Below are 110374 nucleotides of genomic sequence, written 5' to 3' on the forward strand. Positions count from 1 at the left end.
GTGAGAGCAGTGTAGGTGTGTGTATGTTTATGGGCAGCTGTGTGTATGGGCAGCTGTGTGTAAAAGCAGTGTGTATGGGCAGCTGTGTGTAAAAGCAGTGTGTATGGGCAGCTGTGTGTAAAAGCAGTGTGTATGGGCAGCTGTGTGTAAAAGCAGTTTGTATGGGCAACTGTGTGTAAGGGCAGCTGTGTGTAAGGGCAGCTGTGTGTTTTATTCATGCATAGAAATGCATGAAACGGATATAAAACGACTTCATTAAATAAGGAAACCACAATACGAGGCCGCAACTTAACTTTGCTTGCGTTTAAGCAACCCTTGGCAAGCAACAACACAGAGGGAGTCTGCCCACAATAGCTATGGCGGGCCTCCTCCAGACTCCGCCTCCTTCCGGCTTGACACTTCCTGTCAGTGAGCGCTTCCTTTAGCTCTCACGCTTTCCGTTCGGAGCTGGGGCCGGGACACCGAGGGCTGCAGCCATGGCGCTTTATAACTTCAAGAAGATTATGATGGTCCCGTCCGCGAAGGTACAGCGGGGCAGAGCGTCTTCCTGCCCCATGTTAGGGTGTTTGTATCTCGCCGGCGGGGGGCAGAACACGGGTTTAAAGTCAGGGCAGAAGGCACACGTGGAAAGGAGTGATCGCAGGCTGAACATGGCTTCCCGGCCCAGCCAGTCCCCTATTACCAGTGAATACAGCCCCGCGCCATACGTGTCAATGCAGAATGTGACTGGTGTTCGATAACTCGCATTATATGTATATATACACACATACATTTATATATATATATATGTGTGTGTGTGTGTGTATATATATATATATATATATATATGTGTGTATATAATATTATAATATACACACGCTACCATTATATAGTCCCTCCTCCCCCAATTATTTTTATTAAAAGTCAAATAATTTTGGGACCTTTAGTACACTTTCTGTTACTCTTTGTCTGGACATTCTTCAAATTTCTAGCTAAGGCCACAGCGCTCTCTGGAACAGAATAAAATAAAATATAAAGTATTTGTTAAATACCATCTTGTAATTTTTCTGCATGTTATTTAGTGATGATCGCTGTTGTATTTTCAACATATTTACTTTTTTGTTGATCATCTCTAGCTAATGCGTAAGGAGCGTTCCCTTTTCTTGCTGTTTTTGAAGCGTAGGGGTTAATAAGTATCCTCATTTAGCGGCTTGTTATGTGATGACACTGTAACCAGCACCAAGGTTCATACAATGTAACTTATGTTTTACCCACAAGACATTTAAACCCTTTCTGTAGCAAATTCTCTATTTCTTTTTAAGCTGGTTTGTTCATTATTATTATTATTATTATTATTATTAGCTTTAAGAAGGGAGCTTATTGGTGACTTATATAGCAGATCAGCCCCTTTCGGCCTGTCTAGTCGCCTGTCGACTGTGACGTTAATCAGTCGTTGGTCTCGTCTTAGATTCAGGATCTATATGCCCGTCCCATGCATGTTTAAATCCCCTCACTGTATTACTCTACCACTTCTTCTGAGAGGCAGCTCCACATACCAACCACCTGCTCAGATTCAGATTTTCCAGCTCCTTTTACTGAGCAATGATCAGTGAGTAGTCTTACCAAAAGCCATGCCTGCCAAGCTGTATAAATCCATTTCATCACGCCATTGATCCTTGATTCCTCTTTATTAGCGCACTTTGCTGCCATTTACTGCTTTCTCAGCGGCTGCATTGAGCCAAAGTATTGTAAATGCCGCTGGTTGGCTGGCAGCTGCTGTCTATTTGCCCGTTTTTCTATACATGCTGCATAATGCGGATTCGTATGGGAGTTTAAAACACTCAGAGTGGAGGGTTCTACGTGCTTCTTTATCTTGTAACCTAATTGTGGCTTTTCTCTATCCGCAGGACTTCATAGATCTAACCCTATCGAAGACCCAGAGAAAGACGCCAACGGTGATCCATAAGCATTACCAGATCCATCGCATTCGGCAGTTTTATATGAGAAAAGTCAAATACACTCAGCAGAATTACCACGACAGGCTGTCTCAGATCCTCACCGATTTCCCCAAACTAGATGTAAGTAACTTGGGCTTCATAACACCTTAAAAGCAGGTATTTAAGGAATTCTTCTTACCGTTTACAAAGGGTTAAAGCCTGCAGTGCATTTAAATAACGTGATGTTTGCTAGAATTGTATATAATATTCTTTAAAATGGAAACTGAGCTAAAAGTTCCGTTATTAGCTGGTTGGGGAATTGATCCGTTGATTATTTATTTGAAATATGTGCTTTTCTGTTTCCAGGATGTGCATCCGTTTTATGCCGATTTAATGAACGTCCTTTACGACAAAGACCATTACAAACTGGCCCTGGGTCAGATCAATATTGCCAAGAACCTCGTGGACAAGTAAGACCCTTCTGTTTTATGGCGCTTTTTTTTTTTTAATATGTCCTGCGACCCCCGGCCGGTTGCTTACGTGCCTTCGCTCTCTTTCAGCGTTGCCAAGGATTACGTGAGGCTCATGAAATACGGCGATTCCTTATACCGCTGCAAACAGCTAAAGAGAGCGGCTCTGGGGCGCATGTGCACCATCATCAAGAGACAGAAGCAGAGTCTGGAGTATCTAGAGCAAGGTATCGCGCAGATCTATATATAATTTACATGGGTTTATTCAGGTTTTGGAAATAAAATGCCTATTTTTTTCCCCCGTTTTGATCTATCTTTTTTTTTCTACAACCAGTACGACAGCATCTGTCTCGTCTGCCCACCATCGATCCAAACACAAGGACTTTGCTTCTCTGCGGTTATCCAAATGTTGGCAAATCCAGCTTCATTAACAAGGTTTGTTCTTATTCTGGTTTGTTTTTTTTTCCCCAGAAAAATCCCAATATTTAAAAAAAGAAAAGCTATAAAATATATTTTTGTGTGTATGGGAAGACCCGCAGAGTGTTGGCAGGGCTCGCTTTCTTCGTGACCGCGCGGAAAGGTTAACAGACTTGTCTCTTCTGTTTGTAGGTGACCAGAGCGGACGTGGAGGTTCAGCCGTACGCTTTTACCACAAAGTCTCTGTTTGTTGGACACATGGATTATAAATATCTGCGCTGGCAGGTTAGTATTCTCTCTTAATGTTGCTCAGCTTTTTTGGGATTCACACTTAAAGCCCCTTTAAGACTAGTAATGTGACTTACATCTGGTGAGTGGCTTATTTATTTACTGGTAATTAAACAAAAGGTAGGGATAAAGTTTGGCTACTTTGTTTGCCGTCTGTTTCCCACCTCCCAAAAATGGCGATTACCAGGGAGCATTATTTTACAGAAACTTTTTTCTGTATAATAGCACGCCATTCCTATCCCAGTACAAGCCTGCTATGCTTGAAATCCGTGAATGTGCACTGGGGATGGCCAGGCATCGTTAATTGACAGAACAACCGAGGGCCAAACACGGCAGCTCTGATTATGTGTTTCATATTGGGTTGGGTTTTTTTGGGATAATCCTTCCTGCCACATGAGACTCATCAAAAACAATAACAGTTTTTAGCTGCGTGATTTAGGGTGCTGAGGCAACTTTTTAATTTTCCAGGTAGTCGACACGCCTGGTATCCTGGACCACCCGCTGGAGGAGCGGAATACCATCGAGATGCAGGCCATCACTGCCCTGGCTCACCTCCGTGCCGCGGTGCTATACGTTATGGACGTCTCTGAGCAGTGTGGGCACTCTCTGGAGGAGCAGCTGGATCTCTTCAACAACATCCGTCCCCTCTTTTCAAACAAAGTAAGCGGTCCCTGGAAAAAAAAAATCATGCTTTCTACGTGTTTAGTACCGAAACAATTGTGATTTATATATTTATTTCTTTTTAGCCGTTAATCGTTGTGGTGAATAAATGTGACGTTAAGAGGCTTTCTGAACTTTCGGAAGAACAGCAGGTAAGAACCCTTCACAGCCTCTTCATTCACCAAGCCTTTTCACTTTTCTGTTCTTAGAACCCCCTTCATACAGGTAACCAATATTTCTTAGGAGTAAAAGGATGGGGGAAAAATAAACTCAGATGTCTTCTACAAGTTAGGTTCCTATAACCAAAGAAAAAATGACATGGCTTTGTGCCTTTTTATTAACTATTTTTTTTTAATTCTCTTCTCAGCAAATCTTCAAAGACCTGGAGAGCGAAGGCTTGCCGGTGATTGAAACCAGCACTCTCACAGAAGAAGGTGTGATCCAAGTTAAAACGGAGGTTTGTTTCATAGCTTCATGCCTTTCCCATGCATGTTTGAATTCTCTCTCGCTGAAGTCGCCTTTGCCTCTTCTGCTGCGAGGCTGCTCCAGTTACCTACCACCCTCTCAGTAAAGTAAAACTTCTTTATATTGCATCTGAGCCTCTGACTTTTTCTGCAAACCATTTTTGTAGCGCTTCTCTGAACCCTTTCCAGAGATCTTATGTGTAATACTTGGAGATCTGGTATATCATTTTTTTGGGGTGTTTCTCCTTTATAGGCCTGCGACAGACTTTTAGCTCATCGCGTTGAAACCAAAATGAAAGGAAACAAGGTGAATGATGTCCTGAACAGGCTGCACCTGGCTGTACCAGCTAAAAGAGATCAAAAGGTGAGATTTTCATCTCAATGATTACAATAGGTTGTTTTTTTTAATGGACTCATCTCCTAAAAATTTTGCTGCTTGGTATCTTGATGTTCTTGGGGGTCTTTTTCAGGAGAGACCGCCTTTCATCCCAGAGGGTGCTTTGACAAGAAAGAAGCGAATGGAAACTGATGCTCCAAAGAAGAAGCTGGTGAGTCACTCGTGGAAACAGTCGCGTGTTTAACTCCTTAATGACAAAGCCCATACATGTACGGGCTCAAAATGCATTGTTTTCAATGGGTTTAGGGACCGCCCATTGTCCTTAAGGAATTAAGGATGATCGCATAGAATAGAGAACGTCTCTGACTCTTCTCTTTCACGGATAATTTATTCCTACGCAGGAAAGGGACCTGGAGGTAGAAATGGGTGACGATTACATCTTGGATCTTCAGAGTAAGTACACCGTTCCAGTTACTGCATTCTTTTTACATCTCCACCTGTCCGTGTTTCATTTATTATATTTGAAATATGTTTAAATATAAGATCGGTGGGATTTGTGATTAAAATGAATCTTTAGCTATACTCCATACCAGACATGTACGATCTCCTGGTGCAGATCCGTCTAATGATCGGCTGACCTGTTTATTTTTAACGGTGATCCTACAAAACCTAGTTATTACTATAGAACCTTAATGCATCTTATTTGTGAATGAACTATCAATGCTGTTCAGTAAGTGATCATGAATGTCTATATTTTTGAAGAATACTGGGATATCATGAACTCAAGTGAAAAATATGACAAGATACCAGAAGTCTGGCAGGGCCACAACATTGCTGATTATATCGATCCCGACATCATGAAAGTAAGTCCGGAAGTTACTTTAGAAAAGTTCTTTATCTGCTTATCCAGCGACTTTATGCTTTTAAATAGCAGGAAATTGCCGTTTCTTAAAATTAAACTCTTTCCCCTTAAGAAACTGGAAGAATTGGAGAAAGAGGAGGAACTGAAGGAAGCCGCTGGTGAATATGATAGCGAAATAGAAAGCGAGGATGAAGAAATGACAGAGATCAGGGAGCTGGCTCAGCAGATCCGAGAGAAGAAAAGACTGAAGGTCCTCGCGTCAAAGGAAAAAGACACGCACAGGCCGCATCTTCCCAGAACAGCGAAAAGGGCAAGTGTTAATGGCAGATATGGGGCGCGGATTTATTACCCGCACGCCACGTGCTGGGAGTTTAGTGGATTTGTTTGGGAGTGTATCGGGAGTAGGTGTCCTGGAGTGAGTGTAGATGGTCAGTGTGTTGGTATAATTCCAATGGTCTTTCCATGTCGTCTCTACAGGTTCAGCGCAAGACATTGGAGAAAGAGATGGGTGAACTTGGGCTCGATATGACTGATAAGGAAGAGGTAAAAACATCTTTCCGTTAATGTTCTTAGCATTGAAAGTTCTTTGCATTAATGAAAATGACCGGTTTACTCTTCCATTGTCAGAGCACCGTTTTCTAATATAATGAAATACAATGTGATGCCGGGTGTGACATGTACATTTTTACGTATATATTACTGATAACGATGTTCTCTTTAGACTCACTATGCAACCCAAGCCAGATCAAGGAGTTTGCAAAGAAAACGCAAGCGTGACGAGTCCGAGCCTCCAACGTCCGTCACTCGCAGCCGCAGCAACTCCAGGACTCCGCGGGACCAGTCTGGAGTCCGTGATGTCAAGGTCTGTGTTCTTTTCTCTATTGTTTGCACACAACAGTTATATTATTAGCTGAACAATGCACGTACCCACCAACCACCAAAAAATGTCAAACTGTATTTCACCTCCGTTGTCCGATTCCCCTTTGGATTTGTAAATCCTCCTTTATCTTTGATCATCGCTGGACCGCATGGTCCACCAAGTGTCAGTCGTGAAGTTTGAATTGCTACAGCAGCTGTTCCTAGTCTGTATGTCTGGGGAGTTATGTGGGTAGCAAGCCTGGATATATTAACTCTTAGAGTTCAACCTGTGAAACATTAAAATTATATATATATATTTTAATGTTTCACAGGTTGAACTCTAAGAGTTAATATATCCAGGCTTGCTGGATATATTAATTGTCTGAGGCCGACAGCGTAATAATGTGAAGTATAAAATTTCACATTTTCCCTTATATTTGACCGTAAACTCTACAGGGCAGGGACTACCATACTTATGACAGCACTTACTGGACTTCCACTCTTATTATACTGCAAACCGTAAAGCGCTAAGTGAACTTGTTAACACTCATTTATCAAAGTATACACGTATATTTGAGTCAGGACAATGAAATTCTGTGATATTTTAGGATGTGGAACCCCCTGTTATCTGTACAATTAGGGTTTACGGCCGAGTGAGCCCAAGCATTGCAGGGTACCGTTAGGATCTCTGCAATCGTTGAGTTCCAATGTTTTTTTGTTTTTGTTTTAAATATTGCTAAAAGCATCGCTTAACTTTATCTCTCCGGTTTAAATAGATGGCTAAGAAAGCCAAGACAATCATGAAAAAGTCCCAGAGGAAAATGAATCGCCTGGGCAAGAAGGGCGAAGCTGACAGACACGTGTTCGATCTGAAACCCAAGCATTTATTTGCTGGCAAAAGGAAATCTGGCAAGACAGACAGAAGATAAAGCTCTCCGTGGAACAAGGAGTCCTCTCGTTCCGCAGCTCCAAAGGACTGGTCTACAGAATCTCTCAAACCAAGGGTTCCAGCTTCTATCTGTCACCTCGCGTCACCCAACCACAAACTCTGTATACGCAGCAGTCATTTCAATACCGGGAGGTTAACGGACTGTTTAATGAAAGATCGGTTGACTGTGATTTGCAGAATTTATAGGTCGGTTCTCGTAGAGCTACGAGCGGCAAAATATTAATTTGAGAACTGATAAAAATCCTTTCTATTTATCTCAGCTATCGAAAGGCAGGCTTTATTTTTACATAGAATCGTGTAACATGCCGGAGTCCACGCAAGGTACATGCCTCTGAAGCGGTCCTTTTAAGAAATAAATATGCAACATCTGTTGGTATTTATTTAATGATCTTGTCTAATTCTTTTCTGATCCCCTCATGGCGCTGCTTTTTGGTAGCATTAATACATGGTTTGTAATACCGAGGGACGGATACAGGGTATGGGTCGCCAACAGCCTACGATGTCTGAAACCAGGTAGAAAACATGGATTAGGTAAACTTTGTTAAATTGGTGACTTGTCATTTTTGACGAACTGTGAGGTCTCACTCCTAAAACAGAATGTCTGCGTTGCAATTTTGTTTCTGCCGTTTCAGACCAAACGTTTGTATGTTTATGTAACAAACCAAACATGCAGCCATATGCACTATATGACCAAAAGTATATAGACACGCGCTCACCATACCTCTATGAGCTTGTGAGACATCCTATTAAAAGCCATGAGCATTAATATTAATATGTAATTGCCCTCTCTCTATCTCTCTCTTGGGGTCTAACAGCCTCCACTCTTTTGGGAAAACATTTGTGAGGTCAGGCGCTGGATGTGGAATCATGACTTCTCATTCCAATTCACCCCAAAGTTGTTCAATAGTTCCTCCACACCAAACTCCTCCAGCCTGGCTCAGTCCACAAAGCACTCGCTACAGCTCCTGATTTGTACGCGAGCCATCATTAGGACAACGGACAGACTGGCCTCATGTTGAGTTTTTGGTTTCTCTACATGTGAGATCACCCGGATCTAATGTTTTGGGGCGTCTGCTGGGGGAGTCCCTGGTGTGGTTCTCTCTTCAAAGTAAGAGATAAGTGCATATCCACCAAATACTGTTTAAAAACACCTGAGATATTGGGGATCCTGTCGCACTATGCGGCTGGATATTGCTTCGCCCGCCGCTACATTAAAGTACCCCACGTTTGGTGAGTTCACATTTTTTCATGGCTATATTTCTTACCAAAGAGCTGAATCAGTGGCACCGCCTGCATTTTAACCCAAAGAGACTCATGGAATTCAAAGCCTTTTCTGGACACCATTCATGAGGTATCAAAGTTGCAGAACCCCCAATTATACACAATAGGAACATCCTAAAAAGCGCAACGATTCACGCTCTAGGGTGCTGCTGAAATGACCAACGTGTACACAAAACAAAGCTGGAGAGTAGAGGGCACCCAGCAAATACTATTTATTTAGCTCTGTACCTTTGAATAGCATTTGCTGGGTGGGAGCTGATCTCTTGCGGTTTTGGTTTGGGATTAGAGGCCATTGTGTATTATACGGTCAGAGCTTTCAATGCAATGTACGAGTATAAAACTCAGAAGGTGAATTCAAAGTGGCATTGGATAATACAGGGAGAGGGGCAAAGTAGGTTTCAAGGTTTAACGATGGGTAGAAGGATGAACCCAACAGCTAATACCTGCTCTGAAACTGTAATCAAATATTTATTTGAAGAGTATTAATGTTTGTGACATTATTATTATACTGCAGCCAATATTTTAAACGACCCCATCTTGTTATTATAATAACCACTTCCTTTCTGGCTTTTAGCGTCTCACTCTTTCCTCCACACACCAGTCCCATCAAACAACCCTAACCTGACCCATAGGCCGATGCCCACCTTTTATACGCATTGTGATGAGATTTTATAGAGATGCAGAGTTTTCCGCCTAAAACATCGGTAATTGAGAAAAAAACAGGGCCAAATTACTTTATTAAAATTAACACATTTATAGAACACACCTTTCAGATCAGATTTCTACAAAAAACAAATAGGAAATTATGAGAATTGCCCTTTACCTCTCACTATCATCCAGAATTCACTATAGGTGGAAATGTGCAGCCCCCACGCTGTATAAAAGGTTTCCTCACAGTTTTTTTTTAAAGTCAAAACACTGTTAGTTTACTAGCAGCTGATCAGAGGACCTTCGCTACGTGTCGGCTGCTTCTGGCCAAGCTCTATGGACTACTTTATAAGAATATTAAGATCCAAGCAACGGTCTTCCCGTAAAACATCATTCTCACATCAAAAGCACCGGCTTCCAAAATGCTGGAGTAATTGATTCTTTTTTTCTCACTAGCAAACACGATTTCAGAAGATACGTTAGCTTCATTAAACTAAAATTAAGTATAGGAACAGGACTGCGGTAAATTAATAACCACAACCCACAAGCGAGTGCCAGCAAAGATATAGGAAGGAAAGTTTTATTGGACGTTGCTGAAGATCTATTATCATGCTGATGTATTAGCTTCATCATAATCACGCTGCCTTCTCGGTGGAAGTGCCACACGAGTCCCACACAAAAATATAAATAAGATTATTATATTCTATTTATCCCATTGATTACACATTTTTTAATGCTCAACATAGAATTCTTTCCTTAAGCAGCAACTATTATGTTAGTTTAAGAATTCACTAACATGACTATGAAGGTTGAATTCATTTCCTAATCCACATTAGAGCATCTCACTGCGCAGGAGGAACGGACAGAGTTTTGCTCTTGTCCGTCTTACATTCTGTGAATCTTGTCGTGACTCTCAAACGGTTTGAGATTGTCGAGATTATCCCACCACTGATAGAGGAAAGTGTCTGCAATGAGCCGGAACCACGGGGTGATCTGAACCTCCCCGCGCGTCCCCCTTTCCAACAAGTTCTTGAGTTCTTCTTTGGACACGTAGCAGTGGCTCTTGATTTCGTTGGGGTCCGGGTTCAACGTTACGTCCTTCTGCACAAACAAGATGTAATCTATTTCATGTTCCCCCCAGATTCCATTCGACTGAGCTTTATAGTGAATTCTGGTTAAATACTTCAGCTCATCTGGTGTTATCTGTAAATAAAAGCACAAAATAAAATATTAAGTCTAATTATACCGAAGTTTTATAACAAACCTCAACTTCCAGAAAATAAACACATTTAATGTGGTCCATTTCTGCACCAACCAATTGTCATAACCACTTCAGATTTTATCCAGGCTATAAATCAGAATTAAATAATAATAAAAAAAAAAAGCTATTAAATGTTTTTATTAAAAGTCAATTATGTGAATTACAACTTAGTTGGAAAAGAGCACTCTATTCTTTGATGGAGATCAGGTAGGCTACAAAAAAAAACAAAATAAAATAACTTTTCTACTGAAGGAAAAAATATCTTCCTATTTTTAAGCACAGGCTTATCCATTAGGAGATGCCAGTGATTATCTGTTCCAGTTAACGTCCAACAGAGCAGCTCAGTTACGTATGGCAGCCTCCCACCGGCCGTGGCAGCTCAGACACCTTCCAGAAAGCCAAAATGAAATTAAAAACGCAGCATAGAACTTATCCAAGAACAGATCAGATGTGGGGCAGAAATCAGTATCCAACAGGATTCCCCTTCCAAGGGGAAAAAAAAGGGAAAATAGTATATACACATCTCTATAAAAAGAACATTTTGTGAATCGTGATGATCACATATGTGCTATTCAGCCGATCCACTGCTTTATACAGACCCCCTGATGCGTGTACGAGCCCCACCTGATCCAGCGGGATCCCCAGCTCCGCTTTCATGCGCCTTTGTGCTGCTCGCCTCACTCCTATGGCGTCCCGCTCCTCTGTTTCATCCGGTGTATTCAGGGGATGGCTGCAGCAGGTGTTTGTAAAACAATCTAAGGACAAGACCAGACAAACGAGACATAAAGGTTAGCAAGTGATCCATGGCTCATACATGCACTTTTTATACTAAAGTGAAAAACCTCTCTTTTCACAACACTTTTTAGTTTAAGACTCTTTCCCAAGATGGACTCCTTACTTATAAGTATATCGGGGTAACTGAAAGGGGCAATTCTCTTCTCAGTGAAATTAGCATCACTGCACAAACACAGCAGATGTGAGTACAAGGAATCAACTTATTAGATCTGTATTCTATTAACAAAATATTTTTACTTCATATATAAAACTGCCTTTGGAACTCTAAACAGAAGAATACACCATCCGTATACACTTTGGTGCATTTTACCCAAACCACGTGACTTGACTGACATTTTGGTGATCCTCATCTCAGTACAGTTACGATGTCACCGCGTGTGCAGAACTGACCTGGAAATGTGATTTTTGCATCTGATCTCTGCTGGAGTAACAGTTTATTTTCACTGTTAAACAAAAAGACGCTGAACGCTCTGTGCAACAAACCTGTAATACAAAGCGACACATGAATCAACTGCAGACGGCAAGGCAACGATACATTTTATTAAATATAGCAAAAAGGCTGCAGCAAGTATTTATACCTTTGTCAATGTTTTCATTCAAGTGGCAGTTTTTCTTGGTGTCCGCGCCAATTTTCTGGTCGTCGTCATTAATAAGGATGCACATCTCCGAGAGCAGCTGCACCTGCTGCGTGTCCAGCGAATCTGTATTTATTTCAGGCATTGTTGCAAGTTTTCTCAAACTAGGAGACAAAAACAAACGCAAGAATAAGCCCACAGCAAATGTACATCTATGTAAAAACATAGAAAAACCTTGTGACCAAAGCCAACAGTGGGAATATAATGGGCATTCCATTATTGTATTCCGAGCGTGCGCAGGGTCTCGATAGACCCATCCACGGAACCCAGTGCAACGCTGGAGCTGACTGGCGGTAGACGTACCATGTGTCCGGAGACGTGTTTGGCCGAAAGAAAATAGTGATGGGGGATTCTGCAGATTCTCATATCCATTTCCTAGAGGGGACATTTGTGTAAATGTATAGAGACCGCTCAGCATGACGGCTGGAGAGTCACTTTAATGTTTTAAGTGGAACAGCACCTTTAATAGGATGTTTCAGGGATTATTATTAGAGTAAATGTTTATTTTAGCGCACAGGATTTATAATTCCCATGTAACCCGCCAGAAACTCCAGTGTCATCTTACATGATGTTTAAAAACTAATCAGCCACCCAATGAGGGGGCACCAATGTTTAACTTAATGTCTAGTCTTGGTGCCAGCCAGGGAACTGACTGCCCCCAATTGGTACCTAACAATGCGCGGCCCAAGAAAAATAAAGTAACCCGTGCAAAGTTTAACGTGAGTTCTTTGTACAACAGATTTTTGAAGTACCTATGGGCTTGAAACAGCCAATCACTGGCGGGTAAACGCTACCAGCGAAACCAATAGGAGCATTTCCCACGCGGTGGTCTGTCACCATGTTTGCCAATCCAGCACCTGATTGGCGGTAAGAGTATCACGGGCCAGGAGGGGCAATTAGCTGGGGGCCGAGGAGGGAGCGTATGGGGTATTTGTGCAGAATACCACCCGTGCGATTCCAAAAGGGACACCTGGGAAACTTGCAGCTACTACAAGCACACTACGGGGGGCGGGGAGATTCATTAGTAAAAGTGACTCAGAAAACCCCAACCGGTTCTTTCCTGTCAGGCAGAGAGAAGACATCTCCATGTATGAGGTTAAAGACCCCGCAGTGGGACTCCTCCATTCCCTCATAGGGTTCCCCATGCAGGCCTCAGGTGTCTGCCCAAGATGGAAAGTAAGTACTGCCCGTCTTATTGCCCCTGTACGCCCCACGTGCACTACCGGTGTCCAGGACCTGGCTGACACCCACATGGTCATCCCTAATAACGGTGTGAGCAGCCCTGCAAACGTTACCAGCCGTACATACCCATCCGGGGGTTCTCACAGCACTGCAAACGGCCTGTCAGCTGCCCCTGCACCCCAGACACTGAATGCAAAATACCCACCCGAGTGCGCACTGCCAGCTTCTCCCCGCCGTCTGACGTATCCCGGTACCGGTACCCGCAGCACATCCAAGTGACCAGAGAGTACCGCCTCCCAACAGCACGCGCAGCATGTCCCAGCCAATCACAGCCCGGCTCCACCCTCTGCCGATCACACCACGCCAGACCACCTCACTCCTTGAGGACAGCCGAGAAAAGCGGGGCTACTGCGGGGTGTCCTAGAGAAGCGCGTAGTAAACAACAATCGGTCACCAGAACACATGGAACCCGTAGAACTTCCTGTCCCGTCGCTCCCCCTCTGTGCCGTGTCACTACGCCCCTATCCCGTGTCACTACGCGCGTTCTTAAAACACGCCCACAATAGTGCGCGTCACCATACCCATCTAATCTTCCCATGCTCTGTAGTGAGTTTCCGCCCCCTGCCGGCTGTCACCTGTCACGTAGAGCTGCACTGTTCAGTTTAAACATGTGTGAGGCTCTGCCTGGTCGCTGTGAGAGCGGGGCAAAAACCCCGACACTCGGGGCAAAACCGGATAATTCCCAGGTGTTTCAACAGCACAATATGGCGCCTGCTGTCTTTCCCTTCTATATTATATAATATTTTTTACACGCTGAACAGACGCCAAACAGTAGTAAATTCCTGTGGGATTTTTTTTTTTAAATCTAAATTAAACTAGCTTTATCAGTTTGTTCTGTGTTGACATTATCCCATTGGCTTGATGAATATATTTACCATTTACCCACTGGTGAAGAAGTACTAAAAGTAATTCAATGCATACATATAGAAAGTATGTCACATAATATAAATAGTCTATAGGCCTATGGAGATATATGGGAGGGATGGATAATGGCATAGGGTGTATAAATAGGTATATGTGGTTGTATTAATGCACCAAGCCTTTTATCTGTGGCTAAACTAATTTATTGGCTCAGCTGGTACATTGCGTACAAGGGTTCTAAATATTTCTAAACCGACATGTAATCTTATAGCGTTTGCACTTATCTTAATCCTCTGTATATCTTTAATTTAAAGTGACATTAAGTATGTATATGTAAATGCAAGAGCTGTAGCTAGATCCTTTTGTGCCCGGGGCAAGAACAGAAAATTGTGCCCCGCCTCACTATATTTTTACAGAAGTTATTTTGGAGAAAGTAGGTAAATAAATAACAAGGACATTAATTATATTAGAACTGTTTATTTCAGTTACATAAAATTCATAGCGATATGTAACTTGGCATGAGTAACTTACATGTGATGAAAATCACAATCATCACAACTTGCATGCAAAATAACCTGGCACTGATGGTGGTACAGCATGACTCCTATTATATAGTGATCCAGTATAACTCCCATCGCTATAAAGCAAGCCAGACAAATACTTGTGCAGCATAGTTTGCAATATATCATTACCCTACCTATGAAGCTCAGCGAGTATCACAAAATACTGGCTGGGCATCATGGGGTCTGTGGTTAACAGGCAAACTACAATTCCCATGAGTCTGTTAGCGTTTAGTTGCTTTTTCACTCTCACAATCACACTCTCACTCCTTATGCTCTCTCACACTGTTACTCACTCTCACCCACTATCTCTCACATTATCATTCTCATGCTCGCTCACATTCTCACTCTCTCATGCTCGCTCACCCTCTCAATGTCTACCTACCTTCTCCGCTGACCACGTCCATGTTCCTTTATCCTTTTTCACCGTGGTCATATATTTTGACCTATTAATGGGTAGTTTACATTTGCCTCCCGCCAGGAAACCCCTCTCCTGAGCCAACAAAGCTAGGCAATGTGGAAGAGGTAGGGTGGTAGTGAGGTGGGAGAGGGGAAAGGTAGGGGAGGATATTTGCTTCCCCTGGAAAAACCCTGTGGACACCCATGTCTGTCTCCTGTATAAATACTGTCCTAAGGCTGTCTTGTACAGCGGGCAATTACCTTCAAGGGATCTGTGTATAAAGTGGATATAGAGGCAAAGGTTATAATTGTTGACCTTATTTGCATGTGCCTACCCAGAATCCCATGTGGTTGCGGCAGCACCATGAGATTTGTGAGGGAACAACAAGCCTTCTGACTTGTCTGGTGTCTGTAGATGAGTGTTTAATAATGCTTATACTACCCCTTAAATTTAAATGGAAGTGTTTACCTTTACCCACCATAACTTATGTAATGGTGTAAATATATATATATATATATATATATATATATTTTTTTTTATGCTGGTTACTCTAATTTTTGATATTATCAGGCGGCTGACAAACACAAGGTTTCTAAAAGTCAATGTGATCCTCTTTATTTCGTCACAAACATCGAAGCGCTGACACATTGATAACCCGAGACCAGGCATCCAAAAGAAAGGAGGGACAAAATATTGCGCTTATGAAACGGATGTTTGACATTTTGAAGCTGCTTGGGAAATTGCGGTTGCCATTTCATGCACACAAAGGACTTTATAATTTAAATAACTGTGAAATGAACCATGGCGACTCTACACAAGATGCGGGAATCATAGACCAAGCTACAATTGTAAAAAAAATGAAGCATTTCCATAGCAGCTCATAGCCGTTCTCCACGTTAAAGATGCTTTAAGGAGGAGATTCCATGAGCTTTTAACCAAAAATGACCAGAGAGTCTTTGATGGTTGCAGCAAATATGAGGAGTTCTTCTGTAGGGCCAGACGCTGTTCCAGTTAACAATTCACACAAACAAATTAATATTTGGAAAGATCAACTTGATGAAAGACATGGACAGGAAACATTTCAAGGCTATAAAAAGTAGCAGAAACGAGGACAGAAGCCACTTCTGAGATCTCGTCTCTTTCTCCCATATTTGCGTACGTTTGATATGTTCTGTCTGACGTCACTTCCGAACCACCGGCCTGAACTTTAACTTCTGGAAATGCAAAAGAACAACAAAAAGAGTTAGTTTGATGTAAAAGAAAAGGCAAAACACTTTGAAACAAATGTAAATAATACATACCGTATTGGCTCGATTATAGGCCGCACCCTAAAAGTTAGGTGCTTTTTGAAGCTAGGTTTCCATTTGGTTTTTTGTGTGCTAAAAACGCCTATAAAAACGCCAATAGCGCCACCTGGCGTTTTTTTGTGTGAAAAACGGCTGCAGCCAGATGTTAGCTGTAATTCAATAGGAAATCGCAAAATGCCATTTCCACTTGGCGTTTTTCTGTTTGGTGTTTTTTCAGTCCTCTTTGGCGTTTTTCTGCTTTTTTGGGCTCTGTGGCAGTTTTTCAAAATTGCAGCATGTTGACACTCTGGCGTTTTTTGCAAGAAATCTTGGCTTTTTTTCTCCAATAGAAGTCTATGGGAGAGAAAAAACGCCATGAAAAAGCCATGTGGGTTTATTGCCTTGGCGTTTTTTATGGCGTTTTTTCCACAGTTACAATGCAGAGGATGGACCCAGTATCTGTGTGTCCTACGAGAAATAGGCTGAAAACAAACAGTTTCACACAAAACAAAGTCCTGGACTGGTTCATATTGAATTTTACACCATTTGGAACAAACATGCCATTACAAACAAACATACGCGACCGGATCCTGCGTGCCAAAAGCAACAGCAAACAATTTGCACCATCATTTGGGGCCAATCTTCCCAGAGGAGCAGACATTCGAAATAAAGCATGCCTTACAAACCACAGAAAAGAGACAAAAGGGTCTACCAAGTAAATGACATCAGGAGAGGGCAGATACTTGCCATTTATCCTAATCCCTTTTAGCTGGGTGAAACTTCTAACTTGTAAAGGCTGGAAAAACTGCCTAAGGTCAAAAAAAGCAATTTCCACAGAAAGGCTAAAACGCCAGAAAAAACTGCAGAAAAAACGCCAAAACGCAGGTAAATGCAGTGGCAGTTTTCTTGGCAGTTTTCCTGGCGTTTTTCATCAAGAAAAAAACGCTGGACAAAAACCCAAGTGGAAACCTAGCCTTAAAGAAAAATTTAGATTTTTAGAAAAAATACATATTATTGGAATAGTAAAACAGCATTCTAACTAACACACTGTATTTTAACATTTTTAGTGTCTATTATGCAGTTAGTCAACATATGTTACATACAAACAGAAAACCAATAGCCCATACTAATAAATATGCCCCTCTGCCCCCAGATATGCCACTCTACTCCAGCAGATATCCTGCCACTCTGCCCCCCCAGATATGCTGCCACTCTGCCCCTCCAGATAAGCTGCCCTCTGCCCCCAAGATATGCTGCCACTCTGCTCCCTAGATATGCCCCCTAGATATAAGCCACCCCCCCACACTTTAAAGACTTAAAGTGTGTGTGGGGGGGTGCGGCCTATTTTCGGGCAAATACGGTATTTAAAAAATATGCAAAAACCTATTCATTTGGGGTATTTCTGTGCAGAGATGCAGGTTGTCTTCTCTCCAAAAATATATACTTTTGTGGGGGTATTTTAAGCTGGTGGGCTGCTAAACAGTCTCAAATTAGGCATAGGCATCTATTATGTGCCCCATAACGTCCAAAAACATAAAAAACCTATTCATGTTAGATTTTTTTCACATTTAAAACACACTAATATCTTGCAAGCTGTCTTTTTTATGTAAATGTGTATTTCTCTGGTATTTTTTTGATATTTATCTAAGTTTATTTTATATACACGTTGTGATGATTGTGATTTTTGTCACATGGTACGTTACATATCGCTATGAATTTTATGTAACTGAAATAAACAGTTCTAATATTAATTTCCTTGTTGTTTATTTATTTTTCTTCAAAATAACCTCTGTAGAAACATACTGGCGAGAGGGCACAATATTCTGTTTTTGCCCCGGGCACAAAATGAGCTAGCTGCAGCTCTGCTGCCACCCATGAAACCCCGTTGACTCTCTTTTCCGCATGCGAGCGAGCATTCACTAAAACTCATCAAAACCCGACTCAGAGCCACAATTAATGGACCGAGGATCGTGTCTGCGGAACGAGCTCTTCTACAACTTGTCCGGTTCCAGGGTGTGAAAGCTGTCCTTTTATGAGGTCTTTGTTAACCATTAGATACAATGTTTAAATACTGTATTTGCCCGAACATAGGCCGCACTTTCCCCCCCACTTTAAGTCTTTAAAGTGGGGGGGCGGCCTATAATCAGGGTTTAGCGCAGGAATGCGCAATTCGTATCGCCCGGGACATGCAGTTCCGGGCGCCGGGCAGGCAGCAGGGTTAGGATCCAGATCCCCCGCAGTGCTCTCCGGCAGCCGGTGTATGCGATACGCATAGACATCGGCTTTCTGTTTGTATGGAATATATGTTGGCTAACTGAATAATAGATACCAAAAATGTTAAAATACAGTGTTTGGTAGAATACTGTTTTACTGTTCCCCTAATGTGTATTTTTTAAAAAAATATACATTTTTCTTTAAAAAAGCACCTAACTTTTAGGGTGGGGCCAGGGCCGGCCCAAGACTTAATGCCGCCTGGGGCTAAGTTTAAAATGCCGCCCCCCCCACCGACGCCGGGGGGGCGGCATTTTAAACTTCGCCGACGCCATTATCTACCCTAACCCCCCGGGGACTTAGCTTTAAACAGTCCTGCGGCGAGTCTCCCTGCTCTGCCACGGTGCCGGCTTGTAATGCTGAGCGCCGTAAATTGACGTCACTTCCGGCGCTCAGCATTACAAGCCGGCCCCGTGGCAGAGCACGGAGACTCGCCGCAGAGGAGAGAAAGAGGGGCGAAAACCACTCGGCGCCCCTCTCTCTCCTCCGCTTAAAAAAAAAAAAGCGCTTGCGGAGGCAAAGTGCCGCCCCTTCAAAAGTGCCGCCTGGGGCAATTGCCCCAGTCGGCTCCATTGTAGGGCCGGCCCTGGGTGGGGCCTATAATCGGGTGCGGCTTATAATCGAGCCAATATGGTAGCCAAGCACTTAATAGTACATCGTATGATTTCCCCACAGGCAGAACGTTTCCCCGCCAGTACAGGGGAGATCAGGGTGGGGGTCTCTTCTATCAGCAAGAGCTAACACTGCTCACCACTGGAAACAATATTGAAAATGAAAAGGTTCCCAGAGGGTCTTCCTCCTGAAACCCTCTGATGATGAGACCTCTGATGCCTCACAGGTAATCGCTCTGTGATCAGCGGCAGTAGGGATCAAAGTGAAAAAATATTAAGTGGTAAAATAATTTAAAAATGTAACAAAATTAAAAAATGTTTTTAAAATAAAAATGGAAAACAATTTAAAAATAGGTGCCCAAACACCTCTAACCCCTCCCACTAGAAATATACATTAAAAATAACCCCTTCTTTGTCCCCAATCCAAACTTTAATTAAAACTATATTGGGAAAACAATTACATTTTTTGTTGTTGCTGTTTTTGGACATATTATTCACACTTAGTGAAGGACTGTTTAAAGAAGCTCTAGCTGTCCTTGAAAAAAATATATATTTACGTGGTACACTAAACATGGAAGGGGTTAAACATCATTAAATTACTATTAATAACTTGCATCATGTCACAGGAGTGATAGTGTAAATGGACCCCTTGGCTGTACGGTGCTCGGCCTTCCCTGTTCCAAAGAGATGATGCTATCCATAAATAATGTACCTGATTTTGGGAAGTCTTTTGATCCCGTGCCTCACGATATGTTAGTACATAAGTTAAAACACCGAGGATTGGGAGAGGGTATCTGTACGCGGATAGAGAATCGGTTGAAAGACAGAATACCGTTATTAGATAACTTTTTTTTGTATTGTTTTTTATGGACAATGTTTTAGGTTTAATTGAAATATAACAAGGGCCCATTCTCTTATTTATTTATCAATGATCCGGAACCGTTCTCTGAAAGAAACATGTAGTTACAAAATTATGGAAATTAAATAAGAAATTGATCTCAATCCCAGCAGAGGGATTATGAGAACGTAGGAGTGTAGACAGTACAATAACAGATGCGTTTCAACGGAGATAAAGTAAAACTATGCAGTTTGGGAGCTAAATATCTCCAAAACAAGTACATTAAATGGAAAACAAAAAGTGTACTACAGAGGTAGTTTTAGTAAACGAATTAAAGCTGTCGGTTCCCCTTTCATTAACAGGACGTTGGACAACTATCTACTTGGCAAGTTATATTTATCATATAAGATTGCTACATTCCCGTCTCTTTTGTTGAAGGGTTGGTTTATCAACTTGGGCAACTGATCTTCACTTCCTGATTGGCCGATCTCAATTTTTTTTTTAAAGAACTGGGACAGAACTCGGGAAATAGGAAAAGGACATTTAACTGGGTTTCACAATAGGTGGGCTGAGATACATTATTGCAATATATGTTAAACTACAGAATAATGTATTGATAGCACACTCCTGATGAAAGAGGTTTGTGCCTGGAGTATGCAGTTCATCAGAAATCCACAAGGGGGAGATAATATCCCAGGCATACTGCATAACACCTGATAATTAACATTCAATTAATGATTAATGTAGTCAATAAATATTTCAGAGTAGTTTGCATTATATATAGACTACCGATCAAAAGAGAGAGACAGAGAGAAAACGGTTATAGATCCAATGGTTATTTATTTTAGATTTTTATCATTGATCATCTCTTCCTATATGCATATAAACAACATGGGTGTTGCAGGAAACTACAATCGTGATTTATTCTTGAGCGCTCAATTATAATTATTATTTTTTTTAATTAATTTTGGGGATAAAATGTAAATCTGCTGCCAGCATTGGATGTAGACCCTCTGATGTTTCTTTATTGCAAAGGGTGGACTAATGAGTCCTGCCTGTCCTGGATTGAGCTGCTCTTGCGTATACCATAAAGTAGCTCTTCGGTTACAGGTAAACACATCAGATACTTAAAATATTTATGATACATCCAGATAACATTAGCAAACATTACACCCAAGTCTTTATTATCACATATATTTATCCAAAATGGGATTTGATTTCATGCTTTCTTATATAACATACAATGGCTTACAAAGCACTTTAACACATTTAGAACATAAGTCTGATCCACGGGAAAGCCATTGTCACTACATTGTTACCACGCTCTGTAGTTAGTTTTCTGTCTGATTTTTTGTTATAGCTGTCATAAAATATTTAAATTAGGCTGAAGTGGTTCTTCCATCTAATTCAATATACAATTGATATTTTGGGCACTTTTACCCTCCCTTCCCTTCTTGATTTATTATATAGCTATATAATTAAAAAAAATATATTGGCAAATAAAAAGAGAAATGAAAGGCCGCATTCACTGCATACTATGGAGCGGTTTGATGAGACCAGGCAGCAGTGTGAATGATGGGTAATTTGGCTCCCTCGTAAGTACGTAGACATAGTTAAAGGGATACTTCAGCCATTATATGCAATTTAATGTATATGATAGCTGCATCAGATTTGAATCATGGCTGGATGCTGCCCTACGCCTGATCCGGGGCAAAACCCCAGGCACCCTCCGACCACTTACCTCCATGGCCGACACATACCGCGTAGAGCACCAAGATATGATGTCATACACTAGCGGACTGCATGTGCGGTGTGGAGCGAGGTCATTATAGAGGTACAGTACACCCTAATGTATATGGGCTGATTACAAGGGAGATCTCTCCAACTGGCCCAAGGAGAAATGATGTTCCTGGGAGCATGATCCCAATAGGGCGATCTGCCATCATATGGATGAACAGGCTGATCAGCGATGTTTCAGGATGGAGCCACTATAAAGGGACCATGCCTTGGTTGAGAATATACCACTGATCAGCATGGTCCCTTTAAATGTTGTGTTGTGTGACCCCCCCCCTGTGCATTTGTTCCTTTCATGCCTTGCACTGAGTGGCAGCTTCGTATGTGTTGTGTGACCGCTTCGTATGTGTCTTTGCAGTCTATATTTTACATGTCTTCATTTCATGGTGGAGATATGATGGGTTGAGGAATTCTCTTTCGTGGTTTCGAATCTGATTGTGAAAAGGAATTATTGTAGCAGCTATTTGGTAGATTGAAATGCTGATACGACAAAGTGACAACCTTGGGTTCATTACCCAAAACACCATTCTTTTCCCCAACTGGGGATTTCCAGCCCAATACAGACTTAAAGTATTTTTACATAAACTATAGAAGTTCTGTATGAACAGCCCATGAAAGAAATGATAGCCCCCGAAATGGGAAAAGGGCAAGCAAAATGTATGAATAGAAATTATAGAAAGAGGAGTAGAAGGCTATGATCCATATGTGACACATCATGTTTTTTATTCTCCACCAACCCCCAGACACTCCTTCCGACTTCATTGTGAAAACATATATTTTATATAAGTACTTCTTTGCATTGCAATCCAGTAGATCTACAGCACAGCCAATCAAAAGGTAGGATATCACAGCCAAAGGAGAACAATTTGTCCCTGTGCATAATTAAACATTTGATAACTTCTACATTGTTTAGTACGGGATACACGAATCTATTACACATTAAATGAAATCATTCCAAGACTTTGCTAATGCATTTTTGTAGGGTAATAAAAGAAAGGTTAATTAACATTGCTGGAAGATGAACTCTTATTTCTACAAACACGCCTCCAGTTTTCACCATTGTTGAAACATTATATTTATTAATTGAAGGTGACCTCTCCTGCCTAATTATCAGTCTAACTGTGTCTTACAAATTACTTAGTTCAGCTATTCTAATTAATATGTCCCAACGGGAACCTGGCTTTTATTTTTTTATTTCTTCACTAAGATCTAATTGCATCTTGTAGAAAAATAAGGAAGCGCCCGGTGTCCTTCAATGCTTTCTCTAGATACAAAACCCAAAGAAGCTTAATTTGTATGAATCGTAAAAGATTCAAAGTATACGGCTGCTGCCAGACAAATTCCCTGGGAAAAGACTAAAACTTACAGTTACAAACATTATATATATATATATATATATATATATATACACACACACACACTACTGTTCAAACATTTGGGGTCACTGAGCTGTTTTCATGGAAAACAAGGAATTTTCTATCTGTAAGATAAGTGCAAAAGTGTTCCTAACAATCAATAAGCCAGAGTGATGGGAGTGAAAAAGGGCCATTGGGACACAGGAGTGATTGAGTGATAAAGGGCCATTGGAACACAGGAGTGATGAGAGTGATAAAGGGTCATTGGAACACAGGAGTGATGGGAGTGATAAAGGGCCATTGCAACACAGGAGTGATGGGAGTGACAAAGGGCCATTGGCACACAGGAGTGATGGGAGTGATAAGGGCCATTGGAACACGGGAGTGATGGGAGTGATAAAGGGTCATTGGAACACAGGAGTGATGGGAGTGATAAAGGGCCATTGGAACACAGGAGTGATGGGAGTGACAAAGGGCCATTGGCACACAGGAGTGATGGGAGTGATAAAGGGCCATTGGAACACAGGAGTGATGGGAGTGATAAAGGGCCACTGGAACGCAGGAGTGATGGGAGTGATAAAGGGTCATTGGAACACAGGAGTGATGGGAGTGATAAAGGGCCATTGGAACACAGGAGTGATGGGAGTGATAAAGGGTCATTGGAACACAGGAGTGATGGGAGTGATAAAGGGCCATTGGAACGCAGGAGTGATGGGATTGATAAAGGGCCATTGGAACACAGGAGTGATGGGATTGATAAAGGGCCATTGGAACACAGGAGTGATGGGAGTGATAAAAGGGCCATTGGAACACAGGAGTGATGGGAGTGACAAAGGGCCATTGGCACACAGGAGTGATGGGAGTGATAAAGGGCCATTAGAACACAGGAGTGATGGGATTGATAAAGGGCCATTGGAACACAGGAGTGATGGGAGTGATAAAGGGTCATTGGAACACAGGAGTGATGGGAGTGACAAAGGGCCATTGGCACACAGGAGTGATGGGAGTGATAAAGGGCCATTGGAACACAGGAGTGATGGGAGTGATAAAGGGTCATTGGAACACAGGAGTGATGGGAGTGATAAAGGGTCATTGGAACACAGGAGTGATGGGAGTGATAAAGGGCCATCAGAACACAGAAGTGATGGGAGTGATAAAGGGCCTCTGTACAGCCATTTCCAGCTACAATGGTCATTTATAACATTAACCCCATCTGCGCTGGATTTCTGATCTATTTCATGTTATTTTAATGGACAAAATGTTATTTTTTTAATTTACCAAACTTTTGAACAGTAGCATATATACACTATATGGACAAAAGTATAGGGACACCTGACCATTACTCCAACAGGGACTTTGATGACATCACATTCTAAATACATAGACATTAATATGAAGTTATTATTATATTCTGTAGTGCAGTTGATAGGAACCAGTTCACTTAAGTGATTTAGGAAATAAAAGACGGGTATGACTATCCCTTTAATTTGTTAGAGCTGAATTGCCAGCCGCAATCACGACATATAGATATACTGTAAGTGACTTACATCCTCTGGAACGTTGTAAACAAATTATCAGCATGAGTCACAGGAAGGCTCGGGATATGAAGAAAAAAATCAGTGCATTTAATGTACAAAATGTTTTCATTTTCTACCCACATATGATTGGTGGTGATTTTAATTCATGCTACTTACTTCACTTAATGCTGCATACTCGCTGTCATCGAGTAATAGCTCCGCTTTTTGCAGGGGAGGGGGAAAAGTGCCGCTACCTATAGCGTTCGTAGTTGGCCGTGAAGGTCCACTTTATCAGCTACATTCAATTAATGTAAATGAATGAGTGAGTGAATGAATGAATGAGAGCTCCTATAATTGAGGGGACCTCTACTGAGATTGTTTAGATTAGGTTTGTGCTTTTTGTATAGCTGTATAGATTTTATTAGCAGGAAGAAAGAAATAAGGAGTTTATGAGAACTGACAGCAGTGGCAGTTAGATAAAAGTTCATCATATTTGTATAAAGGGGTCGGTCACATTTAAATGGGAACTTTCAACAACGCAGGTTCTAAAATCATTACCTTTACTTATAGAAACTACCTGTAGTGTTTTTTTTTTAAATTTACCGACCATAAATTTTTCGGAGATATCTGGTTTAACGTTAATGGTCTGCTGGACCTTATAGAAGCTGATCTCTGAGGCTGATCGTTGCTATGATAATATATCAGTTAGTTTTTCCCCCCGAATTCCCTCTTTTCTCCTCCTCCACCCATACAGATGCTGCCTAAACAAATCAATCTGCCTAACTATAATGGATCAATTATTTCATCTGTAGGAATAATCTTTCATATTCTGCCACAGTAATTAACATGGCTGTTCCGATAGTTTAAACGTTACATGATTCCCATATTTATTTTTAATGTATATTATTATTTCTTTTATCTATACGCGGAATTAATGGGTTTATTCACTGCGCTGTCTGGATCTTTTACCCAGGACACCACTTTACTTTGAATAACCTTGTAAATCCGTGGAGGTAGGTTTTCTATGTATAAGCCTTTTAAACACTTTATATTACTATACAGGGATTAATGTTATAAATATATATTGGTCCTTAAAATATTTCCCATTAGTTTGTATTTTTGTTAGACTCCCCTGGTCTCAATTTTTAATAATACAATAATTGATTTTGTGATATTATTATTGATTGTTTTATATAGCACCATCATATTCCACAGTGCTGTACAATGGCTAAACAAGGATTTGGGGAAAATTACACAAAAGGTAAAAAATCTGTTGATAGGCTTCCCTAAAAAAAAAAGGGGTCTTAAGGGATTTTTTGGGGGGCCGAAGGCACAGGGAGAGTCTGATAGACCAGGGAAGAGCATTCCAGGGTAAGGAGCCCTGGAGAAATCTCGTAAGCATAAATCAGAAGCGGAAATAAAAGTGGAGGAGAGACGGAGATCATTAGATGAGCGGAGAGTTAGGAGGGTATTTAGAGATGAGTGAGGAGATGTAGGGAGGGGAACCGCTGTGAAGGGCTTTGGAAGTAAGAGTCAGGCAGACGGTGAAGAGACTGACGGAGGGGAGAGCTGTTACTAAAGCGATGGGAGAAGAAGATAAGCGTGAAAGCAGCGTTCTTGATGGATTGCAAGGGGGCAAGACGGGTATGAGGCAGATTGGGTTTGAGCGTTTCCACTTAAGAAGCTGTAAAGGGCCGTAGATTTATGGACAACGCAATTCACTGGAAGTAATTGTCTTGTCTTCGTTAATAAATCTTTTCCATCATGATGCGTCATATCCTCTGACTCTGCAGTTTTGAAGGCTGCATAACTCAGTACCTTGGCTGTTAGACAATTACCGGAGCGCCTTGTCGACACCGACGCTGTAAACCTGATTACAACGGGGTTAGTCATAACAACTTCAATGACTGCATCTCAACAGAAAATTCTCAAACTGGATCCGCCACTTTTACGGTCTGAGAAGAATTCTCAACTTTCTGTTGTGGGGATCGGCAAATTGACTCCTCGGGGAGACCATACCAAAACTCAACCCAAGCCATAGCAAAGATGGCTGGGCCTACTGTATATCCATAGTATATATCCATAGTATATCTATAGTATATACAGACCTTTTAGGTTACTGCCGAAAGCATGGGGAATAAGGTTTTTATGGGTTCTAAAAAGGACTTTAATGGCCACACCAGCGTAACAATGTAAAACCATAGAAGTTAATTTGTATCCGTTAAAAAATATTACAAAACTATGTTTTTTATACAAATGAACTTCTTGCGCAGTGACTTATAGCATCTTTGTGTAATGAAGATATTCATTTTCCAGAACGGACTAGACACCAGAAGCTTTATTCCCCCCCAGCATTCGAGGCAGGGCTTATGTATGATGTTGGCTCTGCATGGAAGAAATAGTTGTGAGATGCCTGATAATGGAGAGACCGCAGAACGCGTGACTCAGGTGCGAGCGCGTTTGGACTCGTGTTAATCCACCTCCTTCACCTACTGATCTAGCCCTAGAAGTCCAGGGAACGGAGGCGGCCAAAACCCAAGGTGAGCCCCTGGCTTCATTCACAGGTGAGTCAGACTCCTCAGGGAAGTCCTAGCGAGGGTCCCCACCGATAAACCCAAAACACGAAGAGGAGCCTGAGCTGGCTCATTTTCTTCATTCTTCACACAGGCCGGGTAAAGAAAGGGCAAAAACTGCGGAATGTTTTCAATTCTAGGTTCACTAAGCCTCCTGAGCTCCTGAAAACATCGAGACCAAGGGCAGAAAGTTGATTCTGGATTTTAAAGGCAGCACCCCCACCATATTTTATGACTATTCCAAGATTAAAATACATCTGCAAAAAATATTCTGCTTTTGCATATTAACCATTTGTATGTATTTCAACTCTGTCTAATTTACCAAACACCTTGACTCCTCATCATAATGTCCGCTATAAGCAGTAAACTTTGCTCTTAACTTCTGGCTGGACTGTCTGATAAAAGTCAACCGACTTCATTAGAATTGCCATAAAGCGATGGCCGCCTCCGGCCTGCAGATAAAGGGAGTTTATTGCAATAAAAATGAATTAAAACAAGGTTTTTGTCAACACCGACCAACATTACTGTATACAGCGCTGGGGTTATATTACTGTATACAGTGCTGGGGGTTATATTACTGTATACAGCGCTGGGGTTATATTACTGTATACAGCGCTGGGGGTTATATTACTGTATACAGCGCTGGGGGTTATTATTTAATACAGCGCTGGGGGGTATATTACTGTATACAGCGCTGGGGGTTATTACTGTATACATGGCTGGGGAGTATATTACTGTATACAGCGCTGGGGGGTTATTACTGTATACAGCGCTGAGGGGGTTATTACTGTATACAGCGCTGGGGGTTATATTACTGTATACAGCGCTGGGGGTTATATTACTGTATACCGCGCTGGGGGTTATTACGGTATACAGCGCTGGGGAGTATATTACTGTATACAGCGCTGGGGGTTATATTACGGTATACAGCGCTGGGGGTTATTACGGTATACAGCGCTGGGGAGTATATTACTGTATACAGCGCTGGGGGGGTTATTACTGTATACAGCGCTGGGGTTTATGCTTAAGGAGAAAAATATCCCTTTCCACAGGACTTCTTATTTAAGGTATGGAAGTATTTGGTCGTGTCGGAGACGTGAATGTCGGTTTCCGTACAGATCACATTTCAAACCGAATGATCTTCTTTCTCGTTGTTAATTTCCCATCTGACCGTTATTCGGCTATAAAAACAATAACAGCACAGTCTTTTGGATGTTTTTTGTTAATTATCTATAAAGTTCATCTGACAGCTTGTATTTATTTCTTGTATTTGAATTCCCATTTGTAAATATTCCTCTAAATCTTCCCATTCCATCGAAAAATGAGCTTTGCCAGCATAACCTCCGAGATTTTCCCGGGAGAAGACATGCCGATGGTCCTGAAATGGAACTCTGACTTCATTACTAACGCGCAAACTACTGATAGAATCTTTAATAATGTAAGAACTTAAGGTAGAAAATAGACATGCGAGAAAGAAACACAGCGGGCTATTTAAAAGAACTATTCTTGATGTGATTTTATCTCCATAGCAACAAATTCAGTAGTTCCGCTTGAGTTTAATCACTTAAAGGAATTGTAATTTTTTTTCCACAATTAAGCACCTTTTGAATACTTTAATACACATTCTTTACATTTTTTTTTTTAAAAAGAACTTAACTTTGAAGAACAAAGCTGTAGCTGCCCTCTGTCTGATGACACTCACCACCGATTGGCTGCTCTGCAGCTCTCCTTTTCACATTCAACGGGACCGGAGATCCTCATCGGAATCAATGGGAGAAGCGTTCTTCAGTTGCGTGTCTGCTGGCTGAATGCTGTGCTTGGCTGGAGCGCTACGGAGCATGTGCACGGAGTGCGCACACGGAGCATACTTAAGTATGCTTTCTTCTTTCAGCAGTGACAGCTGGGAGGGGTCGCTCTTTTTGGATGTCTTTTTCCCAGACAAAAATAGGTGTTTTATGGGCTTTTTTTCTCCAGTTCCGTTTGGTGAGGAGCAGGAAAGGCTTCCTCACATCCTGTAAGTGTCCACTCATCTCACCCGTGTGACAGCAGGGAATTCAGTGGATCTCGTCATGCAGGTTAGCAAGTATTGGTGATCTCCTCCGTGGAGTAAAGCAGTCGTTTAAAGAGAATTTCCTTCTGTCCGAGAAAGTGTTACGCTGCGGTATATGTCAGCGCCGTTGTAATTACCGCGGTCACTCGCAAATCCCGACAAAACAAAATGATTTTTATTTTTTAAGTAATTCAATTTAAGTTTATTTTAAAAAAGGAGAAACATTAGAAGATGAGGCCTTAATCAAAGGCTACAGAATCAGAGGCTTAGATGTAATATAAACAGGTTTTACTTTAGGTAGATAAGTGTAACAGGCCCCCAGCAGAAATGGTAAAGGCCAATACAGTGAGGGAAGGTAAACATGCATTGGATAGGCATATGATTCCCGAATCTATTTCCCCGCCGCACTCCTATCGCGCCTCCAAACGGTTAACGCGTTTAAAGCCACTAAACGGTCACCCTCCGCTGAGATATATCCTTCGCCAAATCTCCCACGTGACCGCGGGGTGGGGTTTTGGCTCCAAATATTAATTGATAGACAACAACTTCGACCAATGACAGGCCCCTCGACTTCGGACGCCGTTTGTCCAATCAGCATAGGCTCCGGCAGCTGTCTGTGACAGTCTAGGAAGGGGGCGGGACTTCCGTTGTCAAGGCAAATGTCCGGAGCTGGGGTTTCGTGTGTTGGTGAGTGAAGAGGAGGAGGAGGCTGAAGGCAGCGGCTGCCCGTTCTGTTACACAGGTAAGATGGGAGCGCACTGGCAGCCTGCGTACCCTCCTGTCCTTCGGGCGGGGAACACGGTTGCCGTCCTGTGAGGTCTGCCCGGGGCGGTGATGGAGATAAGCGAGCAGGTAGGGGGAAGGGAGGTGCGGGGTAGACACCGAATCTCTGTAGGGGTGACACAGGATGCTGGGGGTCAGAGCTGGGGGTAGGAGGGCACAATGCCGGGTGCTGTCAGCTCGGGCCTGGGCTGGGAGAACACATCCTGGCAGATGCTCCGGTTTGGGGGAATTTAGGGTGTGCTCACTGGTTCCAGCTGTTGTGGACTACAGCTCCCAGGATGCACAGGCAGCCGCTCTGATGCTCAGCCGTACAAAGCCAATGGCCGGTGGGCTCTGGGAGGGGTAGCCGGCGGCGGCTGCTGGGTGGCCTTTGTGGTTTTCCCCCTGGCTCTGGTTGTGTGCGCTGATGGCATGTTATATCTGGCTGAGCATGATAGAAGTTTTCTCGGCAGCTTCAGGGACATGGCCTGTGGATAACAGGGCAGTAGGTTCCTGCCTGAAGCGGCTGAGCTGAGGGGCTCGCGGGGCTCTGAGAATCCGTGTCCTGGGGATTGATTAAGGTCACTGTAATTGTTTATTTTTTATATATATTTTCTGCCCCCCCCCCTCCTGGCAATTATTTTAATTTCTGCACCCAAAATGTTTCCTAGATACTGTATCGGCTCCCTGATGGGATTGCCTGCTTCTTACAGGACACTCATTTATTTTGGAGTCAGATACGTTTTAATGCCTTTAGTGGCATTTTGGGTGAATTTTTTAATTTTTTTATTTCCATATTCCTGTTTTTTTTGTTTTTTTTAACAAAAAAAGTGATGAGTATAATACATGTGGGGAGAGGATATGATTTTCTAATAATTAAAAAAAAATAAAAAAGCTCAGATCTGTCATAATTTGCACAGCAATACCACTCCCATCACTCAGCCCTGTGTTACCTGGAAGGTGGCATTCGGCCCCTGTGTGTACATGCCGACTGTGCTGGGTTCATGCACCAGTCCTGTACAGTACGAAGTGCGGTTGGGTTTCTGTAACCCGGCATGGCGTTGGCAGACGCTGAATTGTGGGGCACGTTTTGTTTCTTTTTGTCTTATGCTTTACAGTTTATTACTCCAAAGTGTTCAGAGTGATGTCATGCGTTTAAACAATCCGCGAGCCATCAATGTTTTATGTGATAATGAAAACGCTCTTGTGTGATTAATCTGGGTCTGGCGGCCGGCGGGATGATGTTACTGGGGGGATATTGAATTAAGACGGGCGAGTGCTCTGCTGATTGTGGCGACGAGTCCCTTAGGATTTAGTTACCTGAACCGCTTCTTACCGGCGTGTCGTACGTTTTTATTTCGATGACGGCTGTTATCAGCGCCAAGTTCCCAGTTTCATTCTGGTATTTAATTGAGCCGCGCTGGCCGTGTCTGTGTTTCCGGCTATGGCTTTAGTATTTGTTTAGTAATCAGACTGTTAATAGTTTTTTTTTTGTTAATAATGCAGAATTAGAAACTTAATTCCCGGTAATGCTGAATGCCCAAACCTGGGCCGATTCTACCTTGGATCCGGATGAGTGTGATAGGGAGAGAGGGAAAGCCATGGACATCCAGAGAGAGAGGTGGGGAGGAGCGCTGCTGCGGGTGGGGTTTTTTTTTTTTGGAGGGGTGCGCAGAATTTCATTCTTGGTCATCAAGTGACATGAGCCCAGGCGCTGGCGGGCTTAAACATTTGTGTTTTATGCGGTTAAATGGTCATAGGGAATAATAAAAACAACATATCTGCCAAGGGTTATGTGTTTATCTTTCTAAGTGGAACAGCACCTTAAAAAATGCCCAGTAACGTAATACTTCAGCCCAAAATCTCCGACGCCATGAAACAACGTTAATTGTGACATATGGTCCGAAACCGTGTTTGAATAGTAGAGAGGTCAGCATTGTAGATTAAAGACCCTTTTAATGTACCTGGTGGTCCAGCGATCCAAATCGTTACCAAAATCCTTGTTTTTTCTCTAATTATAAAAGGTTCTCCTGGCCGCTCTAAGTGACCCTAAAAGGGCTGTGAGTATACTCCCTGCTTTATCGCATGAAAACACGTTCATTGCTTTCCGTCTATGAGAAGGGGGCCGATGCTGTGCCGGGCCGGAGGGACCCGTCCGTAGTGATGCCGGGAGTCCCGGGCAGTGAAGAACGTGTGCTGGGCTTTAAATCATTACCGTAAGCCGTGTCCGTGGAGGGGCTGAATATTCTGTTCTGAGTTTATATATATTACAGAGGTGGTATATCCGAGCAGCCCTGATATATAGACCCTTTTTTTTTGGTGTATATTTCATCAGTTGGTAAAGCCAAGCTCTGTTCTGTGTTGGTAGGATAGCCGTAAGGCAAGTTCACGGAGTAGCCACAAGGGGGCGAAGTATTATTCCCAAAAGTTGCCCTTTTATGGCAGATAAGATATGTTGGCTCGTGTGATCTCCGCATTCCTTAATAACAGAGCGTCCTTTTCATTCAGTGATTTTATTTCCCGCTCGTACAGCCGGCGTGCGGGGCCGTGAATATGTTCCAGTGATCCGCGTTGGATGCCCTCGCCGCTGCCCCATCGGACCGCGATCTATAGGCTGTTTGAGAAGGATGTACGTTTTGTGGCTGTATACAGCGCTTCTGTTTGAACCTCTCCCACTATCTGTTATTTACATATTATATATATGTGTGTGTGTATATATATGTATATATGCGTGTTTGTAGAGAGGCGGCCGGGTGAAGAGCGCCATGAAGAGCGTCTTTGTAGGGATGTTCAGCTCCCTGATAGTTTATGCCGTCACCGGTGAACTTGTCCTGCTGGAGGGGCTGAGCCAGCCCTTTGCGCTGTATACCTCAATCAGTGAGGAGAAATCATTACCATTAGTTTATGCAGGGCAGCTCAGAGGGGATTGCGTTTTTCATGCACCGCGGTGCGTGGGATATGATGATGGCCGGCGAGGGGACAGCGCTCGTGTTATGGGCAGAAACGCAGAACAGTAACCGTTTTAAAAAATGGTCACTTTCTGGTTAACTAGAGGGGATCCCGATAAAAGGGGAACTTTCTGGTTGTTGGGACTTCACTGGCAAGCTCTAGACTGTCTGCAACTATGTATATAACATTAGTTCTGGCTTATCTTCTGAGTGTAATGTATGGTAACGGAATGTGTCCGGCATGTAATGTTGGGGGTTTATCGCGTGTCGTCCCGGACCCCTGTTTTGTTTACAGGGCTGAAGTGTGCGCGTTATCACGGAAGAGCCCCGTCTCTTTCCACCCCAATCATGGGCGTTCAGGGCAGAAGGCCACAAGTGTCATCTTAGATCTGTGTTATTGTTTGCAACATGCCTGCTGACACAACAGAAAAGTCATTTCAAACATCTAAAGTGTTTGCTTGACTATATATATATATATATACACACTCGCACACATGTTCAAAACGTTGTCCTTTTTGATAGAAAAGCAAACTTTGGGCATTAAAATAACATGAAATTGATGAGAAATACATAGCAGACGGGGTTAATGTTGTAAATTACTATTGTAGCTAGAAACGGCTGATTTTTTAATGGAATCTCTTCATAGGGGTACAGAGGCCCTTTATCACTCCCATCACTCCTGTGTTCCAATGGCCCTTTATCACTCCCATCACTCCTGTGTTCCATTGGCCCTTCATCACTCCCATCACTCCTGTGTTCCAATGGCACGTTGTGTTCGCTGATCCCAGTTTAAGTTTAAAAGGATAATTGATTGTTAGGAAACCCTTTTGTAATTATGTTACAGCCAGAAATTTCCTTGTTTTCCATGAAAACGGCTCAGTGACCCCAAACTTTAGAACGGTAGCGTTGATAGTATGCAGATGATCTTTCTCTTTCTCACATAAAATGTCTTTCTGCCTCTCTCTCTCACTCTCTGCCTCTCTCTCTCACTCTCTGCCTCTCTCTCTCTCTCTCTCTCTCTCTCTCACTTTCTGTCTCTCTCTCTCTCTCTCTCTCTCTCTCTCTCTCACTCTCTGCCTCTCTCTCTCTTTCTGGACGCACACTGAGGGTGGTGTCTGGTAGGATCTATTCCTGTCGTTGCTTGTTGCGGAGTTCCCGTCATGCGCGTGGATGTCTAATCTGTCATTATTTCATTGTCTGCTTTTGAGAATGGCTCAATTGTTTCGTTTTTGTGTGAAAGATGTTCCTAAAACAGACCAGTACTGCGTTTGGGAATGTGACGCTGTCGAAGCCAAGCTTCAATCCATGGGGGGGAATAAGTTCTGTATTTGGTATGTGATGCGTATTAAATCATTGAGATGACTTTCCAAAGAGTCTCAGGGGTTTAATTATCCATCTTGCAGGGCCTTTTGTGCAGCGGAAGCTTACTTGGGGGGATAATGATTCTTAACCGTGAATTCCATGTATCAGCATCATGTAACATTCTCTCCTGCACACACCGGACGTTCTCGGCGCCGTCCGAATGTAATGACATGTAACGCTAATCATAAAATGATCTGGGGGGAAGTTTCACTTTCATTAACTGTTAAAGGGGCAGTCCTTTCATTCAGAGACGTCCGGGGCGATGGCGGCAGCGTCGTCCCCGTCCCTTCCACCTCTGACGTGCTGCAGGGCTTAATGACTCCTCAGTAAAAGTACTTGAAACCAGTGGTTGGTTGGGTATGCACTTTTTGTTTTTATTTCCTGTTATTTGCCATTCTGCCCCCCCCCCAGACTTATCAACGCATCCCCAGATTTGTCCCCCATGCTGCTGACTCCCTGGTGTCTGGTGGGGGCAGCCGGTGGACGTCTGCGCGATGCGTGTGGGCATCCTCCCATGTTACCCAGGACCTCCAGGTAAATACAGTATGTGTAAATGGCGACACAAATGATATACTGAAAGTGCCGCTAAACCCTAAGATCACAAAGCCAAAGTAATTTTTTCAGTGCCCCCCATAATTTTGAGAAGGCAGCTCCCGGCAGCCAGCACTGTTTGTCGACCTACATGCTGACCGCATGCAAGCAGTCACTCACTACTGAGCGAGCGAACGAACGACAAAGATTTTTATCCAGATCTTAACTGCATCCCCTCTGTCTGCGTGATAAACCCCCTGATCGGCAGAAATGGATGCGGAGCTCAGTAAAGACTTTGTTTTGCCAAAATTCCAACTGGAAGCAAAAAAAGAATGTGGCTTCCATCAGAGACGTTAATGTAAAAGCTTTCTGGCTCTTATGTGCAGGGGGGGTGCAGGAGGGCCATGCTCTACTAAACACATTTGTTATAACTCAAGGGTTATTTACGTGCAAAGAATTCGACCGCAGCCAACCCACAAAGCTCTCTGGTCAAGCATGCGTTTCAGACGAAGAATGCGCTCCAAAAATAACGTTCTGTGTCTCTGGGAGCCGCAAGGTCATGCAAGAAGAAGCCGTGTCTGTGAAACGACCCCGTATCTGTCCGTCGCTCTGTCCTGTCCGTCGCTCTGTCCTGTCCGTCACTCTGCTCGACAGTCTGCTCCGGTCATTCATGCCGACCGACCAGGGTCTCCGATGTCTTCTGAAGGAGAGCCAAACCAGACTGAGTCTTCCCTGGCTTTCCCGGGAAATGACTATTAGCGATGCCATCTTTTTAGATTATAAGCTCCTATGAGCAGGGCCTTCCTCGACTGTTAAATTATTGTTATATGGTACTTACGTCCCGTCTGCCCATTGTACAGCGCTACGGAATATGATGGCGCTATATAAAACGTAAATAACTAGCATTTCTAACACGGCTATTTTAACGGAAGGTGTCTCCTGAATAATCGTTACTGAAGTTGGATCAATTGGAAAATGTATTATTATGAAACCTATAAAAATTTTTTTTTTTTTTTTTTACTGAAATTAGTTTTATTCTGTTTTTATTAAGACAACATGAAGCACTTGGAAACCTTAATTGACATAAATTATATTTGTGTATCATGTGCCTGTGGGGTTGCTTGCCAGTATTTTATTGCTTCTTTTATAAAATAATTTAGTGTTTTTTTTTTATTATTTAGCATTTTATATAGCGCCACCATATTCTGTAGTGCTGTACATTTAGTAGGTTTTTTTTATTCTTGTGTTACCAGATATAATTTACTATACATGTTATATAGATATTGGTTGGTTTGGAATAGATATTAAATAGAAAAAGAAATGTGCAGACAGAAGCTGGCTGAGTGTAATGGGAATGGGAGTTCAGCTTGTTGACGGCCCTTTTTTTTTTTAATGGATTAAATTAGGGTGATTCGTCTGACTTTAGGACACAAACTTCTTGGTCACCAAAGAGCCAAAAATATCAAAAAGCTTTGCTAGCCAGCAGAGAAAAGTCCCGAGCCCGACCAGAATTATATAGGAAGAAATCAGTATTTATTTTTAATTGTATGTTACATTTTTGTATCAATCGAACGGACGTGATGAAATGTTACCGGCGACCCATCGTGCTGAACTGTGATGCGGTGGATCGGGTTTGGATCCAATGCTTAACGCTGTAGCACCCAGGTGGTTCTAAAGTGAAATGATCCTTCCGAAGCCGCCATGAATATTTATGGACCTGGCTACGGTTGCCGAGCTGAGCAGCAGAGCGTACGTCTTTATTTACCGCCATCGACGCGTTCTCATTGTCCTCTAAGTCATCTTCTGAGGATGAGATCCTTTGGAATCTGTCGTCAGAACCGGTCCCTTGAGTTCGCCGGGGCTGCCGACGATTACCATGGAAACCATGGAGAGCCAACGGGAATATTTCACGTTCCTTCTTTTCGTGAAGGAATAGAGGTTTAGATGTCTGTCTTTAGGAAAGCGTTGGTATCGCGGGACATAGACGGGAGCGGAACTGGGTGCGACGGGCCTGTCTTTATATATAAAACATTTGGAAAGTGATAACCTTCAATTAGCGTCTCCTCTTCTCTTTGTGCTTCCCGTCGGAGGAATGCCGGGGAGCTTAAACCCGTCGGGCTTTAAACGCGTTAGTGAGAAGATATTGGTTTCAATGAATAAATGGAGAAAGATCTGGCTTTGTTAATATCCGTTTTGGGGGCGTGGCTGTAACTCTTTGCGTTCCGCTTCTTCGATGTAATATTTCAGGGGTTACCTCGCTCGAATCTTGAAATATTCCCAGGTTTTTTTCTTTTTAACTCTTTAAGCGTGGCGATGATCTCACAACAAATATATATATATATATATATATATATATATATATATATATATATATATATATATATATATATATATATATATATATATATATATATATATATATATATATATATAATATATATATTTTTTTTTTTTTTTAGTTCAATCTTTTTTTTGTACCGGGTAATTACTAAAATGTTGTGATCTAGCATTTTATGTGAAAGTATTGTTTGTGGGCATGCGTTTTTTAAATGTTCGCTGTATATAGCAGCAAAACACAATTACTGCAGAAACGTGCAGAAGAAGAACCACTTTGGGTTCATAACGGTAAATAATGAGGGGTTTACTGCTGTTTTTGTGACTCTCCAGCCATCTTTTTATCCACTTTAATGGATATGATAAAGGAGAGGGTCTCTTTACATTTATACGCCATTCCACCTTATGGATTTGCCCCATTACCCTCCACCCTGCTACTTGCTGCGGTGTACTTGCCACCAGCCTGCTCCGGAGGGTCCGACACGGCCCCCTGTATATGTTTCAATAGGAGTTGCCACTGATTCTCTGCATTTAGATGGGCCAATCAAGTGTTTTTCATGGTTAAAGAATGCATTTCGGGGTACAGGGGACACTGGGGTCCCACTTTTAAGTATTTCATAGAAGTCACCCATACTTTTAGACATAGCATTGTTATTAAAGAAAAAAACATATATTTTAGCACATTTTTTATTTGCTCGGCCGAATACCACAGCGTTACATTGTTTTATTATCTGTTTACTGGATTTTGATTTTTTTTATTTATTTTTTTGCATACGATCTTCGGGCGGCTTAACCCAATGAGTCTCCAGGGCTTCTCGTGTGTTCTGCCTGCGATAAAAATCCGTTATGCAGCAAACAGGAAGAGATCTCTTGCGGTTTTTTTTTCTTCCTCCGGAAAGTGCCGGACTTGCTGGTTAGCCGTCTCCGTTTCTGCAGAGATTGCTCAGGAAGCAGCGTCTATAAATCCCATTAATTCCCTGCGAGGGAGAGCGTTCTGCATCTGCCCTTAATGTTCCTCTGCTTCGTTTTCAAATTCTTTATGGCGTTTCGCCATTTTTTTTACTGTTCCCAAACTTGGTGAACGTTCTAAGACTTGATGTTATGGTTGGTATCGCTGGGAAAGCCCCACGTGGTAAAGAGAGCAGAGCGATGTATTGGGGGGGGGATAGACATTCAGAATAAATGCTGAATTGTAAGTTGATTATTTGTTAGAGAGCAGCATTAAAAAAACAAAAACATCATGGCTGCCATCTCTAGGTGAGAGCGAAAGGACGGTCTCACCTGTAGATGAGAGCGAAAGGACGGTCTCGCCTGTAGATGAGAGCGAAAGGACTGTCTCGCCTGTAGATGAGAGCGAAAGGGCGGTCTCGCCTGTAGATGAGAGCGAAAGGACGGTCTCGCCTGTAGATGAGAGCGAAAGGATGGTCTCTACAAACAAGATTTTGGTAACACTTACTGTCCACCTGAGAAAATGAATTATTGTTTATTGTCTGAGAATTTTTAAATATGTTTGAACCGAATGGAAGGAATCTTGGATGTGAAATACTCTGCACCTTTCATCGTAATGGCATGTTTAGCAGACTAGCGTGACCTAATGGATTCGTCTTGGGGACAGGCGGTATGGATTCGTCTTGAAGCCACGCTCTATGGATGAGAGATATTTCCAAGTGTTGGTGAATACATAAGTCATTGAAACGCTCATATCTTTTAGATGACGGTGTTCCAGCCATTATTTGTGTTCATCTGTGATCATGGGTGATTTAGTGGTCTGGAGCTAAAGCACCCCATGGGCTTCAGAACAAACCCGAGTTCATCAAGTCTGTTCATTTTCATTGAGCTGTTTTGATTTTGTGGTGGAATATAGGTGAAGCCCGGCTTCCGTGCAGCTCTGGAGTTAGATGCTGCATCCTCAGCCCCGTCTCTTGACCTGTTATTTGACCTTGAAGGGCAACTGAAGTGCCGTGAGTCACCATCGATGATGTCCACAGTGTGTTCATGGTGGACGTTCACTGCTTCAGTAGGACAATCAAGTGACCTTTTTAAGATTCATTGTTGCTTAGGAATCCATTTCTTACGGCTTCACATGCAAAGAAGTGAAAGTAAAGAGAACATCATGAAAGAACAGAGAATCTCTCTCCTGAGTGCCTGCGCCTCGCGGCTTTCCTTATGATATCGCAGGATATCTCAGCTTATAAATACGGAGGCGTTTCGCACCGATGTGTCCTACTTTTCCAGCTTGGAATCTTTCAGAAACTGACCTTGCGGGCGCCTGGTTTTCGGTTGCATCCTTCTGATGCTTCCAGAGAATAAAAATAGACGTTTTGTTGCCTGGAGGAACAAACAGATGCGTTTGTAAAAATATAACAAAGGTGCTTCTCTATTAAATGACTCACTTTCACACGTGATTTATGGTTGCCTGTAAATTCAAAAATATCTTTAATAAATGCTTTAAAGGGGCTGCTTCTACTGCTCTGCTTTATGTAACACTTTTATAACTTAATATTCTAGAACGCACGTTCCTAGCTGTTTGCCGTGCAGGAGAACTTATCTGCTGCCATATCATGTATGCTATGTGACCAAAAGTATTGGGACATCCCTCGTAATCATCGGGGGTTGTACTGAAGAGCTCATTGACTTTAAACTTGTCACAGTCATAGGATGTTACCGTTGTCAGTACATGAAGTTTCTGCCCTGCTAGATCTGCCCCGGCCCGCTGTGAGTGCCCCTCCAGTGTTCTCTGGATGCCAGGAGAACGCTGCCTACTGGAACGCATAGTGTCTCCTGTAAAGTTTGGTAACGGGGGGCCGTTTCTCACGGTTTGGGTCCCTTGGTTCCAGTGAAGGGTAATGTTAATGCTACAGCTTACTGTTATAGCCACAAATGCCCGTGATTTTGGAGTGGGATGTCCGTAAGCTCATACAGGTGTGATGGTCGGCTGTCCACATACTTTTGGTCATATAGTGTACTCAGCTTCTGCTGTGGCACGGTGAGCGTTCCAACGGGTCTAGTGAGACTCCCTGTTCATAATTGCAGAAATTGCTCCTATTGATTCCATTGCCTGATTGGCTACTTCAGGCATCCAATCAGTGAGTGAAACCGTGGACCGTAGATAAGACATCGTGATGCGGCTTCTCCATAAAGTTATTTATTAAAGATTTTTAAAAAAGCATATTAGAGTATTTGAATACATATTTTTTTTTCATTGGCTCTCTTACACTGGAATGTTATTTTTCTGTGTGTTTGTATTCTGGTAGAGCTTCCCCAAAAGGGAGGGGGCAGTAACTTAAAGGGGAACGCACACATTTTTGGTGTAGTAGTGTGTTGGAAAACTTACCTGAAGTTTTTCACCAATACAAGGCTTCCCGACTTACACAACGAAGCCACATTGCTCTGAACTCCAGCTTCTCGCTCATGCAGGAAGATGCTGGCAAGTACCCGGGGATCACGAGTAGGTGAATATTTGTGGTATTAAAAAGAAAACCAAAATAAACCATTAAGTATGTATTACTTACATAATGCTTTATTACAAAAAAAGTGAACTTTGGCCAGGGTGGTGATGGGGGGTCCCCCTTTTCTCCTTTTTCCCCTTATGCCTGAAAACAATGTAAAGGTTTATTTTTTGCACTAAATAATGCACGGTTTGATAAAGGGACAGATCGTCCTGAAACGCAGCCGTCGGGAAAAGGCTTTCTGCGCGAGATGAGCCGGCACGTGTTAAAATCAAGGACAGGGAAATGTATCCCGTGAAACCCAGAATACACATCCATTTCAAACTGACCACCAAGTTTGCATGCGTTTACATGTGGGGGCTTTAAAATGTTTAAATACCCTTATTTTTACTTTGGTATTTTTATCGCAACACTTTCCACAATTATCTTGGCATTCTGATGACGAACGTATTGCTAATTTATGCTGATGACCCATAAATATACTTTATCCTGCGCTGCTTATATTGAATTCTGTATGCTAACAGAAAATCCCACCCGGGTTTATGAATATGTACTGATTCATCTAAGGGGTTTGACTTTATTATGTAAAAAAGTACTGTACTTGCCCTAAGGAGGAGCTGCAGTGCATGGCCTTCCCCATGGTCTGGCAATTGAAGCAGCCAATCAGTGACAGGCATACACTCCAGTTAAAATCAAGGTGCGTGCTAACCTGTTCATACCGGGGGGGGGGGTGGTGGTGTTAATTTCTTGCATAAAAAATGGGGGTGGGGGGGTTCCATAGAATCCCCCATACTTTTGCAATGGAGACATTGCGTCCAATTTAAAGGGCCCATGCAGCCATCATATGCAGTAATGGCAGTTAGAGAATTCCATTGTACTGGGATACACCTAGCTGGCAACCGTGGCTCCCCGTTTTATAATAATGTTATATTAACCTCCTTTTAATATTTGATTTTTTTTCCACCTTTTTGGTCTTGTCTGTTATTTCTCCCCAACACATGATTTAATGACCTACAGATAACTCCTGATAACGATGATCGGAATCTTTTTACGCCATATCTGCTTTTTCTTCTTTTGGAATTTTTTTTTTGTCCTCTTTCTAGTTCTGCTCAACAAGACTTTACTCAATGGCTGCTACAATGGCATCTATGTAATGGAGTATGAAAGGGTTAATAATCCCCCGCAGTATATGTACGAGCTACGGTTATATGTCCTTGTCCCTGGACCTTCCTGAATCTTGACGGACATTATATGGCCCTGCGCGAAAGCTTTGGCCGGCTTCGTTCCGTGTGATGCTTGCGGACGTTCCGTGAGATTGTTCTAAGAGGCTCACTGAGCTCTCGAAATAGGTCGCTGCCGGCTCACAGGTCATTTTTTTTTTTTTTTTTTTATCCATATACCTCGAGCGGCCTGTCGGAAGACGACCTGTTATTATCTCGCGCTAGATTCCTTTGAAGCGTCGCAGGATGGATAGCTGGGCAACGGCGGCTCTGGAAAGGGTTAAAGGCAGACGCGAGTTGTTCTGGTTTTTGAGCGTGCCGTGAGGTCAGACCCGGGTTGGGTGATCTGGAAAGCCCTGTCACAAGCAATAACAAAAACCCAGCCTGATGCGATTACTGTTTTTTATGCAAGGTTCAGCACGGGCTGCGCTCATACAGGGTACGGAGTACAATGTCGTGTCACGGCATAGCCTCCCTTAGCCCTTTATATAATAGCCTTATGTCCCCCGTATGCTTTTCTTATTCCGTAACATCGCCGTGGCCGTCCGCGCGAACGTGAAATGTCAGCTCATGCTGCTAAAGAGGTAAACTCTCTGAAACCGTTCAGGTCCGGCACAGAAACCGACCTCTTAATAAATACATTCTTTACCGTCCACATTTTACATTTTCTTAAACCGCTTTAATGAATTTATTGCAGATTAGAGTTATGGTTTCAGCCGTTTGCCTGAATGCAGCTTTTGCCGACCCAGGGTGTTCTTTTGTTGCCCGTGTGATGGTTTCGCTCATCATGCCCACCATAGGATAGAATGGTGCAACTTTTATTGGTGTTGGGGAATTCTTTTTAGGGCAAACACAGCTTACTCCATTCACGCAAGTCTACCATTTCATACCGTTTAGTGACGGCGGCTGCTCGCCATTGGGCGCGCGCCAATGAACTTCAGCTGGTACATGAGCAGTGGCCCACGCCACAAAAAGGTGCACCTGAAAATCCAGACATCCAGAGCGGTCTATTCACTAAAGATGCATTCGCAGGAGAGGCTTTTAGTCCCTGAATTCACTATGCATTATGAAGGGCTGATACTAGCGCATCCCCCCCCCCAGTGTGTAGGACTCTGTTAGCCCTGTGTAAGGAGACAGAATCTTACTAATAACCTATACATTATACAGGGGTGGGAAAAAAAAACTCTTCCAGCTGCAGAAGCCTATTGCGGGTGCGCCTTCGTAATAAATATTAACAGCTCTCCTGTCCGTTCTCCCTTTGGGGTTTCTTTGTTAAAGGGAGAGTTTGCAGGCTCCTTGACTTCACTATACGTTACGGAGGGGCCGAGCCCGGAGAACATCTCCTGCTTGAAGTGGTTGGCTGGCCGGGTATAATGCATTGTTTAAATGAGCAAGAGTTCTTCGGTCTTCTTACACATTGAATCGTGCATTATACGGCGCCCTTCTTGCTGGAGAGTGTTGGCCCTTACGGACGGTTAGCAAAGTCCCTGTAAATGTTTATGATGGATTCATCTTCCGCCTGTCCGCTGTGGTCCTGTCTGGCTGCCGTGACCGGTCCGCCCCGGTGAATGATTTAGTGAAGGATTGTTTCTCGAGCGTTCAGCACTTTATGAAACTCGCTTTCCACCTTTTGGGGATTTGGCTTCAGGCGCTTAGTGGAAAAACATGTCCTTTTTTATTAGACGCTGCAATCAAATATCCGAGCGCGCTTTCCTGTACCGAGGAAACGGGAGAATATGCTTCCTTTCTACAGAGTAAACAATCCTCACATATTCCATGGATGTGCGTCGAACCTCTAGGAACGTTTTTTCATCCTTAACATTCTATGAAATCAGTCGTCCTGGTTTAGAAGGACATCTATACACGTCTGAAGACGTTCTTTATTGGTTTAACTCAGGGTTCTACAGGTTGATAAAATGCCATAATAGCCCATTAACGGTGGAGCGAGTTGGTTTGTCTCTACACGCGGCCGGTGTGTGTGTTTGGCAGAGGGTGGTCTGTGTGATTGAGGGGTCAGTGGGACAGTCTCATAAAATATACTCCCTTTTGGGAAAATTCCCCCCATTTGTAAACCCAAAGTGGGGGGTTCTCCCTTGTAAAGGATGGTGATTGTCAGACCTTGTGATTTGGTCGCTTCTGGTGTTCTGTTTATATGGTTGGAGGAGATGGGCGGCAGTAACTTCAGCGTTTGGTTCCATGTGGCATGGTCTGCACACGCTGGTGGCTTCCACAAAAACGGAAAGCGGGAAGCGTACCCTGCAGCTACCACTTAGTAACAGAATGCCCTTACGTTAAATGCAGCGAGAGTTACATTTTAGGTTTAAGCGATCTCTAGCCAAGCGTCCCCCTCAGGACATCCAGGTTCATCCCTTCCAGCAGCCATGAGTTGGCCAAGAGTCTCCCGTAGCTCGGAGTTCCTGAACGCTGAGGACGCGGATGAGGGTTTGACTTTTTTCTCGATGTTAGTTTGAATACCCAGCGAGGTGCGTATCGGGGAGACTCTTCCAATTTACTGTATAAACAGATCCCGGAAGGATATTAATATGCGGAATACGCTCTCATCCCTGCCTCCAAAGCTCAAAATCTGTTGTGATTCACGGGCCCGGGGTTTTCTTCTGTATATATATTGTTCTGCCAAGCACGGTCCTGTGTGTACTCGGCTATGTTTGTTTAAGAATAACAGACAAAAGAATCGATACAATGCACTTGATTACCTTTCCGCGCTGCGAGTTCTGCAGGCGGGTTTTTAAGTGTCTGGTAAATAGAATTGAATTATGACGGTTGCCGGCTTGTTACCGAAGCCTGAGAGCAGCCAACTCCTCGCTCGGCTCTGCTGCCGATCTCAGTCACGTGATAGGCTTCGACGAATGCTTTCTGCTTGCGACCGTATCAGCCTTGTTTACTGCTTTGTACAAAAAAAACTAATTAAAACCTCTACCCTAAATTGCCTTTTATGAGCCCAAATGATATTTACCCGGCAGATTTGGATGGGAAATGGGGTTGGTTTGTATTGGGAATGCATTCAGATCATTGGCACGTAAACAGTTTATTGTGTTCCAAACTGCATGCTGGCATCTGAGATGTTTCTGAACATATATTTATATAAATAATAATAAAAAAGTTCTAATAAAGTGCACAGCAAAAAAGATTAGCCATAAAATCGAGGCCTTTCTTTCTCGCTTTTTGTAACTTGGTGCTGTTACAATTACAGAGTATCATCTCCTGCGAACCGTTTTGCTGTCACTTATAAATGAAATAAGTATGTTTCTGATATCTGCCTATCATTTTAAAACAGAAATGCTTGAGAAGCTCTCCTTCTGCGGGAATAGATAAATGGTGGCCGCAGAGGTTACCCGATAGGCTTCCCGATAGCAGCCGGGGGTTATTGCCTCAGGTTTTGGAACGTACGATCAGCACCGGAGTCTGAATATTGTACGCTTGCCAAGCTTCGTCGCCGTTCCAGAACCTGCCTTTACAGAAAAGCTGTTATCGATGACCGAGCAGGGGAGGTGTGTGGCACGCTGCCACCGACATGCGCGTGCCACGGAGACTCATGCCACCAGTCCCGAGTCGCTCCAGCTCGGACGATGGTGGATTCTCCAGGTGCTCGCAGGTTAATATACCGTTATTTGATGAATGTGCGTTTGAGAGATTTTAGATTTTGATTTGGGGACAGAGGTCCAACCAGGAGTCTTTGTTATGTTTGATAGAACCAAGACTTGATTCGGACCGTTATTCAGAGTAGTTATCGCCACGCAAGCACCATTAGTGTCTACTTTTTGTGCCCTTATCGTTCCCTAACCATGTTTCCTCACCTCAAGCACGATTACACTTGCAACGTAAAAGTGTTGGAAATACGCAGTAAGTATCGTAGCTTCTGCTGATAATTTGGCGGTGGAACCCGTTCTCTTCTCCCTGCGTAAATGAAATTAGACAGAAAACGTGCCTGGAGGTTCTGAATTCATTTTGCAAAGTACAGCAATACTACGTAATTGGGTGGCTTTTGTCAAAAATGTAAACATCTTAGCAGAAAATATTTGTGGTATTGAAAAAGTATGGAGTTAATGCAAACGCTACACAAGGTCCAAATGTATGATGATTGAGCCAACAGAAGCTGAAGGACGTTCTTCTGGGCGCGGAGCAGATCCTATGGGGACTGTCCTAGTTGCAGGCGAATGTCGCGTCCTCGGCCACAGAAGTCTAGTTTTTGGGGGGTAGCTGCGTCTATCTGTTTGGGTTGCAGATCTTGATGCTTCGTTGTTAAGGTCCCAGGGACCCCTGGTAATCGGTGGGCCGCAGGTTAAGGATCGTTGCTGCTTTACGGCGTGCTTATACCTTTAACTGAATCTATATTTCATTTCCCGACATGCTGATGAGCAAACTAATGCTGTAAAGCCCCTGTCCTCAGGATCGCTGGCCGTACTGATTTTTTGCTCTTGTTTATGACTATTGATGACCTAATTCCAACAATACAGCAACAATAGACTTTTTGTTAGTATTTATGGATATTGTGCTAAAACATGAAAACAAATATATAAAACAGCTGTGGTTGAACTACAATTCCCATAACCCTCCACCAGCTAAAGGCTTGGATCATACGCATGCTAGTGCATCTGGTGCCGGCGTTACCTGCTGCCTTAGTGTATAGTCTTCTTTACAGTGTTACATAGGTTCTAAAAGTCCACCGTCCCTTTCAACATAACTTTTTGTTTGTTGAACTACAAGAAAACAAAAATAAATAAAATTCATGTTATTTTAATTTGTCTCAAAGGTGTGTAAAAAAAAAATAAAAAAAAATAATAATAAATAAAAAAATAAAAAAATAATAATAATAATAAATTGGGATTGTCGTTGAATTGAGTTAATTCCATAATTCGACCATCATTAGTGCTTTATCTAAAAATATATCCAAGGTTTTTTTTAAGTGTTAAATGTATCCACTACCTTCGTCCTAATAGCGCAGGGATTTCCACATTTGACATCATTTGTATAAAATAATCCTTTTTCGTAGTGGAACTCATTTGAGATTTCGCTGTAATCTCTTGTGCGATCTGCGCGGTTGGTTCTGAAAAGGTTATTCCCCCCCAAAGAGGTCTTTTGTGTTGAGCTGGCTGTGTGTATGGCTGGTAATCTAATATCCCGCTCTCTGTTCCCGTGATTTGGAAAGCTTGGAACTTGACTCTCCGTGTCTTTCAGTTGGCCGCTTCCCATTTGGTCTCTGGTTTTGTTGGCTTCGCGCTGGCTCCTTCACACCTGTTAATGGAAATGTTGTCTCCTTCCTCCTAGTTTGCATTGATCGTGTTTGGAGCCACATAACGAAGAGAAAATGCCCACCGAAAGCGGAAGCTGGGCAGCAGCGCGGCAGACCAAGCAGAAACGCAAATCGCACAGTCTGTCCATCAAGAGGACCAACAGCTCCGAGCAAGAACGCCCGGGCCTCCAGAGGGACATGCTGGAGGGGCAGGTGAGCTCCGCTGATACATCTCTTCCGTAAACTCCTCGGAAACGTTCCACTCGGGTCCATGAAATCTCGTTTTTTCACTCTCTTTACTAAAACATGCATTTCGCCTGCTGCTGCTCCTTTATGTTTTTTTGCTTGCGCGGCATCTGCAGGTGCTTGCTGATCCAGCTGTAATGTGATTGTTTAGGCTGAATAGCCATTCGCTCATCAACATATCACATTATTTTATTTATTTTGACCTTTGCCTGCTTTTTACAGCCTTTCCACCCACTTTCTCCACTTCAACCTGATCTCTCCTGCACAGAATGTGCTTTCCCTGCACAGCGCAGTAATGGTTTCATTACCAAGTAATCTGATTCACTTGGAAATCGATTTAAATCAGGGCTGTAATGTCTTTTTTTTTTATTCTTTCGAATGCTGTATCTGAACTTAAAACATGAAACATGCAGCCGTTTTTATTTCATTGTTGGGCTGTGGGTGGAAAAGCTTTTCAAGTAAGGTTGATCTCGAGCTTCATCAAGTCTTATATCTGACTTGGTCCGTTATTCTCGGGGGGCCATTACCCAACGAGGGCTTGCGTTGCTAAACCTACATGACACAAATTTGTTTGGTTTGTATTGGTTTTGTAAATCGCCAATAGCTGTGGAAAGCAGGAAGGACCCTTCAAGAAAGTCCCTCACACTTTTCCCTCAATCAGACTAATCTAAAACGTACATTCACCTAATAAACTGTTGGCCTTTATACTGTTTTGGGTGGTTTATAGAGGGGAAACAGCCTTTAGATTTTGTTTTTAGACTAAGACCGATCTTTGGATGCCATATTTTTTGTTTTTGGGTTAACGTTAATCAGTGGAACATAAAGGTTGTCCAGTGTGTGTGTGTGTGTGTGTGTGTGTGTGTGTGTATATGTAAATATGTTTTTTGCCCTGTTTTTATGGTAATTGATATTTTGCTAGGTTCTGTTGGTTTATGTAAACCGTTAGATAACGGATCATCCTTAAGAAGCGAGGAGAGAGAGCACTGCATGGAGGTGTGTAGCCTCCGGAAGGTGTACGGTTGCCACTTGGCGTTTCTTCTGCCCGCTTTGGGATCATTGCTGTGAACGCCGGGAGCTGATCTCCGTCGGTCCGCGGCCCGGTGTTGCTGGCGGCCGCTGTTCTTTTCGCAGGGGCTGCTGCACGTTTGGTTTTCTTGCACGGAAATTGAATTCGATCTCCTGCTGCAGACCGAGCTCTGCCTCCTGTCCGGGGAGATGAACGTTGGGCCGTATGTCTAAAGAGCAATCAGGGAACAACACTGTAAATGTGAAACGGTCACCATGACAACCAAGTGAGATGTTCCTGCCGGGCCACGTTTAATATTTTGTACCTGGATTGCTCTTTATGGTGCATTTTATTGCCTTCATCGTTGCTGACAAGTTTCACCTGTACCTGGACTGCACTGAACCTATTCCCCTGATTCAAAACCGATGAACCGTTTTATCTTAGCATACAGACAGCGTTATTAATTGTAATTACTAATTATTATTTTAATATGTTCTGCAATATCTGTATCTTAGAAATCCGTGTCCTCTATAGACTGAGGTGTGTTCGCTAAACGGAGTGTTCACAAGAGCGTCAGATAAAGGGTTAAATAGCTACGGAGACATTGTGTAGAATCCCCTCCATGCATTTGCAAGGGGCTCCTAACAAATGTAAAGGGACCTCTCAACTATCATGCATTAAAGTGCATCTGGTGGCTGGAGTGTCCCTTTTTAATTAGAGACCCATAAAAAATGCTTAATTCACGCTTTCCCCGAGCCCTCGTTATACAATTCCTTCTGCTTAAGAGAAAATGCTTCACATACGGTGTCCACCGTGATCTCAATTCTGCCCTGCGGTTTTATTTCACCCGTCCTACAGTAGAATGTGCTTTCAGTATGACCCTATTCACCAAGGGGATCTGACTCTGATCGGAAAACATAGTAAGCAGCGGGAATCCAGAAAGTGTCTTGGTAACAAAACACCCAAAACATGTTTGTCAGACAACCCTCGCAATGTGCACTTTCCAGTTCTGTGTAAATCGTGTTGTTTTTGTGTATTTTAAGATTTAGGTGACTTTTTCACTGTGTTTTCTGTGTATGCGCAGAATGAGACATTGGAGTTTCTTCGGGGCCAAAAGAAACTCTTAGCTCAGACATTCGAGTCCATTTGGCGCAGAGTTTAAAATAAAGCGCGTGGCACTTTCTCTGTGTACTATAACTATCCCGACTTTGTTATTAGTGTGTCGCTGCCGGGGTATTTCCCATCTATTAAGGTAGCCGAGCGTAAGCGGATGGAAAGGAAATTGTTACTAGTCTTGGTGTAATTTCTGTTTCCTCGTCACTTTCCAGAACATTATTCTGCAGGGATTTCCTCTTCTAGACTAGCTTTATATGAAAGTGTTTCTTTTGTTATATTGTTTTGCTGAATTCTTCAGTGGAAAGTGGCCATAAAGAGATGTGTTGGGGTCACATGTTTTTTTTTTATGGTGTTGAAGCTTTTACATGAATTGTGTAATGAATTAAGATGTAGAGCTGGTTGAATCCATCCTCCTGCCTGCTCGCCACTTGCTGTATGTTTGGGGTCAATCAGATGCCTCCCTGATGGTATTGAATGAAATACCAATATCTGCCTATACATCTCAGCATTGAGACCATTCATTCTGACCAAATCCCCCACTCTATTTCCAGAAATGCAGCCCCACACTTGTAAGGAACCTCCACCATGCTTCACTGTTGCTTCAAACACTCATTCTTGTACCGCTCTCCTGCCCTTCCGCGAACAAACTCTTTTCTGCTACAGCCAAATATTTTACTTTTCAACTCATCAGTTCAGAGCACCTGCCGCCATTTTTCTGCATTCCACTCCCTATGTTTTTGTGAAAAGTTGAGTCCGTTGACCTCCAAGTTGGGGATAGGGCTTTTTGGGTGAAGGCTTCCATGTCTTCTTCTGGGCAGACTTCTCCAGGCAGTAGATGGTTATACTAGGGTTCCACTATTTTCTGCCAATGCTGAGCTGATGACACTGCTTTACATCTTCTGATTGTGAAGGGAAGTAACCATAATTGATCTTTTATCTGCTGCATTAAGTTACCTTGGCCGACCACTGCGTCTACGGCCCTCAACATTGCCCATTTCTTTGTGCTTCTTCAAAAGAGCTTGGACAGAACATCTGGAATCCCCCGTATAACTTTCTATTACTGCCTGGGAAATATCTCGGTGAGGTATAACTACCTTGTGTCTCGTTGCTGTCTCGTTATGACTTATGACTGTTGACATTAAACTGTCTTCAGCAACCTCACCTTAGTGAGCATGGCGGTTCCTCAGCCAGTTTCATTCCTCTTTCACAGCTGTTTCTATTTCAGTTAATGATTGTGTTTCAACCTACATATTAAATTAATGATCATTAACACCGGTTTGGCATAATTGTCTAATCCCCTAACTATATACCCAAAAAAACCCAGACTTTGTGCAAGTGTCCCTAAAAGAATTGATGCTGTTATGAGGACTACGCATGCGCACACCAAATATTAATTTTATTTAGATCTTCTGTTCACTCGCTTTGCATTTTGTTCAGTGATAGAAGTATTAAAATGTCTATTTTTGAAAGCATTCTTACTTTACAGCATTTTTCACACCCGCCTAAAACGGGTGCTGTATATATAATAGCCTTTGCTACTAATTGCAGCTTTCGTAAGACTTGATCCGTTTAATTCTTTGTGTTTATAACGGGAACTCCAGGGGCTATTTTTATGAGCGCAGTAAGAAGCCTAGCAGGGAAGATATTTATTTCAATCCGGTCTCGCAGCGCAGCTTTCCAGGCTGTAAACAAAGCCAGATTTAGCAGTTACTGTTTAAATAAAAGTGGTCTTTAGCGATAAATCACCACTAATATTCATTGGCCCAGATAACATCCAAAAAGAAAAATAAGCTAAAAATGTTTTTATTTTTAAAAATTTTCACTTAACATGGCGCTGCCTTTAAAAATAAACTTGCCGCTAACCAATAAAGCATACAGCCTGCCGATATGTTGTGTTTTTTAAGGTATTTGTAATAAAAGATTTCAGCCTACTTGTTGTGGGGCTTTGGGCAGAGTGGGCACTCATCTAAACCACCTCCTTTTTCCTGTTTTCTGCACCAGTTAGAAAACATGTTACAAAGATTTATAAAGCTGTTAAATGAGCAGCCAATCAGGAGGGGGAGTTCAGCTGCATGCTGGGATACATCGTCTTCTCAGCAGAAGAGACATGTAAGTGCACATCTTTTATTACAAATATCTTTAACACTGCGGTGTGGGGCGTTACAAGCGCACGTGCACGCACACACATGCACGCACACAAACACGCACACACACCATTAAATCGGTTTTAATGCTGCTTTGTTAATTTCTTGAGACAGAACCCACTTATTGTTCATTTTATGATACAAATTTTGACCCTCCACCCCAAAGATATGAGGGGCAACTTAAAACAAGACATGACTGGAAGCTGGCTTCTCGCCCATTCCGCACAATCGAAAAATAGCGTATTTATTTATTTTTGTGAAACAAAATCCCGTATGATGGTGACGTTACTAGATGTTTCCAGTACCCTATAGTTTGCCGACATCTGAAGAACGGGAAGCGGTAGAATAAGCTGGTAATGATAGGAAGTCCGTTATTAATTAGATCTCTGGGAAGATAAGCCAGTTTTTTGTTCCATATTTACTCCAAGTGTTGGATACTAACTGCAGAAAACTTGACTTTTGGTGCGTATTTTATTTACCGGTAAAAGGCAATGTGCTCAAGAAGAACGCATTTGATAAATGGTCGATGTGATGGATTCACTGTTTATAGAAAAATCCGCTTGTACTCGGAGTTGTTTTCCACCCCGATTCCATTTCTGGCAGAGTTTCTTCAATGGGATTATGCAGTTTTTGTATTCTGTATAATAAAAAGTCAAGAGCAAGAGCTCTGTATGGATCAGTTCTAACATAAATATTTATTTTTAGTGTAAATGGAATGCAGGAAGACTTTTTTTTTTCCTTGTAGTTTTTTTTGTGCAAGCAAAACTAAGAAATTGACCGTGTATGTTTGAGGTGGCAATATTACTCCGTTTTTCTGTTACTTTTCCTAAATCTTATGTCATATATTTATGCACTGAATTAAACCACTGTAATAGGTGGGTGGTGGGATTGTGTAGTGGTGGGAACGGGGCAGTGGCCCCCACGAGAGACCGTAGTATGCCCCTCGTTTCAAGGAAAACAAGAGTTCTACAAGGACTTTGCATTAGTAGCGTGCCAGCTGCGTTAGGGAGAGGCTGAGGCTTCACGGGGTAAGTGAGATGGTGTGTGTGTGTGTGTGTGTGTCTGGGTCTGTTAATGTGTGTTAGTGTTTAGTGTCTTGCTGTGAGTGTCTGGGATAAGTATGAATGTATGAGTTTCTGCGAGTGTCTGTGTGGGTATGTTAGTATGTGCGTTGGTGAGCATGGTTGTCAGTGTATTGGAAGTATTAGTGTGTTTCTGCTTATGATCTCCCGAGATCGAGCTCTGAATTAACCCCCCCCATGTAATAATGTATACGTATTTAAGTAACCAAAGTTCTCAGGCTGTTTCTTCATCTGTTATAATTCGTTGAACCAGCTGAAACATCTTCTTATAGACAATTGTGAGTCTTCTAGATAACGTATCGGGTTCCTCAGTATCAGTAATGTAAAGCTAAATGAACAAAAGTTTGGAGGCCTCGCAAGACCTCTACAGAGGTACTACGGGCCGGAATATCGGGCTGAACTCCCAGCATAAGATGCTGTTTCCATAAAAGTTGGCCAGTTTGGGGTTTATTATTCATAATCTGGCAGGGATATGACATGCTTTTCTGCTCCAAAAGCACTGTAGTTATTGTGTGCTTTTTTTTATAATTTAGTATTCCATGTTTTTTTATTTGCTGTCGATTCTGTACATCTGTTGTCTGAATGCTTTTTATGTTACCGCTGTACATAAATTCTACCTCGTGCCTTGAGTTAAGTTTTTGTGTTTGAAGTGACCTTTTCTTCTTTATTTTTTTCTCTTTTTCATGAAAAAGGATTCCAAGCTGCCCTCCTCAGTCCGGAATACACTCATGGACCTCTTTGGGCAGATAGAGAGAGAATTCGAGAACCTGTATATCGAAAACTTGGAACGTGAGTATTGTACTCCTATTATCAAGAAGAGACCTAAACCTTTGATGAATTGTACTACCCAAGCGTTTCTCCATCAGAAGAATTTTGTGGGTGACACTAATCCTAAATTTTCCTTTTACTCCGTGGGGTTTTATGGATTCCTTCGTATGTAAAGAATGTGTGTGGGTTGAATGCTGCTTTCATTCAATAATTGATGATATGAAAGGGGTGGCTACAGGGCTTTCTCTAAAAGAAAATAGTTACAATAGAGGAACGTGGGGAAACCAAACAGATGCAAGACACAACACTGCGGAAGCCAGACAAGCTGAAGAAGGAATAAACACAATCCCTCTTCCCCCAGCAGACCGGTCTTCAAGATATCCTTGGTAGTGCTATTTGCCAGGATAGACTGGGTTCTGGGTTTTTGCCAGGCCCGGTTCTAAGGCTGTTGCCTCGTCAACTAGTTAACGTTCCAGCATCTGCCTGCATGGTCCATGTCCTGGCCTGCTGGAGGGACTGTAGTTACTTGGACGGAATTGAAGAACTTGGGCAACACCAGGCACCTTTGGCTTCAGGTACCTAGAATCAGATGCAACTTGGTCCTTTACAACATGGCAAAGGCTTATTAGCGATGCGGCACAGGAAAAGGATGCTAGCATGCAAATATAGTCTTGAGCCGCCATAACCATGGAGCTTTTTTACAGCGGCGGGTAGGAAAAATCAAATTGCTGCATAGGGGAAATACTCTTATTTTTGTTCCTGCATGGAGCGTGAAAGACCAACAAGGTCCATCTCGAGCTAGAAACTTGTTGGCATCGGAGACTCCCATTGAAACATGTCAAGAGCTTTCGTTAAATTAGTTTCTCCGCTTGGAGGAATCTCGGTGCTGCGAGTCTCTCTGGAGTTTTGAAACAAAGCCTGCGGAGACCTTTCCCCTTTCTGTTGCACTTTTGCATGTGACATTTTTCTAATTCTTTGATTTAGTAAAATCTTATTCCATGGTTTCTTGATTCGCTTGAAATGTCGCAGAATGTTCCCTGTTTTCTCCCACAAGCTTTTACTGGCAGGGGGTGGCTAGTGGCGTTCTGGCTACCCAGATTCAGTGGCTTGTCTTGTGACCTTAAGAGCGAGGAACTCGAAGGAGAAGGCTACTCATTGATCCAAACCGCCAGCTGGCCTTTAGTATCAAATTATGGAATACCGGACCCGGTACACCGACACAGGCACCACTTTTGAGAAAGTTTAACAAATAACTGTAATTGTTCTGTTCTTCTTTAGCGTGGCCGGTAAATTCACTCCCGGCCGGCTGTTCCAGCGATGGCTGTATAATCGCGTTCAATTTTAATTTTAGCATTTTTTCCCGTTTTTGGGCAAGTAGGAGAAATTGAGAAGCTGTATTTTCTTGTAATGTGAGTATTCTACTTGGATATCGTGAAGGGACGCAAACTTTGATGTGTTGAACCCAAGCATTATCCATCAGCAGAACGTCGTAGTCGGCTTTTAATGTCCCCTCTACTCGAAGAGGCTTTAGGGGTTGCTTGTGGTGTTACTTGTGTAGGAATAAAATGAAATTGAGTTTTTTCTCTTGCTGTATGGAAGTGCTCTCTTTCTTTTTGCACATGTTTGTTTGCGTTGGACCGAAACGTGCGTGATAAGGGAAATGCTTCTCTCCTGGCGGGCGAGTGCGATTATAATCTGCGTAGAGACAAATACAACTTCTAGAGGAAAAAATACACAACCAGGCTGGGAAAATATTATTAAACATTTTTTTTATTTCAGGCCCCCATAATGCATTTTATAGCCACATAAATGCCCGGCATGTGTTCAGTCGCCGGCACCCGGGCGAAAGGAATGTTCCATCCCGGAGTCTGATGTTTATTTAGCGTCCGTGTCCCTTCTTATGACTCATGGGTGACCACCGTGTGATCTTCGGTGTGTTGGTTAAAATAAAGGTTATGCGACAGCAGGGGCGAGCTATTAAAGCCTGCATCCCCTGCTAGGGGGCTGTGAATATAATTCATTGCTGTAACAGCTGCGTGTTTGTGCTCGGTTGTTTTTCCTCCCCCCATCAAGCTTTATTAGACTGTGAATAAACTTGCAATGTTAAAGGGACACCCCAGCCATATTGCATTACATTTATTTATATAGCACCAGCAGATTCCGTAGCGCTGTAAGGTCCTCATCATCATCGTAGGATAGCTCTGTGGTCCCTTTAACTTTTCGGTCGGAGGATTCTGCATGTGCGTTTTCCCCGCTCCCCCAGCGATACATTAAACTGTCCCTTTTTAAGTTATGTTGAATCATGAAAGGTGAGAGTTTGGTCTTCAACCCCTTTGTTTAATGAACTTGGTTAGCGATTCATAAGAAGTTATCTAATCAGTTACCTGTAACAATGCTCTTTAATGCGAGCGGCTTGCGTTAAACCGATATGGTTAAAATGTCTTTCTCTCCTCCCCAGAAGTCCACCTTTTGTAGGAGCTCAGAGTCCAAAAAAGTCACATTAGTTTGTATAGAAACAGCAGAAATGTGTAAACGATGAATTTATTATAAAGGTTTCACTCCATTACATAAACTGCTGCGCAAGCCATGCTTATTAAGGGGTAGGATTTAGAAATTCTGGAGGTTTTTACCATCTTTCACCCCGCAGCTCCATATTTACCCTTTCTGCGCTTAAAAAAAAAAAAAGTGATTCAACTTACAGCTCAGATAAAAACCCAACAACGCACGGCTTTACTGAACGGATTCTTAGTAACTTAATATCTGTTGGTTTTTTTTTATTCATGAAACTAAATAGCGATGAGCTATAAATAAAATGTTTACCGCATTTATAAAAAAAACTACCGGTATAAAAAAACTAACAAAAAAAATATGTATTTACATCCGCAACCTGTTTGCAGATTCCCTGGGGAATTCCTTGGGCTTTTAAAGAGGATTATTTTTTTTCTCTAAATGTATTTTTTATTCTTTCCTTTTTTTTTTTAAAGTACGTCGTGAAATCGATACGCTGAATGAGCGCTTGGCAGTAGAAGGACAAGCCATCGACGGGGCTGAGCTGAGTAAAGGACAAATGAAAGCAAAAGGTACTTTCTGTAAAGAAAGGTAAAACTGCGTAGCTCTGTAAATGTCTATTTTCACCGTCTTGCTTATGGAAAGAATAGAAAAAGAGTCTGCCGGGCTTTGTTGTGAATGAATGAATGCAGCTCACGGCTCGTTACCGTATCAGATTGCAGTTATACTCGTTTTATAAATATACCTCTACTTGTCCTGTTTCTTCTGCCGAGAATATATGGCATCCCAGCATGCACCTTGGTTCTCCATGTGCTGTGATTATATATTTATATATATATATAATGCTTGATACACGTATGATGAGAGATTGTGTTCAGAATATCATAAAAAAAATAGCAAGAAGGGCTGGGCTGGCCCTGGGTAATGTATAATTCAATGACCAAGGAGGCTTTACAGAGATCTCGCTGCTTTAACTATACATTATACAGGGCCTGCCAAGATTTTCACGCAGCAGAAGCTTGTAGGGGATGTCCTGTCGGCTCACCCATTTAGTGAATAAGCACCTGCGTCTCTTGTCTCCTGTTTTTGTGCTGATGCTTCTCCGGCACACAGACCTCAAAAAAAAAAAGTGAAACCGGATGCGTGTATTTGGGAATCTTGGATTCCGGGAACCCGCGGCCGGAGACAATGTGGTCTGTGAGATTTATTAAACAGAATGGCTTGCGATATAATTTAACATATAATTAATCCCTGGGAAATGCGGAAGAGAGTAATGTTCGCAGATCTTAATGTAATGATCCCAGCAGATTTATTTCCTTGTTTACATGGTGCTTTGCTATTTAATGGCAACAGAAACTCTGTAATTTCTAATGTGTGTGTGTGTGTGTGTGTGTGTGTGTGTATGTGTATATATATATTCACTTTCTTTTTTTTTCTTCTGTACTTGGTGGTCATTTCAGCAGCACCCCGGAATCTGAATGCATGCTTTTTATTGTATTCCTCCCCTTCTGTATTTTTGTGTGTCTATATATATCGTTTTATGGACCTTTATAGCTGCACACGCTTATGTCTCATACGTGCGGCGTTCTAACCGCTTGGTGCGGCTTATCTTCTGCGCCGTAGCTGTTTTTCTGAAAATGCCTATAAATGTACCCTCTCCTCAACCCCCCAAAATGTGTTATTTCTTCCCGCAGCCAGCCATAGTACCAGTCAGCTTTCCCAAAAACTGAAGACCACGTATAAAGCTTCCACCAGCAAGGTGAGATACTTACTGTTACCTAAAACAGCAGCTTTTATGATGCCAACTGTCCACAAAGTACCAAAAAACCCATTCCCGACTTATATAATCAAAAATCCGCTAGCCTTATTGATACATCTCCTCCTTGGCCAAAGGGCTAACCATCAGCTAGAAACCAATGGCGGAGGTCTGAAAGTCCTCTTATCCTTCATCCGGATGGAAAGGGGTAATGGTTAATAGCCGGTGGGTTTGGGTCATAGCGGGTGATAGCGGTCGGCTTTCTCAAGCTTGCTTTATTTATTTTTTAATTTTTATATAGAAAAAGGTTACGAGAAATAGATTAAAAATTTATATAAATAATATTACAAAATAGTAGCGTCCCTAGCTTTGGGATTTATTCAGCCCAGGATATATAGATGTAGATATATATATATATATATATATATATATATATATATATAATGTTCAAAGATACAGCTTCTCCATCCTGTTACTGAGTTATTACTCTTATTTTTCCACTGAAGCAGCCGCTACTTGAACTAGCCGACTCTGATAAACTTCATAGTTCGATGAAAAGCATCCATTCTGGGGAGCGTAGTATTTAGGTGATCAGCCCTTACTTTACCAAGATGCTAAATCTCTTGTTTTCTTGCTGTAGCGCTCACATTTTTCCCCATGCAAGGCAGGCCGGCCTCGCCACTTCAGAGTCAGAAGCTGGGAAATATGGGGTGGAGACAACTGGGTAACTTTTTCCCCCCCGTGTGTCCCCGTGTGCATGTGTGGATATGAGCCGGAACACGGATGGCGTCATGGTAGCGGGGCCGATCCCTCTCGCATGCAGGGGCCTGAAACCAGTATTATTAGAAGGCGTCCTGCGTTCTCCGCTGTGCCCTCTAGAAGATTGTTATTAACGTTTGTTTCTCCGTGTCGGGTTTTTACGCCCGTTTCTGTGCTTGGGCTGATCGTCGGGTCACGCAGTCTCCTCCATACTCTGAGCCGAATCCCCGTGTAATTACACATCGATTAATCCCAAATAGCTTTACCTCCACGAGGGACGTTTCGATAACGTCCGTGATGGGCCATTAAAGGGGTGATAAATGAAGCGTCCCGGGGTCAGCTTATTTATAGTACAATGTACAGCTAATACAATGTTTCATGAACGTACCTTCTAACGCTAACGCGAGATCATGTTTGGTGGCCTGATTTCCAGTTCAGCAGTCAGGACATCAGACCTCATTGCCCATGGAGCGCTCCACGTGCTCAGCCGTCAGGACTGCCCTGGGAAATCCGGGACAGACAGACAGCTTTAATCGTAAAGCTGAGGGCCACACTTTTATGTACATATATATCAAAGTTCTCCTTTAACGTCGTGTTGTATGGAGAGCCTCAGCACTGGTTGGAAATGCAGGAGTAAGTGAACGATTTTCATATTGTTAATTTTAACAATTGAGAATATATTGGGTTTCCCGGCCATAATAATGAGAATTAAAAGCTTGCTTTCTCTACGTGAAAAGCAGGCACTGAGTGTAACGTTTGTAACGCGAAACCAGCCGTATGCGTACCCTTTGGAATTATCCGAATACGTCGCAGTCCACGTATTCAAGAAAAGTAGGAGAGCGTCTGTGTGACGGCTGTGCCTGCCCCGTGTATAGATCATTTCCGGTACCCTCTCTCTCTTATTATCTCCCGTCGCTCTGACGGTTAGACCCGGGAGAGTTGTACCCGCGGGCCTCGGCAGCAAAGCACAAGACAGATCTGATCCCTGCTTCTCACACTTCTGCACATTAAATAAACTTAAGTAATGCTGCTTACAGATTAACGTTGGCAATATATATATAGTATATGTAATGTATGGAGCAGCCTCTTAACTCCCTGCTTATCGATTTTCTGTCTTTCGGAAGCCAATTGTGTTTGGAAGGATGGGGCAGCGAGAAGGCAGAGCAGTTAAGCATAGGGAATTGATCTATACGGTAGCTTTTATTTATATATATATATATATATATATATATATATATATATATATATATATATATATACTATTTATAAACGTATCCTCGGCACGCTGAAAGGAATGGAAATGTACTGTGTTAAAGATACCAACGTTTTTTTTTTAAAAAAAAAATCTGTTTATATATAAGCAACTCCAAAGAGAGGAAACCACAAGAATTCAAAAAGAAACACAAAATACATGTGAAATTCTCAAAAAAGATTAACCAGTGTTTTAGACAAACAAGTCAGTATTTTTGGTTTCTATAAGGAAGTTCCGCAAGAAAAATATTTTTCTCCTTGAGCAAGAACCCCAGCGCTGTATACAGGAATAACCTCACCCCCCCCCCAGCGCTGTATACAGAAAAACCTCACCCCCCCCAGCGCTGTATACAGGAAAAACCTCACCCCCCCAGCGCTGTATACAGGAATAACCTCACCCCCCCCGCGCTGTATACAAGAATAATAGCCCCCCCCAAGCATTGTATACAGGAATAACCTCACCCCCCAGCGCTGTATACAAGAATAACCTCACCCCCCAGCGCTGTATACAAGAATAATAACCCCCCCCAAGCACTGTATACAAGAATAACCTCATCCCCCCCAGCGCTGTATACATGAATAACCTCACCCCCCCCGCGCTGTATACAGGAATAACCTCACCCCCCCCGCGCTGTATACAGGAATAACCTCACCCCCAGCATTGTATACAGCAATATAGGTTCATATTGAGAAAAAATCCTTTTTATCTCATTTTCTTCCAATAAACTCCCTTTATATGCAGACCTGGAGGCCGCCATTCTTGTCGCTCATTTTTAGGTGATGCTGTTTGCTCAAACACCACACTGAGCTGATGCTTTATGGCAATTCTAATGAAGTCCATTCCTCCATAGACTTTCATTAATCAGAGTGTCTGGCTGGACAATTAAGACCAAGCCATTCTATTGTTTACCGCTGGCAGTATATTATTTTGGCTATGCAGCTGTAATATTTATGCATTATCATCATTTGTATTTATATATAGATATAGATATAAACATAGGCTATGGGTAGTTTTAAATAACTGAGCTTTATTTATAATAAAAGCCGGGAGGTGGACAGCTGCCCTTTAAATCTGAACATGACGTGGGTCCTGTATAAATCCGTGCAACTAGCACTGCCTGATGCGCAAGCGAACCCAGAATAATGGATGCGTCGGCTATCTCCGCATCTCCAACCATGTTTTAGGCTGAAGGGTTTGCCGTTTTCTCTCTCTTATGTCCCTTTTTTCCTAGTGTTTTTTTTTTTACTAACCATAGTGTGAAATGCAGTGTATCGCGGATATTAACCAAGGCTTTTGATGAATTGTTTAACGAATGCACTTTGTGAATGCGGTTTTTGTGAATGCAATCTAAACCTTATCGGTAAAGAGAAGATGTGTTTGTGGTGCAGGTTTGAAGGTTACATCAGGGGCGCCCCTCCCCAAAAATGTTCTGACTTACATTTTGACCATAAAAAATAATAATAATAATAATAATAAAAAAAAAATTGGTTGCGATGGTTCTAGACAGATCCTTTAAAACCAGGTTCTCTCCCGCCACGTGACAGCACCGGCAGAGAGGAGCCACCACATCCGCTGTGGTGTCGCAGAGCATATTAGCCCCGGCCACCCTCTGCCTTGTCCCGCCCATCTTCCGCCTATACCCCACCCCTTAGGGAGGGCTAGCATTTTGTCATGCGGGTTCTGTTTGCGCCGTGGACTATTCTGACGTATTAAAGGGGAGATTTATGATAATGTCCATGATGGGCAAAATTACTTGTAATCTCTCCTGCCTGCTCATGCTTAAGCGAATAAACCAAAAGTATCCATAGTATTTACAATACAACACAGTTTAGGCTTTATACATAGCTGGGAAATTTATGGCTCCGGCACCCCCCTTGCAGGCAGGAGTCCCGCTGATGTCGGTGGCGGGTCCCGCCGCTGTTTAAGGGGGTGTCGGATCACTGCGCTTCTCTGAGTCTCCGGCCTAAACCTAGGTTCTTATGTATGTACATACATGATGCTGTCCCTTTAAGCACTGCCATGAAGGTGGAGGAAGTGCGGAGCGATCCTTGCTGAACAGGATCCAAAATGACTTATTACGCTGCGAGCCTTTGGGGTGACGCTAGGAGCTACTTTCTGCTGGCACCATAAAATAATGCTTTTTTTTCTCCTTTTTTGCAGATTGTTTCAAGTTTTAAGGCTACAACCTCTCGGGCTGTATGCCAGCTGGTGAAGGAGTACGTCGGACACCGCGATGGACTGTGGGATGTCAGCGTGACCCGGACTCAGCCGGTGGTGTTGGGAACAGCTTCTGCCGGTACCTGATTTCACTAACAATTTACTGTTTAAGCGTTTAATGCTCTGTCCCGCTGAGCCGGGGGCTTCACGCGCTGCTTTTGTTCTGTACGCTGTCCATACAATCGCTCTGTTGTGCCGACAGCATTAAACCGGCTAGAACAATAACGTGGGGGTAGCTGGAAACTTGTTGCATTCCGCTGACTTGAAATAACTAAGAATTTTAAGGAGGAACGGTGAAATCTGAGACAAAACCGTAATATTAGTTAAAATATGCATGTTTTAATTCCCTTTTCACTGTGTTGGCCTCTACCACTTCTCCTGGGAGGCTGTTCCGCTTTTTCAGATTTTCAGATTTTCTAGATCTGGCATCAGATTTTCCCCACCAAAGACATAGTCAGTTAAAATGCAACAATCCATAATATGCTGTGTATAGGTCTAAGGATTAGAGATGATCTATAATGCATGTAAATCGCAGAATATCCCAGAAACTATGGGAAGGGTCACATGACCTCACAGAATATCACACAGCCATGGGAAGGGTCACATGACCTCACAGAATATCACAAAGCCATGGGAAGGGTCACATGACCTCACAGAATATCACAAAGCCATGGGAAGGGTCACATGACCTCATAGAAACCTTTGGAAGGGTCACATGACATTGCAGAATATCACAAAACCATGGGAAGGGTCACGTGACCTCACAGAATATCCCTAAACCAAATGCCCTTACCTCTACACATTTTTATGTTGCTTTCTTATTTTAATATTATTTGTTATACCGAAAACTGGGGAAGTCGACATTTTAACTTCTTAGCTGCCAGTTGCATTTTTGCCTCCTGGCATTTGAAGAGTTAAGTAGCATCTATTTTAAGAACTCTTTTATTGCTGATCTGGCCTTTTTTGTTTTTTTATATGAACTCGGCAGCGCATCCGTTACCCGAACCGGTTATGCCCGATTAGCCTTTGCCGGTCTGTCTCCGGGTTCCCCATTGATATTCAGGTCCAGTGACGATGCGGCTTATGTTCATTTCCCACGATGCTCAGCGAATCATTAAAGGCTTTAAAGCAGACGTCTGTTTTGCCAAATCATTGTCAGCCCTGTAGATCCATACTAAAATAAGCCGCATGTATGTAATAGAAGCCCACATATATGTGCGTATATATAGATAATAGGAGCAGCCCTGTTATTATTCTATAACAGGATCTACATTATTATTCCCCCCATTGCTGTCTTTGACCTGTTAACTTGCTGAACACAATCTTAGAGCAAGCAAATCGATTAATTCACTTGCGCGGCTGAGCCTTGTGGGAGTCTGCCTGGAGCAGACTGAGCCCCGGGGGGGGGGGTTCCTGTGCCCGGATCAGACCCAGACGGCTGTCTGGTTTAGCGTGGTTTCTCCAAGCAGGCGCGTGCGGATTAACAAACCCCGTGTTTGCAGTTCAGCGTTTTAATCTCTAGAGCGTATTTGTTATGCTTTTGTGAATTGGTTACCTATTATTGGCCGGGGTCAATAAGTCAGGTTTTATAGGTTTATTTAAGGGTGTCGAAGCTTATTAGATGTTATAAAATCCCTGTTTTGGAGAAATAATGACATTTGTCGAGATAGTAGTGCAAACAGGCGTGGGGTGATTAGCGCACCGCGGGAATAGTGAACAGTAGTGCCCGTAAATAAATACTCCTGCCACACGTGTATGTTTGGGCTTTCTCTTAAAACCTTTTCCCCCTCTTTCCTTAGATCACACAGCGCTGCTTTGGAGCATCGAAACTGGAAAATGCCTTATGAAGTATGTCGGCCATGCTGGATCAGGTAAAAAAAAAAATAATAAAAAAAAAATAAATAAAAATATATATATATAATAAATGAGTGCTGGGAGTGAAGGGGTGTTTATTTCAGTGGAGATGGTGGAACAGCACCTTTAAAGGGCAGTCAAGCTTTATAGGTTGGATTCTCTGCTGTCTGGAGGCGCCGCTGGCGTTACGGAAACTGGATAAATAGTCAGATGCTGCCGACTCGCTGCCGGTCAGCACGAGGCAGGTGATAACGCTCTCAGCGCGTTCGGCCATGAGATTAAACTGAGAAAAGGTTCACATCTCGCTGGGTTGCTTGAGATCTCGTTAATCCCATCCTGCTGCTGGGAACACGGTCCGGCGGTGCCTGTGCATGCGCACCCGGTGTCTCGTTCCATTTTACTCATTAGTAAGAGCGATACTGCATGGCTCTCCTCGCTATTACACCGGCTCCCCGCTCTCTCTTTATCCAAAGCATCGGTCCGACAGGCAGCCTCAGAGAGAAGTCGCCCGCGCCGCCCCGTCCTGTCCGGGTGAAATGGTTTGGAACCGGTCCGTAGCTCTCCCGGCTCCGCTTGTATATAGCCATAAGCCAGCGAGGCAGACAGTAATGGGGAGCTGTCGTCTAAATGGTTTATAAAGAGCTGAGATACATGTAGCCCCTCTTCTTATTTTTAGAACACTCTGGCATGATCTTATTGATCTGATTGATTAAACGTTATCTTTGTCATGTGCTTTGTTCTCAAATCTCATGTTACACGAGGGAAAGCAGCATTAATACAGAGATTCTGATTCTATATCGGAACTCCCACCAAATCACATTTTCCAAAATATTGTGCTTTTATAAAAAAAATAATACCCCAAGCGACTAGACAGGCACTCTGATTCCTTATCATACCGTCTGGGGTTAACAATAGAAAGGGTCACTCTTATTCACCCATTCGAACACTCTGACTAATGAAAGTCTGTGGAGGAACGGACTTCATTAGCATCGCCGTAAAGCATCAGCTCAGTGTGGTGTTTGAAGAAGGAAGTCACCCAACACATCAACCGTGACAACCTCCAAAGAGTTTATTAGAACAAAGTGAGATAAAATCACGTTTTTGTCAATGCTGATACAGTGCTTGGGGGGAGGGGGCGGTTATGACTGTATACAACGACGCGGGGGGGGAAGTTATGGGAGAAAATAACAATTGTTCTGGGCAGAATGTTCTGTGTACAAAGTGATCAGGGAAGTTCAATTGATTTCTCGGGGATAAGAGCACTTTTCAAACTTTGAAAAGCATCCGATCGTTGTTTATTCAGATCACTGTTATTCAGTAAAGTCCGTCGCCGTGCGGGGTCTCGTTCCCGCGCGTTTGAGCCGATACTCAGTTTCCCGTTTCTTGTTTTGGTTTGCAGTAAACTCCATAAAGTTCCACCCAGCAGAACAGATTGCTTTGACAGGTAAGAGGATTTTGGGTTTATCACTTTTATTATGATTTGCTCATAACATATGCGTGTATTATATGCTTTGATAAAATCAACGTATTCAACTCCGTAATGAAGCACGGCCCTTTAATACTTACGGCATTGAAGAATGAATTTATTAAAGGAAATTCTGCAAGATTCAGCGGAAATTAACATCCATTCGTCAAATAATTGTAGTTTATTTTGAGTATTGGAAGAATATAACTGTGTGTGTATATGTATATGTATATATATAATATAGTATGTATGTATTCCAATTTAAAGAGTTCTTTACATGGTTTCTCATGTTAAGGCATCTCGGGTGAACAAATCAAACGCTGATGGAGAATATGTCATGACTTTTGAAATATTTATGAACTTTTAGCCGTTTTTTTGTAACCGAAAGAATAATTTAAAGAATGCGTGACCCTTGAAATAAGCGACTGTTGCAGCCCTAGCAAAGGCCGTCTTTGGACATTGATCTAGTCGCGTTTTTTGGTACGTCCTGAATATAAGAATTCACTGAATTTTGGTAAAATTATTTAATTTCAAGTATCTATGTAGCTGTAAGACCCGAACGCTTATTACTGTCCCTACTATATTTATTTATAAAAAATATATATATACTATGTTAGAGTTGAGTTTGAACTGCAATCCGCTAGCGGGACTGTATCCGCACAGGGCAATCGCTGTATCCGCACAGGGCAGTCGCTGTATGCGGGCAGCGCCATAAACCCCGATTAGGATGATATAAAACGGCATTAGCGTGATCTTGTGAAACGCGTTGACATTATGTTTCTTGTTCCACAGCATCTGGTGATCAGACGGCTCACATCTGGAGGTATATGGTGCAGTTACCAGCGCCGCAGCCGACAGCCGACACAAGTGTAAGCAGAACGCTCTCCAAATACAAGACGGAACGCCCCGGGGCGACATACTTGGGAGATAAGGAAACAAGTTGTTGTCATTTTTACATAGCTTTGATCAAAAAGCATATGTTTCCTCTTCCGCGTTGGGGAAAATAGCTGTCGATTTGCCCCTAGTTAATCTTTACTTTTTGAAGGCTCGTTATGCGTCTCTGGTGTATTCGGTGGCATTGGGTTAAGTCATTAATATTCTATTTCAAGTCCGAATGGCTGCGATAACCTTGGGTTTAGGAGTGACAGCAGGGTATGTCCGTTATTATAAATCAGGATGATAATGTGAATGTATGGCTCTATACGGTGATCTGGGTGCTTGCAGAAAGTAAAAGAACCATGATTTATTCCCAAACTCTAATAGTACAGAGCCGCGCAGCGCCCCCGTGGCCCTTGGGTGCCTGGAGGTTGGATCCGCCTGCTGAGCGTATCCACCCTTACGGCCAACCTCAACGAGCTTCTGCTGCACAATGAGCCCGGATGACCCCAACGGGCCTTAAATTGCACAGATTGAGTTTTGCATTAATATTATAATTGTGTCATTTCACATAATAAGCTACTGCTGAAGACCCAAACCCTTTCGAAGCTGCCCAGGGGGCATTCACCAAATCCCCCCTCCTTGTATCCCTCCCTTTGGTCGCACGCGTTCAGTTGGCGTGGCCGCTGTGCATTCGTGGCTCATGCTGTATATGTCCATATTTGCTGAACCCCATATCACCCTCATATTCCATATCTCATGACCTGTCCTACGCCTTTAAATCCAGCTCTCAGCACAGCTTTGTATGGAGGAGATCTGGCTGATTACTGCCGCTCGTCCGGTTTCAATCTAATCATTGTTTTGGTTAATTAACTGATTTGTTGCTAGTAGCCTTTCAGCACATTCACTCCCACGAACCTGCTCATTCATTCATTCATTCATATATATATATATAAGGCCTGCTCTTCCTTGGCTTGTACCCTGCCAGGATCTGTAACCAGTGATGTGGTTTTAAATCGACGGCCATGCATTTGACTTGTCCTTTTAACTCTCTAGTCTAATTTATTTTAACGCTTCTTTCACTTTCTTTCTGTACCCCTCACTTTCATGCTTTTTCGTCATTTCCTGTTTTGCTTTCATCTGCTTTTATTTTTTGTTGTGTGAATTATGATTATAGAATTCTGGAATGTGGAATAGAGAGAAGGGGCTCAAATAATCTTAAAGAAACAATCTGTCTAATTTGATGCAATTGGTGTGAAGAATAGAAAAACAGCGCCCTCTGCTGGCTGCTCAGTGAAATACACATTTTAACGTGCTAAACACTGCTGCGTCGGATACTAACATCTAGCGTCCGCGGGTTAAACTAATTGTTACAGATCTCGGTACCCCAAGATTTCTAATACACCAGAGACGGCTGGGGTGCGATTCTATTATTTTCCACTACTATACCAATTTCCAAAATGTTTAACGCGTTAAAACGCTACTGCGGTAAAGAGGCAAGTGATGGCATATGGTGAGTAGGAAGCAATGCTGCTCCCGCTACATACACAAGGAACAAGCACAAAGCCTTTGTGAATAGATGGTTTGCTTTCTCACTGCGCTTTTGTGCTAAACCGAATCATTAAAGCGGTTAACGCAACGTCTGCTTTCGCTGCGAGTTTTAACCCTTCGTTATTTCCCGCAGATATCCGGAGAAGAGGAAGTGGATTTCTCTGATAAAGACGAAGCGGATGTGGATGGAGACGTTTCCAGCGAATGTCCAACGGTCCGAGTCGCGTTGACCTCTCTGAAGAGCCACCAGGGGGTAGTCATAGCGGCAGACTGGCTGGTCGGGGGAAAGCAAGCGGTCACGGCCTCGTGGGACAGAACGGCAAACCTGTACGACGTGGAGACGTCGGAACTCGTTCATTCTCTCACAGGTATATGGGAACACCATAGGTGCTTTACCGCTTATACAAAATCCATGACATTCCAGATGAGTTCTTACTTGGCACGTACCCTGTGACCGTCTACACCGATCGGCCATAACAATATGAGCGCCTGCCTAATATTGTGTAGGTCCCCTTTTGCTTCCAAAACAGCCCTGACCCGTTGAGGCATGGACTCCACGAGACCTCTGTGCGCTGTGTTATCCGGCAACGAGACGTTAACAGCAGATCCTCTAAGTCCTGTAAGTTGCGAGGTGCGGCCTCCATGGATGGATCTGGGTGCTGCGTGTTCTCCAGCGACGCACCCGGCCATCCACGTGATGTAAAAGAAAAATGTGATTCATCAGACCGGCCACCTTCTTCCATCGCTCCGTGGTCCTGTTCTTCTGCTCACGTGCCCATTGTAGGCATTTTCGGCAGCAGACAGGGGTCAGCACGGGCGCCCCCTACGATGCACTGTGTGTTCTGAGACCTTTCTATCAGAACCAGCGTTAACTTTTTGAACAGTTTGCACTATAATGTTATGGCTGATCGGTGTATATTATATACAGAGACATCGTGTGCTGGGTCCGGGGCTCTTGCCTCATTGATACCTTGGCCAGCGCGGCTCTTTTAGGCTGGAGGCAGCGGTTTGTCTTTATATTACGCTTTCTCTTCCAATGCTTCGTCCTTTGGCTTCTTCTTTACACTTTATTTTCCTTTTCCCGCCGCTTTATTCCTTATTCAGATTCTCTTTACCCCGTCATGTTCTGCCTCTCCCTTTTCCCGCTTTCACACTTTCTTGATAAACTTGTGCAGACTCCGTCCTGGGTGTATATTTTCTCCTTCGTGGTCTCCCATTTTTCTTGCCTGTACTAGCGGCGTTACCGGCAGCTTGGTTATGAAGCTGGCTATTTACTAAACGGTTCCTCGATGGCATTGCTTGGCTAAAGCCCAAGCCGGGAGACTTTCTGCCGATGGATGTCACCGTAACTCATGCCTCCCAACTCTTCAAATGGCCAAAGCGGGACCCTTTTGTTTCAGAGGGTGCGGTGAGATGGAGAGGGGGCTTTTCTTGAGACTTTTAATGTCCGTTTGAGCCATTTAGTGTACCCCAACGATGCATTTAAAATAATGTATTTTATGTATACATTTTAGCGTGTAAACTCCTTTCCTGCTGTTCCTATACCCATTACTGGACTCTGGAAGGAAAGGGGTAGACTATTCTGCGAGGCGGCAGCGACGTATTCTGATATGTCCTAGGGGGGGCAGGTCCAGGACCCTCTGGTGCATCTCAAGGGGGCCGGTTACCCTACTGGGCGGTCTCGGCATTCCTCAATGGGCCAGTTAAAAGATGAGATCGCAGATCTCCCCAACTGGCCCATTACCCTCATGGAGGTCTGTACTGCAATATGTGGAGCGTCGGGATATGACGTCACGCAGTCAGGATGGCGGCTCAGAAAGGGTGGCTTTTGGAGCTGTCCTGGGTTAGGCCTAGGGCAGTGCTGAAGGTAAATGTGCCACTCGGAGAGGAATGCGTCGGCAAGAGAACCGGAAAGTAGATATGTGTACGTTGAGATTATTCAAAAACAAGGCAGAGAGATGAAGACACTTATTACAATTTTTGTAATTAAATGCTACGTATGCTCCGCGGCGGAGGTGCATGTGATGTCTCTGATATCTCTGATGTCTCGTGGGCACGGAGGCCAGATCAGTGCCGTTACTACTCCAAACCTGTCCGTTAGAATGTTGAATCCACCTGATGTAATGCAGCATTGCTTTTAAGGAATGGTAGCAATATAACGGCATTCAGCTCGAGATGACCCTGCGCAGTTCATTAAATTTTTCATAACCGCAGCTGTAAATAACGCCGTCTGTTTAAAGGGAAGCCGGCACTTTATGTGTTAATAATCAGTTACTATTTGTGATTTCAGGTCACGACCAGGAATTAACCCATTGCTGTACGCATCCCACCCAGCGCCTGGTGGTGACGTCGTCCCGTGACACAACGTTCCGTCTGTGGGATTTCAGAGACCCTTCGATACATTCTGTGAATGTCTTCCAGGGCCACACAGAGTAAGTGCAGCTTAATGCGTCCCTAAGACTTGCAAAGGGGATGAAAGCATTGTTAGGTTATGGAAGATAAAATGCGGTGTTAACCCTTCTGTTAAGCAAATAAACCTTAGCCGGTATGTTTTTTTTTTTTGTTTTTTGTTTTTTGTTTTTTTTTTTTTGTTTTTTTTTGTTGTTAACCTATCAGTGCTTGCCTTTTAACCACATGACAATTTGATTTCTAGGAAATACATGGGCATTTATCTCTATGCGTAGTGATGTATGTAATGCTATATTTAAAAGTGTTAAATAAAGCAGTGTAGGTGGAACCACACCTTTAATATTAGGCAATTGGTTTTTACCCAATGGTGAGTACCTGGCAGGTATAAATAATAATTTCAATCAATAATGTGTTCTTACATAATTTGCTGACATAAATGCAAAAGGGTTTTCTAACGACCTTTAAACTTGGATCAGCGAACACAACATGGCATTGGGAAACAGGAGTGATGGGAGTGATAAAGGGCCATTGGAACACAGGAATGATGGGAGTGATAAAGGGCCATTGGAACACAGGAGTGATGGGAGTGATAAAGGGCCATTGGAACACAGGAGTGATGGGAGTGATAAAGGGCCATTGGAACGCAGGAGTGATGGGAGTGATAAAGGGCCATTGGAACGCCGGAGTGATGGGAGTGATAAAGCACCATTGGAACACAGGAGTGATGGGAGTGATAAAGAGCCTCTGTACTCCTATGAAGAGATTCCATTAAAAATCAGCCGTTTCCAGCTACAATAGTCATTTACAACATTAACCCCGTCTGTGCTGGATTTCTGATCCATTTCATGTTATTTTAAGGGACAAAATTGGCCATTCTTGCAAACTAAGGGACATTCTAAGTGACCCCAAACTTTTGAATAGTAGCATATGTTTATAGGTATGTATGTAATGAATTAATATTGCTGGTTATGCTTTTAACCAAGAAGCTCGTTGCTTCACTGTTATCCTTGTTCAAAGCAAATTTTAATATCCTTTCCGAGTTTCATGACCTTATAAATCCAGTCTAATTTTATGAATTTCCCTTTACCTTTTTAATACATTTTAATTGGATCCCCCTATCCCACCTGTGCACTTTTTTTTTCTCCCAGTAATAAATTTGGATTCTAAATCTGTCCCGTAAATATTCCAATTTATAAATCCATAAGCTTATTACTCGGTTAGTAATACTCTCGAGTTGGAGCTCGCTATCTGAATGAAGATTTACTACCGGAATATGGCTTGTGTGGACTATTTGAATGCTCCGCTTGCCTTTTCATAATTTCATTGCTTCTATATCTTAATAAAGAGCTTTTCTTAAGAGCGCCTGCAGCTCAGCGATAAGCCTCGGCTGGATGAGAGACGCCGCCGCACACACAAATTTTAACAAACCCACAATCTGTCCGGAGTTTGAGTTTGCCCATAAACAGGGCTTTTAATGTATGATTTTGCACATTGCAAGTCTTTGTTATTTTGAAGAATCATTTTTTTTAAAAAATTGGACATAGTTGCGTTTGGAATGTACAAATATGTGACTAAGTCATAAAAAAATTGTATGTTATGGAGACGCGCCAGCAGGTGGCGCTCAAACTATATCAGATTTAAATCGCTACTTCACGAGTTAGGTTTCCACCTATGTTTAACCCCTCCGGTCCCAGAAGAACGTGGTTACATACAAAGCCAGCTGTCTTTTTTTTTTTTTTTCAATTTTTTATATATATATTTATTAAAAAAAAATGTATTTTATATATATATAATTTTTTTTTTATATATTTTTAATTTTTTATATAATTTTTTTGCAGAAATTATGTACAATGTGTGTGCCTTTTTAATAAATTGAAAAATTGTGTTGATTCGGAGAGGATCAGGACCTCTAAAGACTGCCATATGTTTTATGTCATAGGTTAAGACCCCGAGCCTCTGCTTATATTATTTATATATATATATTATTTATAGCGCTCGTTGTTTCGTGAGCGCTACCGGGTAGAATAAATTGCCTCCAGTGCTCAAATCTTCAGCATTTTATTCTCTGCTCCCCAAATCCAGCGCTTAGGCTGTCGCTGCACTTTGTAGCAGAGATTTAAGGAAACAACAAGCCAGCGTTTGTACGAGTAAAGCTGATCTTTCTTCTTTTGTACCAATAGCAAGACGCTCTAACGAGGGCCAGACACCAAAAAAGAATACAAATCTGTCGACAGTTCTGAGAAAAGCGTATATTTCTGTCTAATTGTTATAGACGGCACATTTCACGAACGCTGGCCCTGCCTGCCTTATCTTCCACGGCGCAAGCCGCTAAACTAAATATCGCGCCGACTGACTTATTCTTTATTGTGAGATATAGCGCCATCATATTCCAGACAGCTGCGCAGTGGAACATACAAAAAGCACAAGTTTCACGTAGTCTTAATTGTGCAAAATCAGTAGACCCCCCCCCCTTTTAAATTGTTGAAATGTCTCGCTTTACCCCACCTGTAACCCACTTTTATTGTTCAATTGTTAATATCCCCAGTAAGGTGTTTGGTGTGGAATACAGGGACAGGTCTTTCTCCGAGTCCGCTTTATTATTCGGAGGGATCGAGGGGGGGGGTATTCGCTGCTTGTAAATAATTCGGCAGAAGTGTGACGAGTAAAGATCTTCTGAGAACCCGCGCAGGCTGCATACAATTACATGTTTAATGTAAAATTACCGTAGATTGGACATGCTAACTAAACGAGATTAAAATAAATAAATTAAAAAATCCCCCCCTGGCTTCTACTGAAAAGTAAAGATTATTTCGATTTCTGGAACTGCAGCAGCTTCGTTCCCCTGTAACTGTAACGATACCCGTAATTTCTATATATGTAATCAATTAATTACTTTATTATTCTATATTACTTCTATGTTCATTGACCTTTTTAAAGGGGGCCCAACACCCGGTATACATATAAATGGTAACTACGGATACACACAACCCTGTGCGACGTGCAAAGCTACGGATCCAACGAGGATGATCTGGTGTACATTGTCAAATAGCGACTTTCTATGGACCGTATTGTCGAGACTAAATAGTCCTTTTTTTACCAAATATGTCCAGAACGGTTATACAGATTTTTAGTAAAAGTGCACCTGGCAGCTTTACGGGTTGGACCCACTTTAGCTGCCGGCACGGACTGGCAGTCTTGAACGTCTTATTAAATCATGTTAATGAGACTTCTATGTTTTCAGAACACTCCCTTGAAGATGTATGGGCTCTTCGTTTGCACTCTGCCCTCCCTTCGCCCCGTCTCCAGTGCCCGCTTGTATGACGCCGATGTGTAGTTGTGTAATTCCTCAAATATTCAGCAATAAAACCAGAAAATGAGATCTAGGAAATGGGATCGTAATACTTAAAATAGTTCTTTCCTGCTAACTTTCGTTTGATGTGTAATATTTTCCCCTCCATCTTTTTTTTTTTTTTTTTGCTCGCTAGCACTTTAATGCGCCGTGTTCAATTTTCCATTTTTTTCTATTAGAATTTTTGTCACAATTCATTTACTTTTACGAGGCATTTTGGAATCCGTGTAGCTGGCTGAGATAGAATTGCCTGCCATAGATGAGCAGAAACGGCCTCTTCCGGATCACTTTGACTATTCAAACAGGTATTTGTGTCAATCATTTATAAAGGTGCCTTTCATGACATCTGCCTAAAGTGGCTCTGGAAGCGGGGAGGCGGCGGGCGTCGGATCGTTATGTAGATAATCTTGATTAGTTTGCAATTGAGACTTTCGGCAAAGAATCATCATCTCGCTTTGCGGTGCTAAAGCCAGCGTGTTTGCTCGATCTCACCAGATATGTAAGAAATTCTACAGCCCCGTGCAACGCCATAGAGGGAGAATCTTTCAAGAAATCTGCCCCCTGTATGCCAGACGCTTACGCAGAACATGGGGACCCATTTTTGGGTGTTTTGGGACTGTTTTATGCCATAGCGGAAGTCCTTACGTAAATAGGCTGTTATGGAAACCTTTACATGTCGTGGCTTCCTCTAGGCTGGTATTATGTTGATAGGGATGCACCGAAATGAAAATTCTCAACCGAAAATTCAGGATTCACTTGGCCGAAACCGAAAATGACCCCCCCCGCCTTTTAAAAAAAAAACAAACAAAAAACCCCACACTTTGAACAGCAAATCACACTCCTATCATACCCATGTTCTAGCATGTACTGGTTGCCTGGGCATGATAGGAGTGTGATTGCTGTTAACAATCATATATATATATATTAATACTGTTGTTGCATTTTTCTGTCCAATTTTGGTGTTACTTTTAATATTGGACAAGAAAATCAACAATATTATAAATATAATTGCTAACAGCAATCACACTCCTATCATGCCCAGGTAGCCAGTACATGCTAGAACCTGGGCTTGATAGGAGTGTGATTACAGGCTCCCTATGCCATGCTATTCCCCCCACACCAACTTACACATCCATGCTATCACGCACACTCATTCACATTCATTCACTCATTCAAATACTCATTCATTCCCTTAATCATGCATACTTGCTCATAAAGTTTGGTGCATGCTGGTTAATAGCAGAAGTCAGTTGCGAACACTGCGTTTTTGAGGCCAAATCCATGAACAGAAACATGGCTGAATGCTAATGTGCCCTCGTGGGCCACTGTTGATAACAGACACCCGGGCATGGATCTTGTGGCTGCCTAATGAAGCCACGCCAGTTTCATGTGTTCCGCTTGCTCTTCGGGTTCGGCCGATTATCCTGGACCGGTAGGATTATCCCGCGTTTCCTGGTTCTATGCACTTGTCAAGTGTGAACGATACAGATAATCAACCGGAATCCTATACAATCGATATTTCCAAAAGAACCATCAAAGCAAAAGTACAGAGTTTCCATCAGGCTGCCTGAAAGGTGGATTACATTCACATTACATAAGATAAAAGCACAATTAAGTGGTTAAAGCCCACTGCGTTCTAAATCAGAACCCGCTAGGTTTTCAGTTTCCAGGTTCTGGCATCGGGATGGATGGATTCGGCTGCGCTGCGCGTCCCCGGCAGACCACCGTGACCTGCGATAGAGCCGGTAACCAGAAGTCCCTTGCCTTGAGATGTGTTGAACACGGGCTCCCTTTTACTTACGTTCATAACATTACTCAGGGACGTCCCGACTTTACATGTTCGTGACAACCGCTTCTAAGACAGTTCTACAAATAATGGGAATTGAGGGTTAATCTTGGGATTTGATGCCTCCTAAGATCCCACCGCATCAGCATTTCATGGTCCAGCATCCCTTACATCATATTTTATTTTTTTTTGTCCCCCCTATGTGTGAAATTTCAGCAGATTGTTATGCGAAACAGTCCCTGGTCTCTGTGTGACTGGGGAGACAGCTGCTCGTCCTAATGAGGAGTGCCAGCATCACAGTATTTCCGTTGATTGAGACCCACGGAGGGAGCAGAATGTTCCAGATCGGGCAGTGGTGTGTGGTGAAAAAAGTGCCTTTTTGTCAGCTGGAAGTACATGCTCGGCTGCTCCCCACGACAAGATAAATTAGTTTTGCTGAGGTTTGGCAGAGCCGGAATCTTTTTCGGAGGATCGTAGCATCGCACCGCACTCCCTGCGAGACCGGGGGCTTTAAGTGTCTGTAGACCATGCTGTCGGTACGCGCAATTTATTTAATTTTTTTATTTTTTGCCGTCATACCTGTGAGTTATGAAAATCTTAATGTCTTATAGCATCCCATTAACACATGGTCCACTGGCCTCCTGTCGGGGCTTTCTTCTCCATTTTTAACATTCATTTAGTCAAAAAGTAATTTAACCCAATAGTGATTTTTATTTTTTTAAAGGCAGCTCAACTGATTCTCAGGATTCCAAATTGTATCTCGTTCGTTCCCGGGATTCTTCCTTACAGATGCGTGGTGAATTGTAGCGTTGCCAAGCTCTCGCTCGGAATGACAATAGCTGTTTTCATCCGCGTTCGGAAGACTTGTTACGGTCCGTTCGGTCGACGGTGTTGTTGCTTAGCAAATGTGACACGAAACACATTGTTTTTCTAATTCCCCTTCATCTCTTATAACTTATTGATATGTCTATTTATCCAAGTGGCGTTGAAGCTCTGACGTGTCTTCACTTGATAAATGTGATGTTTTGTGTTTGCCGGTTTTTGCATAAGGGGACGTTGATAAATTGCTTTGCTTTCTGCTCTGGAGGCACCGCTGCTTCTTCTTGTGTTAACCCTCGCCGACTCCAGAAAGCTCTATTTCAGCGTTAGGAAAGCGGACGTCTCTTTTTTTTTTTTTTTTTTTTTTTTTTGGGACTTGGACCTTTACAGATCCTGTATTATTTGAAACTCTGTCGGGCTCCAGGGCACTAATTACGTCTTCTACTTCTCATTTGTTACATATGTATCATCTAATAATGTGGTGCGCAGTTAGACGAATGAGGAAATTACGGTACAAAGTGCTAAAAACTATGCAGTTGTGATGTCTTTCATCTTCTAAGATTTAATTAAATTTGGAGTCGCATAAAAGGAACAAGCAGCAGGTGGTGTTCCTTATTAAGTTTGATGTAACTAAGACCTGTGTGACAGTCGGTGAGGTCAGTGAGCCCCGGGAACTCAGTTTTACTTGTATCCATTTTTAAGGTGAGTTGCAGGTTCCTGATATTCCCCCAATCAGGGTGAGCCTAGGGTTAGTGGCATCTGTCTGCGGTATTCCTTCTGCGCCCCCTGTAACTAAAACACCTGCTCACCGTAACACCATACCATAACACACAATCACTCTAACACCATACACTTCTGCATCTCCTCCTCACCACCATACAGTTACACACACATGCTAACACCATACACTAACACTCGCTCGCTTAACAGTATACAGTTACACGCACATGCTAACACCATACACTAACACTCGCTCTCTTAACTCTATACAGTTACACACTGTCTCTCCCCCACCCTATTCCTCTTTCAGCCAAGTTGGCTGCTCACCCTTCTTCTTACCACACTCAGGCCTTATCTTTTCAGGGGTCACATAACACTCACCTCCCGACACGCGGGCACACACCTAGCACGCCTCTGGCCATAATTAAAAGCTGTTACTCAAACGCCAGATTTACATTTTCTTGCTTGTTTTTTTTGCCAAATCCATGGTAGATTTAGAACTCTGTTTAGTGAGTGTACCCTAATATGTCACTGCTGATACTTTATTTCATGTAAGGTCTGAATTGAATTTCATTTTACAGGACTGTATATTCACAAGATGTTAGAGTCTAAAAACACTTAATGCTTCTGAATAATTCCCATCTTGTGGGAAGCCGTTATAGCTGCAAATGGGGGACCAACTACATTGTCGATGTATTTAGAATGTGATGTCATCAAAGTCCCTGTTGATGTAATGGTCAGGTGTCCCAATACTTTTGTCCATATAGTGTACATGTACTTTAATATACTTCTTAGCCCTGGCTATAATTACCCTCTGTACGGCCAGTCCTGACTTCTTTTACATGGAGCAGAATCATTTCTGTAAAACACTAGACTAAAAGGATATTTGGCGGTGAGATGTAACTTAGTACTTAGCTTAACTTAGTACTGTGAAGGGAAAACCCTACCAAGTTTCTGTAGCAAGTAGAAACAATTTGGCCCTTACTGATGCATACATTTTTCATATACAAAAACTGTTTGGGTTTTTCTTTTAGGTAAATTAGACCCTTAGATCTCACCCCCCCCCCATTTAACTCCCTTCTCTCCCGGCCTCCAAACTACTGGAACATGTAATGTTTCAAAAACCCAAACCATTGTCTTTACTCTCTGCTCACCGCGTCACAATCTGGATTCCTTCCGCAACACTCTACCCTCTACTAACAATCTCTCGACGTGTTGGACCACCCAATTCTCCTGGAAACCCCTCATTCTTATAGCATCTGTGACATGCATCCCTCCTGGTTCAGATCCTTCATCTCCGACCGTATCTTTAGTGTCTTCTTCTCTGGCACTTGTTCCTCTCCCCTTCTGCTATCTGTTGGTGTGTCTCGGTTCTCATTACTCTTCTACACCTCTTCCCTTCGGCAACAACTAACTGCCCCACCTCTGCACCGATGGCTTGTTAATTTATCTTTCCCCTCCCGACCACTCACCCTCTCTTCTGACTTGCCTTACTAACTGAAATTGCATTCTGGGTACACTACCTGAAGCACAACATCTCCAAGACTGAGTGGAGACTCAATTCCTGATCCCACACTGTTGAGAATTCCTCATTCTACCTGTCAGAGCAAGCAAGAGATTCTTGGTCTCACATTCGAGACCTCGAATTCACCCCTCGTGTCCAGTTGCCCAACCGTATCTTCTGTCTGGATTCTTGCAACTCACTAAGCGACTTCATTTTAAACCCAGTTCTCCAGAGAAGGTTCCAATCTGTTCTCCTCTACCCCAGTCTGCATCATCTCCATGCCAATGACTTTTCCCACACCACACATCGGTACGAATCATCACCCAAGCAGTCCCTCTTCGTCCGTCTCCTTTAACCTAAGCTTCCTGATAGATAGCAGGACCCTCTGATTCTTCTTCTAATGTACCGGTGTACCTGAACATGTGTTCATCTTATTGTCAAATTGTATCTCATGAGTTGTAACACAATTGTACTAGTGCTTACAAGATCTGCTATATCTGCTGCGCTCTATAAGTTGCTTACTTTATGATGTAGGCTTATAGGCAGTATGGTGGTTCCTCTGAGTGATTGAAGAGCACTCACTTCTTGGATGCGGTAAAGGGCAGTGATTTAAGTGGTACTACTGACATCGGATGATATAGTGGGGTCTCCTTTTTTTTTTTTTTTTTAACGCGTATTTTTCTCCCCGCGCCCTTGGCTGTTCCTTTAAGAAAGTGTCACAGAGGCTGACGGCACTTCGCCAAATCAGCGATTGCCCCTTTCATGTCAAGACACTAAGGGAGCAGAACTGATTTAGCTGCCACATAATTTTATACGAAATGATGCAACGCTCGGAAATTACATTAACCAACTTTGTCTCATTAATGCAGTATGGTCAGGTCCTAATTAGAACCTAATTTGATGTCAATTTAAATTAAGAGGGCTCGCGTAAATTGGGCCTTTTGTAACCCGGATAGTGTTAATCTCTAATCAGCAGACGGAATAGAACATGAAATCAAATTCTCACAGTACCAGGGAAATGACAGAAACAACTGACATTTTAAATGAAAATTACAAAATTCTAAGAACTGGATGTGCATGACCCCTTTCCAAGGCGTGTGTCACGAAATCAAATGCAACGAGACGATAAGCTGGAAAACCTGAATTAATGTGATGGCTGCGGACAGAGAACGTGCTCTTTATTTTCTCTGGCATGAAGCGCGCAAAATCTTATCTTGTTTTCTCTACATTCTTGGTCGTTGCAGGACTAAGCAAGAAAAGTGTCCGGTAGTTTGACAAAGCCATGGCATTCTATTCTTATTTGTCTTAATTTAAAAAAATAATAATAATGGAATATTTTCATAGGCGTACAGAGGCCCTTTATCACTCCCATCACTCCTGCGTTCCAATGGCCCTTTATCACTCCCATCACTCCTGTGTTCCAATGGCCCTTTATCGCTCCCATCACTCCTGTGTTCCAATGGCCCTTTATCGCTCCCATCACTCCTGTGTTCCTATGGCCCTTTATCACTCCCATCACTCCTGTGTCCCAATGGCCCTTTATCGCTCCCATCACTCCTGTGTCCCAGTGGCCCTTTATCGCTCCCATCACTCCTGTGTTCCAGTGGCCCTTTATCACTCCCATCACTCCTGTGTGCCAGTGGCCCTTTATCACTCCCATCACTCCTGTGTTCCAAGTTTAAGTTTAAAAGGTTAATTGATAGTCAGAAAACCCTTTTATAATTTTGTTACAGCCAGAAATGTCCTTGTTTTCCATGAAAGCAGCTCAGTGACCCCAAACCTTTGAGGGTAGTTTATGGAACATTCAATCCAGTTATGTAAAAGGAATTTTCTAAATTGATACAATACATTAAGGCGGATCTGCCGCTTTTCCCGCATCCACACTTCTTTTTGTGGTTATGATGCCCCAATCGGTTATCTCTCCCCTATTGTTAAGTCGCTGGCTGTTGCTGATTGGTACGGGCAGTAAGGGTGGGGGAGGAGAATAGCGTAAACTTCAGGGAATTATAATGCAGACTCTGCCACAGGCTGTCAGTGCTCTCATACTTTTAAGTATACTTGAAACGGGTGATATGATTGGTGGTGCAAGCTATAGGTATTTTAATTTAAGAATTTAGTTATTTTTAAAGCTGTCATCAAAAAAGTTTTACTTTAATCAGATGCCATTTTCTATGTATTTATTTTTCTTTTTCCTCTTAGTACCGTGACGTCCGCTGTGTTCACGGTGGGTGACAATGTTGTCTCGGGCAGCGACGACCGCACGGTGAAGGTTTGGGATTTAAAAAACATGAGGTCGCCAATCGCAACGATCCGTACCGATTCCGCGGTGAACAGGTAAGAATCGACCAACGTGATCGCTGAGATAGAGGCTGCAGTACGGTATTTGTGATAACCCCGCAATAATAGTAAGGGGTAGAGGTTAATGCGGGGAGGGAATGTAAATGCAGACGGAGTAAGAGAACGTAAAGCACGTAACGTTTTTATAGCCGCCTAGAAGACACGAATTGTTCTCATCAGCCGTCAAATTAGCGTTTTCTGGGGGTTCTTACCCTCCAATGTGCACGAGCGTCGCACTGAATGGGCTGACCTGGCCCTGCATAATGTATAGCTCAGTCACTGAGGTGAAATACAAGAAATGTCTCTGATTGAACAGCATCAAAAGCTCTATAAATAACCATGTGACCTGGAGTCAGGATAGAGGGCCGTATAATGCTATTCCTTTATGTAAAGCGGGGATGTTACGAGGCCTTTCTCTCCTTCTTTTGGTTATTAGATGAGTTAGGAAAGGTTTTGGTAATTGAAGTAACCTCGATACAGACATGATTGCAGAGACCATGGAAAGAACGCCCTGTTTTAACATCAACTCTGTCTTAAGTCTGCCAGAAAATATCCTTTCCTAAAACCGTTCTGCGACGGCGATGGCCGCTACTAATCCGTAATTATATCGCGTGTTGAATGAAGATGCAACATATATTCATTCAGGAGCAGTATTAAAATCCAATCTGCATATACAGGATTATTCCTCCCCTTACACACAACTCTACTGATATAAAGTAGCCGTTATTAGTAAGTCTCATGGGATATGAAATTAATTTATTGGTGCTGAAAGCCATAAGACGGTTCTTCTTTAAAGTAATCGCTGTTACTGGGGCTGCTCTGTACGAGTGCCCGAGGCCTACGTGTAGGTATAGATCAGAAGGTGCGGAGCGGGGGCATGAAGGCCTGGGACTAGGTGTAAAGTAATCGTGCGTCTTCAGTGACAAGGCGGCTTTGATTGGCGTAGTGGTGGGCGTACGTAGCTATGTTTCTGCGTTACGTGTGAGCTCCATCGCTTCTTTGTTAAATGTGCCAAACTGTAACGTACGGGGCTCGGGGAGAGTGAAGGGGTTATGGTGAAGTCCTTCGCGAGGGGTACTTAAGTCTTCATCACTCCAGTGAGATGCGCTGTAACGGATCCTAAACGTTTCATTGAGGGTGCCTAACTTTTTCGGATTGTACATAAACATCTACAGCCGGTATCATCTCGCTCTTTCAGTCTTTAACCTCTATTCACTAACCATGGAGTTTGCGGAAGAGTTTAAGGTTCCAAACCCTTGAGCTTCTTCTGCAGAGCCGATCCTGAATATTAAGGGGTGAGCCATCCATCTGCAGACCCCCTCGTTTGAGGACCCTCTGTCGTCCCTTGGGCTATCGTTAGGATCATAAATTCTCATTACTTGTGGAGCATCGCTTGGACTGGGATAATTGGACTTGTGAAGCGTAAATGTTGATCTCGTGTATTGCGTTCTGGACGGATTTGATCAAGTTAACTTCATTTTTTTCTCTCTTTTGCAGGATAAGCGTGTCTGTGGGCCAAAGGATTATTGCCCTCCCCCATGACAACCGACAAGTCCGGTTATTTGACATGGCAGGTGTTAGATTAGCTCGCCTTCCCCGCAGTAACAGACAGGTATGTATAAGGGACTTTAACCCGTTCACGACAAAGCCCGTACATGTATGGGGTCACAATCCACGTCCCACCGCTGGCCTTAAAGCCGTAAGCGAGACGGCGCGTTCTGTAGAGCGTTTGTTCTGAAAACGCTGTCATTAAACCGCCGGTGGTCTGTCAGAATAAGAAGGTCCTGAGGATATACAAGGACCTGCTGAGCCAGATCCAAATTACTGGGGTCTTCATGTAAGAGGAGTGCGGTAACCCCCTCTCCTCCCCGTGTATCAGTAGAATGCGAAAAATCATCATTTGGTGTTTTTTGCTCTTTTTATGCTTTTTTCACCCGTTTTATCCTTTTTTCACCCGTTTTATCATACTAGCACTTTTCTTTTCTGCATCTGTCATTACTTGAGTTAGAAAAGATTCTGATGGTTGAAATAACCTTTCCAGGTAGGAACCGAGGAACAGGTACACTCTGAGAGTGCAAGATTAAAGGATTTGGGGGCGATTTTTACTTTCTTTAGATTTTTTTGTTATTTTTGGAACACAAGAATATATTTAAATTGATATTTCCGTTGAACGCCCCTCCCTTTTATTATAATAAACGGCATATTTTTTTATATACATTTTCAGGGCCACCGTAGGATGGTTTCCTGTTCCGTCTGGAGCGAAGATCACACTACCTGCAATCTGTTCACCTGCGGCTTTGACCGTCAGGCCATAGGATGGAATATCAACATCCCCGCGCTGCTGCAAGAAAAATAAAGCCGGGGCGGTCCCGCTTCGTGAACATTTTAAGTTAAAAGCAGGCGGCCGTCTTTACCAGCCTGTCCTTGTTGTGATATGCCCCCCCCCAGAGCTGAGTTCTTTGTACACATTGTTTATGGATCCCAACATTTGCATGAAGTGTGTGGGGTGAGAACAAAACCAAGACGCCCCTTTTTTTCAGTTTTGGTGATAAAATGTTTGATTTGGGATCACATACATGGGAAAAAAAAAAAAGGTGCGACCTTCCGATCCACGTGGCACCCGAGAGCTCCTGTTCTTCAGCCAAGCTGAGCAGTAAGGGGCATTGCGTTTCTGTGAAATAAATGTGAAGTTAATGTAGCCGTTGTGAAGGATATAATAGTCTGTTGCGTTTTATAAGTAGGCATATCTGTAAACTGTTACAAAAAAGAAACTATGGCGTAGAATGTTGCGGTTCGCCCGCCGCGTAGTCCGGCGCTAAACGAAAGCATCACAAAGCACTGCGAGTTCCCGTAGTACGCGGCTGTAAAATATTACCCAAAGCTTTTCGTTTTAATCATCGACTTGCCCTTAAAAAAAAATTAAATAAATAAGTCCGTGCTTTCAGAGTTGAACCAAAACGCAGGTTTCCTTCTAAAAGTAAATATGGAAATGATTAGAAGGAAGAGGGGGTGCCTCGTCATCATCGCCTTCAGTCTTATTTCAGAGATCAGGCACGCAAAGCCAGTTTCAAAATATTAAATATAACATTTAGCACTTTAGCATTGTAGTTAAATATTGCAAAATAATGCAGAAAATAGTCTTCTGAAAAGTCATCAACCCCCCCCCCCAATAAAAATCAAGGCTTATTGTCTGGCTTTGTTGAACTAAAATTACAAATTATTTTTCTTTTTGCATTTCAGTTCTATAGTATAAGTTGTGTTGAAATTCTTTTCCCTATTTTGGGGGGTGGCGGGGCGGGGGGGCATCACATTTAGCATTGTTACCATGCTTTTTTTTAATGCTAGCCAGTGGGGAAACCATTCTCTGCAATAACTTGCCCCATTATTTGCACGCAGAAAAAGGAAATAGCATACACTCCAAAAGCTTTGCAGAGTGAGCAGCCAGCCGGGAATCGGTAAAAAGAAGAGAAAAAAATCGGGCGTTGAAATCTGAGCAATTGAGCCAAATGGTTGTACCGTTCACGTGGCTCAAAATGTTATGTTAATAAAGTTTTATTATAGTAAAGGACCTCCTATTCAAATCGGTGGAAGTAGGGGCCGCCATTCACAGCCTGGTGGGCACACGTGATTGGCTGCTGTTACCCTGCTTCATTGCGAATGGAGCTGTGCATGTGCAGGAAGTGTACTAAAGTACACTTCCTGCGTTCAGTAGAGCTGGGGGGAGGGGGCATAAGGCAGATGTCTAATTTTTTTATATTTTACATGCGCCGGAGACCATGCAAAATTTTGAGCAGCTTTCCTGTAGCTAACTTCAGTAGCCCCAAAAACCACCATCACGGCTAGGGATGCCTAATAACTAATTGAGCACTGGGGCAAATTCTTTGTCTTGTATCCCTCCCTTTTCTCCTCTTCTCTCCCCCCTCTCTTTATCTAATCTCAAAAGGTGGACTACCCAGGACCGCATCTGGGTGTCGCCTGGCAGCACCCCCTGCCATTTGGGCCCTAGGTGACCCCCTAAATCTTTTATATGGTAGGGCTGGCCCTACAAGCAGCAAATTACGTGTAACGTTATATAAATATTGGGGTATGGAAAGTGTTTAGAACTTGCTGCTTAATACGCAGCAGCTTGAGAATAATTTGAAGCTTGATGTTGCCCACGTTGGTGATGAGCATTAATTATTAACTGTCAAATTTATATTTATTACTGATCTATTATAAAAAGGCTCGTAATTCTCACAAGCAGCTGTGTCCAGTTCATTACAAGAATGATCATCACCTATGTATATCTTTCTTTAATAACCTGGAGCCTTCGTGACTTTCAGGTGCACACGTCAGTCCTTATTTATCAAGATATTGCTGGGGCAAAGTACCGAACTAATGTCTTTAGAAGAAACACTGGTTTCCAGGGTGATTGCACCAGCTCATCACCAGTTTTGCCCCTTGGGGTCTCTATTGCAGAGATGCTTAATGGGGGGGGGGTTCTTTAACCTGTTTTTGGATGTATCATACCTTTTTTAGCGTTAATTTACTGCCCTTTACCCCAACTATACTTCACCCCAACATAGGCTCCGGTGTTATGAGCGAGAGGAAGAGCTTCACTGTAGTATTCCTTTGCACGAGGTAACCCCTCCAGCACACATAGGCTTCAACACATAGGTTTAGAGCAGGGGTGTCCAACCTGCGGCCCTCCAGCTGCTGCAGGACTTCATCTCCCATAATTCTCTTTCAGCTAAGGGGCTGGCTGAGGAGTATGGGAGATGTAGTTCTCCAGCAGCTGGAGGGCCGCAGGTTGGACACCCCTGGTTTAGAGCAAAATTCCTCAACATCGGCCCTCATCAGCTCAGCCAAATCACTCATTGTCAGCCATCCAGACCGGTTCTAATTAAGCAAACACCTGTGTTCGCTTATCTGACGGCCGGCACTGCCGGGAATACCCATTGACCAGCGACGAGGAACCTTTGGCTCATAGATTGATTAGTGTCCGTTTGCTAAACGTACGACTGTCGCAGAATTTTCTCTGTTGCCGTTTTTAGAAGCCAGCCAAAATTCCGGTTTAGAATGAATCCTGCTGGTTGGTATAGATCACCGGGGATCTGTTGGAGGTTCCTCAGTAGAGAGAGAGAATCTGTGATAGGCTCTGGGTCTGTGTGAGGAATCCATATCATATGATGCACCAAAAATACTGAATACATCCTTAGCAATTTAATGTGTTTTACTTTTGTGGCAATATGGCAGTAAATCATCCATTTTCATTGTGATATGGGATTAACCCTTCCAGTGTAAGAGATTTGCATTCTCCGTCGTCCACTGAAGGGGGAGGGGTAAATCCTCTTGAATGAGAGACCCTACATCAAGGGCTAGATTATTTAAAAGAATGGGCCAAATAGTCCACATGTGCCTTTAGTGTTTTCTAGATAGATCGCAGTGTCTCGCTTCACCTATATATTTAAAGTCTATCTCTCCTGGAGCAGTGGCTGGGAAGCATGGACAACGTAGTCCATGACTGGTGGGGATGTACTTTTAGGTCGCTCTCAGATCGTAGTATTATTTCAGTACATATGCCACATTAATTGGTGTAGTATTTTAACAATATGCATGAAATACAGGACCTAAAACTCCACAATAAACTTCAACAACTCTCTCAACCACAAACCCCTAATCTGGCTGTATGGACGTTGAGTAGGCCTGCATTTTGTGTTCTTTCCACAGCTTTTTTATTATTATGTACATATATCGTTTTTCACTTTCTTGGTTTCTGCTGATTTTCACAAACAGGGATACACAGAACCTTCTGTAAGCAAAAATTGGAGCATCCGCTAATTTGAATTAGAGAATGAGCCGTATATCTCGCTTTCTTCCTCCTCCTGGTTGTCTCTACTGAAACCGGGAAGCCTTACTATGTATCCTTCCCATTGAAGCAGCAACTAATCACATGGTAACAAAACATCATTTTTCGAATAGCATACATGTGATTGGCTGCTGATTGGACCAATTGGCTAGAATGGGATCTCTGCTGAGCATGTGTAAGAAGTGTACTGCGGAATGCCTCCTGCCTTCAGTAAAGGCAGCTGGAGGAGGTCGTCTGAGATAGAAGTCTCATTGTCTAATGCGGATGATTAAAAGTGGCTCATTTGCATACCACAAAGTTCATCATCTACCAGAATGTTTCAGTAACCGCAACTTTCATCTCATTAGAAAATGTGCCATTGATAACCAGTCATTGCTTGGTTCCAACTGGGAATTACCAAGGACCTACCACCAGAGAGGGCCTGGACTTCAGGTTAGGTTCTTTGTTGAATGTAACCTTGCTACTGCTTGCGGTGTTAGCAGGATGAAGGCAATGCACCAAAGTCTGTTTTTTTTTTTGTTTTTTTTTATATTATTAGTTAATCTATAGATTTTCTTCTAAATGTGTGAAGCTGTGTTAGTGGGGTCAGCGGGGCATGGAAGAGGTGACCACAAAGGTCAGTAGAACTTAACATCGATTCAATAATGGGTAAACGGATCACTAATGACATCTCCAAGCTGTTCTGGTTTCAGTAATAACCCACTGAGCTTTAGGTATATAAGATTCTATGTACATGTCGCGTTTTAATACATTGTGCTGGAACTCATATTCATGTGATGAGACTTTGGTTACATTTGTAAAATAAATACACACGTGAAACTCCGATTTTTATTGCCTAATGTCTTGTCCTTGTCTGTGAAACTGTCGACGTGTCTCTTAAGATTGTTAGCTGTGCGATGTCTTTCCTAAATCATGCTGTAAAGTGAAAGTGTAATGTTTGATTTAAGACAAAAAACAAATGATCCAACATCATTTAAGTTGCTTCTGTGTACTAGATGTTGGGAAGAAGACGTTAGTGCCGGGTCACCCGCTTTTGGGCTTTTCGTTCAACGCTTCTTTGGCTTTAATTGACCCGAAATGTTACTTTTCACTCTTAATAAATCAATTAAGCAAACTCATTTATATGAAAAGCAAAGTTTGCACAATCATTATCTTATCTTAGCATCGATGTCCATACACCGCTGGATCCTCGCGGTAGTTATCAGTAGGATGGTAATAGTTTTTAACTTATTTTTCACATAAGCAAGGTTAGCTTAATTGTTTTAAGCGTGAAAAATAAGTTACTATCACTTTCAAGCGGCTCCCGGATGCCCCATGCAAACTAAGGTCTGACATGCTGAGGACCACGCATGGATCTCCATCTGGGTTGCATGAAAAGACGCAATCTCCTGTAACTCTCCCTTAAACTCTGTTTAGCGAATTATTATATCGCTAGCCTTTATATGTATGAACATTTTATTAAGGCCCCGCCAAGCTTTGAAGTTTGAATAAAATTAATTAGAATCTTTAATGAAGATCCGGGGTTTTCGATGCAAGACTCTTGTGCTTCTTATATACATCAAAAATTCTGGAGCTTCGGTTACGCAGGACTTACATTTCAATTTTGGATCTATTTTCACATGATGTATGTGTTTTTGGAATACATATTACCGGGTTGCAGATTGCACTGCAGTCCACAGGCGGTGGTCTGGCTTTTTTTTTCTTTTTTTTAATTTTTTTATATAATTTACCAAATTGATTCAACTTTTATTTCCATCTAAAAGTTGAAGGCTCTACTTTTTAACGCAGTGCCGGGTTTGGAATACCCCCTAAAGCAGAGAATGCCCTCTCTATCTTTAAAGACAAAATGGGCTCATAAGTGTTCAGAGAACATTTAACCTCCCAGCTCATTATTATATGCCAGTGAAATAAAATTGGACGTGTCTAAAAAAGGGAGATCCCACGGGGAAAAAAATCTCCTTTATCATAAAATACAGTACTGTATATAGTGTGAACACTGTCAGCAATCTGGTGTTCCAATAAAATTTTTGCTGACTTTCCTTACCACACTGAGCCAATGCTTTATGGCAATGCTAATGAAGTCTGTTCCCCCATAGACTTTTATTAGAGTGCTTGGCTGCAGTGACCTATTCTGTTGTTTGCCTCAGAAAATATGATAAGGAGTCAGGGTGTTTGGTAGATTGGGCTGATGTAATCCCCATAGGACTGAATACGTAAATTAAGAAATATATTGTGATAACCGTGTTACATTTTTATTAAATACAGGCGGGATGAGTTTAATTGTGAGCTAAGAAATTAGAGCGCTGGGTCTAACAATGGTGGGATTTCCATCAGAGGTTTACGATACTTTTGATAATGTAGATATATTTGGTAACATAAGATTTATTAAAATAACTAAATCCAATAAATGCTGAATATCCATTCAAAGAACAATTGCATTAAATATTACTAATATCCATGAACAATGTGAGTCAATGTGTAATATACACTGTATACGGAAAAAATATTAAAAAAAATATACAATTTGGTCTTAAAAATAGTCATTAAGCAAAATTCAAGCTATAAGAACCCTGTCTACTTTTCTTTATATTGCATGCCTCCAAACGCTTTAATATAAAGCACAGAATGATCAAATCCAGAACAAATTGGGACTTTACTTTTTAAAGCCCCGTAGTCGCAGCCAATGTTTGTCTGAACCCAAGAATTCCTTGATGCGCTATATATTATATATATATATATGTATATATGTATGTATGTATATATATATATATATACGTGTGTGTGTGCAAAGTTTAAATAGTGACCAACCGACACGGTTGGCCAAACATCTTCGGAATTAAGCCAACTTCTCCGTTTCCCGATAACGCTTAGAAGTCCTGTATTTGCCGGCACGATGTATAGGTTGGGAGATATCCGCTCCGTGTGCCGCTCCGTCCGAGCACGTTGTGAAGGTAGACATATTGCTGTTACCGGACTCTGCATTGCTTCCTTTAGAAAGATGGATTTTATCCCCATCTTGACAATCATTTTTTTTTTTTGCCCCGCTGCCTTCTATTATCATTTTACTGTAAAGTTTGAATCTGTTTTGTTTGAAGTTGTACTTCTGTGAATTTTCTGTGGATCATGTAAATAAAGATATTAATATCGTACTCGGAGGGGTTTGTGATGCGTCGCTATACTGTTTTCTGTGTACACGCGTACATTCATTCATACATACATATATTATAAACACATCAGTCTGGCACCCTCCCAAATGCTCACCATATCTGATGTAGAATAATTCCATAATTGTTTCAATCCAGTTAATTCAAACAAAATCTGGTTTTCTTTGAAATAATGTGGTTTCAGGGATAGGACGCTGATCCAACCGTTCAACCAAACATTGGGAGTTTGGAGTCCAACAAACGGGCCACGTTCAAGAACCTAAAGCATCTTCACATTATTATTATTATAATTATTATTATTATTATTCAAATATTTCCCATTCCTACCCCAGGGCATCAGATGTGAGAGCGACCTCCCTCCGCCGCTATCAGGACCGGGCACAGTACATGGCAGCGACCCCCCCCTGGTTTTTCACTCTTTGATTTCCTTGCTTAATGCATGTTGATGAGTTCAGGGTATGGTTATGGATGGAGCCAAGAACGGATCCAGATACTAACGACTACATTCTGATCCAGGTGACCCCTTGTGAACATGTTTAAAAGAATATGAACGGGCGACACAAACTGTTTAATCCCCCCCCCCTGCCCTTTGACCAATTTCCCCAACCAGTTGAATGTGGGTATAAATGTAAGAAGTATCAGTTATGTATTAAAGAGGGAATTCATTTATAAATCAATTTAGAAAAGATAATTATATTTATTTAAATATAACCCAAAGTCATTTTTTTTATTTCTCTACCATTAAATAGACAAAATAAGTTATTTATTCTTAATCAAAATCTTCTAATCTGTATCTGCTTATCAAACGGGTAATATTGTCTTAATTCTTTTTTTAATTGAGAGTAAAAAGGCACATCAGGCAATCGTAATTCTCAGATCTTTTTTTTTAAACTATATTACAGATTTTTATCTCCTGCTAAAAATTACTAGGAGTCGCGCATGGTTTAATGAAACGGAAGAGACGAAGCATTTTTTTTTTCCCTCTTACGACCTCTCCAAGGTTACTTGCCGTCTGAAACAAAAATTATTTTTAGCTTAATAATAGCTGGTCAAGTTTGGAAAAGAAGCAGGTTTGAACATCTTGAACTTAGGCCGGTAATGGGTGCCACGGAGAAGAAGAGACTTCAATAACCAATTGAGTTCTGCAATTTGCGGAGGTAAAGTGACCCCCACGTGGATTAAACAATGTGGGCTATCATCAACGTGTTGCTTTGTGACAATTACCATCAACATATAATGGCCATCCCTCTCTGGCTGGGGTGATATGACCCGTCTTCCCCGGAATTATTTTTTCCTGTATTAAAAATAACAACAGATATACTTTTTATGTTTAGTTAATGTGGACGTCTTTCAATGGGATCAGAAGGAAGGTCTGCTTCTAGAATACTTCCTAAATATACATAATATATATATATATATACTGCCTGAGCCAATCAAGAGCAATCAGCGACTTGTCCATTAGTGAGAAACAACTTCACGAAGAGGTATTAAGAACAGGAACGTAACATGCCAATTCCCACGGTGTACGAGTATCATGTGTTAATAATTCTGTATTCATTATTAACATTTCTTCTAATAAAGTTCCCTCCTTTCTTCTTACCCCAACCAACACAAAGACTACCTGAACCAGAAACTTAATAATAGGAGAGAGATCGGTCACTGACAAATAATAACGCAGATCCTAAGAACGGGAAGTTGGTATACACAGAGCATGGGGTATATATATATATATATATATATATATATATTAGGGCTGCAACTAACGATTATTTTAATAATCGATTAATCGGCCGATTATTTTTTCGATTAATCGATTAATCGGATAAAAAAAAAACAATATGCAAATTTTTCGTTTATTTAAAAGAATTTAATGAACTGGATGTTAAAAAACAACTTAAAATTTACATTAACATTCTTATTTTGTTATGATGTAATAAAAAACAATATTTTCAAAGTACAAGAACCCAAACACAATATTTATGAAACAAAATAACCCCAAACATTCTGAAAAGAGGTGGACTATTACTGTTCAAGAAACTTTGCCCCAGCACTTTGCACTTTGCACCCAGCACTTTGCACCCAGCACTTTGCACCCAGCCCTGGCACTTTGCACCCAGCACTTTGCACCCAGCACTTTGCCCCAGCCCTGGCACTTTGCATCCAGCACTTTGCACCCAGCATTCAGCACTTTGCACCAGCACTTTGCACTTTGCACCCAGCCCTGGCACTTTGCACCCAGCACTTTGTACCCAGCACTCAGCACCCAGCACTTTGCCCCAGCCCTGGCACTTTGCATCCAGCACTTTGCACCCAGCACTTTGCACCCAGCACTTTGCACCAGCACTTTGCACTTTGCACCCAGCACTTTGTACCCAGCACTTTGCCCCAGCCCTGGCACTTTGCACCCAGCACTTTGCACCCAGCCCTGGCACTTTACACCCAGCACTTTGCACCCAGCCCTGGCACTTTGCACCCAGCACTGGCACTTTGCACCCAGCACTTTGCCCCTGCACCCAGTCTCCAACTCTGCCCTGCACCCAGCCCTGCCCCCACATTCTGCCCTGCCCCCACACTCACACTCTGCCCTGCACCCACTCTGCCCTGCACCCACTCTGCCCTGCACCCACACTCACACCCTGCCCTGCATCCCCACCCCCACTCTGCCCTGCACCCAGTCTCCCACTCTGCTCTGCACCCACACTCACACCCTGCATCCCCACCCCCACTCTGCCCTGCACCCAGTCTCCTGCCCTGCACCCCCCACCCCCACTCTGCCCTGCACCCCCACCCCCACTCTGCCCTGCACCCACACTCACGAACCGCTCTGTGCGAATGGAGCCACTCGCACAGAGCGAACCGCTCTGTGCGAATGGAGCCACTCGCACAGAGCGAACCGCTCTGTGCGAGTGGAGCCACTCGCACAGAGCGAACCGCTCTGTGCGAGTGGCTCCATTCGCACAGAGCGATTCGCTCTGTGCGAGTGGCTTTGTGCGATCCGTGCACATAGACATGAAGAATACTTACCTCCGGAACGCGTCACATCCGTCACGTAGCTAAAAGAAGGCGGAGACTGCAGAGCGTGTAGCAGAAGCGGGGAACGCTCGCGGAGGTAAGTAAAAGGAGCCGAGTGCTCCAACAACGAATTGATCACTCGATTAATCGATAACGGAAATCGTCGACAACGATTTCCGTTATCGATTATTATCGATTTTATCGATTCGTTGTTTCAGCTCTAATATATATATATATATATATATATATATATATACACATATACATATACATATATACATACATACATATATACATACATACTGTGGGACATGGGAAGGAGACAGATCTTTAAGTCAGGTTGTTGGAGGAGAAAGCATCACGCTGCTTCGGTACACAGTAAATGAAAGGAGTGAGACCTTTTATCTGATGAGCAGTTCTTTTCTTAGTGAGAATCAACATGACAGTCTAGGCAAGATAAATAACTTAACAATAGCCAATTCTTACTCTGCGTTTTTTTAAAGTTTGGGGTCCTGTTCGCAAACCACTGGGCTGTGCCAGGATCCTTAGACCAACTCAGCTGGGCAAGCGGACATCGGGCAACCTATCTATTCACAAAACTGTACCTGGCCATCAACACGGTGCAAAAGTCAACTCCCCTTATATGAACTCGGCAGCAGCGGACCCCGCTCGGCAGCATGCTCCTGCAATCAGATGAGTGCCGTCAAGTGGTTTCACGTTACGTCAGTTGAGTTACTTCTGCCGAGAAATTTAGAAATGTTTTCTTATTGTTTTTAGAACATAAAGCCTCCCCAGGAACATGGTCATTTTGTCAGAAATAAGGAACAGACGCACTTTATCAGCGAAAATTAATGAAACGCTGCAAAGCAAACCCGTTTACGACACTGTTGTGTGACAGCTCCGAGAATATTGTATGATTTTGCCGTGGTCGGTTAATCTATTGGATCGGTTATCGATGGCCGCGCGATTTCTCAGAGATCGGGAGATCTGTTCCGCTTCATTGACCGACCGTTAATTAAAATAGCGGCTGCTTTCAATAATCAGTCACTTTAACACAACTGTCAGAGTAATCTGTTCATCGCCGAGCTGCTTCCTTTGACCCTTTAATACCGAGACGCCATAGTAACGGAATCAGGAGGTGGGTTTTTTCCAGGAAAGGTAGAAGCGGAGATGCAAATCGAGTATAATCAGTAAAACCAGACCTTTATTTGTTTCTATAAGAAGATGTGGTGAGCAGAGCAACGATATCAAGAATTATTGAATGATGTCATTATTATTATTATTTATTATTTTATATATAGCGCCATCAAATTTGAAGAGCTCAGTGAATTCTAGCGTGGTGCTGTGATATGATGCCACCTTTGCAATAAGTCAGCTCGTGGAATTTCATCCCCGTTAGATGTTCCGAGGTCATCTGTAAGGGGTATTATTGGTATTATTGGTATTATTGGAAAGTAGAAGCGTTTAAGAAGATCACGTAAAGTCACAGAGCGGGGTCACCGAGTGCTGAGGATCATGGTGCGTTAAAGTCCCCAACACTCTGCTGATTCCATAGCTGAAGAGATCCAAACTTGCACCAGCGTTAATTTCAGCACAGAAACTGCGCGGCGGGAGCTTCATGGAATGGGTTTCCGCGGCCGAGCAGCTGCCTGCGAGCCTCACAGCACCAAGTACAATGGAGAACGCCAATTGCGATGCTTCCAACTTTGTGCAGGGGGGGCGCTTTACATTGTATGACAAAATACACGCGTGTCCTGGAAAAAATGGCAGATGAGTTCCCCCTATGAGGGATCATGAGCTGTTTGTTATTACAGGAAAAAAAATGCAGTATTTCTTTTCATTTTGGGGTTTGATTAAAGTTATACATTGAAGTTATAAATTGACAATAAAACTGTATTGAAAAATGGGGTGACTTGCATGTGATTACCCACTAGTGAAGTAACGCCATATAGTCGTATTTAAAATCACTCAACTCATCAATAACTTTCGAATACTTGAGACTTCAACTGGCTATTGAGGTTGTTATGGAATTGGTTGCTATGGAGATATTAAGCTCAATATAAATCTCCATATCCACCAGCACCTGAGACAGCTTTGATGTAGATTTATATATATATATATATATACTACCTTTCAAACGTTTGGGGTCACTTGGAAATTTCCTGGTTTTTGAAAGAAAAGCAAGTTTCGTCCATTAAAAAACATGAAATGGATCAGAAATCCAGTGCAAACGGGGTTAATGTTGTAATTTACTATTGTAGCTGAAATGGCTGATTTTTAATGGAATCTCTTCATAGGAGTACAGAGGCCTTTATCACTCCCATCACTCCTGTGTTCCAATGGCCCTTTATCACTCCCATCACTCCTGTGTTCCAATGGCCCTTTATCACTCCCATCACTCCTGCGTTCCCATCAACTGTCTGCGCCTCTCACCCTAATAAAGTTGGCAACAAATATATAAACATAATATAAATGAGAGGTTTTGGTTATATGAATTGGCCAAAGCATAATTAAGCTCACCCGCCACGTCAAGGCGCACTCTCAATAGGGTGAGAACCTACTTACCTCCTACGTACCCCTTACCTTCTCAGTAACCCTTTCACATTCACAGCCAAGCAACGGATAGACAACCTCCTATTGCCAAAAAGGCGGCGATTTGAGACGTGGCTACTAAATGAAAGACTTTTTATGTCGTTTTATAACCTTTTCAGAGCTATTTTATTAAATAAAGCATTTATTAGAAGGGATTTATCTACAAATCCATCTCTTGCGCTTTCTATACCCATTATTGTGTCATTTATGGCTGCAGAACCCTGCGATAACCTCATAGCCAGCAAACATAGAAACAATGGACATCGGGGGGATGAAAGGGGGCAGATGGTTTGGGGTCTTAAAGATAAGATGTCTAGAGAGGGCTTTAAATTGCACGAGAGTCTCTTTGGGTTAAAATTCCGGCAGTTCCACCGATTCCGCTCCTTGATAAGTGATATAACCGTGAAAAATAAGATAGCACTCTCCTAACTTGGGGTTCTTCGATGTAGTGGCGTGTGAATCCCCAATATTTATGTAGGTGGTTTTTGAATGATTTTCGCTGGGTATGCACGGATTTCTTTCTTTGTTTGAAGATAAAAGATGAACCCAAAATCCGAGGACATTTTCAGAAATCAGTCCCTGGCTTCCGGACTGAAATCTCCATCCTACGTCAAACTGTTAACCGGGAGGGCTCAGCATGGAAGGCGCGAGGCGATTCTCTGCCCTGAGAATCATTCAATTTTCCGCAAACAGAGGAAGCTTAGAGAGAAATGTTATCCTGGCATATCACCTGGTCACGCAGGGCTTAAAACCCACTATTTTCATAACAACAATGTACGCTATGACAGGGGAAAAGGGGTTAAAGAGACACTTCCCACTACAAATGGTATCCAGATCCAGAAGATTGTAAGCCTGTGAGCCGAGCCTTCCTTAACTAACGTCTTACTATCAATTACTCTATCAATTCTAGTTTTCTCAGACCCTTGGAATGTACAGTATAAAAAATAATAATGATTATTTATAACAGTCAGCGCTTGTTCTACCAAGCAGGCAAAGCGCCTCGGGTTCTGGGCTGGTAGGGGCTGCCGCCATGAGCTTCGTTCGTACGTCGACAGGCAAATGCAAACAGAAGGTTGGAGCCGCAAACATAGCTTTTGCCTAAGGTGCTAGAAAAAGCTAACAAACCGAGGGCCAGCCCTACAAGCAGCCATTAAGCATTTTACAAAGAGAAACTGTTGCCGATGGAAATACATGCGCTTCTCTAGCAAACAAATCTACAAATTCATATTTTAAACTCCAAAATGCCAAAGCTGGTTTTTAAATTGTCGTAATCCTTTTTCACCACTAGAGGGCATGCTCTAACTTTGTTTTCTCATAAGCAACCTTTTCATTTTTTTGCCCTACGTGAGCAGTCATCTAAAAATGTGTTGGTTTTATAATTTAAGTGCCTGTAAGGCATTGGGAGGCACTATAATTGGCATGTCACGGATGCAGCGCGGCTTTCTTTGAAATATGCCTATCAACAAACTATTTGTAAGGGTAAAAAACAAAAAAAAAAAATATGTACGTCAAAACTTTTGATGTACGGATTTAAACAATTCCTGGGGCATTCCCAGTTCCGATTCATTCTATGAGTAGTATTAGAAAAGTAATCGTGTCTGTTTTAAATGCTTACGGGGAAAAAACACCGGCCTGGTAATTCTATGGCGTTCTCCGTCCTTGATTATTATGTTCTGTGAACCCGCATACTCTTTATACATGTGTTTCTTTCGAAGACGAGACATTGATTTATTTTGGTCTTCGTATTGTTACAAATTATATTCTTTTTCCCCTTTTTTTCCTCTCTCGCTGCATAGTCCATTATTCATAAAACCATTATGTCCATTAATTTATTTATTAGGTTTGCGTAGTACAAATGTAGCTTTCAAAGCTCACAATTGCTTTTTTTGTACAATAATTTTTTTTTTTTTATCCTTGGAGGGACATTTTTCATCATCGTCGGGGAAAATTTTGTTTTGCTCCGGGATAAGTTGTTCATACGCTATTGATCACTGCATAACAAGAATACAGTTGTGTTATAGAACGCTTGACAATGACTGAAGAGGAACGCAATTGAAAATTCAGAACCTGTAACACACTCCGCGTGGCATTTGTAATTGTCATCTCCGAACGGGGGCTAACAAACTGCAAAGGTGTCCTTGTTGAGTCACTTAAACCGCCATGGACTGTATTTGAAAGACACACACTATGGATACGCAGCAGCTTTATAGAAAAGGGTCCTTTGAGGAATGTTTAGGACACAATTTTATTTCTTAAAGGAGGATGGAGAACTTGGAGGATTATGGCTTTGACCATAGAAATCTCTCTGCTGCTTTACTTGCAGTTCCACACATAGCCACCAGGGAGTGTCTAGAGTAATACAGGCTTTAGAAAGCATTTGCCCCCCTTCGGTGCTCTATCTTAATGAAATCTGTATTGATTGATTGGCGGCACTATATTATTGATCCTCTGGCTTTGGTATACCCAGTATACGAAGGCCAATAACGATGATCCTCCCCAGGCGTGTCAGGAGATGTCTAGGACATGTGCCACTGAGATCCATGTAACCATTGAGCCCCCCCAGTGGCCACATGGACAGGTGCCCACCTCCTATGCCCAAAGCTGTTGGTTCAAGTTTGGTTCCAGACGCTGAGATTTCTGTGTAATAGTGATTTGTAAAAAAAAAAAAAGTGTCTTTTAACAAAAAATCTCACTTTAAAACAACTCTTGCGTGCTTTGTTTATTCTCTATTGTGCAGGCAAGTTCTCTGTTTGTAGACACTCGAGAACCTGCTACGGTGGAACGTGTAATTTACACTCATGGCAGCCAAGAGGTTAATGTGTCATGGGACTCTTCAGGACAGTAATATGGTTCAGTGACTCCATGTAGAAAGCGCCGTTCTGTTTCTCCAGCGCAGCATTGTTTACTCTAATGAGCTACTAATGGGATTTAATTGCCGTGCCGTGGTAAAGGCGTGACAATTATTGTCAGTGCTATTAAAATCATCCTGTGACTTGGAGTGCTTAGTAATCACTTCCAGGGCACTCGTCAGGAGCAGAGAGCTTCATGCATCCCAACAGTAAGATGCTCTGCTCCGATATGCGCCATTCTCCTCATCGGGGACCCGCGCAAGCAAAGAAGACTGATAAACTGTGAAAAGAAATCTACCCTTAAGGGAAATCAAACACAAAACACGTTTTCTTTAAGCGTTTTGTATACAGTCCTTTTCTGTAGCACCGAAGAAAAAGCGGTGTGAAAATTCCTAAATATTACATTTTGTGGGACACTAATAAAACCTACAAAATGTAACGGTATTAACATCTGCATATAACATAGGAGTAGCCATCTCGGCTTCCTGTTCTCAGGATCGATCTGATTATTTATTTCCTTTAACCCCTTAAGGACAATGGGCGGTCCCTAAACCCATTGAAAACAATGCATTTTGAGCCCGTACATGTACGGGCTTTGTCATTAAGGGGTTAACTTATTTCCATACCTTACACTCTGGACACCAGGACTCCGCACCCGCTCTCCACCCAAATGTTGCCCACTTCCTTCCCAGCTGCTGCCCATTCCCAGTGCACAGCCAACGTCAGTGTGCAGTCCTGGCCGTGTCCCGGAAGGAAGTTCCCAGGTATGATTACAGCCCCTGGTTTTAGAGTCTCATGAGGAATGGGCAGATTAAACAGATTAAACCTCTGATTTAATGTCATCTGAGCGTCCTGACTGGGGGTTTTCTTACTGCTTTATCACAGTTGAAATCACTGGTTGAATACAGGTTACTTAATCAGGGCCACACTGGGGATGACGAGGCAGCGCTGGCACTTTAAGGCTGGTGGCTGCCTGATGACGTAAGTGCACGCCTGCACGGTATGGATTTTACAAACACTGCAGCAGCTGATCCTGCTGAAGAGGCAGATCAGGTGAGTATGGGGTGCCAGGTGGCCAGTCCAGGCCTGGACTTATTTTGGGATCACTGTGATGGACAATACAAATGTAAAGAGCCCCAGGGTCACTTTAATTTAGAAATTTACCAGTTGTGTTCATTTAGGAAGCTGGTTTGTTAAACACCTTAAACTGTGCCAGTGTCCTGTTTGCCATCCACAGGGTTAATAATACCTTCTCCTGTTTCCTTGATCTCTTTTAGGCTTAGACTAGTGTATATTCGGCAAAATGAACCCCCCCCCCCAGTAACGATCTTTCGGAGAGAAACTTAGCGCTGCTTCCCATCGTAGGTTAAAGAGTGCGAGAGCGTCGCCTGAGCCGAGGAAGTATTGCTGTCATTTCTCCTTCAATCATCCTTGAAGCCGACCCCGCTAATTACATATAATCGTAGCAAATGCATTAGGATTTTGAAATGTCGACCTAATTAATATCATCAAACAGATTTTATTTTTGTCCTTCTTCTTAAAAGAGAATAAAAGGAACGTGTCTAAGCTCACTTCAATAGATAGGAGGTTAATTTGGGCCAAAAGCAATAACTCTTTTGGAACGGGATCAGATGATAAACAGTTTTTTGGGTCTCCTTTGGGCATTTTTATTTATATATATCCCACTTTTCCCTTTCTTGATTCATTTAACCCCTTATTCTGCAAATGGAAGAGAGCAGCAATTTCCCCCACTACCAATGTGTTTAATTTGTTAATAGGTAGGAGAGGTTTATACGTGTCCGTACCTAGGAACCTAAGATTTTCCCATATTAACCCTATAAAAGCTCACCGTGTGTTTTGTTAATGGTGAAGACCAAATGGTGGAGTAAAAACCCAGGACTGTTAGCGGGTATGAGTGTTGCTTCCATGTTTAACCTCAAAACTTTATGGTACACGTGGAGCCTTAAAGTAGATTTTCCTAAATTGTACATTTTACGATTCTATAATGAAATAACCTAAATAAGCAATATGTACGAGGTAAGAACCCCCTCCCCCTTACATGTATGCTCTGGGGCAAGGGGACTAAGCTCTCTTGTTCTTAGGACCAGCATGATTCTTCCTCCCCATTAAGTTATCTTAACCCTATCATGAATTTGCTAATTGCTGTTGATTGGCAGGCTTAGGGTGAGGAGAAGGGAGAGAAGTTGAGGACCGGGATCTGTCCCCAATTCACGAGTGGTATTATGTATACATTATGAATACATTGTGTCTTACACTAGCCCAGGGGCGTACCTAGAATATTTGGCACCCGGGGCGGATCCTGTAAGTGGCACCCCCCCCCCCAAATGTAAAGACATCTACAAAATTATGTTGGCAAGAATATTTATTGCACCAATTTGTAAACTGTTTGTCAACTGTAAACAACAAGAAATCTGAAAAAAATAAATTAATAACTTATAAGTAAAATAAATATGTTTAAATAACATTTACTGAACATATAATAGTGCTTTCTTTAATACCCCCCCCCAAAAAAAACAACAAACACAACAAGTTTCTAAGAAGACCTAACAAATGAGTGACAAACATTACAAATTAAGTACTGGCTAAGCAGCTAAAGACACTATAAACTAAAAAAAAATCTGATATTATAATCAGGAGTCACCTTAACATTGTTCTCTTTTTATTTAAGCATTTGCATATATAGTGGTGTTGCCATGTCGACTCATGATTATATATACCATATGAACCAGACACTGACTGTGGTATAGCATGACACCTATCACTATATACTGAGCCAGGCAGTGACAGTGGTACAGCATAATGCCTATCACTCTATACTGAGACAGACATTGACGGTGGTGCAGCATAACTCCTATCACTATACACTGAGCCAGATACTACAGTGGAACAGCATAACACCTATCACTATAACTGAGCCAGATATTGATGGTGGTACAGCATAACCGCTATCTTTATATACTGAGCTAGACACTTATAGTAGTACAACATAACTATCATTATACACTGAGGCAGCACAACTGCTATCATTATATACTGAGACACGCGCTGACAGTAGTACAACATAACTGCTTCCATTATATACTGAGGCACGCGCTGACGGTGGTACAACATAACTGTTAATATATACTGAGGCCCACATTGCCGGTGATACAGGATAACACCTATCACTTTATACTGAGCACACATTGACGGTGGGGCAGCGTAATCCATATCACTATACATTGAGCCTGACATTTACAATAATGCAGCATAACCCATATCACTATATACAAAGCCATTGATGTGGTGTAGGCCTACCACTTCAGTGTCTGGCTTAGTATATAGTGGTAGGGGTTATGCTGCATTATTGTAAATGTCTAGATCGATGTATAGTGATAGGGATTATGTTGTACTGCCCTCAACTGCAGATCAGGGGAAGACTGTGAGAGTCAGTACAGCCTTCCCTTCTTCTGACTGCACCGTGACATTGGGAGGTCCTCTCCCCGTAATCATCCCCAAAGTCCATTTGTCCCCTACGTCACTAAACCACAACTCTCTTTTAATTACTCCCTGTAGTTCAGGTATAGATCAAATAAACAACACATGGAAACAGCACACGCAACTGAATAAGACATAAATATCCTGTATTTACAGGTATACATAAATAATGTATGGAAACATAGCATTGCAGGTATAAATCAACAGAACACACAAACCCAGCATTGCAGGTATAGATCAACTGGAAATCACTCAGCACTGAAGGTATAGATCAAATAAACAACACATGGAAACAGCACCCCAGGTATTGATCAACTGAATAAGACATACAAATCCTGTATTTGCTGGTAAACATAAATAATGTATAGAAACATAGCATAGCAGATACAGACCAACACATTAACACACAAACCCAGCTTTTCAGGTATTGATCAATTGGAATTCACATAAAAACTCAGCATTAAAGTTATAGAAAAAACACCCTAAATTACAGGCATAGATCACAGATTGCACACCCCAAAGCCAGCGTCCACATTGCCCACATAGAACCTGACCAGCACCCTGCGGTGGGGGTGCAAGGCCTCTGTCTCCCAGCTCTGCCACTGTACGGAACAGTATAGAGTGATGGGAGTTATGATGTACTTTAGAGCATAATTATAATGACATTGGAAATGGTACAGCATAACACCCATCACTCTCACACATTTACCAATCAACACTTACCAATCCACAGATTCCACACATACCACACATACCAATCCACAGATTCCACACATACCAATCCACAGATTCCACACATACTAATCCACACATATACCAATCCACAGATTCCACACATACCAATCCACTCTCACTGTCACTCAGTCTTAATGAATGATTTCCTACCTTCTTTTCTACTTCTTTTCTTCTTACAGCAGTCTTTTCTTCTTACAGCAGTCTTTTCTTTTTACAGCAGTCTTCCTCTTCGCTCCTCTTCTTCTGTCTTCTTCCGGGTCAGAGGGCACTGTGGGCGCGGCTTCAGTGCCGCCGGGGTTTGTTGTCAGATCCCAGCGGCACTGAAGCCGCGCCCACAGTGCCCTCTGCACAGCAGCAGTTGCCGCGCGGATCGCAAGGGAGCAGAATCGGAGGTCTTTAACCCCTTAAGGACCGGGCTCATTTTTCGTTTTGTACCCTGTGGGACCGCAGCTGTTTTGACACTTTTGTGGTGCTTGTGTTCAGCTGTAATTTTCTCCTCACCCATTTAGTGTACCCACATAAGTTATATATTGTTTTTTTCAGGACAAGATGGGCTTTCTTCGGATACCATTATTTTGATCGTATCATCTTATTTACTATAAAAAAAATAAAAAAAACATGGTGAAAAATTGAAAAAAAACACATTTTATGACTTTTATTTGAAAAATCTTTTACTCACCTAAAAAAGCAAGTAAAAAAACTAGCTAAATAGATTCTACTACTTGTCCTGAGTTTAGAAATACCCAATGTTTTTATGTTTTTTTGCTGTTTTTTGTAAGTTATAGGGCAATAAGTACAAGCAGCGTTTTATGATTTCCAAATCTTTTTTAACAAATCTGGTCATTCTGCCTCCATCTCCTCTTTGGAAGATCTTTGAAGCGAGTTAACTCAATTTAACCCCCTCAAACCATATATTTTTGAAAACTAGACACCCCAGGGTATTCCAAATGCTGTTATTTTAACCCTTTCCATGCACCAATTATAGAACTACACTTTGTCAAACTTTGTAATAGTATTTTTTTTTTATTTTTTTTCACACAAGTTGTACTTTAGTTATAGATATACAGGTTCTGGTATATGCCACTGTCAAACAACACCCCAATATGTGTTCAGGAACATCTCCTGAGTACAGCGATACCCCACATGCATGGGTTTGTCAGATTGTTTGGCTGGTAAAAGGCTACTTTTGGGGCATGCGTAATCCAGGTGGTCATTTGGTCATTCTGCCTCCATCTCCTCTTTGGAATATCTTTGAAGCGGGTTAACTCAATTTAACCCATTCAAACCATATATTTTTGAAAACTAGACACCCCAGGGTATTCCAAATGCTGTTATTTTAACCCTTTCCATGCACCAATTATAGAACTACACTTTGTCAAACTTTGTAATAGTATTTTTTTTTTTTTTCCACACAAATTGTACTTTAGTTATAGATATACAGGTCCTGGTATATGTCACTGTCAAACAACCCCCCAATATGTGTTCAGGAACATCTCCTGAGTGCAGTGATACCCGACATGCATGGGTTTGTCGGGTTGTTTGAGATTTAAAATGCCACATTTGGGAAGTGCGCTTTTTTTCTCCATTTTGGTCAGTCTGTACCTATGCCCTATCTTTGAGCTTGGCCACTCCAATTTACCCCATCAGCCATTTTTTTATATATTAGACACCCCTTGGGTATTTGAAGTGCTTTTATTTTAACTCTTTGTTGAGATTTTTGAGAAATTTTAGCACTTGCTCAAAATAATAAACTTTATTTTTTTATTTTATTTTATTTTTTTAATACTTTTTTTATATTTTTTTTACACATTTTGCAATGTACTGGATGGTTCATCTAGTGACATCACTGCATAATTATTTGTAAATGTTAGCACATTTTTTTTTTATTTTTTTCCATTTTTTATTTTTTTTTATTTTATTTTTTTGAATATTTTACTAATCACATAGTGATTAGAAAGCTGGGTTCCATTGACTTGCATGGTTGAATGCAGTACCTGTATTCAACCTGCAAGTGGAGCCAGAGTTCTCTAGAGGGTCTGGAGACCGTCTAGCTAACTCTATCACCTTTATTGTTTTATTTCCCGGGCCGCCGCCATCTTGCTTGATGGCGAAGATCACCGGCAGCTGCGGCTGTGACCGCTCTCCGGAGCGGTCACAGCCCATCCAAAGGTAAGTGTTTGGTGTCGCTGGATGCCTCCTGATCGAGGCATTCCAGCGACACCATTTAAGTTTAGGAGGCGATCGTCGATCGCCTCCTAAACGCTTTTAAAACGGGCGTCCGCCGCCATACAATGTATGGCGGCTGTTGACGCCCCGGGGAGGGGCCAGACATGGCCCCCGATGCCGATCTCGGCGTTACTGAATGCCTCGACATCGAGGCATTACAGTAACGCCGTTTAAGCGAAGAAAGTGATCGTTGATCACTTTCTAAGCTTATTTTATTTTATGACGGTTCAGGACCGTCAAAGGTCATTTAGCGACCTTCATGTCATGACGGTCCTGAACCGGCAAAGGTCGCGAAGGGGTTAACAGACCTCCGGCTCCCTTGAGTGATTTTAAGCCGGTTCAAGGGAACCGGCTTAAAATCACTCAAGGGAGCCGGAGGTCTGTTAAAGACCTCCGATACCGCTCTCTTGCGAGCCTGCTCCTCCAGCGGCGGACATTACTGTCCGTCTCTGGAGGGGTGCCGGGTGCCAGCAAGTTGGCACCCCCCTGATGAGCGGCACCCGGTGCGGACCGCCCCCCCCCGCCCCCCGCCCCCCGCCCCCCGCTAGGTACGCTACTGCACTAGCCACCCATTTTATTCTTCAATCCGCTTGCCAAATGAATAACTCTTCTCCGCTGTGACTTTGTGACTCCGCTTTAAAGTACCGTAAAGGTTTTGGATTTAGTGGGAACCATCATCTCCATAATTAATCCGGGGCGATGATCTCTGCGTTCATCAACAAACAGATGACACATTATCCGGATACTAACTCTGTTCTGCTCGTATAATTCCAGCACGATGGAGAATTCAGTCTTTTTCTGGCGCTTAATTACTTCGGCTTTCCAGATGACTATCATCAGAGTCACCCGCCTGACCAAACGAGGAGACGCAAGAATGCAGGAGATATTTCTAAAGAACTTTTGAAACGACTGTTCAGCTTTGTACATATCCATTTTAACTTGTGGCAATGTCACGGTAGTTAACGCAGTTTTTTGACCAGTTAACCCTTTTTATTTTGTACTAAAAAAAGTATGAAACCATTAATAAAAGGGAAATGTCGCCATCACAGCTTTTAGCATGACTTCATTAATTGAGTGTTATTACATAACTAATAGGTTTTAATGTACGTTTTGGACTTTCTACTCGTTGTTGTGGAAATTACTAGAGACAACCTTTGAGGTTTTTATAGTTCATTAAGTAAAAGACATTATGTGGAGCAAGGAGGACCATGACCCTACAGAATTATTTTTTCAACTTGGTGAAAGATGCCCGAAATTGTCAAACTTGTTTTACTCTCTTTTTTTTTTTTTTTTTTTATGAATTGCAATTTTTTATTTTTCTTAGAAAATACTTTTTTTTGAAGGTGTTGTGTTTTCTATTGGGCAATGAAGAAAATGTGCCAAAGATTATTACCAAAGTGTCCATTGGGGCAAGTGTCCTACTCTTCTTCAATGACTATATACCCCACTTCAATATGCGGTCCCCTCTTTTTCTCCTTAGCTGAAACATGAAAGAAGGACAGGTCTTCTAGGTCCTCCTTAGGAGGACGTCTTCTGAAGTCTTCAAAGTGAGGTGACTCTTACAGGACTCCGTTCCACTGCGGCATTTCCAGTCCATCTAAAAAAAAAATCATGTCCCAAAAACATGTCTTTTCACCATTCCTTTCTATTTCTCATAGAGTTTATACACTCCGCAAGTAATGTGGAGAGTCCATGCCTGAAAATGTCTAGATTTGTATGCAAGACCCTTGTACCACCTTAAGAACAAGTCATCGTAAAACCTGGTATCCTGTCGGAAACGTATTTTGGAATGGATCAATTACAAAAAATCCAATCATCCATTTTTTAATTAAATCAAAGAATTTGTAAATATTTCTTTTATGGGCAGAACCGAGGCCACCTTGAATGCACCTGAGAGATATAGAATGACTGTAGTCAGATGAAAAGCCAATGAAAGTTGTAATATCCTCGGCTAGAGAAGCCTTTTAACACAGCGGGATTTTTCTTTTAGCTTCAGTTATAGTGGTAACAGTTTTGTAAAGTGTAATTTACCCTAATAATCGACTTTGATTGAATCATATCACACTGTGCATAAAGAAGAATATACATTCCGCTGCTTTTTGATGTGTTTCTGCTCCTTCGTAATCTCTGTCCTAGTTAACACTGAGACTTATCGTAGTGAATTTATCATGAAATATGTACTTGGTTTAGCAACTGGAAAGTTCACTGCTAACAGAATCATTAGCCTCCAGTAGAGTTCTCGTGGGGTGTTCTGTTCATAATATCTGTTACTTTTAGTTATAATCAAGGAAATGTACAGATTGCATGTTAATAAACAACATGTATGATAGAAACCCACTTTATGTGTATATACCAGTGAAAACACCCACCTGCTCTCAGGATCTGCATGATTATTCCTCCCCGTTACATTATTGCTTCCTTAAGTTGCTGAAATGCTAAACTTTGAGACACACCATAGGGCCGGCTATTAAGATGCTGTCCATTCTCGGTTGTTTGCACACATGAAGTTGCTGACTGTTGCCGATTGGGCCCGACAGTATTCTAGGGGTGGGGTGAAGACAACGGCGATGACCTCAGGATAGGATATTGATTAGCTAACGCTGGCTCTGCCACAGGCTACTACTGGAGGCTAATGATTCTGTTAGCAGTGAACTTTCCAGTTGCTAAACCAAGTACATATTTCATGATAAATTCACTACGATAAGTCTCAGTGTTAACTAGGACAGAGATTACGAAGGAGCAGAAACACATCAAAAAGCAGCGGAATGTAAACTGTATAGAACTATTTCTAAAACAATTAGATTGAGTGACAGACAAAAATAAAAGCTATAGAATGTTTCAATAAATGATCTTCGTTCTCTACAGAGTGTGAGAGAGACAGCTGTGCTTCAAGAGACAAGCATTGAAGGTGGACCGCAGTCTCTGCATGTGAAGTAGAAGCATCACTAAACACTCATCTACAGACACCAGACGGCTTGTTTTTCCCTCAGAAATCTCATGCTGCTGCCACAACCACAAGGGATTCTGGGTAGGCGCATGCAAATAAGGTCAATAATTATCACCTTTTGCCTCTATCCACTTTATACATGGATCCCTTGAGAGTAATTGCTCGCTGCACAGGACAGCCTTTAGACAAAACTCGGGTAAGAGGTGCAGTAGCTAGGTAGCGACTTGCGCAAGAATTTTCTGGTTGTCCTCCACAAGCCATTTGACAGTGAAATAGATTTTGTTTTCCATAGGAGGACCTAACATTGCGATGTCCTGCAGTTCGTGAATAGCCCTTTAGGCCTGAAGACACTGAAGGGGCTCTACGTCAACGTCCAGGTAAAATACTCGCTGCCGCTTCCATAGCGGAGAGCAGTCTCTGGAGCAGTAAGAAGCCTACATTCATGTTACCGATTGCTAATTGTTCCTTATGATGGATTCCGCCTGGAGAAATAGCGTGAGTAGCCATGTGCACGTGAACTCAAGTTGAACTATGCTTAAGACATAGAATATAAGTTATTTTGTGGTCCACATGCTAGAAACATATCAAAACTATTAAAAGTATTAAAAGTATTACTCCATCTGTGCCGACTTTGAACTTCTTGGTCTTTTAAAGACTCCTTCTATATTGAGAAAGAACTCCGATAATATAATTTGTTTCAATGTTTCTTTTAATAACTTTCACCAGGACAGAAGTTGTTTTTTTTTTGTTTCTATGGCAACAACCTATGAACGAATACACTTGTGTCACATGCCAAATAAGTGTTTCCAGCAAAAATATGAATGGGGCAAAATTGTACACAAATAATTCTTTCTGGGAAGAGTTTGGGCATTTAACAGTAGTACAAGGGGTGTTTCTAATTCTACATTTAGTTACAAAAGCAGTAAATTAAGCTAATCTTGACAATGTTTATTTTTGGGGGAGCAAGTTGTATATTGACCTGTTTTGCTCAGTTTTTCGACACATAACCCCACCAGCGTTTCAATAACTGGAGAATACACATTTTGTTGGTCACTGCTATTTTATTCACCGAACAGAAACATTCACTTATCAGATATAACTGACGTGTATTTTTGCTGAACCTAGCAGCATATTGACATTTCATAAATGTATTTTTTTGTCGTTTTTACAAATCTTACAAATTTACATTTGATTATACAGTATTGCCGTCGATTCATGCTTCCGTGGTACATGTGCGGTCGGATATTTGTTCTAGACAAGAATATTTTATCGAGAGTAAATAAGAAGGGTTAACCTAAATTATTTTGTCAACAATCCAGCATTTATGCAGTTATTCCTTAAAGACCTAAGCTATAAGGGCGACTATATATATATATATATATATATCTATTAATATTATCTTTCATGTTTGATTTCATATCATAACCATCAAAATATTCTTTGGGCCTGTCCTATATCAATTTATAGAACGTTATCCATTTTTGTATTTCAGGGAACATTGATAAAAAAAAAACCTTTATACCCCTTACATGATGTTTGGTAAAACGTAAATAAAAAGTAAATAAGTAAATATATATTTTTTTGTCCAATGGAACACTCAAATCCAACATTCCAGCTCTGTCCCTTTATCAGTGATATAAGTAGCGTTTATAGCAGTTTAAAAAAATATTGTCCTTATTTTGTGGATAATATCAAATGATTTTTATTAATTTATAATATTTTATCAACATACAATTTGCATTTGATATGGTATTCATTAAAAAATAATAATTTTGGAATAGCAATAAACATTGTCTGCATACATTATATTATGAAAAAATGAAGAACTCTTGAAAAAAGAAAACAGAACAATATTTTTGAAAACTCATTTTCAATATGATATTAGATTAAAAAAATAAAAAACTGGTAGGAATTCCCTTTTTAATGGAAATACCTCTAATTTCTGTGCTGAATTATGTGTCGCAGCGCCCATAGCAACATATTTTATTCCAGTACACGGCTAATTACTTTAATTATCAAAGTGAACATTATAGACACATGATCGTTCAAATTACCCAACAAAGCAAATACCTCCCTCGGTGTCCTGACGATATTTTGGCTGCTCGGCTCGGCATTCAAAAATATATAATTGTTTCAATGGTTCGCAAGAAATAATTCATACTCGACGACGGGCTTGTATCCAAGATGTTTGTCAGCAGTTACTTGTTTTAAAATACCGTTCCTTAGACAAATATTTAGTGTCAATGACTGTTACTTTGTTCCGGCGCAGCAAGCGAAGACAAATGGAGCCCGATGATATCAAAGCAAAAGATGTGAGCTTTATAAAAAAAAAATGACCAATTTGTCTTGCAGGTATATTGAAAGTACAATAGTAAATCCAAACAAGCTGAGGCAAGAAAGGATGGAAAGATTAAAGGATTATTGTGTCCTTATCTCAATCCCCTTGAGTAGCCTACTATTCTACAATGACCCTACTAATTTACAGCTGGCAGCTTGGCGGGTCGGCAAACCGTTATTGCGGCGGGATTGGAACAGAAATGTCTTGTTTTGCCATAAAGAGGATTTTGTTCATCTTAATTTAACGCTTATGTATACAACACCCCTACGTAGGGTGATTCAAACGGTGAATTATAGTTTCGGCATCTGAACAGGTATGGGGAGTTGCATCAAACTCATTATTTGTAGGCGTTCTTCAACCGCTGAAGATCTGACATTTTCTTATGGGGCTGATTGACTGAAACTCGGTGTTTCAGCGAATGTTTGCGCAAAACGGTTTGATGCAACTTGGCCATCAAGTTAACGTTGGAAGAAAGATGGCAACATAGGGGTATGATTACCATATATTCTCTAGACTGTAAGCTCGTTGAGCCGGGCCCTCCTCACCTGTTGTCTCTGTTAGTCAATTTGTTATGTTACATACTAC

General features: G+C 42.3%; 3 protein-coding genes across 5 annotated transcripts; 2 read left to right on the plus strand and 1 right to left on the minus strand.

The window, feature by feature from the left end:
- The first annotated feature begins 410 nt into the window (after positions 1-410).
- GTPBP4 (GTP binding protein 4) lies at positions 411-7606 on the plus strand. Its single transcript, XM_053466087.1, has 17 exons — positions 411-524; positions 1887-2057; positions 2283-2386; positions 2477-2613; positions 2721-2821; positions 2996-3088; positions 3560-3751; positions 3838-3903; positions 4119-4208; positions 4469-4579; positions 4686-4763; positions 4954-5005; positions 5315-5415; positions 5527-5724; positions 5892-5957; positions 6136-6276; positions 7049-7606. The coding sequence occupies exons 1-17, from the start codon at positions 477-479 to the stop codon at positions 7199-7201; spliced, it is 1902 nt and encodes a 633-aa protein (XP_053322062.1). The 5' UTR covers positions 411-476; the 3' UTR covers positions 7202-7606.
- Positions 7607-9588: 1982 nt separating this feature from the next.
- On the minus strand, positions 9589-13493 carry IDI1 (isopentenyl-diphosphate delta isomerase 1). The gene is made up of 5 exons (XM_053466088.1): positions 13229-13493; positions 11785-11945; positions 11597-11689; positions 11036-11166; positions 9589-10353 (listed from the first exon to the last, which is right to left on the minus strand). The coding sequence occupies exons 1-5, from the start codon at positions 13336-13338 to the stop codon at positions 10036-10038; spliced, it is 813 nt and encodes a 270-aa protein (XP_053322063.1). The 5' UTR covers positions 13339-13493; the 3' UTR covers positions 9589-10035.
- Positions 13494-29835: 16342 nt separating this feature from the next.
- Positions 29836-83157, plus strand: WDR37 (WD repeat domain 37). Of its 3 annotated transcripts, XM_053466911.1 has the most exons (15): positions 29836-29941; positions 47092-47269; positions 53343-53439; positions 56403-56498; positions 57621-57685; positions 58323-58406; positions 61854-61989; positions 63710-63781; positions 65164-65208; positions 66022-66098; positions 67790-68024; positions 69947-70088; positions 80443-80577; positions 82078-82192; positions 82805-83157. In XM_053466911.1, the coding sequence occupies exons 2-15, from the start codon at positions 47132-47134 to the stop codon at positions 82934-82936; spliced, it is 1569 nt and encodes a 522-aa protein (XP_053322886.1). In that variant the 5' UTR covers positions 29836-29941; positions 47092-47131; the 3' UTR covers positions 82937-83157. The 3 variants fall into 3 exon arrangements, with proteins under 3 accessions (XP_053322886.1, XP_053322888.1, XP_053322887.1); XM_053466913.1 differs by lacking the exon at positions 58323-58406; XM_053466912.1 differs by lacking the exons at positions 29836-29941; positions 47092-47269 and adding an exon at positions 51401-51533.
- The last annotated feature ends 27217 nt before the right edge of the window (positions 83158-110374 follow it).

Source organism: Spea bombifrons, chromosome 5 (assembly GCF_027358695.1).
Source record: "Spea bombifrons isolate aSpeBom1 chromosome 5, aSpeBom1.2.pri, whole genome shotgun sequence".
Lineage (NCBI taxonomy): Eukaryota > Metazoa > Chordata > Amphibia > Anura > Pelobatidae > Spea > Spea bombifrons.

Excerpts from the sequence above, each read along its gene's own strand:
- IDI1 (XM_053466088.1), bottom strand. The coding sequence starts at position 13,338 with ATGCTGCGCGTGCTGTTGGGAGGCGGTACTCTCTGGTCACTTGGATGT. Across the intron at positions 11,946-13,228 it reads AGCTGGCAGTGCGCACTCGG|TTTGAGAAAACTTGCAACAA; the intron begins GTGGGTATTTTG and ends TTTGTCTCCTAG. Across the intron at positions 11,690-11,784 it reads GAATGAAAACATTGACAAAG|GTTTGTTGCACAGAGCGTTC; the intron begins GTATAAATACTT and ends TTTGTATTACAG.
- GTPBP4 (XM_053466087.1), top strand. The coding sequence starts at position 477 with ATGGCGCTTTATAACTTCAAGAAGATTATGATGGTCCCGTCCGCGAAG. Across the intron at positions 525-1,886 it reads TGATGGTCCCGTCCGCGAAG|GACTTCATAGATCTAACCCT; the intron begins GTACAGCGGGGC and ends CTCTATCCGCAG. Across the intron at positions 3,904-4,118 it reads AACTTTCGGAAGAACAGCAG|CAAATCTTCAAAGACCTGGA; the intron begins GTAAGAACCCTT and ends TTCTCTTCTCAG.
- WDR37 (XM_053466911.1), top strand. The coding sequence starts at position 47,132 with ATGCCCACCGAAAGCGGAAGCTGGGCAGCAGCGCGGCAGACCAAGCAG. Across the intron at positions 53,440-56,402 it reads GTATATCGAAAACTTGGAAC|TACGTCGTGAAATCGATACG; the intron begins GTGAGTATTGTA and ends TTTTTTTTAAAG. Across the intron at positions 61,990-63,709 it reads GTTGGGAACAGCTTCTGCCG|ATCACACAGCGCTGCTTTGG; the intron begins GTACCTGATTTC and ends CTCTTTCCTTAG.